The 132,576-nt window shown below is 34.5% G+C and overlaps 6 protein-coding genes across 11 annotated transcripts; 4 read left to right on the plus strand and 2 right to left on the minus strand.

The window, feature by feature from the left end:
- Window positions 1–1,810: 1,810 nt before the first annotated feature.
- On the plus strand, window positions 1,811–54,068 carry LOC111418594 (Myosin heavy chain 95F jaguar). Of its 3 annotated transcripts, none has more exons than XM_071195091.1 (12): window positions 1,811–1,901; window positions 13,301–13,558; window positions 13,609–14,166; window positions 18,896–19,305; window positions 19,356–19,513; window positions 19,651–19,815; window positions 19,869–20,717; window positions 20,769–21,462; window positions 21,567–21,608; window positions 21,699–21,819; window positions 21,873–22,206; window positions 53,875–54,068. In XM_071195091.1, the coding sequence occupies exons 2-12, from the start codon at window positions 13,304–13,306 to the stop codon at window positions 54,027–54,029; spliced, it is 3,741 nt and encodes a 1,246-aa protein (XP_071051192.1). In that variant the 5' UTR covers window positions 1,811–1,901; window positions 13,301–13,303; the 3' UTR covers window positions 54,030–54,068. The 3 variants fall into 3 exon arrangements, with proteins under 3 accessions (XP_071051192.1, XP_022906926.1, XP_071051193.1); XM_023051158.2 differs by lacking the exon at window positions 53,875–54,068 and adding an exon at window positions 35,421–35,737; XM_071195092.1 differs by lacking the exons at window positions 21,567–21,608; window positions 53,875–54,068 and adding an exon at window positions 35,421–35,737.
- LOC111420869 (mitochondrial ribosomal protein L33) lies at window positions 35,727–36,155 on the minus strand. Its single transcript, XM_023053915.2, has 3 exons — window positions 36,064–36,155; window positions 35,903–36,006; window positions 35,727–35,852 (listed from the first exon to the last, which is right to left on the minus strand). Exons 1-3 carry the CDS (start codon window positions 36,102–36,104, stop codon window positions 35,800–35,802), a joined length of 198 nt encoding a protein of 65 aa, XP_022909683.1. The 5' UTR covers window positions 36,105–36,155; the 3' UTR covers window positions 35,727–35,799.
- Window positions 36,305–37,279, plus strand: LOC111420870 (transport and golgi organization 14). Of its 2 annotated transcripts, XM_023053917.2 has the most exons (3): window positions 36,305–36,721; window positions 36,771–36,860; window positions 36,918–37,279. In XM_023053917.2, the coding sequence occupies exons 1-3, from the start codon at window positions 36,427–36,429 to the stop codon at window positions 37,193–37,195; spliced, it is 663 nt and encodes a 220-aa protein (XP_022909685.1). In that variant the 5' UTR covers window positions 36,305–36,426; the 3' UTR covers window positions 37,196–37,279. The 2 variants fall into 2 exon arrangements, with proteins under 2 accessions (XP_022909685.1, XP_022909684.2); XM_023053916.2 differs by having other exon boundaries at window positions 36,306–36,721; window positions 36,771–37,279.
- A 1,070-nt stretch (window positions 54,069–55,138) lies between the features above and the next one.
- Window positions 55,139–79,814, minus strand: LOC111419689 (arginine/serine-rich protein PNISR-like). 2 transcript variants are annotated; one of them, XM_023052544.2, is made up of 8 exons: window positions 78,893–79,814; window positions 78,735–78,836; window positions 67,404–67,512; window positions 67,164–67,217; window positions 66,835–66,914; window positions 66,619–66,775; window positions 55,526–56,050; window positions 55,139–55,352 (listed from the first exon to the last, which is right to left on the minus strand). In XM_023052544.2, the coding sequence occupies exons 1-8, from the start codon at window positions 79,700–79,702 to the stop codon at window positions 55,261–55,263; spliced, it is 1,929 nt and encodes a 642-aa protein (XP_022908312.1). In that variant the 5' UTR covers window positions 79,703–79,814; the 3' UTR covers window positions 55,139–55,260. The 2 variants fall into 2 exon arrangements, with proteins under 2 accessions (XP_022908312.1, XP_022908313.1); XM_023052545.2 differs by having other exon boundaries at window positions 55,206–55,352; window positions 55,465–56,050.
- Window positions 79,815–115,097: 35,283 nt separating this feature from the next.
- Window positions 115,098–118,909, plus strand: LOC111418995 (uncharacterized). Of its 2 annotated transcripts, none has more exons than XM_071195045.1 (2): window positions 115,098–116,877; window positions 117,737–118,909. In XM_071195045.1, the coding sequence occupies exon 1, from the start codon at window positions 115,176–115,178 to the stop codon at window positions 116,358–116,360; it is 1,185 nt and encodes a 394-aa protein (XP_071051146.1). In that variant the 5' UTR covers window positions 115,098–115,175; the 3' UTR covers window positions 116,361–116,877; window positions 117,737–118,909. The 2 variants fall into 2 exon arrangements, with proteins under 2 accessions (XP_071051146.1, XP_071051147.1); XM_071195046.1 differs by lacking the exon at window positions 117,737–118,909 and adding an exon at window positions 116,963–116,995.
- Window positions 118,910–120,382: 1,473 nt separating this feature from the next.
- Window positions 120,383–122,455, plus strand: LOC111417462 (xaa-Pro aminopeptidase 3). The gene is made up of 5 exons (XM_023049747.2): window positions 120,383–120,623; window positions 120,677–120,915; window positions 120,971–121,667; window positions 121,715–121,956; window positions 122,013–122,455. Exons 1-5 carry the CDS (start codon window positions 120,584–120,586, stop codon window positions 122,298–122,300), a joined length of 1,506 nt encoding a protein of 501 aa, XP_022905515.1. The 5' UTR covers window positions 120,383–120,583; the 3' UTR covers window positions 122,301–122,455.
- Window positions 122,456–132,576: the final 10,121 nt, after the last annotated feature.

Consider the following 132,576-nt stretch of genomic DNA (forward strand, 5'->3'; position numbering starts at 1 on the left):
TCATAATCAAGTATAGTTTGTATTTAAAAAAATACAACTTTGTGTTGTATCTCAAAAATCATCAAATATTTTTTAAATTTTTCAACGACAGTATATTCTCCTTAAAAAAGTGTCTTAAGAATGTATCAACCCCATTTCTTTAATTTCAAAAATAAACGAAATATGAGCATTTTTTGAAATCACGAAAATTTTGGCTATAACTTAAAAACAAAAGAAGATAGAGGTTTGGTGTTTGCGGGATTGGGTTGGTCTCGAAAAAAGAGACCGGGACATGGCACCTACTTTTTTCGTATCTCTTATAGTTTCTGAGATAGCCTATAATAACACCCAAATTTGCCCACCCTGTACATTAATGGATTCAGAAAACAAAATCTCTATTCAATAACTTGAAGAAAAACATACCGAGCAATTTGAAAATCAAAAGTTGATAATCGATTTAAATTGAAGATGGTGTTGGAAAAAGTTTATTTGTAGCATGAATTATAGTATTCATCAAACCATTTCATTTGATACCTCCCTCATAAAAATCGGAAGGTAAATGACAGAGTTACAGCTTGGGGCGTTTTTTATCTGACATCCTGTATATACAATTTCAGGATAAACAATTTAAAGTTGTTGGTTGCGTTGGATATTTGGGCAATCAAAATAGTACCTAATACCGCCGTAGGACATTATATAGCAATTTCATATCGAAATAGCATTAAATTGATTGTTTACGATGATTTGAAAGATGTCGCTAAGAAGGTTAAGCCTACATTTGAAACTATACTAGCATTAATTATATCCAGGGTGAGTCAGAAAGAATGGGAAATCCGAATACCGGAGACACTAGACATCAAAATATGACGATTTAACCTAACATCTCTTATACAAATGTCGGTGGTTTTCAAGGCACAGAAAGTTAAATTCTTATTTCGAAATTTCTTGATAATTTTAAAGCTTTTTGTACTATTAACATAAAATTTGGTAGTTATATGTTTTCGAGCATAAGAAATACGAATTTGAAATTTGTTTTGTGATTACTCGTACAGGACGCTTATTACAATAAATTAAGCGACAATTAATGCAATAGTTTTTTTTATTCAAATCGCAAGATGTAGTGCCAACTTGACAGACGTTGTTAGTGCTGGAGGGTTAAGGAAGAAGATGTCCCAGCTATAAATGCTTCCGGGCAGGCTTCTCCAAACTTTTTTGCAAGTCTCCTAACATATACAGTGTGTTAATTAATTACCGTACCCAACGTCATCATTGCAAGTATGCAACCAATATCACAGTACAATACGCATCATACGCAAATCGCGTATTGCAATAAAAATACTGTGATATTGGTTGCATACTTGCAATGATGATGTCGAGTACGATAATTAATTAACACACTGTAGATAAATCCAATATCTTCATAGCTATTCAATTCCAAGTATCTAAAACATAAAAACAATCAAATACAATTTCCATTTTTAACCGCAACCAATTTAACAGTACATCAAATTTAGTTATCTACTCATACTCTCCAAAACAAATTTAAAAGTACACTAAGAAAGAAGAAAAGTATTGGTTAAATGTAAAATAATATTATTACAAATCCTTCCTATTTGGGTTTAAAAAAAATATTTAAAACCGTTACACTTTACGAACAGGAAAAAGTTAAATATTTACCATAAAAAGGCTTAGATTAGATTGCGGTGAACAGGTGACAGATACTCTTTTACTCAGGTATAAACTGTTTGCACATGCGCGCGTTCGTGGCACGCAACCAAACGAGACAGTCTTGGGCTGATAGAAGTGATTCGCGGTTGATTTCGTTGACGGTCGAGACAGGTGGTTGAAGAGGAAGGTTTGTTGTTTGGTTCAACCGGGACGCTGCTCTTTCAATTGGCCGACCGACTTCGAGAACACCTACGGTAAGAAAAACATTTAAAAAATAAAGATTTTAAGTAATTTTAAGACTATAAAAAGTTTTAAACTTGAAAACTAAAAAAAAAGATAGGAAGATGGATCTTTTTTGTTGATTTGGTGTTTAAAAAAAAACAATTTTTCTTTATTGATTCTTGGAAAGGATGTTACACAATAGATTATTACCTGGTATCGATTGATGTCGAGGTAATCCTTTTACGGTATTTTGTGATTTCGTAAAAGAAAAAATTATTAAGTAAAAAATTGTTATTATAGCTATTAGGTTTTTTACTAATCTTTTTTGATTAATTTTTGATCGATTGATAGAGGCTATATTAAATTTAAAAAATGTAGTTTCATTAAATTTAGTAAAAACAATTTCTTTCACAGTGATATGCTTTATCAATAAAATTTATCTAGTAATTACAAAGCGGGGCGATAAAATTAAAGATTACGGTTTTTGATCGGTTATTTTTTTTACCTACTCTTATTATAAAGTTATGTTTTAAAACTAACGTTCCATTTTATAACCTTGAATAAGAAATTTGTAAGTAGGAGTCTCGAGCGCAACTCGTTCGTCATTTAAACAATTTTATTTTTTCTCGTTCTATTTACATGTGACTAACAAATTGTTTCAATTGGTCGATTTGGTCCCCTTTCCTTTTTTAATTTCAATACGTAAAAATGACTCATTTCCACGTATTCCATACTAAAAAAATATCAACAATATTTTTTTTTTAATTTTGGGTAACTTATTAATTAAACTTTTATCAATTTAACAAAAAAGAATATAATAACCAATCGAAAATAATTTTACACGGCATCTTAACAGGACATTATCTTTAATAACCCATCAATTCTTATCGTTTACAATCAATTTATCATCGTCGAAAATGAAAAAATACCTTTTCGGTATAGATATGAGAATCCATTTATTTCCGTTTTCACGTTTTTGTATTAATTAAACTAATACAATTAAAACGCGATAATAAAGTCAATAGCCAATTGGATTAATTTGTACTAATTATGAAACGTTCATTAGATAAATCCATAAATTTATAAGATTTACTTGATAAAAAAGGAAAATTATTTCCGTGTATTTGTCGTTTTAACAACAAAAAATTGTGTGTAGTTCCGGTTGTCTTTTCGACGGGAAGTTCTCTTTCCGAACAATGGGTTGAAAACCGGAAACTGAAACAAACCTTTTTTTGAATTAAATTGTTTGGAAAAATTGGTTCAGGTATACTACCTACTTTAATAAAAAAATAGACTCAAATTCATTTTTTTTTTTCGTTTCAAATTTAATTTTTCTTATCAACTTATTGGTTTCAAGTGGGTAATAATAGCTATGTCGCCATAATCGATTTTAATATAATTTAAAAAAATATCGAATTACTCACCAATCGTATCTTAAAACACTTTCTTAATTAAAATTCTCAAATCATAAAAAAATACAAAAATTATATCAAATTTATTTGAATTAACTTAAGATGCAATACAGGATGATTCTCTCAACCTATACGCATTAAGTTGACGATTTATTCCTCATGACAAATTAATGATGAGTAATAAGTGAAAAATATTGCAGCAAAAGTTTTTTAGTTTCCTAGATATCCATGAAATTTACTTTCAAATCAAGAATACATATAAGATTTTAAAATGACATCAAAGTAAGTGTTCCAAGTTGTTTCCAATATTTTTTATACACAATTGGGCTCGCTGAATCCACGATGTCCGACTAGCGCGGCCTAAACCAGGGTGTTGGAGGATTGTCTCGGCAGCCATTTGTACCTGATTTCGCAATCCTTGCTTAGTATTAATTTGCGCAGTATTCACTTCCTCAGCTGCAATGTTAAATGCTTGTGTTAATCACTGTATGCCATCCTCAGTATCAGCCAAGAGGACGGCATCATCTGCATAGCACTCAATCTTGTTTTTGTAATCATTCATAGTCTAACCATAGTTTACATTACATACTTTGTAATGTTTGCCCTGTTCTAATTCTTTTATCCTTACTTCGTCGAACGTTTTGGTTAGATCAACGTAACAGAGGAAGACTGTCTGACGTTTTGTCGAGGTAGTTCTATCTGATTCTTTGATACAAATGTCCTCAACATTGTGTGATCCGTACTTGTCATTCTTCATCTTGTTACTAAATTTCGCCATACATCATTTGTGTAAGCAACTCTAGCAAGTATGGTGGTACCAGTTCTAAACAGATGAGATCGTTTGGTGTTGTTGTGTAAGATGATTTCTGGAAGCAAAGACTGTATGCTTTGAATATATAATAGCGCGGCCTAAACCAGGGTGTTTGTAAATTGTCAGTAGCAGTTTGTATTTGATTTCGCAATCCTTGCTCAGTATTATCTTCGAGAAACTGAGATGGAGGTCGGGCGATCGAAATGGCCAGTCCTATAAACTACCTCGACCTGTCCATCTTCCGAGAAGTACCTTATCTAGATGTCGCCGGATATCTATGAAACTAAAAATTTTTTACTACAATTTTTGCATACCTACTATCCGTGCAAAAAGTCAAGGCCCCTCACTTTAGAGATCGATATCTTCGCAACCGCTCGATAAAAAAAATTGCGACAAAGTTTGTTGTTTTGTTGTAATCCCTGAACATTTCTACGTAACATATGTTAATTTGAAAATTTTCGGATCCACTGTTTTCTTTTTATCGCGAGCTAAATGAAAAAAGTACCCGATTTTTTACGGTACCAGCAACTTTGTCAACTCTGCGATTTTTTTTTCTCGAAAACTATCGTACAAAAAAATTTAAATTTTGAACAGGTGGTAGCCTGATATGTTCTTAATGAGTGGCATATTTTATTTTTTCGATATTCCATACAGTTTCGCAAAAAAACGCAGATTAGTAAGACGCCGTTCTGTCGAAAACAAAGAGGAGGGTTCCGTCCAATCGGAACAGATGATGCGTCCCAGACAGTAAGTCGCGCCTTTATCTTACCTACATAAAGAAATAAGGCGCGACGTCCTGTCTGGAACGCACCATCTGCTCCGATTGGACGGAACCCCTGTCACCCCGCAAAGCTTATTTGTGTTTCTCTTTAATTTGTAATTCCATTAAATAGCTCTTAAAAAATTAGGGAGTTCTAATTTTGGAAAACTGTTAACGGAATCCGACAATCGACATTATTTGACATATTTTGGTAAAAACCGCGTTGAAATTCGCCAGGTCGTTTCGAAATAACCACATCCTACTAAACCGCGATTTTCCGCGAAACTATATGGAATATCGAAAAAATAAAATATGCCCCACATTAAGAACACATCGGTCCGGTGCGTACCTACTTACTTTGTTCCACATAAAATGCAACATGTCAATATAATTTGACATTATAGTAAAACCTCGATATAACGGGGAACGCGTGTCAGTTATAGCTCAATAAAAATATACAACAATCTAGCATTGAATAACAACTAAAACTAGACTAACACTAGCACTAGAACTAACACAAAACCTAGAAACGGTCCGTTTCAGAAAAATTAAAAGAAATATGTAGGAAAGGGGAGGGTATGCTTCAGCATACAGTACCTAGGCCCCAACGGGCCTCTTGTACATCCTCCTGCACTCTCTTCGGCTACATCAACCAGCCTAAGGAATTTCCGAAGGCTAGGATACAGCTCAGAGGTGTGTTCCTGATGCCATCCGTGGTCGGCCATTCCTCTCCGAAGTCTCTCATTCTGAGATCTTGCAGAGTGGGGTATTCACACAAGATGTATCTAACCATCCCCTCGTTCTCTTCACAGAGGCGACAGAGAGGACTAACAGCAAGCTTAAGGTTATAAAGATGCTTGTTTACCTTACAGTGACCCGTGACGAGTCCCGTTACAGTTCGTAGAGCGTTTCTACCAAGCCTTACTAAAGACAAGGCTGTCTCTGCTGAGGGAAAATGTAATACTTCCTTACACAAATGGCAGCCCTTAACCCTATCCCACCAGTTCATAAACTTTTTGTGGGTAAAATCTTTAATTACCTCAATCTGAGTTGATAAGGACGGAACGATTATTGGTCCAAGCGAACATGGCGCTCGCTTGGCAGCCCTTGTGGCAAGTCTATCAGCGTGCTTGTTACCTGAACAAGTCGAGGGTCCTTTTGTCCATTGAAGTATAACGTAGTTATGCATTGCGGCCTTCTCCAATATCAGATGACAACCCATAACAAGTCCTGAGGTAATTGTTATTCCACTCGGGGCTAAAATAGCTTGTCTACTGTCAGTGTAAATTGTAAAAGTCTTACCTACCAAATTGGGTCTGACAATAACGTAAGCGACAAGTTGTATGACGATTAACTCCGCCTGTATGATGGTGGTACTTTTACCTAGAGTTTCAGATACGTGGAGTCGGAGATCGTACGAAAAGACTCCGGCTCCAGCTCCTTCCCGTCTCCTTGAACCATCAGTGTAGATTTTAAGGCTGTTTTTTATCTCTACTTCTATGGAACTTGAGTGGGTGAGATATTTCTTCGTAAAAATGTGTTGTAGGGGTGTGAATTCCGTTATACATTCCAGAATTGGTGACTAGTTCACCATTTCATTCCAAAGAATGGCATTTATACTATATCTCTCACCCATTAGAATTCCTGCTGTTCGCAGTCGAATCATAGTCACCAGTGCCACCTCTTGGATGAACAAATGAAGTGGCGTTAGGTTGAACATGTTTTTCATGGCTGCAGTGGGGGTAGTCCGCAGCGCACCTGTAACATACAAACATGCAAGTCTCTGTACTTTATTAAATGCAGCAGTGGATGTAGACTGTAAGGTCTTTGACCACCATACTACTGCACCATATGTAAGCATAGGTCGGATTACAGCCGTGTAAATCCAGAGGGCATTTTTGGGTGACAAACCCCATGCCTTACCTATAGCCCTCCGGCATTGACCGAATGCAACGTACGCTTTTTTTACTCTATTATCTAGGTGGGCTCTCCATGTCATTTTATTGTCAAGTGTGATGCCCAGATATTTGACTTCTTTTGACAACACCATTCACGCATTCTGGGCTTGCCAAACTTCCTCATCCGTGTGAAAAGAATCAACTCTGTCTTCTTAGGATTCACAGAGAGTCTTTGTTCGTCATACCAAGTCTCTATCAATTTGATAGCTACTTGCATCCTATCAAAAAGCACGTTTATGTACTTGCTTTGATGGTTAAATCATCTGTGTAACCAACTATGGTAAAGTTGGGTTCAGCGAGGCGCTTCCAGAGTCTATCCAGGGTGAGGTTCCACAAAACTGGAGATAGTACACCCCCTTGTGGATAGCCTCGAGTAACTCCTCCTTGGAGACTAACATAACCAGCCCTAAGCTTAACCATCCTATGTTTAAGAGTGTTCTCAATCCAACCAGAAAGAGTCGGTGGAACATTATGCTATAACAAGGCATCGTTAATACCAGAGAAAGTTGTTTTATCAAAAGGTCCCTCTATATCTATGAAAACGCCCAGGGCAGACTCCTTTAGGTCCAGCGCTCCACCAACAAAGCTGGTCACTGAGTGAAGAGCCGTTATTGTGGACTTGCCCTGAGTGTAAGCGTGTTGATTAGGATTTACTGGTTTAGTTGGAAGACAGAAATCTCTAATGTAGCAGTCACACAGTCTTTCCAGAGATTTCAAAAGAAAGGAGGAGAGACTGATTGGTCTAAACGATTTCGGTGTGAAATAATCAAGCTTACCCGGTTTTGGTATGAAGTTCACTGTGACCTCACGCCACCGACGGGGTATATAGCGTAGCGCCAGGCATGCCTGGAAGATTTCCACTAGGTGAGGTACTAAATCCTCCAAGCCCCATTGTAAAAGGGCAGGTATAATACCGTCAGATCCTGGTGTTGAACGGTGAGAAATAATGGCGAAGAACACACGACAAAAAAATCAAAAGTAGTGAGTGCCAAAATTGTTGAAAATAAGGATTACTTTTGCTCAAAAAAATGTTTAGATTACGTAGAATATAATGAAAGAAAATCTAATTTTGATAATTTCTGGAAACTAAAAGCTTTTGAAACCCAGAATCTATGTCTGTATACTACAGTTCATCAACGATTAATACACACAAAGGCGGCCCAGAACCTATGAGAAAATGCAGCTACAAGTATTTTTATTTTTATTTTTTTTTTTTAGTCGTAAGTGTCGGTTTGCAGGAACTTTTTTTTAGACACCAATAAAATTTCTAGGGCGGTTAACTCGTGCTCTGAATGCTGAAACATCTGGAACTGATCGTCGTAGGAAGATGCCTCGATATCCGTGAAAAACAGATGAAATTAAGATAAAAGCTGTACGAGAACATATTTTAAGTTTCCCAGCATATGAGAGCCACTACACCAGAGCTCGCCACACTCCTGGTTGAAAATATTTGAGTCCTGATTTAGATATTCGTAAAATGTATAGCTTGTATCTAGAGAAATGTGGGAAAAATAACCAATCCTTTGTTAAGGAATAGATGTACAGGAAAAGATTTAGTACTGCATTTAACTTAAATTTCCATGCACCGCGAGAAGACACATGCCAAAAATTCGATTTACTGAAGGCAGAAATCGAAGCATGCAATAATGAGGAAGAGAAATTACATCTTATTGTTAGCGAAAGTCATGATGTATATTTACAAAATTCCTAACGAGCTAGGAACTGTCTTGCAGAGGACCAGAAAAAAACAAAAGAAAATTCCAGGGAATATTATGGATTCTCATTTGATTTGAAAAAAGCACTTCCGTATCCTAAATTGTCTCGTTAATCTATTATAAGCGAAATATGTACGTATACAACTTGAGTTTCCATAATTTCCATGATGACAATGTCAAGATGTATGTATGGGCTGAAACTACAGCTTCAAGAGGTGGATAGGAAGTAGCATCATGCATTTTAGCGCATATGAAGGCTATAACTACTCAAAAACACGTAATAACTACAGTGATGCTTGTTCAGGCCAAAATCGTAACATTAAAGTAGCATTGACATGGATGAAAATTGCTCAGTCATCAAATAATAATATTGAAACGGTTGACCACAAATTTTTGGTATCGGGTCATTCCTATCTACTGAATGACCATGATTTTGGCTTGATAGAAATTAAAATAAAATAAAGCATATTACTTATTATACAACCCTGAGCATTATTATGAATTGATAGGAAAGTGTAGAAGAAGAAATACATTTTCGATAAAACAAATGTTGCAACCGGATTTTATTTCAACGAAATCACTAGAAGAGTCAATAAAAAGAAGAGAAAAAAATACCGCGCGCGAATCTGTCTCTTGGCTGCAAATTCAATGGATGAGATTCTTGAAAAATGAACCTTACAAAATGTTCTATAAAACTTCTTTAGATGATTCTAAATTCCACGTTTTGGGTCTTTCACCTAAAAGAGGAAGACCAAAAATATACGGAAATATTAAATTACTTATACACCACCACTAGAAAGGTAACGGAAATACGGAATACATCACTCAAGATTTTCAGGAACATTTTAAGAATCTTAGTTACAATCTAAGTTATTGTTTCAAATAAAACTCATAGTTTTTTTATTGCTTTAAGTCATTTATAGGACATTCAGTTAATTTTGATAATGGTCTAAAGGTGGGTTTAGACATGTATGGATTAGTGGCGCTGGTAGTTGCGCCAGTTCAATTTGCACGCCAGTAAAGGTTTACACTACATGTGCGAAAACAAAAATAAGTGACACGCCAGGGTGCAGACTTTTCCGATCCATGCATGCATGATTTCAACTTGCATACCAGTTGATGTTTACACATTCAATTTTATTTTACTGGTGCGCCAGTTTTTATTAGCGCCACTAAATCCATGCATGTCTAAACTCACTATAAAGGTGGGTTTATTTAGTGGCGCCAGTAGTTGCGCCAGTTCAATTTGCACGCCAGTAAATGTTTACACTACATGTGCGAAAACAAAAATAAGTGACACGCCAGTTCTGCAGACCACTTTTTTAACTATAATAAACTATATAAACTACAATTATACACACTAATTAGGACCTCAACCAAAATGAAAATAGATATATTCTAGGTTTAATGTGGATTTGATTAATTTGACATTAAAAAATTATGTGTTTTTGTGGATACTCATCTATGTTATCATGATTACATGTTTTTAGACTCATCACTGGCGCCAGTGATTTCAGAAAGGTACAGACTTTTTCGATCCATGCATGCATGATTTCAACTTACATGACAGTTGATACACATGCAATTTAATTTCACTGGCGCGCCAGTTTTTATTGGCGCCACTAAATCCACGGTGACGGTGACAGTGACGGCTCTGATAAGCGGACAAAAGTCCATTACTTTTGTCCGCTTATGAGCATTATCATTCTCGAAAACGAATGATTTTAATTTGGAAATTACATTCAATGCTTCATTATAAAATTCATTCCTGCTCCTCCTTCGCCCCCTCATCATTATCATTATTGGCACCACAATCCCTAGTGGGTCTTGGTCTGTTCTAGGATCAGCTACCACACTCTTCTATCACGTGCCTTGGCCTTCCAGTTTCTAACTCCCAGCATTTTTAGACTTTGTTCCACTTAGTCCTTATATCTGCTTCTAGACCCGCCTCTCTTGCGGGTTCCAAAAACTATTTGGCGGAACATTTGCTTTGGTGGTTCGCTGTTATCCTTCCTTTCTAGATGGTCGAGCCACCTGACCCTATTGATTTTGATGGATTGTACAATATTCGGTTCTTCATAGAGCCGGTACAACTCAAAGTTGTAACGCCTTCTTCATAATCCGTTTTCTTGAACATCCCGGTATATGTGGCGGAATATCTTTCTTTTAAAGCAGCTCAACAAGACTTCGTCATTTTTTGTTATCGTCCATGTTTCTGACACATACGTGAGGACTGGTCTTATAAACGTTTTGTAAATTTATAGTTTTGTTGGTTACTACGCCTGACGTTAATAGTTATCTCATTCTAAAGTAAGCTCTATAGCCATATGCAGTCTAATTTCTGCAGTCATTATGTTATTTTCATTTACGTGGGTTCGAAGGTATACATTTCTTTATATCTTTGCACGTGTATGGTTCACTAATCAGATCTTCAGGTGGGGTTAGCTGAGCGTTATTAGCAACCTTCATATATTTTGTTTTCGACGTATTCACCTGTAACCCTTGTCTCCTTGCTGCAATGTTTTGAAGGTCTCTGAGGTTTCTTGTTGTTCTTACTATTATATCTATGTCGTTAGTGTATGCTAGTATCTGTACGGTTCTTACTTATCCCCATTTCTTTACTATATTTATACAAATCAGCTAGTCTCAAATGCGAGTGGCAAATTATCTGCAACATCGTAGTCACTTCAACATCAGCTTTGTTAAAACAATTTCTAATTATTACTGTGACCTTCTGCCACGCAGATTTAATAAAGTACAAGCTGTGTAATATATCAATAGATTTTTTGTCCAAATGACTTAACCACTCCGTCATCATCCGTTATACTGTCTCGTGCCCTACATGCTTTTTGTTTGATTTCTAGATTTAATTAATTTTTTTTTATTCTAAAACGTCACTTTTGTAAGCACCCATCAAATGATTTAAAGGTACTCACTCCCAATTTTTCTGCAATTTCCTTTACATTTTTCTTTACAAATGGTCCTGATAGGGCATTTCGAAACAGAATTTGTCCATTTTTGAAACCTCACTACTCAAAAAGTTTTTCTCCGTTTTTACACTGACTCCAGACTGATATTTCATTGAAATATTTTCTTTATCTTTCACTGTATTAAACATTTAATAATTAAAATAATGATTTATTGGATGAATTAGGATTGATTTAATTTAACACTGAAAGAATATAACCTCAAAAACTTACCAATTAATTTGAAGTTTCTCGGAGACGTTTCCATGGCAACGGAAGGTTTGGCAACATTCAAATAATTAACAGAATCTAATTAATAATGAGATAAAATTATTTCAAAATGATTCATTAGAAATCTTACCTGAATTATAATACCAATTATAATACCAATTTAATCTGTTTTATCATTTTCATCAAACTGAAGAAATACTTGTTATACAAGTTATTTAAGATTTAAAATATCACCACCAGTATCCATGGCAACGGAAGGTTTGGCTACATTCAAATAATTAACGGAATCTAATTATTAATTAATAATAATGAGGTTAAATTCGAAAAGTTGAAAATCTTACCTTAATTATAACATTTTAATCTGTTTTATCGTCTTAGAGATATTAAGCTTCATCAAAATTAAGAAGTACTTATACAAGTTAACACAATCACTAAAGATTTGAAATAATTAGCGTCGCTTTTCTCATTATTGGAATTAAAAGGTTTAAATTAAATTTAACGCTTAAACTTTGCATTTTAAGATAAATCGTTGCAGTGAATATAACCTCAAAAATCTCAAACAACAATTTGTATTGTTCACGACAAAATTACCATGGCAACGGAAAGTTGGACAACCTTGAAATAATTAAATTATTTCGTAGCATCGAATTTATTAATAATTAATAAATCATTAATAATAAATCAATAAAATTTACTTTGATAATAACATAATTATCAAATTGTTTTAAGTAAATTTAGAAATTAATCTGAATGACATTTAAATGCAGTGTGAAGTTGAATAAATTAAAATAAAAAGTTTAATGAAGTTAATGTGATATTAACATTTAAAAGTCAAACAAATTTGTTAATTTAAACGTTAAATTAATAATATCCTAAATGATATTGTTTTGTAGATTTAAAAAAAAATCTACTTTATAAAGTGTCAATTTAAACGTCACTTAAACGTCAATTTCTTAGTATTTAAAAGAAAGGATTATTTTTTTATAAACATGAATGAAAACTGAAAGTATTCGTCACGTTCCGTTGAGATTTCAGTTTCCGCACTAATAACCGTCAAGATCTCGATCGTATTGTAGTTTTTTTCTCGCGTGTTAACACATTTTATGATAGTAATGCTTTCTACACCAAAACGATGGGATTAAAACGAAAAGAAATGTTTTTGTTATTTATATTCATGTAATTTGAATGAATTTAAAATCTTTTAACATGCCATAATTATTTTTACAACACATCCTTATTTGTTCGTTTTATAAGATTCTAAAAAGATAGAGACGAAAACAGGTCTTCAAGTTTACCTGCTGCATCCGACCTCAACGACGACTTCTTCTCCTTCGCCAAGTTCATTGAATCCAAAAGAGAATCGACACTGACCTAACAGTATCACGACATATGGTTGTAATTCTCTCTTTCTAACCATTACTTAAATAGGTTCTTGTAATTTCCACTCCAAACAATTACATACCTTAACCATTTTCATTTCCCATCTTGTAGTCTCAAAATAAAATAAACATTTAACAATGAAACCGTTATGTTTTAAATGAATCAAGTTTTGTTACATCTTGTTTGGTTTTATTACAGGCCATGTTGATGGATACGGTGTGGGTTCGAGACCCTGATGAAGGATTCGTTCTTGGTAATATCGTTGAAATACTTGAAGATGGAGCGGAAGTGATTCCATTAAGTTCTAAAAGCACAAGAAAAGTTTGTGGGTTTGGAGATATTTTTCAAACTGGACAACATGAAAAGGAATACGATGATAATTGTGAAATGATGTATTTAAATGAAGCTACGTTGCTTAATAATGTTAAAAAACGATATTACAGCAACAGGATTTATGTAAGAATCGAATTTATAAAAAGAATTATTTATTAATTAATTTTTTTTAGTCTTATGTAGCAAACATTTTAATTGCTGTTAATCCTTATATTGAAATCCCCGAATTATACTCTCCAAAAACAATAAAACAATACCAAGGAAAATCTTTAGGGGAACAACCACCTCACGTTTTTGCAATAGCCGATAAAGCTTTTCGTGACATGAAAGTGTTTAAAATGTCTCAATCGATAATAGTATCCGGGGAATCCGGAGCTGGAAAAACAGAATCTACAAAGCATTTATTAAAATATCTTTGCGAATCTTATGGTGCAACCGCAGGACAAGTTGAACAAAAAATCTTGGATGCGAATCCGATTTTAGAAGCCTTCGGCAACGCGAAAACAACAAGAAACAACAACAGCTCTCGTTTCGGCAAATTCATCGAAGTCCATTTTGATAAAAAGTTTCAAGTCGTCGGAGGTCACATCAGCCATTATTTATTAGAAAAATCACGGATATGTTCCGCTTCCGGCGAAGAAAGAAGCTATCACGTTTTTTATCTTTTAATGGCGGGAGCACCACAAAATTTAAGGGAAAAACTTAATTTAACACAACCAGAAGATTTCAATGTAAATATAATTCATTAATTTCTTTTAATTAATTAAACAATTTTTTTTTCGAAAACTGCTATTAAAAGTTGACTTTTGCGTAGTACTTAGCGACCATCAAAACGATAGTTTTTTGTCAACAGGACGTAATGAAATGCACGAATTTAAGTTGAAAAACGAGTGCTTTAAGTCTTATAAAACGTATTTTTTATGCTATTTTTTTAACAAAAATAAAATAATATTTGACAATGTAGGGAAATAGGTATGTAGCAGTTGGTAATACCGTAATACTTGAAAATAGAAATTGTCAAAACACAAAATGTATTCACCTGAAAAAATGTTTCATATACAGGTGTCCCAATTTCGATGTCCGCATAGGCTATCTCCGAAACTAAAAGAGATAGAAAAAAGTAGCTTACATGTCATGATCTCGTTTTTCGAGAAAATGCTAAGTCGAAAACTCCGAACAGCTATCGTCTTTTGTTTTCGCCCTATCGGCAAAAACTGAAAATTTTGCGAAAACGACAATCGCGAATATCTAACAAACATTCACTAACAACTCTGGCATTATGTGCTGGTGCTCCTTTATATTGAATATATATCATTTCAGACATATTTAATGGCAAAATGTCGACCAAAGGCTCAATGTGCTGCCTTAATATAATACAGCGTGTCCCGTATCTTCCGCATCAGAGCATTATACGGTTGTAGAATACATTATTCTGAAGCGATCTTTCTAATAAAATTTTTTGAAATGTTTATAATAACCGCACGGAAACTGTTTAAAATTCTCAGCTTTTGTCCAATAACAGACGATTTTGATTCACCAAAAATGTTTATTTCTGTTTGCGTGTCGAATCTATTGGTAAGTACACGTGAGAAACGTATTTTGGCCGAGGGTTGGGCCGATTATCTGAATCTGATTTACTATTTGCCATTGGACGTCGAAAAACAGTTCCCGTGCGGTTATTATAAACATTTCGAAAAAATTTATTAGAAAAATCGCTTCAGAATAATGTATCCTACAACCGTATAATGTTCTGATGCGGAAGATACGGGACACGCTGTATACCTCAATATATTAAGGCAGCACATTACCTGAGTTTAAGTTTTTATGGTAGATACTATATGCCAACATTCTATTATCTAAAAGGGCACACCATACATTCAACCCGAATCTTCTTTGACCACTCAGAGACTTCATCGGTCCAGATGACGTTTTGAACAAACAGCAGATTATTTAATTTTTCTAAATATCGTCTACAAAATTCTAATCTTATGTTAGATTAACATCTCCGGCACGTAAATAATGAGTTAACCCCGCTTTGTATGGGTTATATTTATTTTTCTTCCATATTCGGGAGCAGCGGCTTTTGGTTCAGACGTCTTGTTCAATTTCTCTGCAAGATGTTGATGGATTTATCGCAACTGAAGCCAACGCATTGACTTCATCCTCTTGCAGGTCATTTTGGTATGTTTTTGCACGTGGTTTGGGGAAAGACCAAAAATCCATTACATTTTCTGCTAACCGGCTGAAAGTTCGGTCTTCTTTCCGGATACCTTGTAAAATATAATTCCGCGGCTAACGTCGCATTCTTATCTGATAACATATAGTATTCCATCATGTTACATTTTTCATAATTTTCGAAATTAATTGTAAAGTTTTATTCAGTTTTGTTATACTTTGACACTTAACATGCTGGTGCTCCATATGCTTACCAGCATATAATGCCAGAGTTGTTAGCGAATTTTTAAATACAAACTTTGGCAATTATCTGATACATTATTTTCCATCATAGTATGTATGGTTATCATCATAGCAACATTAACATTAATATGTATGTATATTTGAAATACATACATTAGTTTTAGATAGAACAAAAAGTGTTTTTAGTACATTAGAAGTACATTAATTTACGGTAATAATTCGAGATACTTGACGATCTCGGATATCTAGATTAATGTTATTGATTAATATTTATTAATAAACAATTTTTACATTTTTTTCAAAAATTTTCTGGTGTAAGGGTACAAAAATTTTACGCCATCGTAAAGAGAAAAGTAATCTCTATCAAATGAGCCTAACATACATTGCCATTTAAAAAATGTAAGTATTATTCGTTACTCATTTGTTTTCTGAATTAAAAACAATTGAATGCAGTCTTATTATGGAAAATCAAATATTAAACAACTTTTGTATAAAATGTTTCTTTATAAAGTTGATACCTACCAAGATATATACTATATTCCATATACATATAATGGGCACCCTGTATACAGGGTGAGTCAGAAAGAATGGGAAATCTGAATAGAGATATGATGATAGACACCAAAATATGATGATTTAACCTAACATCTCTTATATAAATGTCAGTGGTTTTCGAGGCACAGGGTGTTGAAAGTTAAATTCTTATTTCGAAATTTCATGATAATTTTGAAGCTTTTTGTGCTATTAACATAAAATTTGGTAGTTTTATGTTTTCGAGCATGAGAAATACGAATTTGAAACTGGTTTTGTTATTGCTCGTAGAGGGCGCTAGATACACACTGCTCGTTTGATAAATCAAATCATAAGTTTTTTGGCTGTCGAGCTACGACCAATAAGAGCTATAAATCACAAAGAGTATTCAATTTTACAAAAAAAAAGGTACTCTTATTTAAATCGTCTTAGTCTATCGGTTTTCGAATTATTTACTTTTAAATGTTTAAATGTATTTTTTCTTCTAAAATTTTTATTTTTTAACATAAGCAAAGTTGGCTTATTTTTCCGCTTATGTTTCGACAATTGCTTGTTAATAAAATTGTCAACATTGATCTAATTTCCGTGTGCAATAATCATTTTTACCAACAATAAAGTTATTACCAATTTGAAAATGCCACGATATAATGAGTTTTCTAATTGTGAGAAATCCAGATTTAAATCCACTGGATTTTTGAATATGGTCACAATATTTTATTGTTATTAATTAATTGTTATTGTTATCGATTATTATCGTTACTAATTGCTATTGTTACTGTGTGTTATTGATTTTAAATGTTAACCTTAAAATTACTTTGAAACAATTAAAAGCAGATAAATTGGAAGCCAGTAGACTTACGATTAGACAATGTAAGCAAGACTACCTTTTTTGTGTAGAATTGAAAGCTCCTTCAGATTTCTGGTTTTAATTCACCATACCTCAACTGACAAAATACTCATGACTTGATATCTCAAACGCACAGTGTTTTATGTTAAAGTACAAAAAGCTTCAAAATTATTAAGAAATTTCGAAATAAGAATTTAACGTTCAACACTCTGTGTCTTGAAAACCACCGACATTTGTATAAGAGATGTTAGGTTAAATCGTCATATTTTGGTGTCTAGTGTCTCAGGTATTCGGATTTCCCATACTTTCTGACTCACCCTATATATTTGTTATCAGAAGAAAATAACAAATTATTTAAAAAAAATAAAATTACTTCTAAAATCTCGAAAATAAAAGATGGAAAAGAAATTCTACCTACGCTACTGAATTCTTTGTAAAAAGTTGGCCATATAATGTTTTATTTATAATACTCCATCTTTGATAATAAGTGAGATATTCGCGATTGTCGTTTTCACAAAATTTAAATTTTTTGCCGATAGGGCGAAAACAAAAGACGATAGCTGTTCGCAGTTTTCGGCATTAGCATTTTCTCGAAAAACGAGATCATGACAAGTAAGCTACTTTTTTTTATCTCTTTTAGTTTCGGAGATAGTCTATGCGGACAACGAAATTGGTACACCCTGTACAACTCCCAAAATAAGAGAAATTGCTCAGGGTTCAATGTGCTCATCATTGTGGACCTTGTATTCGATGGTAATAACGTGTTTAAACATCCATAGACAAACATTGTCACATTGACAACTAGAAAAATTAATGACCCAATGTCACCAACTTGAACTGGTTCCATAAAATGTTACTAAAATCTCATTACAGCATCGGATGCTGTAAGGAGTCTCATTACAGCACCCGTTTGAGTACTGTTATAGCTTTCATTACCGTCGCGAATTACAAAAAAGTCTTTTATGTCCAGCTCCAACAATCATAGAATTTGATACTATTAATTATAACGCGGTCCAAGCGTTATACATCACTTGACTAAGCGACATTTTATCATTTTTAGAGATTTTTAATAAGATTTTTAAATCAAAACTCTAGATTATTTTCTTCAAGAATTTTTACACGAATCGTCATCATTTTGGCTCTAGTTTTAGTGATTCAATTTACGACTTACAGAAACAGCCTGTATAATCGTAAAACGTAACGATAGCTGTCATCAGTGTTCTGTGATAAAAATGGACACCAAACAATTTTCAATAGTTTGAGCCTGTCTATTCCGAGAAGTCTTATATTTTTAGAGAGATGAAAACGAAAATCCCGTTTTTTTTCAACATTATTCATTTGTCGCTTTGTCAAGTGATGCATAATGTGGTCCAATTGTTAATTTATTGTTATGAAGAAATTATAAACACAAAATAATCAACATTTAATTGTTTTATTATTTCATTTAATGTTTAAATGCAATATTATAATGGTACATTTGTTCAATATGTGAGCTTAAGTCGATGTGACGTTAAGTTTTTGACATAACATTAAATTAATTCTAAATGTTATTACACTGAATTTGGTCGTTTTGTTAATTTATAAACTTTAGAACACGCAGTTTTCGAAAAAATGTTGTTTGATACACTACAGCGAAATTTTTTATAAAAAAATAACTATTTTAGTATCTTAAACATGGTTGCACTCGCTATTTTACATCTTCAAAAAGCGAAAAGAATTTATCTTCCCCCCAAAAAAGTTCGGCGCATTCAAGTCAAGGTCCCCTTAAAGATAACTTATTAGACGACGTCGAAGACTTTAACAATCTAGATTTAGCGCTGGGTCGCATTGGTCTAAACGAAGAGGAACGTACACAAGTTTATGTCATGGTCGCTGCTGTTCTTCATTTAGGAAATGTTGAGTTTGAAGATGACCCAGATGATACTCGAGGGGGTTGCAGAGTTAAACAATCGAAAGAAAAATCGTTGATAATCGCCTCGAAATTATTAGGGATCGATCATGTTGAATTAAAACAAGCTTTAACATCAAGAGTTATGCAAAGTGCGAGAGGGGGACTTAAAGGAACTGTTATTATGTAATAAAAACTGAATTAATTAATTAATTATCTAATAATTTTGGTTTTAGGGTACCTTTAAAAGTTTATGAAGCAACAAATGCAAGGGATGCTTTAGCGAAAGCCGTTTATAGTAAATTATTTGATTACATTGTGATGAGAATCAATAAAAGTATTCCTTTCCAAGCTTCTAGTTATTATATTGGCGTTTTAGATATTGCAGGATTTGGTAAATAATTAATTTTTTTGAGTATTTTTTGACAGTTTATTTGACGTAAGATAACTACTTTACCGGCATTAATTAAAATGACGTTTAACGTTTTGAAAAAAAAATTAATAAATTAATTAATAATCGTTTTGTTTTAGAATTCTTTACTGTAAATAGTTTCGAACAATTCTGCATTAATTATTGTAACGAGAAACTGCAACAATTTTTTAACGAAATCATCTTGAAATACGAACAAGAAGTTTATAAACGAGAAGGTTTGAATGTTCCTGAAATTAAATACGCTGATAATCAAGATTGTATCGGTAAATTAAAAGTATTAAGTGATTTAGGAGATTCTTATTTAGCCTTGTTTTAGATTTAATCGAAAATAAATCAAACGGGATCTTTACAATACTTGATGAAGAATCAAAACTACCAAAGCCGCTTTACACGCATTTTACGACCGAATTGCACGCCAAATGGCCAAATCATTTTAGATTAGCTCTACCGAGATCGTCGCGGTTAAAAGCACATCGAAGTTTGCGTGATGATGAAGGTTTTTTAATTCGGCACTTCGCAGGGGCTGTTTGTTATCAAACGAAGCAGTTTATCGAAAAAAATAACGATGCTTTACACGCCTCTTTGGAAGGGATCATTCAGGATAGTTCAAATAAATTAATCCAATCTTTATTTGCAATGTCAAATACGCAAAAGGGAAAATTGAGTTTTATTAGCGTTGGGAATAAATTTAAAACGCAATTAGCCGAGTTAATGGAAAAATTGAGGCAAAATGGAACTAATTTTATTAGGTGTGTTAAGCCGAATACTAAAATGATCGATAGGCAATTTGATGGCCCCCTAAGTTTGATGCAATTAAAAAGCTCTGGGATGACGGTTGTTTTGGAACTGATGGAGCATGGTTATCCGAGTAGGGCTCCTTTCAATGAGCTCCATACGATGTATCAAGAATATTTACCGAAAGAACTTAAAGGGTTAAATCCGAGAGCTTTTTGCGAAGCGATTATTCACAGCCTTCGTTTATACGAGAAAGATTATAAATTTGGAATCACCAAGGTGTTCTTTAGACCGGGAAAGTATGCAGAGTTTGATAAAATTATTAAATCAGACCCTGAAAACTTACAATGGATGATTGGAAACTTGAAACAATTCTTGGTGAAATCGCGCTGGTGGAAAGCGCAATTCACAGTTTTAACAACAATTAAATGTAAAATTTAATTTAATTATTTTTATTTAAAATTAATGAATTTGTTTTTAGTGAAGTATAAAATCCTTTATCGAAGACAAGCCTTAATAACAATGCAAAAACACGTTCGAGGTTATTTAGTGAAAAAGCGTTACGCGGCGAGATTAAAAGTATTCAGAAAAATCAACGCGCTCAACCAAAAAATGATCGAATTGGAATCGATCGCGTCCCAACTAAAAAAAGAAAAAGACGCAAGCATAAAAGAAATCAACAATTTAAAACAAGACCTCCAAAACGCCTCGCAAACCATCAAAAACAACGATAAAATCACCGTGAAAGACGTTGAAAACCTTTATGTACAAGCAGTGAATAAAGTTAACGCCCAAATGGCGACTTTACACAAACGCGTTCAAGACCAAAAGAACGCCGAGGAGCAAGAACGCATCCGCAAATTACAAGAGGAGATGGAACGTGAGCGAAAACGAAAAGAAGAGGAGGAACGATTACGCAAAGAAGAGGAGGAAAATCGGCGAAAAAAAGCCGAGATGGAAACGCGCAGAAAAAAAGAAGAAGAAGAACGTCGCGTTCAAGAAGAAGCCGAAAGAAAAGCCGCGGAGGCTTTGAGAATTCAACGAGAGAGAGAGGCCGATGAAGAAATGAAATTGCAACAACAACTAGAACAAGAACGGCAAGATCATGAATTAGCTTTGAGATTGGCACAAGAAAGTAATGGGCAACTCGAAGAGAGTCCCGTACCGATTAGAAAGTACGTAAACCATAAAATAACTTTTGGGGTGTTCCGTTTTACACTTAGCTTTTTATTTGTTTGGTGATCGTTAAATATGTGTGCTTCTTTATTTCATGCCTCAGCGGAACCGTGGACACAACACGACAATCCTACAAACTCATCAGGTACATCCACACAAAAAAGACACAATCAAAAAATAAATAAATGTTGCAACGTCAAAATAAATCAAATCTTAATTAACATTTTATATCTAGATCGGAAGCCGTTCAAAACAAACAAGCGGAATTAAGCAAGGGTAAATACGATTTATCCAAGTGGAAATATTCCCAATTAAGAGATACGATCAATACATCTTGTGATATTGAATTATTAGAGGTAAAATAAAATTGAAATATAAATAAATTTAGTAATAAAAAATTAAATTTTAGGCTTGTCGGCATGAATTTCATCGTCGCCTAAAAGTCTATCACGCATGGAAAGCAAAGAATCGTAAACGAACGACGATGGATGAAAACGAGAGGGCCCCACGTTCCGTGATGGACGCAGCGGCTAAAACGCCAAAGATCCAACAAAAACAAAACATCCTAAATAACGATAACAGCCAAAGGTATTTTCGTATACCGTTTGTAAGACCCGCGACGATTTCTTCGCCTCAAGATCCGACTGGTAAACGAGGATGGTGGTATGCACACTTCGATGGGCAATACGTTGCGAGGCAAATGGAATTGCACGCGGAAAAGCAACCGGTTTTACTCGTTGCGGGTAATTATTTAAATTTAAAACATTACATATATGCATATAATTCAACAATCATTATGTCGCTTAAAAATCGATAATTTTAATCGACGGGAAATCACTCAAGTAAGCTGTTACAAATAAAGAAAAAGCGCGGAAAAGTGTAGAACTTACCGACAAATCACTTTAAAGTTTCAACATGACGTCATTTTTTGTGACGTAATTTACACCCTGTATATTTTCGCTGCACATTTGGTTAAAACGCATATTTTTGGGTGTAATACGATTTTTTCTTAGGTTTTCGACGCACAATGACTAAAATGTTATTTACCATCTATGAACTAAAGATAACCTAAAATTTATACCTGATGCCTTACCCCCCTTGTAAAGTATGGCTAATATGACTAACGTATGACTACGTTAGCAATAAGTCTAGTATAAGTATAGTGATCATTTATTTTTATCTGGTGGGTGCAGGTTAACAACAAAATCTTGGTTTTACGTTTCCATAAACTTTATTATATTAATTACACTTAAACTTAATACATATAAATTGCGATTAGTTATGTAGAGAACTGTCTCTACATAACTAATCGCAATTGTATAACTCTGTATAACTCTATACAGGGTCATCCACGACGACCGTCCATTAAAACTTTACAGGGTTCTGGCCAAAACAAAAATTTGAAAATTCAGATTTAAGTATTATTAATTGCGTTCTCTTCGACTAAAATATTTTTAGATTTCTAGCACTTCCGGTTATACCGGAAGTCGCCACCTACTCTATTTTTTTAAATGGAACACCCTATATATTTTTACATATTTGGATTTGTCTGTTTTCGAGGTTTATGACTAACTTTACTTTTTGCAATTTGATTCGGCCGTTCTCGAGTTATTCGAATTATTCTAGAAAAATCTGCTCCAGCAGACATTTGTTCAAAAAATCAGAGAACACTCGATTTTTGGGATATCAATTTAGGATTCAGAACATGCGTAAGCAACGTGATGGAGTATGTTTTGGTGCCGAGTATGGCTGTCTAGAACGTTTGATCACTATACTACGGCACGTTAACTTTTCGAAATTTGGAAATACCATAACTTCATTTTTTTAAATGGCGCCCCCCATATTTTATTACTTAGTCGTCTTCGGTGTCTCATTTTACATCTTTTATATCCCATATGTCCTATACCTAACATTTATAGTTTGGGAGATAATTAGGGTTTTTTAAAAAATTCACACATATATCGATATTTAACGTAGTGTGCCATGAATACCTAGTGTGACCTAGTGTACAACCATATAATAATAATGCCTTTTATTAATTGAAATCATACAGGGCGTAGTTAAGGACCTAAGTCCTTCTCTTCCACTCAACCCTGTTTTATACACAAACATAAACCAAAAAAAAACAGAAAATTAATAAACAAATGAAAAAAAAAACAAGTATTCTTAAAAATAAAACCAAAAGACAAAGAGTTATAAACTAAAAATAACTAAAGAAAACTAATCTATAATACGGAAAAACAAAACAAAAATATTCCCTTTTCTATATCTTGCCTACATCTTACGTTAAAATTTTAATTATAGTGCTCACTCATCATAACAAAGTCTGTTCACTGAATAAAACAGATCTCAAGTTGCGTGCAAATACTGCTGGTGGTGCCGATTTCAAAGTTCCCGGTAGGGGATTGTAAAGCTTCGGGAGGGTGAAAGAAAATGATCTTTGAAATAGTGCTGTTGCATGCTGCGGAGGAGAAATTAGACCCTTATTTCTAACATTTAGATTGTGGATATCCGTTCTGAACCTTATCTTATCACTTAAATAACGTGGTTCTCGCAACATTAAAAGTTTATGATAAAAAGTAAACAATCTAAACTTTCTTCTATTAGCCATGTTTAACCAGCCAGCAACCTGTAACATATGAGAAACATGTTCTCGTCATCTAAGTTTATAAATCATTCGTACACAGGAATTTTGTACACGCTGTATTCGACATGCCGTATCAGTATCAAGACAAGGACCATATAAAGTACTACCATAATCAAAATAACTAAGTATTAACCCATTAACGGCCAAAGGTGCGTAGACGCACCTTTTCGTATTTTTTTTTTTTTTCAATCTAAATTAAAACAAATTTTTGCTATTTATTTCATTAAACCATTAGTATTAAGTCTAAAGAATCTTGTAAAATTGTTAGTGTTAACAAAATGCACTGTATTATATTTAAAAAAAAATATAAAGTATTGCTAATTTCGGGTGCAACAGCATTGACTTAGAAAAAATAACAAAATTTGTTTATACATTAATTATAACAAAACTGTTTCTATGGCAAACACTTCCCAAAATGTTGTTTTAAACATGGTAGAAATATATTTATTTTATCATAAACGAAACCAGTGCGAGATAATCGGCTGGCAAACTGTTCAATCGAAACAAAGAAAGTTATGAAGAAAAAATAACGAGGTTCGTATATTTGTGTATTTGATCCCAATTTGGAAGTATTAGTGGTACAGTGGAACGACAATTCGGTCGTCACAGTAATTACCAATGTTTGTAAAGTACTCCCTTTTGCCCAGGCTACACGGTATAACAGAAAAGAACATAAAGAAGAAACAATTCCACAACCCCACGTAATAGCAGACTATAATAAATACATGGGAGGAGTTGATCTTCACGACAATGGCATTGCTAATAACAGAATCAAAATAAGAGGGAAAAAATGGTGGTGGCCATTGTTTATCAACATGATAGAAAGCGTAGTAGTCGACAGCTGGAAAATTTTTAAAATGGCAAACAGATCTAAAATGTCGCAATTACATTTTCGCTCCTCATTGGCTATAAGTTTGATGAAATTCGAAGGCCAATCTGAATTAACAAATGTTAACCCTTCTTCTTCTCACGGTAGAACATCGAGGCAAAGTTTACCGCAAGAGATAAGACTCGACAACATAGGGCATATAATAAAAAAATCAGAAGCCAATTTGAGAAAAAAGTGCAAAGTCTGCAAAAGCCATACAATATACTGAATATACTTTAGCAAAAAATGTAAAGTACATCTGCACGCTGATTGTTTTGAATATTTTCATATTAATGTATAATTTCAGTTATTAAATTACTCTTATTTTCCAAAGTTAGAATAAATTATTTTTTTTCTAAATGACACGATTATTTGCCAAAGGTGCGTATACGCACCCCCATTTATTTAAAGCATAATTGATTTTTTTTAGATCATACTTCAAAATTATCTTATTTAAGATAGTTTAAGAAATACTCAATCAATTTTTAAAAATAAAAACGCATTTTTGTAGTCGTGGCCATAAATGGGTTAAACTGTCGCATAATCTTATCTTATTTGATGTCGTCAACAAATATCTACTAGCATATATCATTTTCAGAGTAGCAAACAATTTCCCAACTTTACTAGTAATATGTTCACGGAATCTTAAATCGCTATCAAGCATTAAACCCAAGTTGCGAGACGTGTCACTGACCTTTATTGGTTTCTTGTTAATATTTACGAAGAAACAGGTAGCATACTTCATACGTGTTTTTTGTCTCCCAAATAGCATCACCACAGACTTGTCTGGGTTTATATACATTATTACTTTTTCAATTACCTTTGATATTTCCGGCAAAATACTAATTGGTCTCAATTCATTATATGTCTTGGGGAATGTCTTCTTTGGTAATGGTGTCACTAGTGCCGTTTCCCAACTCCCAACACGATGAAAATACTGAGTTCGTCAAGCAAAAATTGACTATATGTGTAACGAATGGTAAAAAAAAATATGAAGTGGCCTTTTGAAAATTTGCAGACTTCTGATGTTTGATGCCAGCTTTTTACTAAAATATTTTCAGGTTCCGGGTACTTGCAGTTACACCGAAAGAGGTGACAATTTTCATTTTTCAAATGGAATACCCTGTATTTCATTACATTTTTTTAATTTTTGTTCAATTTTAGGCCACTTGTATGTTGCAACCGATACGTACGCGCAATTACTTGGTTGCACTCTCCATAAATTATTATCAACTTCAAATAATCCTCATTACTAAATTCCAAACGTGGCATTTCTTGAGAACAGATCACTACAAAAAGTAACCTAGTCATCACACCAACAGAAATAAACCATAGCTTTTGCTTACTGATCCTCTGATAATACATAACCACAACAACATTCCCAACACAAATTTTTTTCCGGCGGTCAAAGTAGATGATTTATAAATTATAAAAAGTAACGTTGTAGTTGACATTGAAAAATGTTATAAAACTCAGGGTCTTCCATTTGAAATATGAAAATTGTCACCTCTTCCGGTGTAACCACAAGAACCTGGAACCTGAAAATACTTTAGTTAAAAAGCTGGCATCAAACATCACAAGTCTGGAAATTTTCAAACCTCCACTTCATTCGGTTATTCACTAGGTCGCACTAGGTATTCATGACACATTAGGTTAAATATAGATATCGATATGATGTGTGTGCATTTTTCAAAAAAACCCTAATCATCTCCCAAACCATAAATGTTAGGTATAGGACATATGGGATATAAAAGATGTAAAATGAGACACCGAAGACGACTAAGTAATAAAATATGGGGGGTGCCATTTAAAGAAATAGAGTTATGGTACTTTCAAGTTTCGAAAAGGTAACGTGCCATAGTAAAGTGACCAAACGTTCTAGACAGCCCTACTCGGCACCAAAACATACACCATCATGTTGCTTAAGCATGTTCTGAATCCTAAATTAATATCCCAAAAATCGAGTGTTCTCTCATTTTTTGAACAAATGTCTGCTGGAGCAGATTTTTCTAGAAAAATTCGAATAACTCGAGAATGGCCGAATCAAATTGCAAAAAGTAAAGTCATTCATAAACCTTGAAAACAGACAAATTCAAATATGTAAAAATATACAGGATGTTCTATTTAAAAAAATAAAGTAGGTGGCGACTTCCGGTATAACCGGAAGTGTTAGATATCTGAAAATATTTTAGTCGAAGAAAACGCAATTGATAATACTTAAATCTGAATTTTCAAATTTTTATTTTGGCCAGAACCCTGTAAAGTTCTAATGGACGGTCGTTGTGAATGACTGTATAGGGAGCCTTGCTCCGCGTGAATTGAAGGAGTGCTATTTCGTTGCGTGTTAAATCGAGACTCAATGAATGACTGATACGAATTGAGCTCGCAGGTTCCTTCTTTATTTAAGGTCATAACTAAAAAACCCTTACCTAAACACTTAAATATACAGGGTGGGCAATTTTGGGTGTTACCTATTATAGGCTATCTCAGAAACTATAAGAGATACGAAAATTTTTCCTGATTTCAAAAAATGCTCATATTTCGTTTATTTTTCAAATTAGAGAAATGGGGTTGATACGTTCTTAAGACACTTTTTTAAGTAGAATATACTGCCGTTGAAAAATTTTAAACCTACTTCATGATTTTTGAGATACAACACAAAGTTGTGTTTTTTTAAATACGAACTATACTTGATTATGATGTTACTGAAAAAAGCATACTTTTAGCTTTCCAATGATGTATCGCATGTATGGTGTCTTTGCAGAAAATTAGAAGCGTTAATTATCAATTCCAAAATAGTAAGTGCCATGGTTCAAAATTTTGATTATATTAGGCGTGTCCGGACAATAAATACTACCTAGTGGCTATAATATATGGTTTTGTACGAATATGACAGAATAAAGTTGGTTTTGTACCAACGTATAAAAACTTTGAATAGTTAATTTAAATTTCCCATCATCTTATCCCTGACTTTGTTCACCAATAAAAAATGGTTAGCAAGTAAAATTTGTTTATTAAAAATACAAGAAATATATTAATTAATGAATAATTAAATATGGACAACTTCAGGAACTAAACAGTCACAAACTGTCATCTTCTTTTACTAAACTTACTGGTTGTACGGTTAGAACAGTTCGGAATCAATGAATGAAATCTTCGCTAGTATTTTCCCAGTTTTCCCCAAACATAAGATTTAGAAGTTTTTTTATATCAGCAATCTTTTCTTTTGAAATTGGGTGAGATAGAGGAAAATTAAAGATCATAAACTGAGAGCGGACTTTCCATTGATATATATGAAGACTTATGTATCATCTTGAAAGCGGACTCCAATATATTCTATATTTAATTTTATCGTTTTATTTAAAGATTATGCGGAACTTCTTAAACGGGAAACTTGTTTCGTAAAATTCATGAATGAAATGACAAGTAAACTCACGTTGCTATAGTAACTAATTGTAAGTAGCGTTATTTAGCGTTTTGCTCGCCTACTATAATTAAAAATTTGAATTTTAATCTTTAATATTTAAAAATTGAAAAATAACGCTTATTTTCTGCAGATACATCATGCGTGCGATACATCATTGGAAAGCTAAAAATATGCTCTTTTCAATAACATCATAATCAACTATAGTTTGTATTTAAAAAAATACAACTTTATGTTATATCTCAAAAATTATCAGCTATATTTAAAATTTTTCAACGGCAGTATATTCTACTCAAAAAAGTGCCTGTAGAATGCATTAACCTCATTTCTCTAATTTCAAAAATAAATGAAATATGAGCATTTTTTGAGCATTTTGTGCGTTACATTGCTTTTCGACTACTGACGCTACTGACTTCCTGCCTAGGAAAGTCGGCTCGTCCCAAGGTTAATTGTCCCAATATTAAAGGTTGTCTAAGTTCCTATAATGCAATGCTTTGATTTTAGTTTGTGGGCGAGGGGCAAGAGCAGGAGTGTTTCGTGACGTAAGCGATCACGAATTGCGCACGCACCCTCATGGCCATGTGGTGCTCCATGCATTTGTTTAATTTGAATTGCTTGGCGGTATTATTTTCCACATGTGACGTAATGCGCAGTATGGTTGCGTACGAACCTAGACAACCTTTTATATATAAACCTTGGGCTCGTCCCACTCTGGAAAGCCTTCAAGGACAAATCCTACATCTTGGCCATCTTGCAAAGCATTCGTCTGGAATGGACTGTCCAGACACCAGGGCTTCATGAAATCAGCGCTGCTGAACGTTTTTCGGGGACCCTCGTAGTTACCAACTTTTTCCACCTCGTAGCGATCAAGACCAGTTCCTACTCTATACGGACCTAGAAATTTTGGCAACAACTTAGATTCATTTTGAAATTGCGTGCGCTTTATGGCCACGAGATCGCCTATAAGATAGTTTCTGGCAGGTTTTCTTTTTTTATTATAATTTCGTCGATTTTCTTGTTGGATTTTGATGATCTGCTTTTTAGCCTCTCTTCTCAAATTCTCTCGATCCTTATTGAATTCCTGAACATATTCCTCCTCAATTATCTCTCTTAACCGGAGTTCTTCAGGCTGTTTCATTGGTACACCAAATATCAGCTGAAAAGGTGTGCTATTCACACTTCTTTGAAATGTGCTGTTTATAGCTTCTTGTACTTTCTTAACGTATTTGTACCAATTTTTTGGTTTTTCAATCGTTAATTTGGAGAGTACGGGGATGATTATTCGATTTATTCGCTCAACTTGTCCGTTTCCACGCGGAACACCCGTTGTAATTGTTACGTGTCTAATATGTTCTTGCATGCAATAATTGTTAAATTCTCGTGATGTAAAAGCGGTTCTCGATCCGAAATTATTACTGCTGGATTTCCAAATGTTGTTTTTTGTAATTCTAATTTGTCTAAGACTTCCTTTATTGAAGTAGTTTTTGTGGGGTAATCCATACAAATTTGGTGAAGGCGTCGATGACAGCAAACAAATATTTATAGCTTTTACAGGTTTTCGCCATCGGACCCAGATGATCGATATGATATGTGTGTAAGGGGACATCACCCTTCTCTATTGGATTTAATAATCCTTCGGCTTTTCCTGATTTTCTTTCCATTAAAATGCATCGTATGCAATTTTGTATAATCTTCTTAATTTTTTTGTCTAAGTTAGGTATGTAATAATCTCGTTTGATTAACTCACTCGTTTTTTTCAAAGCAAAGTGACCATTTTCATGAGCCTCTCGTATTATGTGCGGTTCCATCCATATCTTTATACAAAATGTTCTTCACCACCTCACAATTTTCATACCTGCCACTCTCCAAAAAATTTTTTTTCGCCACCATTTCCAAAAATCCGGATTCAATTATCATAGTTATTGGATTTCGACTTAGAGCATCGCAATGCTTCATTCTATGTCCTGATCTATGCTCAATCGTATAATCAAACTCTTCCAACAAAAGCGCCCATCGTGCGACTCTTGTGCAAAGATCTTTCTTTTGCATTGTGGCTGCAAAAGCTGCACAATCTGTTAAGATTTTAAAATGGTTGCCCAATAAATAAACGCAAATTTTTTTCAACGCCTCTACTATGGCAGGTAAATCGAGCTCATAACTATGATATTTTTTCTGCGCGTCAGTAGTTTTTCTACTCCTGTAATAGATTGGATATAATTTTCCGTCATTTGGATTCGTTTGCAATAATACGGCTCCAAAGCCATCTTTACTCGCATCTACGTGGAGTTCCGTTTCGTTGTCATAATTGGAAATTTTTAGTACTGGTTCATTAGTTAATTTTTCTTTCAGTTGTTCAAATGCTTGCTCTTCATCTTTTTCAACTACAAACCTTTTGCCTTGTTTTAATAAATTCGTTAAAGGTTTCGCTATTAGTGAGTAATCAGCGATATATTTTCTATAGTATCCAGTAAGTCCCAGAAAACTTTGAACTTTCTTTACCGTCGTTGGTTTCGAAAAATTTATAATGGCCTTGATTTTGTGTTTCGCTGACTTGACAGAATCTTTAAGGAACTGACATTTCGACGATTTAAATTCTAATCCATTTTCCATTGCCGTGATTAAAACTCTTTCCAACCTCTCAAATTCTTCGTTGACGTCTTTGACAGGAAGAGGACTAAATGAAGGACAAATGTGAGTACTGCCATCCTTCTTCTTCACGAGTACAATACGGCTTGCAAAGTCGGATGTACTTTCTCTAATTATTCCATCGTTCAACCATTCTTCGATTTGTTTATTTACCTCATGTTTTTCTGGCATTGATAATCTTCTCGGCGTCTGGTAAACTGGTATCTCGTCTTGTAGAATAATTTTAGTTTGCACGTTTGCCGATGGTGAACACTTTTCCGGTTTGTAATTTTCGATTAATTGTTCAACTTCGTCATAACTTCAACATTCATTTTATACGGATGCAAAATCTTTTTGAAAATCGACTTGATCAGAGCGTATCATCAGATATCGGTAGATGAAGAGAACATACTAAAAACAGCTATAACAACCTCTTTCGGTCTTTTCGAATTCGTTCGCATGCCTTATGGCCTTCGAAATGCAGCGCAAACATTTCAAAGGTTCATCAATGAAGTACTTTCAGGACTAACTTTCATTTTTGTTTAGACATATACTTCATTTAAAACAATTGCTTCACAGATTAAGTTCCTACAATATCAATATCCAACCCAAAAAATGCATTTTCGGTGTTAAATCATTCGACTTTGTTAGTCATCATATTTCACCCGATGGCATTCGACCATCCCAATAAAGAATCACAGCGATAACACATTTTCTAAAACCAACGACTCCAAAAGAGTTACAAAGAGTTTTGGGAATGTTAAACATCCACCACAGATTCTTACCTAACATTTCAAATATTCTTGATCCCTTATACACACTTTCAAAATCACTTCACTATCAAAAACAAAAAAACCATCTCGTCAACTTCTTGGACACTGCATCACGACAACGCTTTTTCTTCAGCCATAGATCTTCTGTCAAAATTTATCTGTCTAGGCCATCCTTCTTCACATGGTATCCTATCATTGTCAACAAATGCATCTAACACAGGAATGGGAGCTGTTTTAACACAAACTATCAATGAAAAATCTCAATCAATATCATTCTTTTCCAAAAAATTTACTTCATGCCAAACCAAATATTCAACTTTTGATAGAGAACTATTAGCAATCTACTCTGCCATCAAATTTTTCAAACATTCTTTACATGGAAATCAATTTACGGTATACATGGTGTCTCTTTCAAGGTAAAGCTACCACAAGTGGTATAAAGCCAGCAGATTTTGAAGCTACAAATGAGCAGTTCTTAAATATTCTGACGGAAATAAATAACTATTTTATAAATATTTGTCAAAATATTGATAACAATGTTGGTCACCACCTAAATATTCACTATCAATCGTCAGTGGGCCACACTTTTTCATTATATTTAACGGACAAAATTGAACTCCTACTAATAATAAATAATTTAAATAACACAACGGCAACGGGTGAAGATGAAATACCTACGAGCGTGCTAAAGCATTCTGCAAGGTACTTAATGAAACCGCTAATGCATTTAATTTATTTATTTATTAATATAGCTAACAGGCAACAAAGACCCAAATACAAGCTACAAACAGTAGACTTAAATATAAACAAAACAATCTGTGCTGTGTTTAAGAAGAAAAAAAATAACATAAAACTAACATACAGTCGAAGAACTCACGCTCATGTGTATAAAGCCGAACAACAAAAATAAAAGAATATAAACATAATAAAAATAAAATTCACCGTGGCCCCGGGTGACCTCGCATCTCAAATGTACCGTTTAGAAGATTTCTCCGTAATTCACGAATAGTTATTCCAAATATGTCCATACCGACAACACTGTCAGCAAGTCTCATGACTCCACGCATCGGCGAATAAAAGTGATAATTCGACGCAGACATCCCCAAAGCAAATGTTAACACACTTCTGTGGCTATAACTCGGAACGTTTATATTTATAATTGATAATAAATATAGTGCATCTATTCTGGAGTGAATTATGTTATGCAAAAAAATAATTGAGTGTACTAACTGTGTAGAAAACTTTAAAATCGTCCGCAAATACCAAACATTTGTTATGACGAATACATTCCGGTAAATCATTGATAAAAATTAGGAACAGCAATGGTCCCAAATTAGAGCCCTGAGGTACCCCTGAAGTGGCAGTATATATGCGTGACTTACAATTATTAAACACCACATGCTGTTCTCGCATACACAAATATGAGGACATAACCCTAAGCAAGTGATTCGACAATCCCAACCTTCCCAACTTCCTGATCAATGTATCATGATGAACCGTGTCAAACGCCTTCGCAAAATTCGTATAAACGACATCCAATTGCTGTCCTGAGTTCATTGCCTCAGCCGCATCATGCGTCAAAGAAACCAAATTGGTTACCGTAAAGCGGTGCGGGACGAATCCATGCTGTGATATGCTTAAAAACGGTTTAAAATGATGCCAGAGATGTTTATATATAATAGTTTCAAAAATTTTACTTGGTATATTAATGAGAGCTATTGGTCGGTAATTTTCAACTTTCTCCTTATTACCATTTTTAAAAATTGGGCAAATTTTTGTAGAAATTAATGATAACTATCGTCCAATAGCACTCATATTGAATCTTGCAAAAAATTATGAGAAGCCTGTACACAACAATTATAATTACAAATTATAATAATAATTATAAATTATTTAAAGAAATATATCAAAATGATTTTCGGAAGGGAAGATCCACCGAACTTGCGCTGTTTCAACTGTTGGAAAATATCATCTTGGGATTAAATGGAAAACAGGGCACAACAGCATTGTTCATGGATCTTACAAAAGCCTTTCATAGAGTACATCATTCAATCCTTTTGACCAAGTTGGAGAGACTTGGCTTTAGAGGTGTTAGCTTGTCATGGATGAAATTCTATCTATCACGGAGGTTACAATGTTTAGTTGCCCACAATGAACAGAGAACAGAAATAAGATCAGCTTGGAGGGAAGTCAAGCTGGAGGTACCTCAGGGTTTCATATTGCGTCCGCTATTGTTCCTCCTGTATGTGAATGACTTACCACGTGTAATGAACAACATTTCGATAATGTTTGCGGATGACACAACGACCGTGGCGAGGTATAGCACTGATTATGAAATCCTGAAATCTCATACTGTGGATCTGAATACACTTGCGGATTGGTTTGAAGTGCACAACATAAAGTTAAGTACAAAAAAGAATAATTATCACTTATGCTCTGACCAAATCAAGGCGATTTCGTTTCTGGGTTGGAAAATGAATCCTGGACTGTCTTGGACCGATCATATTGATTTCGTTGCTGGCAAGATCAGTAATTTCTGCCATTCGGATTATTTCCAGATCAGCTGGCATTGAGGCAGCATTAAATGTCTATTATGCATATGTTCATTCCTTGCTAAGATATAGAGTTGTCTTTTGGGGCCGTCGTGTCGGTATAGATACTATCAGATTCATACTACAGAAGAGGTGTGTAAGAGCAATCTTTGGTCTAAAAAATACTTATAGCTGTAGAAGTTACTTTAAAATACCTACCTTGTATGGAATTTATATTCTTGAATGTGCCATATTGGTTAGGAAGAATTACTATGAACTTTTCAAAAAATATGAATTATTACATCTTCGAGACACACGCGGGAAGGTGAATCTGGTGCCACCAAAAATGCACCTTAATAAGATTCAGAAGACGGCTCTGTACCAGAGTATCAAGATCTACAATCACATTTCGGAGGGTACAAAAATCCTGCTAGTTCCAGCATTCTGGCGAAGACTGAGAGCTATTGTCACGGAAAATCCGATGTATACATTAACATGTTTTTCCAATTTAATGTTTGAATTCAATTTGTATTATATTACAATGTAATTATTGTTAAATTGATGCACTCTACGCTTTTTTGGTAAAATGGGGGGAAATAAAGTATTACTATTATTAATGTTATACCTTGCTATACCTACTAGTGACACTAGTAGGTAGCAAGGTCTATAGAATATAAGGTTACCCAATTCCGATTTTCCTCCTCTGAGAAGCAAGGTGAGTCACTGACATAGTTTAAATATTTTATATAGACTGTACCACAGTATAGGCTATCTTTTACTCTAACTGTATCGAACCAGTGACGTCAATCTGCGGGGTAATAACCGATACTACAGAGGCATAGGGAATCAATCCTTATATTCTATAGATCTTGGTAGGTAGCGCTAGTTAGCATAAGATAAACTTGCCGCTAAATCTGAATGTCACAAAACGTGACGTCACATCAAAACGTTAATGTGATTTTTCAGTACGTTCTACACTTTCTTTTTATTTGTAACATGTTTTTTGGGTCATTTCACATTGATTATCGTCGATTTTTAAGCTACATAATGATTCTTGAAGTTTTCTAACTAAAATATCAATTTTTACAGGAAAAGATGATATGCAAATGTGCGAGTTATCCTTAGATGAAACTGGGTTAACTCGCAAACGAGGAGCTGAAATTCTTGAGAACGAATTTAATAGGGAATGGGAGAAAAACGGTGGAGCACCCTATTCCCGACCTGCGGATAGAAAAACAAATTAAAAGAATTATTTAAAATAAATATTAGCCTAGGAGATAAATTTATTTTTTTTGGGGGGAATTTATTAAGTGTTATCTTTTAAGCAAATCTTATTGCTTTTGCAGTATTAAAATAGGTAGTTACTATGTTTATTTTTTTTTGAAAAATAAAATATTAAAATTAAATTGTTTTATTACTATTATTATTACATCACAAACTCTATGTTTTAATATTGCCCAAAAACATATTATTTAATACTCCTAATTTTCTTCTTTTCTCTGTATAAACTCGTTCGTTGAACTACAAATAAAGTTTCAATAAACATAATTATTATACAAATATAAACTTACTGAAAGGATCGAATTTTATAACCTCTAATTTATCTGCCAAACGATCCCGAATTTTATTAAAAGTGTGCCCACTCACCATACTTTCCATTTGCACCATAATACTCCTAAACAATTAAAAATTAATTAATGTAAGTATAATTAAGTTTATTTCATTTACTTACTTGCTTTTAACTCGTTTTAATAAAACGTTTGTTAAGAACATTTTTTTAGGTTAATTTTTATCTGTCACTAAACACTACTACCAACCTATTTCTTACCATCAAATTAATTTATTTTATTATTAATTTATTAATAATATTAAAAATGATTTATAAACATCTCAGATATTATTAAAATTAAAATCGAAATTAATATTAATTAATTAATTTAATAACGAAAATTTAAATAAAAGTATTACCAATCGTTTTTACACGTCATGTGGATTTGACGCTTGCCGCATGATTCTGGTCCCTACAAAGTGATGAAATGGGCTGTAATAAGAATATAAGTGATTTCGGTGCGTTAAGAACTAAATATCCTTAGCGATGGAGAAAAAGGAGCTCTTCTACCGCCTGGTTTTACTCCTTTTACACGCGGTGGTCGATTTATTCGACTTTATTCGTTATGCCTGGGTGTACCTGCGGTTGAAGATCTCCGATTTTCGTTTGAAATACGCTGAAATACGAAGTTTTGAAGCTCAAACTAGGAAGCTAAATAAACTACCAAAGCATTTAACCGTGCTTCTTGGTGTTGAAGAACCAAGCATCAAAGATTTAGCTAATTTTATTTTTTGGTCTGTCAGTGTTGGAATTCCTTATATTAGTTTTTATGATCATAAAGGTAATAACTATTTAGGAAAGATGTGTTGATAAAATCAAATTGTTTCTAGGTTTATTAAAGAAGAGGATTGACTGTTTTAAAAGTGAAGTGAATAAATGGGAAGGAATACATTTTTTATTTCACCATGAGGATAGTATAGGTTATAAAAATGGTTTTAGTGGGAAAAAAATTCATATTAAGCTTTTATCGTCTACAGATGGTCGAAATAAGGTGGCGGAAAAATGTAGGGAATTCGTTTCGATAAAAAATTTCGATGTGCAATACATCGATGCGGTTTTACGGGAATCTTTTGAATTCCCAGATCCTGATTTGGGGGTTTATTTTGGGAAAAGTTTTCGTTTATACGATTATCCCCCATGGCAAATTGCGGTCACTGAATTTGTAAATATTCCTACTCATTATAATTGTCATCGTAAACAATTCCTTGAATTATTATTAAGGTACGATAAATGTGAACAGAGGCTTGGAAAATAATTATAAATATTTAGGATTTAAGTATAAATAAAGTAAGTGTACAAATTTCTTATGTATATTATGTAATAAATCAAGTGATTAAAAGAGACTTTTTTTAATACATAAAATTTATTTGTTTATGTAAATTTATTTATTTTTATCGTCTATATTTAATACACGCATTTATTGTAATCAATTTTTGAATACAGTTAATTTAAATCTAAATGAGGCGAAATCTATTTCGTAATAAAAACAATGTTGAAATTATATTTTCGCTCACCGCATGTGTTTGAAATTGCAAAAAACAAGATAAGTTCATCACTACTAATAGTGCAAAAAGTCAAGGCCTCTCACTTTTGAGATCGATATCTTCGCAACCGCTCGATAAACGCAATTATATGACAGATTTTGGTTACAACCGTCTTGAAATCCACCCAGCTGCTTTCGGCATAACGACGTCCAACTAAATTGCGATTTTCCGCGATACTATAATATAGTTCATACTTGGGTATAGTATACAGGTGTCCCGTTAAGAGTACGGAGCGGCTGTATCTCGACAACGGTAAAGCCTAGAGGTTTGGGAAAAAATCCTTATGAGCAAACGCGTGCACCGCCCGACGTGTTTGGGACGGTCGCGCTGTTTTAGCTGCTAAAAAGGGGAGATGAGCTCTACGAGCACCACCCAGGAACCGGCAGCCGCCCCGGAGGGCCCGTTGGACGATGGGCAGGGCTTCATTGAAGTCCACCGTCGTAAACGGAAATATTCCGTCCCCCGCAGGGAATCAGGCGCCGCTTATAGAAGGAGGCGTAAGGAGAGGGAACTCTCTGAGAGGGAAAAAGGTCCCTCCACCTCCGTCCAGGGGACCAGCCGTGCGCCACATAGATCTGGCTCGTCGGGAGCTAGAGCTCGACACCTGCAGCAATGTAGGGGGAGCGATGCTCGCACCCAAGGGCCGGAAAAGGGGCAACCTAAGAGGCAACGGTCCGCCACCTCTTCTGAACCCTCTTTGAGGAAGACGAAGAGGGCGAAGCAGGGTACCGCCCTAGGTCAACGGGCTGGTAAATCGAGTACCGACCCCAAAAGTAACGCGGCTTACAAAGATGCACTTTTAGTGCACCTAAAAGTAGCCGTGATTAACGGCCTAAACCCGCTAGGGAAACTTAGCGAGGCGGAAGCTGAAAAAATCAGGATGGAGCTAACGAATAAGCTCGTAGGGCAAATTTGTGGCGACATTCCTGGCACTAACACGCCGACACCAACCTTCTCTTCGATGGTTTATGTGGGGCAGATCCTAAAGATCACCTGCAATGATAACTCATCGTTGGATTGGCTGAAGGCGAACGTGGCGCTGCTTCCGCCCCTAGAAGGCGTGAAATTAAGCGTCGTAAAGGAAGTTGATCTTCCATCCATGTCGAGAGTCCAAATTTGGCTCCCGACGTATGACGTAGACCTCAAATCACAGGAGGATATTCTACGTGTATTGGCGGGCCAAAATAAACACCTGGATATCGCCAACTGGTGCCTCTTCCGCCACGAGAAGATCGACAAGTCTCAGGGACGTCTGTTGGTCTTTGGAGTTGCGAAGAAGGACGCCGAGTGGCTAAAGGCGAACGGAGGTAAAATCTGCTACCTCTTCAACACTTTAAAGGCCCGTGTCAGCAGATTGAAAGACCCCATGAAAGGGGACGAAGAAGCTGAGCTAGGGGAACAGGCTCAGCAGATGGAATCTGGAGAGGATCCGATTGCTGAAGAGGGCGACGCGACCATCGTGCACCTCGAAGCCGACCCTATGTCTCCAGTTGCAATGGAGACCTTGGACGAATCCATCCTGGACTCACCATCTCCAGGGGAGAACGAGAAGGTCCCGCAGGACACCTCTACACCGCAATGACGGACACAGGTGATGTACAAGGGGTTGGTGACCAGCTAAGGGTAGTTCAGTGCAACCTGCATCACAGCAGGGCTGCAACTGCTACCCTTTGCCGCCACCTCGATATGATGAACAATGTAATCGCACTGATCCAAGAACCTTGGGTTAATAAATCCAGGGTCTGCGGACTCAGTGGTTTAAGCGGTTCTATTTTCAGCTGTTCCAGCGACGAAAAAGTCCGAACTGCTATCTATGTACCTAAACATGTTCGGAGCTATGTGATGCCCCAGTTTACGGGCACCGATGTTACGACAATTAGGATACGTTTAACTGTAAACCGCAAGGAAACAGATATCATGATGGCATCCGTTTACCTCCCCATTGAGGACCAGCCTCCTTCCGTTGGATTGGTACGTCTGGTCGAAGCCGCCAGGGCAGGTAAATGGAATCTCGTCATCGGATGCGATTCAAACGCTCACTCAACGGCTTGGGGTAGTGCGAAGGATAATACTAGAGGTAAGACCCTTTTAGATTTTATATATAGCAGTAATCTAGACATACTTAATCGAGGCACAGAACCGACCTTTGTAACTGCTAAAGGTCAATCGGTTATCGATATTACTCTAGCCTCTATGGGTATCTCACAATCAATCCAAAACTGGCGAGTTTCCGACATCGTTTCAATGTCGGACCACAGATGGATAATCTTTGATCTTGGGAACATCAAGATCGGAACCAAACTGAGTCGCAATCCCAGAAGGACGGACGTGGATAAATTCAGGTCAACGTTATCTGGGTTATTGGTTAAACTCGGGTTACGGCAACCAGCTGATAGCTGCGAAGTAGAGGAATACACGAACTCTTTACGTGATTCCTTAATTAAATCATATAAAAAGGCTTGCCCCCTCCGTAAGGAGGCTGAGTCCGGTCGTGCAACCATTTGGTGGTGCCCCGAACTCGCCAAACTTAAACGGGAGGCGCGGGCTACCTTTAATAGAGCTAAAAACTCGAAAATGGATTCTGACTGGAACTTGTACAAGAGCAAGCTGGCAGAATTTAAAAAAACCATTCGTCAGAAGAAGCGGGAAGCGTGGAGAGGTTTTTGTGAAGAAATTACCTCCTATAGCGAAGTCTCCCGCTTGAAGAAGGTGCTCGTTTCGAGCCCTGAGCGGCGCATTGGTTTATTAAAGAAGGGTGACGGTTCTTACACCGACAACCTTCAAGAAAGTCTTCAGCTTCTAATGACAGTTCATTTCTCAGGTTCGGACAACTTTGCTACTCTTCAACAGGAGTCCAACCACGTACCGACCGCGGATGAATGGCTACTGGCCAACACCATCTGCGAGGAGGAAAAAATACGATGGGCCGTGAATACGTTCTCACCGTTTAAAACTCCAGGACCGGATGGGATCGCACCGGCCCTATTACAATGGGGACTGGAGGACCTCATACCGCACCTGAAGAGAATCTTCCAGGGATGCCTGGCGCTTCGCTATGTACCGGGTAGTTGGCGTGACGTCACAGTCAACTTTATACCAAAACCGGGTAAGCAAGATTACTTCCATCCGAAGTCATTTAGACCAATTAGCCTCTCTTCCTTTCTATTAAAATCGTTGGAGAGGCTATGCGATCGCTATATCAGGGACTCTTGTCTTCACAACAGACCATTAGACCCTAACCAACATGCTTACACCCAGGGAAAGTCCACGCTGACGGCTCTTCACTCAGTGATCAGTTTTGTTAGCGGTGCACTGGACCTTAAAGAGTCCGCCCTGGGGGTTTTCATTGACGTTGAAGGCGCTTTTGATAAAACCACCTTCTCCAGAATCAACGAAGCTTTGTTAGAGCATGACGTCCCTCCGGCCCTTTGTGGCTGGATTGAGAGCACTCTAAGACAAAGAATCGTCAATTTGAGGGCTGGTCAGGCCACCCTTCAGGGGGCAGTTACTAGAGGCTGCCCGCAGGGGGGAGTATTATCTCCACTTTTGTGGAATCTCACCCTGGATAGCCTCATGAAACGCCTATATCTAGCCGGTTTTAAAACCACTGGCTATGCAGATGACCTGACAATCCTTATAAGAGGCAAGTACGTAAATGCACTCTTTGGAAGGATGCAGGAAGCACTCAATCTAATTGAGAAATGGTGTAACGAGCAATCTCTTTCTGTAAACCCCAAGAAGACGGAAATGATTCTTTTTACACGCATGCGCAACATAGGCAATCATAGACTGCCAATGCTTGCTAAAACTCCACTCACGCTATCTACAGAAGTTAAGTACTTGGGATTAACGATAGATAGTAAGTTAACGTGGAAATCCCACCTAGAAAATAGAGTAAATAAGGCTTGTGTCGCATTCGGCCAGTGCCGGAGGGCCGTTGGAAGGACTTGGGGTTTGTCCCCCACGATAGCCCTCTGGATTTACACGGCCGTAATTAGACCAATGCTGACGTATGGTGCGGTGGTTTGGTGGACTAGAACTTCAAAATCCATTGCCACCACCGCACTTAATAGAATACAGAGACTCGCGTGTTTGTATGTTACAGGTGCGCTGCGATCAACCCCCACCGCGGCCATGGAAGTCATGTTAAACTTACCACCACTAAACTTATACATTCAGGAAGTGGCGCTGGTAACCATGCTAAGACTACAATCAGTAGGAATTATGAAAGTTGGGGACGCTGGATGCAGTTCGACACTCTGGAGGGGAGCCGTTGTCGACATACCTTTACTCGAGTGTAAAACGGACTACATACCAGCCGAATATGTATTTTCAAAGAAGTACCTAACCTATAGCAGTGCCACAGCAGTAGATACACATAAAGATCTTAAGATCTACACTGATGGTTCGAGGAGACGGAATGGTGCAGGCGCTGGGGTCTTTTCTCATGACCTTCAGATACGACTCTCTGAACCTTTAGGAACAGGTACCACCGTCAAACAAGCGGAACTAACCGCTATTAAACTTGCCGCTGACTCTATTATTAATTCCAAGAAGAGGGGTAAGTGTTTTACTATTTTTACAGACAGTAGACAATCTGTTTTAGCACTAAGCAGAGTAGTTATAACCTCTGGGCTAGTTATGGATTGTCATATGGCATTGGAAGAGGCCGCGATACACAATCGCGTAGCTATCCAATGGATTAAAGGGCATTCTGGTTGCTCGGGTAACAACCACGCTGACAGGCTGGCCAAAAGAGCCGCCGGTAGAGCGCTTTGTGCACCCGAGCCGATAATCACCCCTTCCTTAGCTACTCATATTGAATTGATTAAGCGCTTCACTCACAAAAAGTTCTTGAACTGGTGGGATAGAGTTACGGGCTGTCACCTTGCTAAGGAATTGCTGAAATATCCGTCAGCAACAACAGCTCAGTTCTTTGTAGGGCTCGATAAATGTGCCCTTCGCATAGTTACAGGTCTCCTCACGGGGCACTGTAAGGTGAACAAGCACCTCTACAACATGAAGCTTGTTGATTCCCCTCTCTGTCGAGCCTGCGAGCAGGACGATGAGACGGTTAAACACATCTTGTGTGATTGCCCCTCTCTGACCGACCTCAGAATGAGGACCTTTGGAGAGGAATGGCCGACCACGGATGGCATCAGGAACACACCTCCGAGAGACATCCTAGCCTTTGGAAAATCCCTTGGCTGGTTGATGTGACCGGAGGGGGTGCGGGGAGGATGCACAAGGGGCCCAATGGGGCCTAGGTGCTGTGCGCGTTCACGCACACACTCCCACTTCCATACATACATACATACATCCTTATGAGCAAAGTGGGCAAGACAAATAGCTGGAAATTATTTTGAAGTTCGTAATTCGACCCCTAGGGGGCGTAACTACCATAGAGAAACATAAAATTCCCGCTATCTCAGAAAGTTAGACGATGAACTATAACTTTGACAACATCATTTAGTAGCTTGAATAATACCGCATCGCTTTTGTTTTGCGATATTTCTCATATCTGTCATAATAAGGGAGGGGGAGGCCAATGCGTTTTCAAATGTTTACATTTTAATATCTCCTGGACCGTTCAACCGATTTGTATATTTTTGGTCTTGTTTGAAAGAGCATTACATGCTCTTTTAAAAGATATTTTCAGTAAGACCGCTTGGTTTAAAACAAATAAGCTAGAGGGCGTTATCTGCAGCAATTACATATTTTTGTGATTTTTGAAAAAAAGTTAAATGGAACGGTACTGTTTTCTTCACAGACCCTTAATCACTATAAAATTTGCTAAATAATAGTGAAAACCGCATCTCGATATCTCCATCCATTCTCGAATTATAGAAGAAAATGTTAAAAATTCGTATATCTTAATCGGATCAAGTTACCTTAGGAAACAAATAAGAGAGCACAAAAATTTTATTATCTAGACCCTTCCTTCACACTTTATCCAAGCTTAGAACTGCTTCAAAACTACTTTTGAGGCGTGTTTAAAAGCTAACGGATCAATGAAACATCAACAATGATAATAAAACAAAATAAACCAAAACACTTAGAATAACTTAAATTTTTGGCAAAAATAGCTCACTAATGTGCGAAATGCCTTCCATAAACCTCAATGCATTTATTTAATCTAGTTTCGACGAAAAAAAACTTAAAAGCTTAAGTCTCGGCCCTGGACACGTTTCTACTGGTATTTAGAGTTTTGTCATATTTTCCCTGGTTATTGGTTTTTCTTGAAAAGTCAGGTCGTTTAGTCTACGCAATAGATAAAGGGGTGAAAGCAATGTGGGTTTTGCTCGAACCAAAAATGCATATTATGCAAGTTTACACCAGCTTGTGGACAGATGCTTCATGCATCCATAGCATTTGTGATAAAAGGTTTGGATTTGTCCAAATCATATTTAAAAGTCAATGATAATAGTTCAGTCTGTTATCATAATCGGTATCTGTTAAGGCCTGATGTAAAACAACGTGGTGGAGATATTATTCTCTTGAGGAATCTTGTGGACAATTGTTTTCGGAGTTCCCAGATTATGTGTGAACTCCATGCATTGCGCACCAATGTGATTTACGAATTCATAGAGATATTTGAATGGGCTACACGTTGCCAGTTTTCCGTAATCGCTAAGTCAATCTTAAAAACACTTCTAGAGAAAAATGTCTTTCTTTGTCGTAATTGCATTGCACATTTTTGCCATGCAGTTGCATCGTATTCGAAACATTGAAAATAAATCATCATACGCTCTATCATACGCTTCTGCGTTAGTAAATGACATGTTTACAGTTACCATGGTTATGTGATTTGTTTTCATCGATGAGGTAACTGGATCCGATTGATGGCACTCGAGTTTTTAACATTTTCTTCTATAATTCGAGAACGGGTGGCGATATCGAGATGCGGTTTTCACTAAAATTTAGCAAATTTTAAGGTGACTAAGAATCTGTGAAGTACATAGTATCGTTCCATTTAACTTTTCTTCAAAAATCACAAAAATATGTAATCGCTGCAAATAACACCCTCTAGCTTATTTGTTTTAAAGCAAACGGTCTTATTGAAAATATCTTTAAAAAGAGCATAAAATACTCTTTCAAACAACACCATAAGTATTCAAATCGGTTGAATGGTCCAGGAGATATTAAAATGTAAACATATGAAAACGCATTGGCCTTATTATGACAGATATGAGAAATATCGCAAAACAAAAGCGATGCGGTATTATCCAAGCTATTAAATGATGTTGTCAAAATTATAGCTCATCGTCTAAGTTTCTGAGATAGCGGCAATTTTATGTTTCCCAATGGCAGTTACGCCCCCTAGCGGTCGAATTACGAAACTTTGCTTATAAAGATTTTTTTCCCAAACCTCTAGGCCTTACCGTTGTCGAGATACAGTCGCTCCGTACGCTTAACGGGACAACCTGTAGTATTCATCATTACTTGGGGATGAACCCCGTCAAAAATGTAGTTCTATTTTGCGACAACTGCGTCGCCCAAAATAAAAATAATACAACGTTACATTATTTAGCTTGGCGAATAGATTCCGGCTTAAACGAATCGATATCTTTGAATTTCCTCTTAACTGAGCACACTAAGTTCAGCCCCGATCGATCTTTTTGGTTGGTGAAACTCGAATACAGTCTCTAACGTAGATTGCTACCAAGATTTCGAAGATGTTGTCGTAAGATCTAGCCATAACAAATTTAATCAAGCTGTAAATGGAAGCAAAATAGAATGGCGATCGTGGGATACTTATTTTGGAGAATTTTACAAAAGATTACCAGGTAAATTGTCGCAATTTTCTAATAATTAATTTTAATTTTTCAAATTCATTCCAATCAATTTTGTAAACGTTTGCATTTTAGGCATTACCAAGTACCACCACTTCGATTTCCGAAAAAATTAAATTGTATGTAAAGAACTTGTGGACTCTGAAGAAGAAAAGTTCAATTTACGACTAACAGATAAGCTTCCAGATAGATTACCTTCACTCATTGTACCAAGCGGTTTATCATTGGATCGAAAATGGTATTTGTATGATAATATCCGGGATTTGTGTAGTAATCCAGAGATGCAAGATTTGGTAGCCCCTAAACCAGACACACCTAAAATAAAAAAACGGTTAGGTGAACCGAAGGCAACCAGTACACCAAAAAAGAGAAAGAAGAAAAGTGATGCGACAGCCCAGAAGAAGAAAAAAATTGAAGACGAAGCACCAAAAAAGAAAAATCGAAGTACAGGATCAGAAAATACTGAAAAAGAAGGCCGAACTATTAAAAAAAAAACCTGATTAAAAAAAAAATTACGAAAAATGACATTTTTTAACTTTTTGATGTTTTTTTCAAACTTCATAAGTTAGTTTTTTTTTACATTTTTATAGTATAAATAAATTTTTGTCATGAATCTAACTCATTTCATGTTATTCTACACACTGCTAGACCAGAATACACTTTTAAGTCAAACACCTTTTTTGACACACTAGGTCCCTTTTGACGGACGCGATATTTTATATTATAGAATATCGTAAAAATAAAATATGCCTGTTATTTAGAACACATCAGATTACCACCTGTTCAAAATTGATATGTTTTCGTACGATAGTTTTCGAAAAAAAAATCGCAAAGTTACCGGTACCGTAAAAAATCGGGTACTTTTTTCAGTTAGGAGGGAAACCACATTAGAAGGTTCAAAAAATCGATTTTTTTTATTGCATAAATCGTTAGCTTAACTATCCAAGAATACGATTTCAAAATTACAAACCGAAATTCGCATTCCTTTAAATTTTATGAGCATGGAATCGAGCGGTCTGCCGTAGCCTATACTAGTAGAGATGTGCGCGTTAGTGATTTTTTATGCCCGCTCACGATCTATACCACGCAGGTCACACATACCAGCACTTACTATGGACTAGCGATTCGAAGACATACATCGATAGTGTAGAAAATATAAAAACAGCGATTATGGCGACATACTATCATATGATATCCACCGAGGAAAATCCTCGACACGAGTGTTGCCCATAGGGAGAAGACAGCTGGTGCGTGTGGCAGAAACGACTCTTGGTATGGAGCTTGTACCGCATCCCGACATACAGCAGGAAATTCTGCATATATATGAAGATTTATGAAGGGATGAATTACTGGAAAGATGTTTAGGTGGCCACACGCGAAACGCAAATGAAAGCTTTAATTTCACAATTTGGCGATTAGTTCCTAAACATTTGCACTCCGGAATAAAAGTCATCGAATTGGTATCGTGCTTAGCCGCGGGCTTATTCAATGCAGGAAATTCATCCCTTCTGATGATCATGAACGAAGCAGGAATTGTAGTAGGTACGCAAAGAGTAGGCGCGTGAGTCGACAGAATCGACATAGTTCATTGAAGTCGAAGGGAGGTCGGGAAGCTCGAGAAGCACTGCTGCAGGCGCAAAATGAAGCCTATGAGGAAGAAGAAGGACTAATGTATGGTGCTGGAATCGCGGATTAACGGTGACTACTTTATATTATTCAAAAACTCGGGAACTCTAATTCAAAAAGTAATGAACCAATCATTATGAAAATTGATAGTATGATTGTTTATGAAATTACGAAATATATGAACCAACTTTTGAGATGAAATCATGATTTTAAAATAGTTTTTTTTGCATAATTAGTAAAAAAAAAGTGAAATTTTAAGTAAATTTTTCCAATACCTGCAAAATTTTTAATTTTCGTTACATTTACCTGCATTAAGGTTCATATTCTTAGAAAATAAGTTATTAACTTAAAATGAAAAGCTTTTCGATATCAGCTGAAAATTGAAATGGCTACACGTCCCGCAATTGGAGAATTCTAGGTACGACGTCCAGCAGACATCAGTGAATAACTTTGTTATTTTTCTATAAAATTGTTCAAAAAAATTCACAAAAGTTGTTCGAAATATAAACAAAATAGTGTCGAAATTTGATTAAATTCTAATCAATTCTTCCCACCCAAAATAATCCTAAAAAATCAATGAAAATGAGCCTCCTAATGTGGTTTCTCCCCTTAACCCGCGATAAAAAGAAACCACGGATCCGAAAATTTTCAAATTAACATATGTTACGTAGAAATGTTCAGTGATGAAATGATAATATAAACAAAGCTGCAAAGAAATAAACTCCTTCAGATATCAGGGTGTTACACAAAAAACGCCCCAAGCTGTAACTCTGTTATTTACATTCCGATTTTCATGACCTAGGTATCAAACGAAATGGTATTATAAATACTATGATTCACGCTACAAATAATTTTTTTCCAACGCCATCTTCAATTTTAAGCGATTTCTTCACGTCATTGGATAGAGATTGTTTTTCTAATTCCATTGATGTACAATACATCCATTTTGAACGTAAGTTTAGCAGAGAAAAGGCACCTGTATATACATGTTGTCACACAAGAATGCCGCAAGCTGTAAATTCATTTATATTCCGATTTTCATGAGCGAGGTATCAAATGAAAAGGTTTGCTGAATATTATGATTCATGCTACAAATAAACTTTTTCCAACGCCATCTCCAATTTCAAGCGATTATCAACTTTTGATCTTCAAATTGCTCGGTAAGTTTTTCTTCACGTTATTGGATAGATTTTTTCTCTGAATCCATGAATGTACAGGATGTCCCAATTTCGATGTCCGCATAGGCTATCTCCGAAACTAAAAGAGATAGAAAAAAAGTAGCTTACATGTCATGATCTCGTTTTTCGAGAAAATGCTAATGCCGAAAACTCCGAACAGCTATCGTCTTTTGTTTTCGCCCTAAAAACGACGCGAAAACGACAATCGCGAATATCTCACTTATTATCAACGATGGAGTATTATAAATAAACCATTATATGGGCAACTTTTTCCGAAGAATTCAGTGGTGTAGGAAGAATTTTTTTCCCATCTTTTATTTTCGAGATTTTAGACGTAACTTTATTTTTTTAAATGGAAACCATAGTTGGATATGACCTAAAATAATTTGTTATTTTCTTCTGATAACAAATATATATAGTTTGTGGGGTATATTTCTTATAGTTATTGAATAATTAACAAAAATTCATTTTGTTCTATCTAAAACTAATGTATGTATTTAAAAGTTAACGTTGCTATGGTGATAACCATACATATTATGATGGCACATAATGTATCAAATAATTGCTTAAGTTTGTATTTAAAAATTCGATAACAACTCTGGCATTATGTGCTGGTATGAAGCACCGAACATTTTTTTTTCCGAACATTCTCGTAAAGTCACTTGTGGTATACTGTAGTGTGCCATGGGAAAAAATAAAAAAAAACAACTTATAAGTATCATTTACAACTGCTTCGGGCATTGAAATAACATTTAATGACTGTTATCAGTTTTGTTCTCTGTTTTCTCTGCTAAAATTACAATTAATGTACATCAATGGGTTCAGAGAAAAAATCTCTATCCAATAACACGCAGAAAAACATACCGAGCAATTTGAAAATCAAAAGTTGTTAATCGTTTGAAATTGAAGATGGCGTTGGAAAAAGTTTATTTGTAGCATGAATCATAGTATTCATCAAACCATTTCATTTGATACCTCGCTCATAAAAATCGGAAGGTAAATGACAGAGTTACAGCTTGCGGCGTTCTTGTGTGGCAACCTGTATATACAAATGTCTGTTCTCTGCTAAAATTATATTCAAAATGGCTGTATTGTACATCAGTGGATTCAGAAAAACAATCTCTATTCAATGACGTAAAGAAAAATATATAGAGCAATTTGAAAAACAAAAGTTAATCGCTTAAAATTGAACACGGCCTTGGAAAAAATTTATTTGTAGCATGAATCATAGTATTCATGAAACCATTTCATTTGATACCCAGCTCATGAAAATCACCTCTGTCAAGTTGGCACTAGATCATGCGATTTCAATAAAAAGAATTACATTAATTGTCGCTTAATTTGTTGTAATTTGTCGTAAAGTTTACAAATTTGTCGCGTCCTTTTTTATAAACAATATTTGAAATATTGCATTTTTGAGGTAGTGCTAATTTGACAGTGGCAATCTATGGTAGAGTGCAGATAAAAAAAAAATAATGACGTCATAAATCAATCGCTTAATTTGTTGTAGTTTGTCGTAAAGTTTACAAATTTATCGCGTCAATCGCGTGATGCAGTAAGTAGATCTAAGGCTGTGCAGCATAGCAAAATAAATGAAAAACTTGCTATACATCAGTTAGAAGAACAGGATAATATAAAGATGGTAACGTCCGAATTGTTCATAGACGCTGAGTATAGCTTCCTAGGGGCAAGTCCAGACGATTTAGTGGGACAAGGAGTTGTACAGACAGTTGAAAATTATCAACAGAAAAGGATGCATATTTGTGGTATTGACCGATATAAACTATCCATTACAAGTTTCATATATAAGACGTGGTCTTTTGGTCTTGTTTTGGACTTTTGGTCTTCCAGTATTACTTGGGGTGATATTTCTTGTTTTGGTTTTGGTTGTTTCTTGACCGTGATGGTTAATGCTTTCTCTATCAATGACAATATTATGTAGCAAATAGATACACTTAACAATATCATCAGCTACATCTGTAGATATTTATCGCTGTTCCTAGAATTCTCCACTTAGTAGATATACAGTATTTCAAAAGCACATTCAACAGTTCTTCGTGCTCGTGATAATCTAGCATTAAAGTAGTCTTTATCTGTATCTCACTGTTGTTGCAAAGAGCTTATGGGGCGCTTAAATTGCTTTTCTCCGGTAAAAAACTACTAAATCAGCATCTTAAGGTGCAATTGTGTGACGCACTTGTCCTTTCTATTTTCAATTATGTTATTATTACTTTCTTTATATTTCAATTATCATTCCTGCTTAGATGTTAGGAGCGCGCGCCGCATCCAGGTTGCACAAAACGCGTATTTACATTTCATATATGGTATTGGAAGGAGAAATAGCATATCTCATACTCTGGGTTGGGTTGGTTGGCTGGACATGTCTAGGCGTCAGTCGTTTATTTCATTCAATCTGTTTATACCATAAGATTATACAACATAGATGTCCGCCATATTTATTTAAAAAAATTTCCTTTAGGACGGATGTACACAACATAAATGTTAGACATAAACACGTACTAACAATACCTAAACATAAATTACAGCTTTTTAAGAAATCTTTTACGTACTGTGTGTCTAACATATGCAATAACCTTCCGAATTATGTTAGGAAGAAGGGTGAATGGAGTTTCAGACGTTCGATGAGGCGGTTTTTACTTTGTGAATGGGCTGGGATGGTTAGATAACTTTGGGGGTTGTTAGTTGGCGATGGGCTGTGGCTAGGATTGCGGACGTGAGCTGGGATGACAGACTGCACACCTTCCGTGGCAGTTTGGCAGTTTACCTTTATTAATTATTATGTTTATTAATTATTGATTTTTTATACACATTACGTTTTTGCATTGTGTAATTATGCTGCCAATAAACATTATTATTATCATTCGGGTTTAGCTATCTGTAGAAAATTGCGGCTAAACCCAAATGATAGGTCTTAAGACGCACGACTAAACCCGAAACTTTCTAGTTCTAGTTTTAATTGTTGTGCAGCGCAACACCAAGAACTAGAATCATTCCTACAACATTGTAATTCCGGGCCTATTTTTCAGGTGTTTCAGTCATGACTAGAGTCCGGAATTTATGCAAATTGCATTTTATTTACCGCTGATAGTAGGATTAAATGCTTTCGGATCTAGACGAATTACGTGAGTAGGAATTGAATGACGCCTATTAATTTTTACATATTTGGCATATTTCTAAGTTTTTCGCATATTTTTGCATATATTGCATATTTTCATATATTTTACAGTATTATAAGTTTTGAAAGTACAACGTCAATTCCTTATTTATTACTTGAGGTTTAATTCATATTATGGTCAATCGTCGCGACGCACTGTCGGGCGTCGCACGTTCGTCGAGGGCCCGTCGTTTTTGGCGACTTAGGCCCGATGCGGGTCTTTATGTAGCTGGCGTCTACAATAAAAAATGATGTCCACGAAGTTAAATTTATTTGAAAACACATTCTACGAGTCGATCTTAAGCTGTTCGGATCTCTTTTTAGTTTTTGCTTTGTATGTACAAACTTTTAAGTATTTCAAAAATGCCGAAGGTGAAAAATTATTTGGTGATGTCTTGGATAAAAGCAATTCCTGAACTTATTCTGCAAGAAAAAAATGTGTTTTTTAACCCTTTCGTTACGGAGTATTTTCAAGATCATTTAGCAAGCCCACATATACAAAAACGTATGCGTACGCTCTTAGTAACGAAAGGGTTAAAGCATGTGGTAAAACGGTAAATTTATATTTGTCATATTTTTCAATGTAAATTTAAATAAAACTAATAATTACACTTTATAGAGTCTAGATTAAAATTATAATCCATTCTACCAGTTTGAATTGTAGTTGCGGGTGTAAATAATGGAAACGTACTCCTATACCCACTGACCAATTAAAGAACTGAGAACGTTTCCATTATTTACACCTGTAATTTAAATCACGCTTTTATTTAAGTCATCCTTAAGATTGTTGTTGTAATTTTGAATACTTTTCTTAATCTATTTTATTCCATGGATTTTATATTAAATTAACTTTGTATGGCTAAAGTCGATTCCAAAATGTTTGTTTCCTACTCTTAAGCTTTTGTTGCAAGTTGCTTGTGACCGCAAATCTCAGATCACGCAACATGTTGCTACCGATTTACATAAGAAAAAAACTAAAATGGCTCAACAATCTTTGAAGCAAGCTATTCAACCAGAAACAACCAAAAATGAGCAGCAAATATTTAATGCAGGATTATGCAAAGCCTTTTTGGCAGTCAACATTCCATTTCAAAAATTGCAAAATCCTGAATTAAAAAAATTTTTAGAACAGTATTCTGGGCGTACTGTACCGGATGAAAGTACTTTGCGCAAGGGCTACGTAAATGAGGAGTATGTTAAAATAATTAGGACTATCAAAAAAGTAGTCAAAAACCACTACGTATATTTAATAGTTGACGAAACTACCGATTGTTGTGGAAGATATATTGCGAACTTGCTGATAGGTATTGCAATTTAATTGTGTGACGTGCTTAGCTCATGGTTTGAATAGAGTAGCAGAGGAAATTAGGAATCAATTTCCAGACGTAAATGCGTTAATTAGCAATGTAAAAAAAATATTTTTGAAGTCTCCCCTTAGGATCCAACTATATAAGGAAAAATTGCCTAATGTTAATCTACCGCCAGAGCCTGTCATTACACGGTGGGGTACCTGGTTAAATGCTGCAACATTTTACGTCTATAAAGGAATTAATCATGGATTTTGAAAAGGAAAATAATCAAGCAATTAAAAAATGCAAAGCACTATTAAAAAAAGCGACATTAGGTTCAGAATTAGTGTTTATTCAAAGTAATTATGAGTTTGTCAGTAGGATTATTTTAAATTTAGAAACGCAAGCAATGTCACTAAATGAGTCTATTGGATTAATAGAGGAATTTGAGACTGGTGTTAAAAAAGTAAATGGTAAAGTAGGCGAAATTATTAATAAAAAGTTTTATGAAGTATTAGAAAAAAATCACGGTTATATATTGTTATCAAAGGCGGCTAAAATAATTAGTGGATATTTAAGCGATCAGGTTAATATTGAGCCAAATTTAATTAGCAACTTTAAATATGCACCCATAACATCTGTAGATGTAGAGAGGAGTTTCTCGAGCTACAAACAGATACTGTCTGATAGACGACGTAACGTCTTAGTTGAGAACATTGAAAAATATATAATTGTAAACTATAACATTACTGCATTTTTAAAAATATATTTTATTTAGTTGTATTTTTTTAAATTTTAATAAATAGAGTTTTTAAATGTTTAGATGTTATTTTGAATTGAACCTATTAAAAAAATACCGACTTTATATATAAATTAATATACTATTTTAACAGTAGTACAAAATGTATGCATATTTTAATATAAACTTTGCATATTTTTATATGAAATTTGCATATTTTCTTATATTTACTCCATATATATGCGCATATTTTGCATAAAATTCCGGACTCTAGTTATAATAAATATAATAATAATAATAATATAATAATAAATATACGTATTAGAAAAGTACGTATATTAGATTATAATAATGTAGTAGAAATAGAATAATTTAGCTTGGGTTGGCTTATACCTGAAAGTCACAAAACGTGACGTCACATCGAAACTTTAATGTGATTTTTCGATAGATTCTCAACTTTTCCACATTTTCCTTTTACTTTTAACGTGTTTTTCGGGTCATTTCACATTGATTAAAAAAAAAACGTCGATTAAGCACATAAGCACATAATGATTCTTCAATTTTTCCAACTAAAATATTAATTTTTATAGGAAAAGATGATATGCAAATGTGCGAGTTATCCTTAGATGAAACCGGGTTAACTCGCAAACAAGGAAATGAAATTCTTGAGAACGAATTTAATAGGGAGTGGGAGAAAAACGGTGGAAGACCCTACTCCCGACCTGCGGATAAAAAGACAAATTAAAAGAATTATTTAAAATAAATATTAGCATAGGACGATCATAAAGGTAATAATTATTTAGGAACCATGTGTTGATAAAATTAAATTGTTTTTAGGTTTATTAAAGTAGAGGATTGACTGTTTTAAAAGTGAAGTGAATAAATGGGAAGGAATACATTTTTTATTTCACCATGAGGATAGTATAGGTTATAAAAATGGTTTTAGTGGGAAAAAAACTCATATTAAGGTTTTATCATAACTTGGTAAATAATTATAAATATTTACCGGCGAGACGATAGCAACAAACCGCTCAGCAACAAACTTTTTCATTCAATTTACCTCAGAATTACCAAACATCACGGCCTTGTGCAGCCGTTACCAGATGGAAATTTAATAAATGGCTTACATATTCGGAAAGAGCTGACCTTGGATTATCTTATTCCGAGTTTTCGTCCGTCAATATCTATCAGCGTCTGTAAGAAAAACGTACCTGAAAAAGCCCCTACCGATGAAAACACGCAAATATTTCTTGCACTAATAACTTTCCTATTTGACAGGGATAAAACTCTACAACTATATTCAGCTTATGGGAAATTTCCCATAAGATAGTTGTAGTAGATTTAAGATAGTCCAAGGTCAGCTCTTTCCGAATATGTAAACCATTTGTTGAATTTCCATCTGGCAACGGCTGCACAAGGCCGTGAAGTTTGATAATTTTGAGTTAATTTGAATGCATCGGGACGTTTCTTATTTTTTCTTGCTCTTATTATCAACATATCGGCGGACGAAAACTCGGTTTATGATAGAGAAAAGACCAAGCTTTCCAACCGTGTGCTTAGCTTTTTGCTATCTTTCTAGATAACGAAGATATGGGCCCTAGAAGTAGGTGGAAATATAAAGAAAAAAGTTTGTTGCTGAACGGTTTGTTGCTATCGTCTCGCCGGTTAAATATTTAGGATTTAAGTGTAAATAAAATAAGTGTATACAAATGTCTTATATATATTAGTAATAAATCAAGTGATTAAAAGAGACTTTTTTTAATACATCGGCATTTATTGTAATCAATTTTTGAATACAGTTAATTTAAATCTAAAGGGTCAAAATGGGGCGAAATCTATTTCGTAATAAACACAAAATGTTGAAATTATATTTTCGCACACCGCACGTGTTCGAAATTGCAAAAAATAAGATAAGGAAGACCTTAATTAATATTAGATTATCGTTTTCAGCTGATAACTGTTTTCATAATAACAACTTATAGAAACGTCAATATGTACATCATCTTTGAAATAATGAGCACTTTTTCCATTGGAAACTCTGGGTTCTTTTGTAAATATTCCGAGGAATCTAAACAAAAAGATTATTAAATTTAATTTAGGTTAAAGTAATAAAATCAAAATCCTTTTTTTTTTAATTAAAACTCTTAAGCGAAATGAAAAAAAGGCAAAAAATATACAACCTGTATTAAAAGACCAGTTTTTCTGAGCCGACACATCAGTATCTACGGGACGATTTCTTACCCCTACCGCTACTGCGCGACCGGGACCTCTTCCGTTTTGATGATCTCGATCTTCTCCGCGATCTCGACCTTCTCCTTCTTCCGTAAGACCTCGATCTTCTTCTCGAATTCGACCTCGACCTTGATCTCTGTTTAGATCTTGACCGCTGTTTCGACCTCGACCTCTGTTTCGATCTTGATCTCTGTCTAGATCTCGATCTTTGATTAGATCTTGATCTTTGTTTCGACCTCGATCTTTGTTTAGATCTGGACCTAGATCGTGACCTTGAAACTGAAGGTGACCTAAGACGTCGATCACGTCTTAAAGATAACTTTCGTGATCGTGAATTCGATCTAGATCTTAATCGTTTTCGGTCGTCCGATCGTCGCCTTTCCGTTGTTGATCGATACTTTTTGCGATCTTTCGACCGACTTCGACTTCGCGAAGGTGTCGAAACGGAGTCCGATGAGACGTATTTTGGATTATTGTTGTCTTTCGATAAGGAATCACTTGAGGAAGAAACGCGACGATTTCGCTTAGAATTTTCTAAAAATTTATTACATTAAAAAACGAACATTAAAAAATACAGTAAAACCTCGATATAACAGTTTAATACGGCGAAGGGAGTTTTCAAGTTTTAAATTTGCACTTAAACTGTTTGAATGATTCATTTTAATGCACACAATTTTGACGTTTCCAACCAATTTTCATCGATTTCTCGCCCCGTGATAAGTTTTAACTTGTTGTACTTATTTACCGTCCCGTCTAAATACATCCTAAACACAAATCAAGGTAGTTTCGATTATATATGTTACAGTCAAAACTCGTTCTCCGTCAAAACTAGTTTTAACCATAGAAATCGGTCAAAAATACTTTTGACTGCAAGCTTCGGTCAAAATCCGTTGTGACTGAATATATCAGTCAAAAGGAAAAGGAAGGGAAAAGGCTGTCCAAGTTATTGTTTCTAAATTCTGTACTCAATAAATAATGCTGTTGTTTCTAAATTCACTAAAGTACATACTCATAAATAAATACATACATAAGTAAATAAAAGTAAGTAGTATATTTATCAGTTATGTATTTTACTCATAATACATTTTAATAACTGGATTTTTGATTTTATTTTGATGGCCTTGTATTTCTGTTATAGTTATTAGTACAGGGTACATTTATCTAGCCTTTTATGATAACTTAGATAGTTATATTGAAAAAGCTAAAAAAAACATCGATGTTTTCCGTGCTGATGTTTTTGACATCGATATTTTTTGTTAAACATCGATACATCGAACCATCGATGTTTTTCTTCACGATGTTTGCATCCCTAAGCCAAAGTCAAGGTTCTGTTGAACGAGCCAACCAAGATGTGGAAAATATGTTGGCCTCTTGGATGCAGGACAACAAAACAACTAACTGACTCTAATGGGCTCAGATTCGTTCAATTTATGAAGAACAGAGCATTTCATTCTGGCATAAAACAATCTCCATATCGAGCAATGTTTGGATCTGAACCAAAAGTGGGACTAATTACATCGAATTTACCTTTAGAGGTGATTAGTAAACTAGAAGATTAAGAACAATTGCAGTTTGCAATCACTGAAATAAATCAGAATTTGAAACACAACAAAGAAAACGAAAATGGGGAAGAAAATGACGAATATTACAAGGAACATGAAGGAAATAAAATAGAAAAGGAAGGCGAAATTGCTGAGGTAGAGAAAGATCAAGAGAGAGCCACACCTTGTACTAGTGATGAATTATTAATACTAACAGCAAAGAAAGATGCTCATTACAATTTGGCAAAGCAGGCGGAAAGAATGAAAAAATCAAGTGATCAATCACATCCACCATTGAATGTCGGAGATAACGTTACTACTATATCAGTTCCAGATGTGGACAGAGGTAATATTATTGAAATTGTACTAGAAGTGAGTTCAGAGCAACTATATAAGATTGGTACAAGGGATGGCATATTGGACAAATTATACTGCAGGTGAATACTCATAAATACAAGGCCAGCCATACACAGGTAATATTAAGTCTGCTATAAGCAATGACTGCATGGCGAACCTCGGATATACTACGCCAGTCGCCCGTGTATGATCGGCTTAAGAAGACGTAAATGTGTATGGCCGTAGGGGCGTGAGTTGTGAAATAGTTATTCATATTACAAGTGTGATTACACGACTCGGTCTAGGACCTCGTCGTGCAATTCTCCACACTCGTACTGTAATTATGTTTCTAGCCCACGTGTGATATACAGCATTTTATCTACGACTGCTAAAAATTACTAAAAATCAATTTCTTTAGAAAAGTCTATTTGACATTTATAAAAATATTTTGAAATGATTGTTGACAATTTTGAATTGTCAATTTAAACAACATATTTACTCATCTGGAATAAGTGTTTTGAAATGTAAAAACCTAACAATTAATGTTTATAATAAATAGTATTGTTTCTCTGTAAGTAGACAGTACTTTTTCTTTTGTATTGTTGCTCGTTTCAATAAATTAAGTCTGTTCTGAATAGGCTAAAAATGCGTTACGTAATGAAACCAGTGCGGTAATGAACTTCATTACGTAACTCAAATCACCTCAAATGAGTGCGGTAATGATGACTTATCCAAGCAGTCGTAGATAAAATGCGTTTATTTTTATGATTTTCTTCTTTTTCTTTAATAGGTCAGAATTTGATGGCTGTAGCGAAAAATTCATCCGTCGCGATGAAGTGCCAAACGTTACGATTACTTTAAGAACTGCTGTCAGGAAAGCTTCTATAGGAACAGGGCAAGGTTATGCAAGATGTGTTTGTTTTAAAGGTTGTACCAATGATAAATGTTTATGTAAGAAAAAAGGACTATTATGTAATTCTAAGTGCCATAATAGTTTAAGTTGCGCAAATAAATAGTTTCGTTTAGATGCCTGTAAGATTTATTTAACCAAGATTTCACGCAAAAAAAAAACATAAAAAAAACAGATGGTTTTTCTTCCTTTCCTGTTGGTTAAGCATCCACACAAGTCTATCTCTCACCTACTAATGCTTCTGCTCTCCCCCTCTCGTCTCCTCTAACCGAAAAAGAGTTTTGCCTAGCAATTACTGGTGAATATACTTTTGACTAACGCTCTCAGTCAAAATTCTTTTTGACCGGTATTTTTCAGATAAAAATAGTATTATCAGTCAAAACGTATTTTAACCGTAGACTGCTGTGAAAACTAGTTATAACTGAATTTTGTGGTCAAAACTAGTTTTGACCGAATACGCGTTTTAACTGTAACATATAACAATTCCCGCATGAATCACAACAACGGGGATGGAAAGCCGCCCCCTAAACTGGATCATACAAGCAAGGTTCGTTGAGTATTGGTACAATTGTTTACTCGACGAACCTTGCATACAAATTCCTTAGATGACGATAAATACAAAAATTTAAAACAACTGTTCGATGATATATGTGCAAACATCCATAATTTAGATTTAGCTAACTTTACCGACATAACCTTTAAGAGAGAATTTTTGTTGCAATCACGAATAGCCATTTCGAACGGCTTTTACACCAATGATAAAAGAAATAATATTGTGTCCCACAAAAAGTAATCGAATTATGGAGCGGCGTTCTTAATAATAATGGTATTCAACTTGTAATAAAACCAAAGACTTGTATACAGTTAAAGATTGCCCACCATTTGTGGCATGTATCGAATCTGTCAGGCCAAATGAGGGATTTAAAAATAGGAAAAATGCTGTTCCACAGTACAATACAGGGGATTAAAAAGCGAGAAAAACGAGGCCCAAACAAATTTCATTAACTCAGATGTATCTACAAAAAATGGACGGAGGATGTTTATACCAAGTCATAGGATAACGTGTAAGGGAATAATAAGACAGATCGACCCAAGCTTTTCCGAAGAAGAACTGCTCATTTATTTACGAATAGAAGACGATGAATCAGTTACACACGTACGAAGATTATCAAGAAGAATCGCAACAGAAGAGGGTCCAAAATATATCAAGCCCGCATCAGTAATAGTAACTTTTAGAAGTGTCAACTTGTCAAAATTGGTTAAATTGTTCTATTCAGTGCGCTATTCCGAACCGTATATGTCACCAGTTATGCAATGTTTTAACTGCATGAGGTATGCCCAAAAAATACAAAAAATCAATGCCGTTGAAATAAAAAATGTCCAGCTTGCGCCAATGCTTATACATTAGAATAGTGTCAGAATGGAAAGAATCCAAAGTATCAATTCTGTGGTGGAGACCACCTCAGTAACAAAAGAGGAACACCATTAGCGAACAGAAAATGTCCTGAATACCTAAAACAAGTCAAAATAAAGGAAATCATGACACGATTTAATTGCTCGCCATTTCAGGCTGTGGAAATGGCTGGTCCCAGTAAGTCACCAACGACGACCCTGAGGATTATTGCACAAACTCCAGTGGATAACAAAACATTCCCCTTCTTAAAGACTAAACCAGTACACATAAGCAAAGTTACATTACATTCATCTAATGAAAAGCAAAAGAGCTCAAAAACTACATCATATAAGAAAACCATTATCTCACCGAAGAAAACTAGAATAGACGATGAAAACGAAAAATTGATGTTCCGGAGGACTCCTCTGCACAAATAATTGTGATAAGAGACAGGCACCAGCTCTTATGGCTTCAAGTCAAAACATAAATCCAGTTTTTATCACCAAATTAAGTCTGTCAGTCGTCTGGAAGGGTAGAGGATGACATGGAATATGAAGATAGTGGAAAAACCCTCGGAACAAGAAGCAATGTGAGCCCTCAAGTAGACCTTGATAAGAACTATGACGACAGACAAAAGCAACAAAATATCTTCGATCATTCGTACGCTCACCATAACTATTATAATATTTTAAGTAATGATTAATTCCACTTTAAAAATTATGACATAGATTTCTAGAAGCTCTGCGAAGAATATACCAAGGGTTATATAACCGTACAGTTTTTGACCACAACAAACAATTTCAAATGGACACCGAAATCATAAATATAGACACATCAGGATGTACTGAACTTCTAATCATGAAAGAATTTGAAAACTCACTTAACAATAGAAAGGACACGGTAGCTGAAGCTGATGGTATATCATACGCAATAATCAAAAATCTCTCTGCAAATTATAAGGTAGCAGAAGGATGAAAAATGGTATTGATTGTTCCAATTCTTAAACCCCACAAAAATGTAAACGACGGTAATAGCTATCGACCTACATCCTTGCTATCATGTGTTAGGAAAAGCTTCGAGCGCATGGTGGCGGACAGGCTTGAATGATGGTGTGAAAATAAGGGAGTATTTGATAGACTTCAGTTCGGTATTAGAAAAGGCATACGAAAATAAAGACATAAGAAAATAAATCATTGCTAGCGATTTTTATTGACATCAAATCGGCCTACGACAATATCCACATTCCCAACTCTCTAGAATAATCCACCAACTATTCGCAGAAAAACATCTGAAATTAAAAAATGATCCGAACAAAGTTGGAACCAGAGTAAGTTATAAGGGTCTCTCCCAAAGCAGTTCACTAAGTTGAGAGTTGAGAGAACTTGACGTTCACGGAATAAGCTATGCAGATGACCTGGTTATATATTGTAGTTCAAAGAGTATAGAAACAGCAGCAGATCAGATAAACATGGCATTGGAGTTCCTGAATAATGTAACAAGTCAGAAAAGATTTATATATTAAATTCGGGGAAGTACAGAAATATTTTGGGAGTGGGGACAACGGATGAGGGACTCGCGAGAAGGGAAGAGAAGAAGAAGTTACAGAGTAGTCGGGAGTTAGAGTGGAGACATGGGTAAAGTGTGGGAGCGAAAAGTGGAAAAGATTAAAAAAAAAATAAAAGAGAGAAATAAGAGAAGAAAGCGGAAGAAAGAGGTGTCAATCAACCCAAAAAAACATTATGTGAGTACTAGATAGAATTATTTACTGTTTTTTTGTTTTATATTTGATTTGTGTCTAAAAGAAAATAAATTAAAGTATTGTCATTAATTAATTCAAAGTTTTATTTATCTTTTGTTTTTTGACATCCGCCGCTTGATCCTTTCCCCCTTGTCTTTTAACACACTTAACCACGTTACGAGGCCCCTATAAAGAGTGGACCCGAGGAGAATACCCTTCTCCGAGAATATACTCGGGGGCCTCTTACCACCTCACGCTCGGGGGTGGTAACAATAAATTTCTAAGCGACCGCCAACTGGATATTTCAACTCATAAAATAAAATCGATGATGTTTACAAGAAAGAGAAATATAATTCGACCTATCATAGAATATAACAATATTCCAATAGAATACGTAGAAAACATAAAGTAGTATCTAGGTATCTAGCTGGAAAGAGCATATTAACGCCACAAACAAAGCAGGAGAAACATATGTTGAGATTAGAGCAAAGCATTTGTGTGCTAGGTTTCTGAGTAGAAGCCTAAACATCAGCAACTGTCCCGTCATAAACAGAGTAGATAAGATATCAGAAATCTTCATCTCACGTCTGTTATTAAAATCTCGCCCTCTAACCACAGAAATTTATTATCGCACACCTGTATACAAAGGAGACTAACAGCATCCATGATATGGAATATAATATCAGAAAATCCACACCGTCAAAAGCGTTTACTCCTGGATCATACAAAGGTCTTAGATCGTTCGTAGAAGTTGGTAACGTAATAGGTAGGGAAATAGAATCCTACATCACATAGAAATGGCCAGATTTTCAACACATATAATATACAGAAGGATCACTGGTCAGGCTCCCAACAGAAATGTCTCATGTGGAATATATGCCCCTATCCTGGGGATAGAGGAGTATTATCATCTACCTGATGAGCTATCTATATTTTCTGCCGGAATATATGCAATACGTACAGCATTAACCATTGTAACGGAGCACATTGGAACAAATAAAAAATTGTAATTTCAGAACCAAATTATACCCAGACATAACGCAGACTATTAGACTATTATACGAAATACACCAGGTATTAGAGGTAGCCCTGATCTGAGTTCCGGGGCATACTGTTATCAATGGAAACGAAAGAACATATCCTAATTCAAGTTAATTCCATTTAAAGTCTTTTTCTGCACAAATTTTTATTATTAATTCAGCAATTTTTATGATATTAAAAATAGCATCTTATATCTTCAAGTACAATGAAAAATACACCCAACTCTTTTTTTACACGGTCTTTTTTAACACGATTTTGAAATAACACGGTTTACCAATACATTTTTTTACACGAATTTTTTAAATTAGAACTTACATAGCAAAATCTGAAAAATCAGCTGGTGGTTTTAAAGCGGCCAAAGATCGAGTGACGTTCTTGTTATGTAGTAACGCATCTGGTGATAAAATGTTAAAGCCTTTGTTAATCAACAAATCTCTTATGCCACGAGCATTAAGACGTAAGAACATTAAACAACTTCCAGTCCATTTCATGGCGAATAAAAAGGCATGGATGACGGCTGATCTGTTTACAAATTGGTTCAACAACTGCTTTGTTCCTGAAGTCCAGAAATATATGGAAGAAAAAGGTTTGGAATTCAAAATACTTTTGCTCGTTGATAATGCGCCCAGCCACCCAGTGTTGGATCATCCAAATATTCAATTGCTATTTTTACCGCCTAATACTACCTCGCTGATTCAGCCACTCGATCAGGGCATTGTAGCAACATTTAAAATGTACTACATAAAGCAAACGTTTAAATATATTTTAGATTCAGTGGAAGAAACAAATTTGACTGTTTTGGAAGCATGGAGAAAGTTTACGATTATGGATTGCATTACACTTGCTTCTGTTGCCATTAAACAATTGCGCCAATCAACCTTAAATGCTTGTTGGAAAAAAATATTGCCAGCATGCGTCAAAAGTAGAAGTTTTGTAGTAGAAAAATCAGCTGTGTGTTCTGAAATTATAACTCTATCAAATACAATAAATTGGTGGCAACGGTTTTAACAACATTCAAACGGTTGATATTGATGAATTGATGCGAGAAAGCCCTTTGGATGAAGATGATTTGATGGAATTTATGACAATTTGTGAAAATAAAGAAATCGATAATGACAAGGTAGAAGATGAAGTTCAGCTATTAACGGCTGATTTAATTCGCGATGGCTTCAAATTTGCTACAAGTATGGAACAACATTTTCTTACTCATGATCCTGACATGAATTTCAACGTAGTCTTAACACTTTCGTGACCGATCACGTATTTTTACGTTTTTATATTGTCATCAGTGAGGAGCCGCTCACGTATTTTTACGTTTTTATATTGTCTATAGCCAGGCGCCGCTCACGTATTTTTACGTTTATATGACATTACTTGCGGCTCCTGGCGTAACAATACGTAGTGAAGATGCCGGCCATTGACGTTATCCTAATTGTATGTTGAGCGGACGCGAAAGTGTTAAGTTATGTGTAGCTGGATATGAAAAATTATATAAGCATATTGAGAAACCAAAAAAACAGCAGCTAATAACCGACTTCACAACTACAAAAAAAACAACAGAGACCGTTAATAACGAACAAAATTCTTCATTTGACATATCTACTGATGATGTTGATGATAGCGCTTTTGGTCCAGTCCGTAATAAACGTGCACGTTTGTTATCAGGTAGCGATGAACACTTGCGAAATTGATTTTTATTTCTAATTTTAGTTTACATTTTTATTGTTATGTTGGAGTTTTGACTGTACAGGGCGGTTCAAATTCGATGTCCGAATAGGCTAACTCGAAAACTATAAGAGTTAGAAGAAAAGTAGCTGACATGTCATGATCTCGTTTTTCGACAAACTGCTAATGCCGAAAACCTCATAGCGCTATCGTCTTTTGTTTTTCCACTAGAGGCCAAAATTGAAAATATCGTAAAACCTGCAAATGTAATTATCTTGGTTATTATTATAGGTGGAGTATTATAACTAAGACATTATATGGACACTTTTTTACAGAGAATTTGATGACGTAGTCAAAAAAATTTTGTCGGTTTTAGATTTTGAGATATTATCACAATTTTCGTTTTTTTAAATGGAAACAACCACTGATTATTCGCTTAATAAATTCGTTATTTTTTTCTGATTACAAAAATATAGGGTTTGACAGGTCTATTTCTTATTGTTTTAGAATAAAACTAAAAATAAGCTTTTCTTTTAGTGTCGTCGAAGAAATAAAATTTACAGTTTCCTGTAAATTACGGTTTTATAACAAAAAATTAAAAAAACATATTTCTGATATTTGAAACAAATATATTTGTTGAACTGTTTAATTTATATATGTTTTACACAAAAGTTGGAATAGATTGCATTATTTCACATTCTTTATTACGATTTAATATTATTTTTAAATGTCGTAATAAATTGTCGATATATGGCGCTCATGTTTTTTTTTTCTTTTTAATTCAAATAAACATAGCAACATTTGTTTGTATTCAAAAATTTTCTGAAGTGTCACTTTAAAAATCCTGTTTTTAAGATCAATTACGAAAATTTTGACATGTTAGAATGTTACATATTAAAAAATTATTTTTATTTAGTGTTTTTAAATACCAGATTATTTGTTATCTTCGTATTTAATTGTTAACTTTTTAGATTTTTACCTACCGCCCCGTAACTTACAGGAAACTGTAAATTTAATGTCCTCGATGACACTAGATGGAAATTTTATAAAAAAAGTTTATTTTTAGCTTTATTCTAAAATAATAAGAAATAGACCTGTCGAACCCTATATTTTTGTAATCAGAAAAAAATAACTAATTTAATAAGCAAATAATCAGTGGTTGTTTCCTTTTAAAAAAACGAAAATTCTCATGATATCTCAAAATCTAAAACCGAACAATTTTTTTTGACTATGTCATGAAATTCTCTGTAAAAAAGTGTCCATATAATGTCGTAGTTATAATACTCCACCTATAATAATAACCAAGATAATTGCACTTATTGGTTTTACGATATTTCCAATTTCGACCTCTAGGGGAAAAACAAAAGACGATAGCGCTATGAGGTTTTCGGCATTAGCAGTTTCTCGAAAAACGAGATCATGACATGTAAGCTACTTTTTTTCTAACTGTTATAGTTTCCGAGTTAGCCTATTCGGATATCGAATTTGAACCACCCTCTACATTATTTTTTTTAAAACTAATAAATAGCTTTTGTTTTATAAATATGTAATATACATTTTATCATAACTTTTTTTCTTTTGCACGGTTTTCTAAGGAACGTATCTACCGTGTAAAAAAAGAGTTGGGTGTATACAACAGTCTAAAGCTAAATAACAATTAAATCTAGAACAATGTAACAGTTTATAAGTGACAGCAGTAAACTAACCTAAAATGTTAGTTACTGGACAGCCCCAGGGATCTTTGATAAGAGAACTTGGGACTGATTGTATGTCGAAATCCCACCGTAAGATGGTATTAGCGTCTATACTAAAATAATTTAATTAAACTAACAATTTTATTATTAATAGTGGGAATGAAAATTATTACCAGTATCATTCTTTTAATTTAAAAAGTATAGATTCCAATTCGCGTTATACTTTTAAATTTGCCGCTAAGAATTTTAAAAGTTAAAGTTTGTTCAGAATGACATGAAAACGTCATTTTAAAGTTAAAGTGATTTTTCGGTAAGAGTATAATAAAGTAATAATGGTATGATTAAATAATTAGATTATAATTGATATTATAGCTTTGTTTCAGCTAACGTTATAACTGGTTGGAAGCTCGTTAGATGCAATCTCACATGTCATATGATGCTCAAATGTGGTGGCGTTATTTGACAGGTGTAATTGCATCTGAGCATCTGAGGAATTCCCTACCAGTCGGAACGTTAATTAGAGCCACATAGTGGCTCCAAACATTTTCCAAATAGTTATTCTGTGGTTGGAGCTTTCATATATAAACCCAATCCAACCTGTATTGTAGTGGTTCGGTTCTTAGCTGAATAATTCCAAAATATCCCTAACAGATGGCGCCAGATACGTTCAATTTTTAGTACAAAGTTTTTGTTTAGAAAGTTGCATTTCTACGAAGCTATTTTCTATGTTACTGGACGTTCAATATATCGAGATTTTACTGTACGTCTTTTAGAAGCTATTTACCTGGAGTTTTTGCGTCTACCTGTGTATCTTTGTTGTCGTTTATAGGACTACCTCGATTTTGATTAAAAAGTTCCCTCTTTCGTTCGGCTTCAGCAAGTTTTTCTTCAATTTGACGTTCGACTTTAACGAATTCAGCTTTTTTCCGTTTAATCTCCTCCTAAAAAATCAACAATAATAATTTAATGCGTCACAATTAATTAAATAAAAAATAATCACCCTTAATTGTGCATCGGAATCATCATCATCCGAATTTCCCTCCGAATTGTCACTGTCCGACTCCCCGTATGCTCCCAATCCTAGAGATATTCATTAAAATTGAGGCTATTTCATACGATTAACTTAAAAAATAATAAAAACAAAGCTTGCTTTTTTGTAAGCAAGTTTTAAATAGCCAAACCTGTCTTTAAAGAGGTCTCTAAACTACAAAATTAAATTCAAAAATAAAAGCTTTTTTGATTGATTTAATTTTTCTTTAAGAAAGCGGGTCGCCGGCGACAACATCGCGACCTTAGATTCTAAACAGGGTCTGAACGGGGGCAACTTACCAAGTCTGGCGCTTAGGTTGGCACCACTGGGTGCGGAAACGCGTTGATCTGAAGCTGAAGTTCACACAACACACAAATTAGATCATCCTATCACCCTGTTAACAGTCTCACAGTATCAAGTATGATAAAATAACAGAGATCAAATAATTTTTTTTTTTGGGGAAACAAAAATAAATTAACTAAATTGTGGGATTTCCAATTTGACGCGATTTTTTTTACGATCCATTTCCGATACTGTACCTTTCTGCTTCCTTTCAAATCTTTCCAACTCTTCTTTACAAATAGTCTGGATTTCGCGGTTTGTTACCTTGAGGAGAATATCCGTCATTGTTCTTCGTACCCAAACCATCTTAAAAAAACGAATTTATCGGTAACAATTTAAACAGAAATTAATTTATGTATGATTTTAATTACGAGGATTTGTTTTTATTATAAGGATAATTTCGCAAGGAAATAACACACTCCTCATGGATTAATTATGTTTACTCAAACATTTTTAATCGACATTTCAGGCTATTCAGCCCATCATCAGGATTTTAATATAAGTCTAAAAGAACAATTACAATTTTAAGCAAAAAACAACGATGAAACATTTAGAAATAATACATTTAAAATTCTTTTTATATTCTACATTTATAATCAGAATATACAGGATGATTCAAAAAACCGCTGACAGACTTCTAGGGCAGGTAATACATCAAAAAATAAGATGAAAAGTCTATTGTTTTGATCAATGTTTGGTAAGAGACCAATTGATAGATAATTGATCACTTTACACGAAAATACTGCCCGTTTGACAAAATTAGCAATGGCGTAGACAATATTTTTAAAAAAGGGCTTTTTATTGCAGAAAATGTTTAATTTTAAAGAAACTTAGCTCTATGTATTAAATTATTCATTGTGTTTAGGATTTGAGACTTAGGGTGTAGTAATGTAGGGTTCTATTGCTAGAAGAGGTCTTCTTATACCAAGTTGTGTAAATTTTGTTATTGTTATGGTCTAGTATTATTTTCAAATCTAAATATGGTATTTGTTCTTCTTTTGTCAATTCTACTGTAAATATTATTCTAGTTTTATATTCATTGAATAACTATAGTAACTGTTCATACTGTTGTTTCTTCGTGATGATCTATGTATTTAGCTAATAGAACTGGTTTTATGTTTGTTTTTCCAAGCTGGGTGGTTAGTAGATGATTTATTACTATTCCACAAATATTCATGCTTAAATTCAATAACATTGGGAGGCCAAAAAATTGTTTGTAAAATTTATTGTCGTATTTAAAATAACTGTTGCATAAGCATATCTTTAATCCTTCTACATATAATTTTTTATTCTTAATTGGGGTCTGATTTTCAATTCTATGCCAATTTTTCTCAATGATATTGACCGCATGGTTAAGTGGTGTATTTGTAAATAATGATTGGGCATCAAAACTAACTACATCATAGTCACTGACAGTTTCAATATTCAAGTTATTTAGTTTCTTTTTTAACTCAAAAGCGTTTTTTATGTCAAAATCATTACTATGATTGAAATCATTCAATGATTTCTTGAAAAATTTCTGTAACGCGCAAGTAGGGCCATTTATGTTGTTAACAATAGGTCTTAATGGTTTGTAATTCTGGGTGTAACGAAATGAGTCGGGGTCAGCCCTAGTTTCTGTATTTTGTCAATGAAACCATATTTCTTAAGTCGTTTTAGATAATCATTTATCTTATTAAATAAGGGTGGACCTGGATCAATACGTGTGGCTGTCAGTGTTGCCGCACCGAAGAAAATAAATGTACCAAAAATGCGTACTGAAAATGAACAAAATGTACTGAATTCTGAGAGAAAAATATTGGAGACCTTTTTTTTTAAGTCATAAGTTCAAACAAAACTTGTAAAATGTATTACTTTTATCACTTTTGAACGGTATTTACTACATCACCTAACAATGTAGTGATTTCTGTACAATTTATTGTACTGGATAAGGATATTGTACTGAATTGCTACTTTCACGTACTTTATCCCTGAAATCGTACTGAATCAGTACAATTGTGCCGAAACGGCAACACTAGTATATGTGTTTTTATCACTCACCAAGGAAATTTACTTTATTCTCATAATCTGTTTTATACAGGGTGATTTATTAGCTCACCATCAAACTTTGACGTATGATAGTTAATCCAATTCAATTATTTACGAAATTATAATATTTTAAAGTTTTCTGCAGCGAGTTTATTAATAGTCAGTAAAATCAAACATTCAACAAAAACAAAGTTGTCATTGTAGGTATAATATGTCAGTTTGGTGTAAGGTTTAATTATTACTTATTACCAAAGCTCGGATATTTCGGTACCGTCTCAGTAGCGTCGTCAGCGCAGAACCTATGGGGCGCGATCATAAATGCACTCTCACCACGCGATCTACCGTTCCGATCGCTCACACATCTATAAGCATGCCAAGCCTGCATTCATCCGGATGTGTTCAGAGAATTCAGTACCAATTCATTTAATATCCTTTTTATTTATCGTTAAATCCATCATTTTCTGAATTAGAATTGTACTATTGTTTCAGTTTTTATAATTTCAAACGGAGTGTATTGAATATTTTATTTAATTATCATCGAATATTTTCCTGATTTGTTTTAATTAGAAGTGCCTTCTTGTTTTAGGTTTTATAATTTAAAACTACTTCTATTAAGAATTAATATTTTGATTTTTATTAACTGAATTACCCTGTTGTTTTAGTTTTTATTATTTATTCCAATGGTACACTTAATAGCGATTTTTGGCGATACGTTCACATTAATTGACAACAATGTAGCATTTTGCAACTAAGAAATATCTTCTAAATATGGCCTGTTAGTTCTAGCAGTTACATTTGTGCTAGTTACCAGTTGTGACGTCGAGTTAGGTCGTCATTTTCTGAAGTAAATTTAGAAAAAGTCATTATTATTCAATCATTTCACCAAATAGGAACTGAGAGTCGAGAAAAATTATAATAAAGTACATAATTACTTGCTCATTTAGCGTTAATACAGACCCTTGCTAACGCGTGCCTATGGATTACCATGACAACGCTGCAGACCAGTGAACTCGGGACCTTGGTTATGCGTCGCTCGTTAATAACGCAACATTCGTGAACTGGTCGACTGGACTTAGGTACCGAAGAATCCGAGCTCTACTTATTACATACAAGAAGAAACTCAAAATGTACGCTTATAGCACTGAAGAGTATCTGATATAATTTTCGTGTATGGTTTTTGCAATGGAAATGTTCGACAATCAGTACGAGAATATCAAGAAAGATTTCCACACCGTCATTTGCCATATTATTCAGTTTTTCGTGATTATTTCAGAAGACTTCGAGAAACAGGTAATCCTGGCCCAGCAAAAGCTATTCTACCGCATGTAGTTAATGTAGAGGACGAAGAAGCTGTAATTAATGCTGTCATTGATAATCCTTCCATCAGCACTCGAATAGCACACAACATGGATGTAAGTCAAAATTTTGCATGGTGCGTATTGAACCGCGAAGTCCTTCATCCGTATCGTAAACAGAATGTTCAAGCTCTACAGCCAGGAGATAATCAGCAACGGTTCATTTCAGATGTTCTCTGGACAGATGAATCATGTTTTACACGAGATTGTATAAATAATTACCATAATGAACATATCTGGGCATTACAAAATCCGCATGCGATTAGACCAAGGAAATTTCAACAACGTTTCAGCATCAACGTTTGGGCTGGAATATTTAACAACAATTTACTAGGTTTGCATGTACTTGATGGATGTTTGAACGCTGTATATTACAGATTTTTTTTGAACAATACACTTTTTGATTTACTTGAAGATATGCCTCTTAATGTAAATCATTATGAAATCAAAAGTTGATAATCGCTTGAAATTGAAGATGGCGTTGGAAAAAGTTTATTTCTAGCATGAATCATAGTATTCATCAAACCTATTCATTTGATACCTCGCTCATAAAAATCGGAAGAGTTACAGCTAGCGGCATTCTTGTGTGACAACCTGTATATGGAAGTATACAGGTTGTCACACAAGAAAACGGTAAAACGCCAGTAATTTGCCAGTGTTTGACCGTTTTTGTAAAAAAATGTAAAAAAATAAGGATCCAAGGAATATCTAAAAAAATATAAATGTATCCATAAATAGCCACCAGTCTCCTCTCCACTCCCTAGTACACAAAAAGTCCACGACCATACCGTTCTTGAGTTTTTGTTGTTTAATTTCGCGCTAACTGCCGGCCTATTCGCATCGTGCTAAAAAGCGTAATTTTTATGTTTAGAAATTCGCCCAAACGGGGTAATATTATTCAGCCGTTTTTGCATGTATGATGTTTTTTTTTGTTTGCCAGTGTTTTCTATTGGTTATATTAAAAAAATACCGCTTCAATTAATTATTTGTTGAAATAAAGCCGGTCAATGACTGGTAGTTCTAAATTTATTTAAAAATTAGTGTTTGACCAAACGAATTATATTGACCAAATTACTAGACGAATTGGTTGTTTTATAATCTCATAAGGATTTATATTTGATTAATAAAATGGAAAAATGTGTAATACCTGTTCTTAAAACTTATATCTTCCCGTTTATGTTGTTTGGTATTTGACCAAAACTTTTATACTTTAAAAGTAAGATACAATCAGTTTAAATATGCGGTCAATTACTGGTTCCTCTTTTGGTCATTTATAGGACACAAACACTCAAAACTGAGTTTTTTAACTGATTTTAAACTTTATAAATATTTAAGCGTAATATAAATATAAGTGTAAATGTTTGATTCTTTTCTATTTTTTTAAACCTTTTTTATAACAATAAAAGTAATAGGGCCATTAAGGTCAATCGATTAGAAAGACCGTCTTTCAAAAAATCGATAATGTAAATTAAATTAGACGGATTAGTAACGTTTTCACGTTCGAAAATTGTTTAATTTTTGCAATAAATAATGTAAAACTTTAAAATTCCCCACCCGATTCATTGTGACGTTTTAAGTAAGAAGAAAGAAATCACAGACGTGATTTCTCTCCCGTTTTCTTCTGTTTTCTTCTAGCGCATAAGATTCGTAGCATTGTCTCTCTCCAGGAATTTTATTGATTTTTATACGCTCCAGTCGTACGCTCAAATCTCAGTGACGCGCTACTGAATTCGCGGCCTGTAATTTCTAACTTTATTATTTTTTTTTGGAAAAACTAAGCCTCAGAATCAAAAATTAAAAGATATGGGGTCAATCAATTTTAAAAAACTTTCGAATGAGCCAATAAAAAAAAATACTTAACGGCCCTATTGACCGCACTTAAGCAGTAATGAGTCTATAAAATTGAAAGGATAAAAGGTTGGTCAAACGCTGACTCTTATACTGGTCAATTATCAAAAAATGGAAAATCTATATGGAAAATTTAGCAAATATGAATCTGGTTAACATTTTTTCAGTACCAATATGACAACGAAGCCTAAGTTTAAAAATAGTGAAGAAGATCTTCAAAAGACTCTCGATGTAAGAAGTAAGGGTTTATCTTATGAAAAAGCAGCCAAGATGTTTAACGTTCCAAAGTAAAATCTTATTTATAAAGAAAAAAGAAAAACACTAGCATTTTAAAATTCTGATGCAGAAAAACTGCTGGTTGAATGGTTGTTTCATTCAGCAGATAGGGGTTTTCCTGTTTCAAAAACCAAGTTGGAAAACACAAAATTTGGGTGAAAAGTTAAGTCAAGAGCATTTTGCTCCTGTTTTAAAAGATGTTCTTAAAGAGTCAAAAAATATAAACATTTTTTTGTGAACAAAATAGTATGAATAGTAATGAATATTATATTAAGAATCGGTCAAACATTGACGGTTTTAAGGTCAAAGACTAGATATTATTGGTCAAGTAATGTAATCAAAGTGGTCAAACACTAAATGTGAAATACTGGTTTCCTTTTTAATTTTTAAAAAATATTACTTCATGATGTTATATTTTATATGTAGGGTAAGTAACTTTAAATGAATCAGATGTGTATTTGATCATATTTTGATCATTTTATGTAAAGGCAGAGGGATCTACAAGAAAAATAATATGGCTTGGTCAAACACTGACATTAAAAAATCCTTAACAGGTCAAACACTGGTGCGTTTACCCTACGGGTAGCAAGTTTGAAAGAATTTTGTGAAGAGGCTGGTGTTCAATACAAAAAACTGCTTGGTTATTCCAAAGTCAGATGGCTTGCTTTAACTCCAGCATTAGAGCGCGTTCTGCAGTTATATGATCCACTACGTTCATATTTTTTAAGCCTTGACAAATGTCCTACAATTTTGAAGAAATTCTTTCAAAACGGTATGTCAGAACCTATGCTTTATTTTATTCACAGTAAGACGTCGTTGTTTCATAAAATTACTCTACAAATTGACGGAGATAAAATTTTAGCAGCAGAAGTTTGTATTATATTAAATGATTTCATACTGCAATGTAAATCAAGATTAAATGATGGACCGTTTTGGAAGATTCCAATCCCGGAATAAAAAATGAATTTTTAAAAGAAGTTAAAAATTTTTATAATATTTGCTATGAATATATCGAAGAATGGATAGTGAACTTTAGAGCATTAAATTGTTTCAAATGGACCTTTCTAAATAATAAAATTGAATGGAAAGAAGTTTCTTCAGCAGTCGAATTTGTAATGAAGGAAGTAAAAGATATTGTTATTAATGACAATTTTCTCTTTGAAGATATTCGAAGAGTAAATTTATATTTAAATGAAGAAAAATTGAAGAAATGGAACGATGAGAAAATAGAACTTGACAAAAGATGGGTAGAAATCTTTCGGCATTTTAGAGTAGAACATATCCCACATAAAAATTATTTAATAGAAATTTCCTTATGTTGTCCAGGGACTAATGCTGCTGTTGAAAGGGTATTTTCACTAGGGAATGATTATTGGAGCAGTGAGAAGTCGCAACTTTCTGTAAAAACATTATCTGCCGTCTTAACAGTCAAATTTAATATGCAAAATGAAAGTTGTTCGGATGTGGCTACATTATTAGACGAATATCCTCATTTAGCAAAAAAAATACACTACGACGAAAAATATGTTTTTAAAAGAAAATAAATTTTTTATTGTTTTTTCTTCTTTTTTTTTCACCTATGAAACACTTGCAAAGTGTACTCTTTTTGAACAAAAAATAGTTGGTCACCTTAATATTTGAGAACCTCAATGAGCCAAAGTCGATTATGTGATCTTGCTTTACTTAGCATAGAACGAGAAATGACAGAAGAAATTGGCTTTGATAATATAATTAAACAATTTGAGTCAGCTAAAGCAAGAAAGATAAATTTGTAATAAAATGTTAATAGATTTAACTTGTGTGCTTTTTTTACTCAATTCAAATAAAATTGCAAATAATTACGGTATGGGGTTATATGTTGAGATCTCTCGAGATCAAAGATATACCGTATGCAGTTGTTTTGAAGTCTTTGCAGTTTGTTTCGTAGTGTTACCGAAAGATCAGGATATGCCGTGTCAGCATAATCAATATGGGGGAAAATCAGGGAAAAACAAAGATTACGACGGATCATGGGAGGAAGGAAGCAACGGAGACTTTTCAGTGAGTGGAAACAATGATAGACCTTTCTGCAGACGGATTGAATTTGAGGTTTCCAGGACATTGTAGAATCCATAACCACCCCAAGGTTTCTAACCATGTCTGACAGCTGAATAATGTCTCCGTTAAGCATTAAGTGAATGGATGAAAAATCATTCAGCTTTGCCAGTAAAGGTCGACTGCCAAACGCAATTGCTTGAGTTTTAGCAGCATTTAATTTAAGGCCATAACGTTTGGACCAACCCAAAATATTGGAAAGGTCCAAAATATTGAAAAGGGGCGAGCAATTTGATGCTCGCCGATGTGTTTGGAGCAGGCGCTGTGTTTTGGCAGGTCTTCTTGCAGTCAGATCACTTTCAGCAAGTCTTCGACGAATGGTTCTTTCACTTACATCAACCAAACGCACCATTTGAAGACGATGCCGAGTTTCTACAGCTGTCGTTCTACGATTTCTCAGAGTGTTTAGAACAATAAATCGGCATCTAAATAAATCACTGCATCTTCGTTAGTAGTAGAGATAATAGAGTGAATAAAAAAACAAACTGTTCAGAAAAGATTGGGCTACCGTTTGATTCCAGTTAACACCCTCTGCTGTAGCATCTGCACCCCACATGGTATTACAAATTTCGAGAAAAAAAATTATTCTCATTCTTGCACTCCGTATATGCTCAAATTAATGTCCGAATAAAAATTTCTATGGCAGGATTGTTACAGAAGAATCAACCTTTCAATCAAAAAAAGAATCATCAAAATCGAATGAGTGGTTCGCGAGAAACCCTGCTTTGAAATTGTGGCTAAATTTTAGTGGCCGGTTTTTTTTGCCGGTCAGTGTATTATAAAAATAACGTTAAACACGATTTATTGATATTAACTGACAGTTAAATGCAAATCATACTAAAGTTATGTGTTATTACTGCAATAACACATGCATCATCCTTTTGTTTCTTAGAATTGATTAAAAGTTTCTCTTTGTCGTACTGAATCAACTAAATACGACTACGTTTTTTCCTAACACTGTATGCTTTAAGGATCATTGATTGCCCACGCTTTTGATCAATTAATGATATTGCTTTCACGTTAAACATAAATTGCAATTAGTTGAAATCAGTGCCAACTACGATGAGGTAACTTTTGTAACTGCAAGGACGTAAACAAGGCTTGCAGCTATTTAAAAATACCTTTTTTCTGGCTTAACCACTTATGCAATCAAAATCTTATAAGAGACAAAAACGGTTTAGAACTAAATGGGCTATTCAGAAATTATAATAATGTAATTGTCGCCTGGCCAGAAAAAAAATATGGGGTAATATCCGGTGAACACATGACTTTTCCATCATTCCTGTGTTTCTAAAAGTACCGTATTTTCTCGAATCTTATCCGCACTCGAATCTAATCCGCACCCCGATTTTAAAAATGCATAATGGTAAAAAAATTTAGTTTGCGAATGTAATCCGCATCTTTCTGTGAGCAATTCGACAACAATAAAATGATGCGATGCTTGTTGTTAACCATAAATATATAATAATAATAATATATTTATGCATAGTATATATACATAAAATTATTATAAATTAAGCAAGCACAAATTAGGCGGAGTTCAGGTGCAGCCATAACAGTACCTGCTCTTCCACTCAAACCTAATAAAACTAATTCTAAATATACAAGAGAGAAAAGAAAAGAAAAACGAAAAGAAAAAGACCCGATGGTGAAATCATAATTAATTAGGTACTAAGCGTAAACTGCCCGATCCCTGTCGCCCTACAATGCATTCTGAATTTGAGACAAGCGGCCCTTCACTCGGTGACGAAACAACCTTGAAGAAGTGCAACATTTTATAGTTGATGGAAAATCATTAAGAATATGTGTTATTTGGTATGAAAAGCATTTCTTAAATAGCTGGTGATGATGTATCGGCGGGGTAAGAGTGCCCTTGAATCGAATATTCAAGGTATGAACATCGGTACGAAATTTTATTTTATTGAACAAGTATGGAGGTTTCTTCAAAGTAATTATATTAAAGAACAAAACCACCGAATGAAGTATGCGCCTGTTTTTCATGTTGAGCCAACTCAAATCCTTTAATTTGTGCGAAACATGCTGACGTCCCCGTAACCCAAATATCAAGCGCAAGCAAAAATTTTAAATTTTCTGAATTTTTTTCGTATTACTATACGAAATACACGGATCATACAATGTATCACAATAATTAAAATGCGCTAACACCAAGGCCTCGCACAAAAGCACCCTTGTTCTACAATTGAGGAACGACCGACCGCCATAAATCAGCTTAAGAGCAGCATACGCGGAAGCAGTGCACTTATTGATGTGTTTATTAAAGTTTAAATTTTCGTCCAATAAGACACCCAAGTTTTTCACACAATCCTTCAGTGGCAATACTTGATTGTTGACAACTATCGTGACCCGATCCCGAACAGAACTGTCACTTATCACCTTTCTTGGCCCAAATAAAATCAGCTCTGTTTTAGCAGCTTTAAGACAAAGGCAGTGACGCGTATCATCGACATCCGATGACAGAAAAGATATATATAACTGGGTGTCATCCGCGTAGAAATGATGATTACAACTTTTTACATATCTGTTAAAATGCGATGTGTAAAGTGAGTATAGCAGTGGACCCAAAATTGAACCCTGAAGAACACCGGACGTTGTCGAAAGAAACGATGAAACGCGACCATTCACCTTCACGCACTGCATTCTGCCCGTCAAGTAACTGTGCAAGAACCCCGATGCAAGATCATCAAACCCAATGTAGCGAAGCATGGCATAAATCATGTCATGATTGATAGTATCAAAAGCCTTTGAATAATCTAAGAGACACATCAAAGTCAATTTTCCTTGGTCTGTGCTTCGTATGACATCGTCCACAATATTCGATAGAGCTGTATTACAGCCATAATGCTTTCTAAAACCTGACTGTGTAGGCGGTAAAAGGTTATATTCTGTAACATAGTCCTTTAATTGTAATTCGGTTACTCTTTCTATAATTTTAATACTAGCAAAGGTTGGACAAACTACAATTTCCCAAAAGCTCCTAATGATTTTCAAAAAAATTTCAATTTGTCTCAAACTGTGAATGCCGACGAAATGGCAGTATATCTGGATATGCCTCCCAATTTCCTTAGAAAGGAGTGGTTGCGAAAAATTGTGCATAACATTAGTATGCTAGCAGTAACAAGTGATAGGGAAAAATTGCTGTCATTATTAATATTGGGAAAAAAACCATTCTGAAATCCGAAAGACTTCCCGAATGACGTCTTAGTTAGGGCACAATAAAAGGATGAATAATGGAAAAGCTGATGATGGAATGGTTAAGACAAGTATGGAGTCGTAGACCAGGAACACACATGGAAAACGATCCCTGAAAACAATATTATAACATCATTTAAGAAGTTTTGTATACCCACTGCTTTGGACAGATCCGAAGATGACGTAATATGAGCAGAAAATGATACATAAAAATGTAAATATCGTTCTAAAACCCTTAACAGCGTTATTGTTATAATGCGATTTTATTTTACTATTTTCCAAATCGCAACTATACGACTGCGAATCTAATCCGCACTCGATTGTAATCCGCATTTGATTTTAGAGCATATAAAATTTGTAAAAAGGGTGCGGATTAGATTCGCGAAAATATGGTATATCAAAAACCTTAAACAGACGTTAATTGAACCTAGGAACTCACTTCTGAAAAATCGTTTCAATTGATTTACGCGTTTTCGAGTTATAAAAAATAAAAGAATTTTTTTTGCTAACTTTGAAGTCATCTAGCGGCGAAACGAAGCAACTTTGGATACAGATAATTTAACTTAAATCGACCTATTTTGTGTCAAGGAATTTGTGGTCTTCCGTTGTACACGCATTTCGGAGACACCTGTATAAACCTTGCGCCACTGCACGAGTAGTGTGTTATTTCCCCGCGAAATTATCCTTATGATAAAATTAATGAAATTAAATTATTACCATTTCCTCTTGAGTTAACCTTTGTGGTTGCGAAGTTGTTTGGATTTCTGGAGTCAATGAACGCCCTTCTATATCCTCTTCTGATTCATCAGATCCAGAATCCTACGAAAAAGATTTAAAAATTAAAAAGAAATTATTAATAATTATTATAATCGTACAAATCGACTTTTAACTTGTTGTTCTTTAACAGTATCCTTTAAAATTTCTAAAGCATTCTTTTCATATAATTTTCTTTTTGCTTCATTTTCTGCTTTTTCCTGTTTCTCCCTCTCTCGGTCTAATTGTTTTAATTTATCTCGTTCCATTTTTTCTAAACCCTCTCTTATCCAAGCGGGTAATTGCTTCCTTTTTGCAGCATCTAAATTAACAACTTTCGGAGGTGGAACAGAAGTATTTGCGACAGTGGTTGGTACATTGACTTTACTATAACGTTTATTATGCGGTTTAATAACTTTAGCACCTCCCGATGATGTCCAATATCCGCTTTGATAATTAGAAGTTGTGTTATACCCATAATTAGAGTTATCACTTGAATTATCAACATTTGAATTATACTGATTAAAATTTGAAGGTGTAGGAAGCAAAGGAGGTTTAGGAGTGTTATTAGAAGAACCGGGATTATTCCAATTCGCCTCCCAATTCCATGGTGGTTGTTGTTGTGATTGCCACTTCCACGAATCCCCAGAACCCGTTCCATCATTCCATTGTGATTGAATTTCTTCGTTTTCGTTTTCTACATCCATAGGGGCCTCACCGCCTTCTATGTCTTTTTTGATGGGTTTGACCCCTTGTTGAGGTGTGATTTGTGGTGGTTCTGGAACTGGGGGTCCTGCTTCCTTCATAATAATCCATTGTTGGGCCAAAGCGGCCCAATCGACTTGCTCCTTTGCCATATTTTGGTAAGCTGATGGGTTCAAAGCCCATTGGTTATAACTCTGCGCGTCTGTGGAGTCTCCACCCGAGTACATTACGGTCGTACATTAAAACGCGTTCAAAAAACCGTCTAAATGCTATAAAATACCGATTATTCCGGTTAACCAAAAATATCAACAGCACTTCAATTAACTGTCAAAGTTAATTTCAATTATTTTCCGAAAGATAGCGCTGTTTAAAACGTCAATAAAAAAAATATATAAATATTTTTTCATTTTAAATCTATTAATTGTTGTAATTATTTATGCTCAGAGAAGTAAACAATTAAATAAAGAAAGTGTTAAGAAGATATAAAATAAAAATAAGTAAAAAAAAAACCTACAACTAAATTCTGAAAATATAAAAGATGATAAAGACAAATCTGAATTCAAAATTAAAGATGCTCCTGCGAAATCTATAATAATTCAATGCACAACATATCGACACTTATATAGATTTAATAAAGGATTCAAAAACAGCAAAGGAAATGTTGAAATCTTTAGAAGTTGTGTAAGGGGGGGGGGGGGTTCAAAACGTCCATTTTTATATAAGCCGAGAGAGGTTACGTAGATGTATATTCACGACTTAAAGCTACATATTTATAAAAAAGTAAATACGTAGGCTTGAAGTACATATATTACTCTACAGAATGCCATATTTAGTATTCTAAAATAATCATGACGCTAACAGTAATTAATTACGAAAGTTTGCCATAATAAGGGCTTAGTGCAAATGGTTCTCTAGAAGAGATTAGAGACTTAAACGAAGTGGCATTTAATACTCATGTTCTTAGGAAGAGATTCCGTATTCGCAAAAGTGTAATAGATGTGTTATTATTTCATGAATGTGTTTTTTTCTGAAGATATGCGATTTTGTCACAATTTTTAGTCATCACGAAAAGGTGTAAAACGGGTTGCCTAAAATCAACAATACGGTACAAAGTAAACCTTTGGCAATTACCTTGTAGATGGCTTTAGGTACCGATTAAAAATAAAAAAAAATTAATAAAAAAAAATTTATTGTCAATAAAATGTTATAAAACGTATTATAAATTGATCAATAATCTTTAGTTGCTAATAACATTTGTTCATGGCCAATTTCTTTTTTAACTACTGACAATGAGTAAACAAATATGTATACAGGGTGAGTCAGAAAGAATAGGAAATCCGAATACCGGAGATACTAGACACCAAAATATGATGATTTAACGTAACATCTCTTATACAAATGTTAGTGATTTTCGAGGCATAGGGTGTTGAAAGTTAAATTTTTTTTCGAAATTTCTTGATAATTTTGAAAGTTTTTATACTATTAACATAAAATGTGGTAGTTTTATGTTTTCGAGCATGAGAAATACGAATTTGAAACTTGTTTTGTTATTGCTCGTAGAGGGCGCTAGATACCCGCTGCTCGTTTGATAAATCAAATCATAAGTTTTTTGGCTCGATAACTACGACCAATAAGAGCTGCAAATCACAAGGAGCAGTCCATTTTACATAAAAAAGGTACTCTTATTGAAATTGTCTAAGTCTATCGGTTTTTGAATTATTTACTTTTAAATGTTTAAATGTATTTTTTCTTCTAAAATATTTATTTTTTAACATAAGCAAAGTTGGGTTATTTTTCCGCTTATGTTTCGACAATTGCTTGTTATTTGTCAGCATTGATCTAATTTCCGTGTGCAATAATCATTTTTACCAACAATAAAGTTATTACCAATTTGAAAATGTCACGACATAATGAGTTGTTTAATAGTGAGAAATCCAGATTTAAGTCCACTTAATTTTTGAAAATGGTCACAATATTCTATTGTTATTAATTAATTGTTATTGTTATCGATTATTATCGTTACTAATTGCTATAGTTACTGTGTGTTATTGATTTTAAATGTTAACCTTAAAATTACTTTGAAACAATTAAAAGCAGATAACTTGGAAACCAGTAGACTTAGACAATGTAAGCAAAAGTACCTTTTTTGTGCAGAATTGAAAACTCCTTCAGATTTCTGGTTTTAATTCACCATACCTCAACTGACAAAATAGTCATGACTTGATATCTCAAACGTACAGTGTGTATCTAGCGCCCTCTACGAGTAATCACAAAACAAATATCAAATTCGTATTTCTCATGCTTGAAAACATCTAACTACCAAATTTTATGTTAATAGTACAAAAATCTTCAAAATTATCAAGAAATTTCGAAATAAAAATTTAACTTTCAACACCCTGTGTATTAAGAGGCCTACCTAGCTAGCGAAAAATTCGAAACGAGATTCGCTCGTGTACACGCCTAATGCGGCAACACCGCTCCATGTGTACTCGATCGGGCTAGCGCGCCAAGCCAATGGCGACTAGGACTGTCCGATTGTCGGGTAATTCCCCGACAATCAGCGACGTTGATTTTATTCTTAGTTGAATGCATTTGAATACGAGTCGGGGCCGCTTTGTGGAACATAGCTGTTATTACTAGTATTTCATTATTATCGATTGTTAGTTAAAATTATATATTTTCTCGAAAAGGGATTTTGGTGGATGCCGATCTTATCCGATTCCTCATTATAAAATTGCACAGTATACCAAATTTTATCTGTATATGACAAATCATTGAAATTATTGAAGGTAATCTATACCTTAGCCATTTATTGATTTATACAGGGTGATTTATCAGCTCATCATCAAACTTTGACATATGAAAGCTAATCCAATTACAAAAAAAAAATGTTAATGAACATATGTCCTATTTTAATTATTTACGAAATTATAACACTTTAAAGTTTTAATTTTTATATCATAATTAACTGCTCCATTTGTTTAAAACATAAATACAGTGAAATTCCCCTAACTCGAATCACTAAGGGAGCGGAAGAAAACTTCGCGTTATGAAAAATTCGAGTTAGAGAAACACATTTAAACACATTTGAAGCCTAGTCAAATGCTTGAGCTTAGGAAAATTAGTCGACTTAGAGGATAATTCGAGATATAGAAGTTCGAGTTAGGGGAATTTCACTGTATTACAAATGTTCAAAATAGCCTCCTTCTGAAGGAAGAATACATGCTTTACAATGACGAATTTAAAGAGTTCTTCAGCCGAATTAAAATGTCTGGTTGATTTCTTGTTTCATTGTCAGTAGCAGCCATTTGTATTCTGTTTAATAACTGTTGTCGTGTGTTAATTTCCACTTGATACACAATTTGTTTCATATGACCCCATAAGTAGAAATCCAATGGATTAAGGTCGGGGGATCTAAGTGGCCAAGCAAATGAACCATTATTACCAATCCACTTGTTTGGAAAATATTGATTTAACCACTCGACAACTACTTTTCCGCGATGAGGTGGGCACCATCGTGCTGGTACCACATATTTTGAATTACATTAAGAGGTATATCTTCAAGTAAATCAAAAAGTGTATTGGTCAAAAAAATCTGTAATTTACAGCGTTCAAACGTCCATCAAGTACATGCAAACCTAGTAAAATGTTGTTAAATATGCCACCCCAAACGTTGATCCTGAAATGTTGTTGAAATTTCCTTGGTCTAATCGCATGCGGATTTTGTAATGCCTAGATATGTTCATTATGGTAATTATTTATACCATCTCGTGTAAAACATAATTCATCTGTCCAGAGCACATTTGAAATAAAGTCATTATTTTGGGCATGTTACTGCAATAACCAATCACAAAATGCTAACCGTTGCTGATAATCTCCTGACTGTAGAGCTTGAACGTTTTTTTACGATATTTTGACTTACATGTATGTTGTGTGCTATTCTTCGAGTGCTGATGGAAGGATTATCAATGACAGCATTAATTACAGTTTCTTCGTCCTCTACATTAACTACATGCGGTCGAATAGGATTACCTGTTTCTCGAAGTCTTCTGAAAGAATCGCTAAAAACTGAATAATATGGCAAATGACACTTTGGAAATCTTTCTTGATATTCTGGTACTGATTGTCGAGCATTTTAATTGCAAAAACCATACACGAAAATTATATCAGCATACTCTTAGTGCTTAACGTAGATTTTGAGTTTCTTCTTGTATGTAATAATTAAACCTTACAGCAAACTGACATATTACAATGGCAACTTTGTTTTTGTTGAAGGTTTGATTTTACTGACTATTAATAAATTCGCTGCAGAAAACTTTAAAGTGTTGTAATTTCGTAAATAATTGAAATAGGACATATTATTTCCTCACTCAGAGTGTTGCTCAGAATTAACCCACGTGGTAAGTAATGCCACTTAACTCAAATTTAACACGTGGTTTTTTTGACAATGCCCAAAGTTTTCGCTAATTTAGTGCAATTTACGAACTCACCCTGAGGAAGCGTCGAAAATAGGACATATGTTCATTAACATTTTTTTTTTGATAATTGGATTAACTATCATATGTCAAAGTTTAATGGTGAGCTAATAAATCAAATTGTATTTAAAGATTAAAAATGTTTACACTAGTTGTCATAATTTTTGCTCAAGCAGTATATGTGGTTGAAATTATGCCACCACTTACAGAAACACCATGTATTTTTATACAGGTGCCCATTATTTATGGAATATAGTATACAGGTAATTCAAATTCGACCCCCACCATTGGGATTTCAGAAACCATAAGAGATACAGAAATGGTTAAATGGGGGCAAAGTTGCGTATCTTAGAGCTCATCATTTTCAACTAAGTTTTTGGATTTAGCCGTTTTAGTTTTTAAAACATTGTTTTGCATTCTACGTAAATTAAATGCTTAAATTAATTAGTGATATTAAATTTTTTTGATCTATCCGAAAATATTAATCGCTTCAGGTTTGTTTTTCTTGGGAGACACTACGCCGACGTCTCGGTTACCGAGAATACCGAGCTCCACTATGTCTCAGACAATGTTTGGGACGGAGCAATATTTGCGATGTTGCCGTATTTATACTCCGCAAGCAATCAAAACCGACTAAACGTTTTAAACCCATTTTATTTAAATTTGCTGCATTTAATGAAAAAATTGAACTCTTTAAATATGATTTACTTTACATTTCACTACCTGGTGATGCATTCCGTTTTTAAAAATTTTTTAAAACGTTATTTTAGAAACGTTACGCGACATTTTTTGAAAAAACTAAATGCATCACTAAAAACTATATAAAAAAATAGAAATTTTGATGTAACAAACATACAAAAATTTTAAATGATGGCTGAATAAAATGGTATTCGTTGTTTTTGCTAATAGGTTATCCTCAAGGACTGTAGATTCTACTGTCCTTGGGTTATCCTCTTAAAAACCACCGACATTTGTATAAGACATGTTAGGTTAAATCGTCATATTTTGGTGTCTAGTGTCTCCGGTATTCGGATTTCCCATTCTTTTTGACTCACCCTATATATGTTACCGGCAATCTGTATAATCCTGTATTCTATACAATACCTAGGCAACTTATAGAATAGCTAAAACGTTTAGGTAATATATGAAATATTATTAATTTTGTACTTTTATAAAATACCGAATGCGAAGCCGACAATGTGTGTAAAAGGCGAGAACAGGGAAGGAGAAAGATATGGTTCTAAAGTTGTTTGCCCATTACGCTTAAAAAACACTTTAGCTGCAGTTCCAATGATAATTTAACAGAGCAAGCTCAGAAAATGCTTAACACTTCTGGAAAAAAATTTCCCCATATGCCATTGGGTATTACTGTAAAAATCCCTGTTCCGGAAGTCGACAGATGTTGTGGTGATGCTCGCAATATACTAGCTGTAGTCTTACAAAAAACGAATGACGAACTTTATAAAATACTAACAAAGCAAGGTGTTTGTAAAGAATTTGTATTTAAGACAGCAGTTTACAGTTTGTCGTCAAGAACTACTGAAAAAAGAAGATCTCCCTAATCAAGAAACGACGCTCCATACAGTTGCGAATCTGCAATCTACGGGGACATGTCAGGGATTTATTAAATGTACTTGCAAAAAACACCGTGATACTAAAAAGTGTTCATATCGCAAAAGTAAGATTTTATACACTTCAAAATGTCACAATAGTTCCTCATGTAAGAATAAATAAATATATTTTTTTATTGACTCAATTCTGCGAGGCCAGTATACGTCTTGTTTTTACTACGTCTTGTTTTTACAGAATTATTTCGTTTCCTAAGTTTTTAATACTTATTACTTCATTTTGTACAATAACTTATAGATCATAAAAAAGTTTATTATGGGTAAAAATTGATAAATACAGATCAAAATCTATTTATTTTACACATTGCCGGTCGACCAACAGGTACTGTATGTAATCCCTAAGAATTGTATACATTACCTAGGTAAAGTATCTAAGGGACAATAATCTTCATAATATTTCATACATTGCCTAGACACCCCAGGTATTTTATACATTACCTAGGCATTGTATAGAGCACCTGAATTATACAGATGATGGTAACATATATAACAGATAGAAGATTTTTAGGCAATTATGAATGAGCTGCTGACCACAGTCCTTCCACCCTAATTTTTGGTGATTATATTAACACTCGGAAAGTGAGAAATAACACAGCAAATTGTTATCAAGATATAAGAACATAAATAATTTAACATAATTATTTAGTTAATTATTGTTATATTATATAATATGACATAGATAACAATAATACTATTTTTCTTCAAACGTTGCAAATAATACAACGCTGAAGTACTTTTTTGCTATGTTGATCTTAGCAACCGTCGTTATGCAAAAATGACTTACTTCTACCACGAGTAAACACGCCAATAAAGTTGTCATTTAATGACGTTTAAAGAAAATAGCTATTTGTGTATTAATAGCGGAAAGTGATACTTTGCCGCTTGAGGCAGAGAGTTGGGCAATCTGCCGAAAGTGGTAACGCACTTTCTGATCGAATTGCACACAAGATTTTTTCTACGATCACATTATTTTTAGACAAATAATTAAAAAAAAAAACACGAAAAATATTGTATTGTTTTTCGTATTTACCTCTGGATTTAGTTGGCAGAAGATTAAGAGTAATATTTTTAGCAAAATCTGCTATATCTGGAGGTGTGCTTGAAAATTTACTGTCACTACCCATTTTTCAAATAGCTATTTATAAACAGACAACTTTTTTATAAACTAAAAATGAAATAATGATAAGGTTTAATTTCGTTCGAAATATCTTCAAATATTAATATTTCAACTAAAATATTCAGACTACCCTACATTTTGTTTTAATATACCTATTATTTACTACCTTTCTTTAGTTTATTGTAAATGAAAACAGGCGAGCGGAAAAGTACATACGCTCTAGAGCGGAAATAATGTCAAATTATGACAGATCACGGAAAACATCAACTTTGCGGTTAGATCTGAATGTACAAAAGCCTACTGGGTAGTGATCGTAGGAAAAATACTATGTTTTATTCGGAAGAGAAGCAGTTTCGTTTGTGGCTGGTCCGTCATTGCCGGACGAACGAAATGAGTCTGTTCAATTGTCGGACACGCCACAATTTTAACGGCTCATCTGTCATTAGCGACTCACTGCGTTCGTCGCTAAACAACAGACAACGCTATAAAAAACACTGCTTCTCTTCCATATAATAGTTATTTATATTACAAGTGGGCTAGAAACATAATTACTGTACGAGTGTGTAGAATTGCACGACGAGGTCGTAGACTGAGTCGTGTAATCACACGAGTACTGTAATTATACTCTAGCTCACGTGTGATATACTGAATTTTATCTACGACTGCTAAAAATTACTAAAAAATCAATTTCTTTAAAAAGGTCTATTTGACATTTATAAAAATATTTTGAAATGATTGACAATTTTGAATTGTCAGTTTCAACAACATGTTTCCTCATCTGGAATAAGTGTTTCGAAATGTAAAAACATAACAATTAATGTTTGTAATAAATAGTATTGTTTCTTTGTAAGTAGATAGCACTTTTTCTTTTGTATTGTTGCTCGTTTCAATAAATTAAGTCTGTTCTGATTAGGCTAAAAATGCGTTATTTCGTAGATAAAACAATATACTATTACAAAACTATTTCACAATAAAAAACCATCATAAGGGTATAAGTAAACTGTAGAATTAGAAATTTTGTATGGATGTACTACTGGTTAATACCTTATTTTCAACCATACCTTAAACTTCCCTAGCGCCCTCTAAGAAAATGAAATTCTCAACCCCTTTGATTTTTTTTAACAACTATTTAACGCCATGGATTATTAACATAAAAAATATGGGTTGTAAAGCTTATTCATTATGAGTACTTTTTTTGTTTCTTTAGTTTTTTCCTTAAAGATAATAGTTTTAGGGTAAATAAATAGCGCAGCTATAATTAAAAAAAAATTTCTTTATAGCTGACTATGAAAGTTCTGCACTTGCTAGGATCTAGTACTAACTAAATAACACTAGGTAATTAATTGTGATTTTCATAAGAGAAATCATAAATAAGATGAATGTCTGTCTGAACAAATTACGTAGTTTTAAACAATATTAAAAAATTGATACTCTTGCTTAATAACAGTCAAAACTTATTAATAACTATCAACAATTATGAGAATTCACCGTAAATGAAACTTACAAGTTCTCAGAGCCAACTTTTAACTAAACATGGCGGCACATAACGGTCCATGGCACGATATTTTATTTTTTTACACGGAACCTATTAACTTTAAGGAAAATACTAAAGAGACAAAAAAGTCCCTCTAAAGAATGTGCTTTATAACCCATATTTTTTTATGTTAATATTCCATAACGTTAAAACGTTCTTATAAAAGAAATCAAGGGGGTGGTGAATTGCATCCCCTTAGATGGCGATAGGGAAGTTTAAGGTATGGTTGAAACTAAGATATTAACCAGTTCTATGGTTTACTTATAAATGATGAAATGTAAATTTTTGGGTCAACTTTGACAGCTCGAAAACAAGAGTTGCGACCCTATGTTTATATAAAAAACTTGTGTTATTTTGGCAAGTAATACATCCTAGTAAAGTTTCTCGATTAAAAACTGAACCAATCTATATATGGCCAAAAATCTGATTCCTGTGGAATTGGGTCGAAAATGTTTAATATTGTTGTAATATATTGTTAATGTTGAGTTAGGATCTAACATTGGCAAAAAATATTTTTTTTAACCAAAATTTAGGTAATAGAAATATTTGAAAATACCAATAATTGAAAATAAAAATGAATTGTTTAAAAGTTAAAATGTAAAGTTGTGAAAATAACACCAACTATAACAATATTAACATTTCGCCAAATAATATCGACAATAGAAATCGCGTAAGACTAAACCGGAATATATTCTCCAACGAATAAAATCTTTCAACGGTAGGATGACTAGTTGTAAGCTGATATAAAAAGCGTCGCTATGAATAACTGAATTTCTGAATTGTGCTCAGGACGACCTCTTTTAACCAACAGCGGAACTATACAAATTTTTTTTACACTTTTTCGAACATCACGTCATTGAACAGCGACCTTAAAAGGAAATTATTGACATTAAAATTAAAAAGCAAGAAAAACTGGAACATTATTTCTTAAAATTTGATAGTAATATTCATGGGCGTAGCCAGAGAGGGGCAGAGAGGGGCCATGGCCCCCCTAAATCTCTGAAATAATTACTTTTTTACAAAAAAATATACTCTTAATTACAAATTGACTGCACCACGGTCCATGCGCGACATCGGTTTGTCGAGAGGACTGACTAGGCCTTTATACAACCCGCGACATCTGTTGCCGAGAAGACTAACTAAACCTTCATAACTTTATTCTGGTTAGTTTACATAAATCATAAACATATAAACCACTAGTAACGTTTCTGTTGAAGTTATAGCCTAACAATTATAATCAGTATCATTCTTTTAATTTAAAAAGTATAGATTCCAATTCGTGTTATATTTTTAAATTTGCCGCTAACTTCAACTTTTCAAATTTTAAAAGTTGAAGTTTGTTCAGAATGACAGATGATAACGTCATTTTAAAGTGATTTTTCGGTAAGAGTATAATAAAGTAATAATGGTATGATTAAATAATTAGATTATAGCTGTGTTTGGTACACTTGCTATAAATACTCCTAGTGTAGCAAGTGTAGTGCAGTTGACAACTCTCAGTTTTCAACACATTTTCAAAGTGCATAAGTATAACAATTTTAGGTGTTTGGTAAAACGGATTATTATGACAGTTATAGGTTATGTAATCTTTATTATTTCTGCAGGAAGTTGAATAATTTATTATTGATCAAAGAATCAAGATGAATAAATCAAAAAAGGAAATGTTGCCTGTAGTGACCCTATTAGAGTCTGACACCGAAAGTGAAGACAATGATATGATTTTTGAAGAATTGGACAGCGATGATGAAGAAAATGTATTTTTACTTTTAAGTAAAAAAGATAAAAGAACTTGCATCGATAAATACTTTGATTATGTAGTTCCCAAATATTCTGATGTACAGTTTAAAAAGCATTTTAGAATATCTAGGGAGTTGTTTGAAAGTTTATCCAGTCGTTTTGAAGTAACAGAATTCCGAAAAGTAAATGATACCTACAACAGAAACAGTTCCGCTAAACATTTAGCAGTGTTTCTTTGGTTTGCTGGTCATGAAGCATGTAGTTATCGAGACCTAGCCGACAGATTTAATTTGTCACTGTGACCACATAATTAAAAGGGTAATTTATTTTATTAGTAATATGAGTGAGGAAGTTATCAAATGGCCAAATACTGAAGAAGAAAAACAAGCGACGGCTGCCGCTTATTACAACAGAAAAAATTTTCCAAATGTTATTGGTAAATATTGTATTAATAATATTATAGTTTGATATTGGCGGTCTAATTTTTTTTTTTTTACATTAGTTTTCTACAAATCAAACTGTTATTTATTGTTTTTACTAGCTTACAATATTTTATTTTTGTTTAAACAAATCTAACTTTGACACTTTCAAAAAACTAAATAGGTCTTAAAGGTTATGTCGACTTACACTACACTTCCTACACTTGCCGGCGAGTCGGTGTGAAAAGTGTCTGCACTTTTAAAACTCAATCGCTTACCAAACGCGGCGGCACTATCTACACTTGTTTGCACCAGTCTACCAAACACTATTTTTAAGAAAAAGTGTGCACTGGTGTACGTTAGTGCAAGATACCAAACAAAGCTTATAATTGACATTACAGCTTTGTTTCAGCTAACGTTATAACTGGTTGGAAGCTCGTCAGATGCAATCTTACATCTCATATGATACAGTGATATTCAAATGTGGCGGCATTATTTGACAGGTGTAATTGCCATAAGTAATTGCATCTGAGGAATTCCCAACCAGTCGGAACGTTTATTGGAGCCACGTACTGGCTCCAAACACTATCCAAACAGTTATTGTGTGGTTGGAGCTTTTATATACAGAGCGTTCAACAATGATTGTAAGGTGTTTGAATTTGGCTCGCTTGACTTTTATAGTTGTTTTTAAACCAGGAGGTGCATTTTAAATTTCTCACCAGATTGACCTTGCACGTGATTGGTTGCCATTTGATAAATATTGTGAATTATAATGGGTGGTCTGAAGAGAGACATTGGAAGCTTACTATGGTTTAAAATTATTTTCTAATATACAAAGTTATACTCAAGAGGGTTCATGTATATGCCTATACCTATAACCTATAGCTTGTAGTGATGTTTGTCGCTTTTAGCTACCGAGAAAAGGAAGAGATCGGAAAATGAAGGTGAAAGTGATGAGGAGAAGGTAAAGGATCCCTTACCAAACTGAGCTGCGATAATGACGTCGGCAAATGGGGGGAAAAACTTCGCTTACTACAGCCCAAAAAATGGAAGTTTTGAAACACTGTTGGAAACCTCTACAAAATTACAGCTTTGCCAAAGATGCCACACGTCTGAAGAGAAAATTTCAGTGCAGTTGGCTTAAGAAATATTCAGCATGGCTAGTATATTCCAAGCACTTAAAGGGAGCTTTGTGCTTATACTGTGTGATGTTTCCTTGTGGTTCAGGGAATCCAAGGTTCTTTCGTACGCCTTTCGGTTAAATTGTACGCCGTTTTATTCGATATAAGCATATGCATGAATATGGTAAGAACCATATTGCAAGTCGATGGCATTTGGCAGCAGTCAAAACTGCAAATCCTACATGGAGGAAGCTCCTATAAATGTCTGTATTATAAATAACTAATATCAGCACACCAAAAATTAAGAGTGGAAATGATTATGAGTGAACATTGAAAATGAACTTATAAATTTGTGTGGTAATGCTGTAAAAAGTATTATACTAAAAGCCGCTAAAAAATTGTTCGCTTATTCTATATTAGCGGACGAGACAGCGGATATATCAGGAAGCGAGCAACTGTCTTTAGGACTGAGATTTTTCGATGAAGAAAAATTGACGGTGCGCGAAGAATTTCTCGCATTCGAAAAATTAGAATCTATATGGATGCAAGAACCATAGCTGAAACAATCGACAAGTTTTTACAAAGAGAAGAATTCGACCCACAAAAATGTGTACAAAAGTGTACAAGTACAAAAGATAAGGGAAAAGTATAGAAAGGCCCTGTTCTTTCATTGTGCAAGCCATAGGTTAAATCTAGTGGTGAATGATCTAAATCGCGTCGCTGTGATCCTTAACATAGTGTCTACTATAAAAGACAATAGAAGACAAGATAAAAGACAAGAAAATACGCTCCAAATATACCAGCTCTGTGCGAAACAAGATGGTCTCAAAAATACCAAAGTATTTCTATCTTCATGCAAAACTTCTTAGGAATCGTACATGGTCTAGAGAGACACGCAGAGGAAGGAAACACTGCTACAAGAAAGACACCCTTTCAGCTGCATTGTGCTGCCAATGAAACCTGTATTTATTATCTCCACCTGCATTATATCTAAATACTCTGGTTTACTGGAACATGTTGCAAATGTTTTGCAGTAAAAGGGTTTAGATCTTCTTCAATGTACGAACCACATTAAGAAGATTGTTGATGCAGTGAAAGTTCATCGCCAAACTACGGATGCCATTATGAAAGATCTCTTTGCTTCTGCCAATAAGATTGCGGAGGAAATAGAAATAGAACTTCATCCATCCAGAATAGTAAAGCACCAGCAGCATCGTTCAAACACTCCTGCAGATTCACCTGCTGAGTATTGGAAACGTACAATACTTATTCCATACCTGGACTCTTTAACGTCAGCGTTGGAGAACAGAATTTTTGTAGAAAATGTACCGGCCTTTTCTATATTATCCCTACATCCTTATCTTATGCAAAATTTGAAATTTGAAAATAAACGTTATTTTTCAATTCTAAAATATTCAAATCAAATTTTTAATTATAGTAGGCGAGGAAAACGCTAAATGCTACTTGTTACTATAGCAACGTGAGTTTACTTGTCATTTCATTCATGAATTTTGCGAAACGAGTTTCCCGTTTAAGAAGTTCCGCATTATCTTTAAATAAAATGATAAAATTAAATATAGAATACAGCGTGCCCACTGAGGTATCCGAGAAACTTTGTATATGAATTCTATAATTAATTTTAAGCACAAATGATTCTATTCACTTTTCTCGAATTCCAAACGGTTGTTGATATATCGAGGTTTGAAGTTCACAGATCGTATGGATAGATCAAGGACAGTAGAATCTAACAGGACTGCTACATCCATTGTATTTTTGTAGTCCACTACGGGTTGGTTGCCCGCACTCTACGTCACACTATTTGCCACGCCTGGTAACTGTCTGTGTTTTTAGAGGTTATACGATAGACATTAATACGTCTAAAAACATAAAACTTCAAAAATATAATGAATACGTCTAGGATATACCCTCTAATAATACACAGCAAACATAGACCATAACAACAGCTGGGCGTGGAAAATGGTATGACGTAGTTTGCGGGCAGGTTGTCACAACAATGGATGTAGCAGTCCTGTTAGATTCTACTGTCCTTGTGGATAGATACTAAACAGTAAATAACATGTTGCTAGGTAATTGAAATGGTAATTGAATAATTAGCCATTTAATTGATATTAAAATAAAATTGTTGACATTCAGGTCATTAATTGTTATCATTGTTATCAATTGTGCTAAAATCATGTCTGCAACTTATCCACATGAAGAGTATGCGGACATGGTTTTCGTGTATGGATATTGCAACGGTAGTACTACCGCCTCAGTTAGGGAATATCAACGACGATACCCAAACCGCCGTCTTCCAGACAAGCAAACCTTCGGTAGAGTCTTCACAACTCTTCGATTAAGAGGTGCTTTCCCTAAATCGACTTGTGAAAGAGAAATTATGCGAAGAAACAATGCTGCAGAAGTGCTTGAGGCTGTTGAAAATGATGATGGTACTAGTACGAGAAGAATTTATCCAAATTTCATTTACCACGTTATATGCTCTGTAACAATTATAAATCGATTCAATTGCATTTGTTTTGCGATGCATCTCAGATCGGTTACTGTGCCGTTGCATATCTTCGAGTTGAAAACCAAATTAATCAAGTCAATACACATTTCATTTGTGCTAAGACCCGTGTAGCACCTTTGAAGGTAATTTCAATTCCCCGCCTTGAACTTTGTGCAGCAGTACTCCTTATTGATCTATTAGATACCCTTAAAGAAATCTTTTCGACCCTAGTTACTTCTGAATCAATCACAGCCTGGTCTGATTTCCAAATCACCTTATCTTGGATCTCAGCACCCCCACATAAATGGAAAATATTTGTTGCCAATCGTGTCAGTAGAATTCAGGAGGTCTAACAAAAAAATTCGTGGAAATATGTTCCTTCAGAGGAAAATCCTGCAGACGACGGTTCCCGAGGACTGTTTCCGGAAGAACTAATTTCATCTGAACGGTGGTGGAAAGGTCCTAAATGGTTAAATGACGATCCTTCAAATTAGCCTTCCACACAATCTTTTAACTGTATAAACAAAGAAACGATTAAGGAACAAAAAGCAATTATAATAAATGCTATTAACACTGAACCTCATCTGTTAGATTCCCTCATGAGTAAATTTTCTTCAATTAAAAAAATTAAGCGCATCCTCGCTTATGTTAACCGGTTTATTACCCATTGTCGAACCAAGAAAAAATCACCTTATCTTGGATCTCAGCACCCCCACATAAATGGAAAATATTTGTTGCCAATCGTGTCAGTAGAATTCAGGAGGTTTTACCAAAAAAATCGTGGAAATATATTCCTTCAGAGGAAAATCCTGCAGACGACGGTTCCCGAGGACTGTTCCCGGAAGAACTAATTTCATCTGAACGGTGGTGGAAAGGTCCTAAATGGTTAAATGACGATCCTTCAAATTGGCCTTCCACACAATCTTTTAACTGTATAAACAAAGAAACGATTAAGGAACAAAAAGCAATTATAATAAATGCTATTAACACTGAACCTCATCTGTTAGATTCTCTCATGAGTAAATTTTCTTCAATTAAAAAAATTAAGCGCATCCTCGCTTATGTTAACCGGTTTATTACCCATTGTCGAACCAAGAAAAAACGATTTTCTTCCATTATTCTATCTCCGATGAAAACTCAAAATGCCCTTTCTTGTTTGATCTCTCATGTTCAACATCAACACTTCCCTCAATTATTCACTGCTATTCTTGAAAATAAAACAATTGAGAAACCCTATCGACAACTTTCGCTCTTTCTTGACCGGGAGGGCCTGCTCAGGGTGGGCGAAAGATTAAAAAACTCTAATTTACCGTTCGATCATAAACATCCTGTGCTGTTACCAAAAAACACGCGTTTAAGTGAACTAATTGTTGAACAAGTTCATCGCGAGTTTCTTCATATGGGCCATCGTGCACTGTTATCTCTGGTTATGCAACAATTTTGGATACTTGGATCAAGAAGTGTAATCCATCGAATCATATCTCGGTGCCTAATCTGTTTTAAAGTGAAGCCAAGGTCCTATGCCCCATTAATGGCGGATCTCCCAAGATTCCGAATAGAAGCAGTCAAATCTTTCTCAATTGCTGCGGTTGATTTTGCTGGACCCATCTTCACCACTCTAAATCGAAGACGAGGCTCTCGGTCGATCCTATTTATGTATTTTTGTTTGTACAGCTACCAAAGCAATCCATCTGGAGTTAGTTTCAGAGTTGTCCAGAAATGCGTTCATTGCAGCACTAAGAAGATTCATTGCTCGACGTGGTAGATGTTCAATGCTCGTGTCAGATCAAGGGATTAACTTCGTCGGAGCCTACAATCATATGCAGGAGATGGCGGAGGAGACTGGAATTCAATTGGGGCTCACATGGAATTTTAATCCACCAGGAGCACCACATTTCAGTGGCCTAGCCGAAGCAGGAGTAAAATCTGTTAAAACCCATTTAATCAAGGTTATCGGGGACCAAATACTCACCTTCGAGGAGGTCTACACCGTTTTAACCCAAATCGAGGCGGTATTGAATTCTAGACCACTCACCCCCCATATCCAATGATCCAAACGATCTCCAGCCTTTGACTCCTGCTCATTTTTTATTACTTGAATCCATACATTCTGATGTTCCAGATATAGATTTAATGCAATCCCGTATAAATCGATTGGATCGGTGGCAGCTATTGCAGCGAATGGTGCAAGATTTTTCGGCACGGTGGAAACGGGATTACTTACACACCCTCCAACAACGATCCAAATGGAATAAGAAATCGCTGAATTTGGCTGCCGGAGATCTGGTCATAATCAAGAATGAGCAACAGCCCCCTTTAAAATGGGACACCGGAAGAATAATTGAACTTCACCCAGGAAAAGACGGAATCGTACGAGTCGCCACTGTGCGTACCAGCACGGGTGTACTAAAACGGCCCGCGACCAAACTTTGTCCGCTACCAATAGAATCTGTCTCTAATTAAATTCATTCACTTCAATAATTTGCGCTTATTGTAAAAAAAAATATTATTTTTTTTGGTGGGTGTAAATGTTTGTCCCTTGCCCCAATCTCAGATTATTTTAGATCTAAATTTAAAAATTGTAAGAATCGCGCTTGCTCACGGTTACGTCACCCCCGAAACGACCGTGTCCAATTTGTAAATAAAAAATCTCTCTCTTCGACCGGGCGTGAGCGGAAGAAGATCGGTGTTGCGCGTCATAGATAAGAATTAATTAAACTAACAACTAATTTAAATATTGTGAGTACAAGGGGAAGGATTAAAAGTAAGATCAATTTTAAATATCTTTTCTTTTACTTCATTTCTTTTCTTCTTTTACTATCGAAATCCACCAGCATCTTAAAATATTTGTCCCGGCTTCTTGTCGCGCGATCAATGACAATTAATGACCTGAATGTCAACAATTTTATTTTAATATCAATTAAATGGCTAATTATTCAATTACCATTTCAATTACCTAGCAACATGTTATTTACTGTTTAGTATTTATCCATATGATCTGGTAATTTCAAATCTCGATATCTTAATAACCGTTTGGAATTCGAGAAAAGTGATTAGAATCATTTATGCTTAAAATTGATCATAGAATTCATATACGAAGCTTCTCGGATACCTCAGCGGACGCCTGTATATTGGAGTCCGCTTTGAAGATGATACATAAGTCTTCATATCTACATTGAAACAGTGTTTCAATGGAAACTCAGCTCCCAGTTTATGATCCCTAATTTTCCTCTATCTCACCCAATTTCAAAACAAAAAATTGCTGATATCAAAAAACTTCTAAATCTTATGTTTGGGCAAAACTGGGAAAATGCTACCGAAGATGAACTGTACTAACCTTACAACCAGTAAGTTTAGTAGAAGAAGGTAACAGTCTGTGACTGTTTAATTCCTGAAGTCCTGAAGTTTAGTGAACTAAAATTTATTTAACTTTAAAATTATTCATTAATTAATAACCATTTTGTATTAGTGAACAAAGTCAAGGATAAGATGCTGAAAAGTTTAAATTAACTATTCAAACTTTTTATTCGTTGGTACAAAACCAACTTTATTCTGTCATATTCGTATAGCCACTAGGTAGTATTTACTGTCCGGGCCTGCCTACTATAATCAAAATTTTGAACAGTGCCGCTTAACATTTTGGAATTTAAAATTAACTTATTTTCTGCAAATACACTCTACATGCGATACATCATTGGAAAGTTAAAGATATGCTCTTTTCAGTGTCATCATAATCAAGTATAGTTTGTATTTAAAAAAATACAACTTTCTGTTGTATCTCAAAAATCATCAAGTATGTTTAAAAATTTTCAACGGCAGTATATTCTACTTAAAAAAGTGTCTTAAGAACGTATCAACCCCATTTCTCTAATTTGAAAAATAAACGAAATATGAGCATTTTTGGAAATCACGAAAATTTGACTTTTTGGCTATAACTTAAAAACAAAAGAAGATAAAGGTTTGGTGTTTGCGGAATTGGATTAGTCTCGAAAAAATAGACCGGGACATGGCACCTACTTTTTTCGTATCTCTTATAGTTTCTGAGATATAATAACACCTAAATTTGCCCACCCTGTACAATAGCCTTAGTTGGTACGGGATGGTGGAAATTCATGGAAATCTTTACGCAAACAGCTGACACGTACGCGCAATTATTTATTTTTATTATAAATTATTATCAGATTCAAATAATTTTCATTACTAAATCCCAAACAAATTTTGATAGTTCAAAATTCCATTTATGAGCGTTTGGTTCATTGCGAGGCCGAAGAAGGTCGACAATTTGAACATTTGTTATAAAAATCGTAATAAACGTGCAAAAAACATGAAAACATATTATTTTTGTACTCATAGCATCTAGATACCTATTTCCCGCACAGAGAGGACGTGCGGGAAACGCGTTTTCCCGCACAAATGCTTTTTGTTACCGCAATTAGCAGGAATATTTAATGACCAAATGTGCATGTTTATAAGAAAAGGTTAATAAGAACGTTTTATACATTCGTGTGCAGATAACACAGTTTTAAAATATTTTAAAAAATCTATAAAAATCAATTTGCAATCAATAAAATCAATATTGACGTTTTGAATTTCGGTTGATTTTTTCCTGTCAAAAACCGCACATGCAACTCATATCATCACACATGGACGTTTTATTCGTTACAAAAAATATTGTACAATACTCGTGCGGAAAGGATTTTTCCAGCATTCGTACGCAAATGCAGAACTCACTCCCTTCGGTCGTTCGTTCTGCAAACTAACATGCTCATGTGAAAAGCGAGCCTTTCCGCATTTGTATTGTAAATAACTATTTCCCATTTGGTAGTCAACCCTTTATAATTCTTGAAAGAATGAAGATATCGGGTTTTGAGAATTGGGGAATTAGGATTAAAAAAGGATTAAAAAAGGATTAAAAAAAAAACTATCCAATAACGTGAAAAAAAAAAAACATTGACCAATTTGAAAATCAAAAGTTGACATCGCTTGAACTTGAAGATGGCTTTGGAAAAAATTTATTTGTAGCATGAATCATAGTATTCATCAATCCATTTCATTTGATACCTGGCTCGTGAAAATCGGATTGTAAATGACTGAATTACAGCTTGAGGCATTCTTGTGTGATAACCTCTATATACAGGGTGTCTTTTCTCTGCTCAAATTACATTCAAAATGGATGTATTGTACATCATTGGATTCAGAAAAAAAATCTCTATCTAATGACGTGACGAAAAATATACGGTGCAATTTGAAAAACAAAAGTTCATATTCGTTTGAAATTCAAGATGGCGTTGGAAAAAAATTATTTGTAGCATGAATTATAGTATTTATCAAACCATTTCATTTGATATCTGGCTCACTAAAATCGGAACGTAAATGACAGAGTTACAGCTTGGGGCGTTTTTTGTGTGACACCCTGTATAAAAAGAATTTAATTTTTGTAAATTTAAGATAACAATATATTACAAGTAAAAATAAAAACAAATATTTTATAATTTTGATTTTTATTACAAACCTAAATCTTCCCTAAACATAGTCTATACGTCCTATTAAAATTAACACTAATAAGTGAAAGATACACACTATTTAGTGATATTTTGTCACTTAATAGAGTAAGATTAGAACGAATCTTTAATAATTTACAGTGCTAATTTTACACTGATTAGATTAGAAATGTATCTAATTAGAGTCACGACCAAGGTTTATATATAAGAGGTTGTCTAGGTTCATACGCAACCATACTGCGCATTACGTCACATGTGGAAAATAATACCGCCAAGCAATTCAAATTAAACAAAGGCATGGAGCACCACATGGCCATGAGTAGGGTTCGGAATACCGACCGAAAATTGAATACCGGTATTTCGGTATATTTTCAATGTGATACCGGTATACCGGTATTAATACCGGTATTGGAAAAAAATATAAAGATGCTAAAAATCTAGAGGTAAAATAATGAATGAAACGAAATTTGATAATAAATTTATTATAAAAATGTAAAATAAATGAATAATTATTCATTATATACAGCGTGTCCCGTATCTTCCGCATCAGAGCATTATACGGTTGTAGAATACATTATTCTGAAGCGATCTTTCTAATAAAATTTTTTCGAAATGTTTATAATAACCGCACGGGAACTGTTTAACGACAACCAATAACGGACAACTTTGATTCATCGAAAAAGTTTATTTCTCTTTCCATGACGAATTTATTGGTGAGTACACGTGGGAAACCAGTTATCATCGGCGTAGCGGACCGGCCGAGGGTGGCACCGATTACCTGAGTCTGATTAGCGATCTGCTGATTGGACGAAAAACAGTTCCCGTGCGGTTATTATAAACATTTCGAAAACATTTTATTAGAAAGATCGCTTCAGAATAATGTATTCTACAACCGTATAATGCTCTGATGCGGAAGATACGGGACACGCTGTATATCAATAAGTCGTAGTGCAAATGCTTAATACAAAATACTTATTTGTTATACGACTTATTAAAATGTGCTCTTCAAATACATAGGTTTTCTAATGTATTATCAACTCTGTACGCGTACACGACGAGTCAAATTTATGCGGTTGGAACGAACCTATTATAATACACTGTTATACAGTAACGATTTTAAACTATTTAATAAACACCATCTTCTCACTATTTAGTGTAAAATTTTAATCTATTCACCTATACTGTATAGTGCAAAAAAATAACTCTAAATATATTGGACCATGTTTTAGAGTTGATTTTTACTCTATATTTTTTCCTGTGTAGTGATCCCCAAATTTTCAATTTTTTTTCTTCACTCGTTCAAAACTTATAGCTCCGTCCCGGGAGTTTTGAGAATCGTATATAGTTCTAATGAACGGTCGTCGTGGATGAGCCTGTATACAAACCAGAAGGGCCATTAGGTTATGAATCAATTGTGAAAGTACCTGAAACTGAATCCGACCGTTATATCGGCCGAGGGAATCTCCAAAAGCATGGAATACAAAATTTAACGAAGTTGTTTTAAAGTACAGGGTGTCCCAATTTCGATGTCTGCATAGACCATCTCCGAAACTAAAAGAGATAGAAAAAAAGTAGCTTACATGTCATGATCTCGTTTTTCGAGAAAATGCTAATGCCGAAAACTCCGAACAGCTATCGTCTTTTGTTTTCGCCCTATCGACAAAAACTGAAAATTTTGCAAAAACGACAATCGCGAATATCTCACTTATTATCAAAGATGGAGTATTATAAATAAAACATTATATGGGCAATCTTTTACGAAAAATTCAGTGGCGTAGGTAGAATTTTTTTCCCATCTTTTATTTTCAAGATTTTAGACGTAACTTTATTTTTTTAAATGGAAACCATAGTTGGCTATGACTTAAAATAATTTGTTATTTTCTTCTGATAACAAATATATATAGTTTGTGGGGTATATTTCTTATAGTTATTGAATAATTAACAAAAATTCATTTTGTTCCATCTAAATCTAATGTATGTATTTAAAAGTTAATGTTGCTATGGTGATAACTAAGGCACGGAACTTTTGTGACAAAAGAATACGATTTCCCCCCTCCACTTGTTCTCAGTGGCTTCCTAGAAAACTAGCCAATGAGAACAAGTGGAGGGGGGAAATCGTATCGTTTTGTTACAAAAGTTTCGTGCCCTAGTGATAACCATACATACTATGATGGAATATAATGTATCAATTTTTTTTGTTCTTTCTAACACTATTGTATGCATTTAAAACTTAATGTTGTTATGGTGATAACCATACCATGAGGGAAAGCATGGTTTCCAATTATTGTCAATGTTAGTAGCAAGGAGTTTGTAGTAGTATTTAAAAATTCACTAACAACTCTGGCATTATGTGCTGGTGCTCCGTCATATTGAAAATATATCATTTGAGACATATTTAGTGCCAAATTGTCGACCAAAGGCTCAAGTGCTGCCTTAATATATTGAGGTATTTTTCTGAGTTTAAGTTTTTATGGTAGATACTATATGGCAAAATTCTATTATCTAAAAGGGCACACCATACATTGAACCCCAAGCTTCTTTGAACACTCAGAAACTTCTTCGGTCCAGATAACATTTTGAACAAACAGCGGACTATTTAATTTTTCTAAATATCATCTACAAAATTCTAATCTTCGATTGACATCTCCGGCACGTAAATAAGGAGTTAGCCCCGCTTTGTATGGTTTATACTTATTTTTCTTTCATAGTCGGGAGCAACGGCTTTTGGGTCAGACGTCTTGTTGCAATTTCTCTTGCAGGTCATTTTGGTATGTTTTTGTATGTGGTTTGGGGAAGGATCAAATATCTATTAAATTTTCTGCTAACCGGCTGAAGGTTCTTACGTGCGGTTGTCTTCTTTCTGGATATCTTGTGAAATAAAATTGAGCGGCTAACGTCGCATTCTTATCTGATAACATATAGCATTCTATCATGTTACATTTTTCATAATTTTCGAAATTCATTGTAAAGTTTTATTCAGTTTTGTTATATTTTGACACTTAACATGCTGGTGCATCGTACCAGCACATAATGCCAGAGTTGTTATCGAATTTTTAAATACAAACTTTGACAATTATTTGATACATTATGTTGCATCATAGTATGTATAGTTACTATCACCATAGCAACATTAACTTTTAAATACATACATTAGTTTTAGATAGAACAAAATGAATTTTTGTTAATTATTCAATAACTATAAGAAATATACCCCACAAACTATATATATTTGTTATCAGAAGAAAATAATAAATTATTTTAAGCCATAGCCAACTATGGTTTCCATTTAAAAAAATAAAGTTACGTCTAAAATCTCGAAAATAAAAGATGGGAAAAAAATTCTACCTACGCCACTGAATTCTTCGTAAAAAATTGCCCATATAATGTTTTATTTATAATACTCCATCTTTGATAATAAGTGAGATATTCGCGATTGTCGTTTTCGCAAAGTTTTCAGTTTTTGCCGATAGGGCGAAAACAAAAGACGATAGCTGTTCGGAGTTTTCGGCATTAGCATTTTCTCAAAAAACGAGATCATGACATGTAAGCTACTTTTTTTCTATCTCTTTTAGTTTCGGAGATAGCCTATGCGGACATCGAAATTGGGACACCCTGTACAAGTTGATGTAAAAATATGAATGTAGTTACAGTTGTTATGTACAAAGTAATAAACAATTGTACAGAATAAAGCTAAAAATAAGTGTTTTTTTAGTGTCGTCAAAGAAATTAAATTTACAGTTTCCTGTAAATTATAATTAAAAATTAAAAAAACATATGTCTGATATTTGAAACAAATACAGTTGTTGAACTATTTAATTTATATTTGTTTTATACAAAAGTTGGAATATTTGCATTATTTCACATTTTTTATTAATATTTAACATTATTATTAAATGATTAATAAATTATTGATAGCTGGCGCTGATATATATTTTTTTAATTCAAATAAACATAACAACATTTGTTTGTATTTAAAAATTTTCTGAAGTGTTAAATTAAAAATCCTTTTTTTTAAGATGGATTACGAAAAGTTTAACATGTTAAAATGTTACATATTAGAAAATAACGTAAATTTTATATAAATTTTTACTAGAATAATTTTTGATTATAGTACCGTAATTTACAGGAAACTGTAAATTTAATTTCTTTGACGACACTAAAAAAAAATTTATTTTTAGGTTTATTCACTAAAACGATAAGAAATAGACCTATCTAACCCCATATTTTTGTAATCAGAAAAAAATAACGAATTAAATTCGTTAAATGCGAATAACCAGTGGTTATTTCCATTTAAAAAAAACGAAAATTGTCAAAATATCTCAAAATACACTGTTGGAAATAATTCACGAGCACACCTGTATAATCTGAACGCGTGTGTCTAGCGCAATAAAATTTGGTATGGAAGTAGTACTAAAGTAGTGTAACTTACTCTCACAAGGAGAGCGGCACAACTCTGATGGGAGGAGAAATATCAATAGTGAGAGTATCCCCCGTGAGCTTCGCGTACCATCGTTACACGACGTGGCATGGAGTCTATAAGTCGCTGTATTGTAGCAAGAGGGATGGCCAACCATGCCACCTCAACTCGCCTACATAGCTCCTCAACGTTAGCCGAGGAAGCCGGATAACGTAGAAGTCTCCGATCAGTCATGTCCCAAACATGTTGGATTGGATTCAGATCCGGAAAACGAGCTGGCCTAGGAAGCATTCGTATACGGTGCTCTTCCACAAAGGTCTGTACAATACGCCCGATGTGCGTTTGGCCGTTGTCGTGCATGTATAGCAGACCTGGGCGCCGCCGAACGTAGGGAACGTAGGGAAGCACAACGGACCATAGCACCTCCGCTACGGGGTGCTGCGCTCGTATACACGCAGCAGACGTGTACGTCCACCATGTGTAATAGCACCCCATACCATAATGCTCGGTTGTCGGTGGTTAGGGCATTCTTGCATGCACTGCTCGAGTAGACGATCACCACGTCTCCGATGAACTAAAATTCGCGCATCACCGCTGCTCAATTCGAATCTCGATTCGTCGGAAAACAAAATGTCCCTCTACTCGGCAACCTACTAATGCCTAGCGTCGACCCACTCGTGACGTATGTTGCGGTGCTCGGGTGTTACTGGAATCCGCTGTATCGCACGACGCGCCCGCAATCCACTATCTACCAAACGCCGCCATACAGTTCGCGTAGTGAGTGCGCCTTCCCCTGCCGGTGGCCAAACAGCTCCAAGTTGCCTTGAGGAGGACGCACACGACGCTAAAGCGCTGAGCACAAGAGTGCGATCCTCGTGTGCTGGGGTCACGCAGGGCCGTCCCGGCCGCGGCTGTAGGTACCTATGTCCTACCTCAGACCATTCTCGCCATGTCCGTTGCACTGCCGATAACGACCGCTCGAGACGACGCGCAATTTCACAGAACGATACACCCTCAATGTGCATACACTCAAACATTCCTCGCTCAAACTCGCTTAAGTAACACGATCGCCCATCCATTGCGCACAGAGTACGATAACAATGTGGTTCCTCACACCATACTAAAAACGACCGGTATTTTCCATCCACTTCGGTCTCCATAGCGACGGAATGTTCCACTTGGAAGAGCGGCTCAGTCAACAATACCGCGACGGAACAACTCGAAACTCGATGAATAAACTCGTCTACAGCAAACCTTTGTGCTCCGCAAATATCATGGATTTATCTTCACGCGTTTAGATTGTATAAGGTGTGCTCGTGAATTATGTCCAACAGTGTATAAAAGCGAAAAAATTTGTTTGACTACGTCATCAAATTCTCTGTAAAAAAGTGTCCATATAACGTCTTACTTATAATACTCCACCTATAATCATAACCAAGATACCTATTGCATTTGCTGGTTTTACAATATTTTCAATTTTGGCCTCTAGGGGGAAAACAAAAGACGATAGCCCTTTTAGGTTTTTGGCATTAGCAGTTACGAGATCATGACATGTAAGCTACTTTTTTTCTAACTCTTATAGTTTGCGAGATAGCCTATTCGGACATCGAATTTGAACCACCCTGTACAAAGTAATAAACAAATGTATAATAAAATAAAATAACACAAAAAGGTTCTTCCTGTTGTACATAAGCTTTAGAAGGCTCTCTGGCCATAAATAATTACAACATTAAAAAGCTAAAATATAATAATTTATATTTTTTTCTAAAAACTGTATTAATTAATTACAGTAAAACCTCGATATAACGGACCAGTTATAACGGACAAAATATTTTAAATTAATTATTTTTAATAATGTAAAATTTTTTAATTTAAAATAACAAAATAAAATTTATTTCCGCTAAGTATAAAAATTTTAAATATTTTTAAGTAATATTATTAATAGAATATGTTTAATAGATAACAGTACATATTTAAATATAAACCGATGAACGTCAATCATCGACATTCGAGGTATAACCCGAGTTTCTCTAGAGTGCGGGAAGTTAGCCCCCCATTTTTTGATTTTTAAATTTTTTATTGTTGTTCTAGATTGTTCTAGAGTTTGTCTACATTGTTCCAAAGCGGCAAATCGAAAAAATAAGAACTCCGGGAGAAAACAGAAAAAACGGGTTTTTTGGCTAGCCCCCCAAAAACTTTAATTTTTAAAGAGTAAAGTGCCCTTTAGAGAGTTGTTCTAGGGAAAATAATAGCTGTTCCAGATTGCGTTAGCTATAACAAGTATATATTTGTAATATGGAATTGATAATAGAAAAACTATGGTCACAGCAATCAACTAGACATTTCGACGGCCAAACCTATTTTTAGTTATAACTTCGTAATGTTGTAACCCATAATTCTGATTTTCTAGAATAATAACCAGAACAACCCAGAACAACAAAGAAAATTTGATTTTTCCAAAAATGGGGGGCTAGTCAAAAAACCTGTTTTTTCGGTTTTCAACAATGTAGAACAACTCTACAACAATCTAAAACAACAATAAAAAATTTAAAAATCAAAAATGGGGGGCTAACTTCCCGCACTCTGTTTTCTTCGTGCCATTTCCTTCTCTTTCAACTTGTCGCTTTATAAAGATTTTAACTCTTGTTGTTCGTGCATTTTGTTGTGTCTTTTAATTTTAATTACTCGTGTGATTACACGACTCGGTCTACGACCTCGTCTCCTCTAAGACATCAAAGAAATAGCATCTGAAAAAGTTTTCTTCATCTCTCTCATTATCCGAGGAATAAAATGCTTTCACTTTGCTCAAGAGTTTAATGTTTAAGGGTCGATAGCTAACAATTAATACATAAAGTTAATTGGTGTTACTTAGATACAATCGTTACTATTTAAAATACTCCTTAGAAAGAATCTTAAAAACGCACCAAAATGAAGTAGGACTAATAAACATTTTACTGAAGGAAATAATAACAATCTTTAAATGTGGAAATGTCTTTTAGTGTATCTTCTTTAGTGATTTGATGGCGTGAATTGGCGCACGCATCTATTAAAGAAAAAAAATTAAATAAAATAAAAGTTATGAAAAGCAAACGCTAGGGCCTCCGTGCCTAACCGTGGGATCAACTATTGAAACAAATTATGAAAGAAATAAATAAATATAAATCTATTTAAATAAATTAAAGAAAAAATACAATATTTAAGGCATATATTCGAACATAGACGCTACAATACTAATTATTATAAATTATCTTATCGCATATACTCTAATAACGACTACTTACATAAACTAATTTAGGTACTAAAATAAAAATAAAAAATTCTTATTAGCGGTAATGGTGAGGAAAACGAGAATAAATAAAGAAAACTTAGCGTAAATCTAGCTTAAACTATGGGCACAAACGAGAGAAGAATCATGTTTAAAGTATCTGCCAGTTCCAAGATTCCGGAGGAGACTGAAAGCTATTGTCACGGAAAATCCGATATATACCATTGACATGTTTTTCCAATTTAATGTTTGAATTCAATTTGTATTATATCACAATGTAATTATTGTTAAATTGACGCACTCTATGCTTTTTTGTAAAATGGAGAAATAAAATATTATTATTAAAATATTAAAAATATTATTCCTTGTGGAAAATATATTAAATACTTCCATATCTTGAGCTAGTGTACCATATGTACATATGAATAGAACATTCGTGCAAAATTATTTAATATTAAAATAGTATTATTTAAGTGTTTGCCGAACCTATCCTTTGATATCGACTCCTTCCGCTGACAGAATGAGAGTCATTCGGTTTGCGCATACTACATATCAATCCTATTATTCCACGTGGAAAATAATCATGATGCAGATATACCCACTTCATAGGCATGCTGGAGGGTTTGTAAGCCTCGCTAACGACAATGCCTCCATGAAAGTACTACCTCTCATTGAGATCAGAGCATTATGGTTATTTTCCACGTGGAATAATAGGATTGATATATAGTATGCGCAAACCGAATGACTCTCATTCTATCAGCAGAGGGAGTCCATACCAAAGGATAGGTTAGGCATACACTTAAATAATACTATTTTAATATCAAATTATTTTGCATGATTATTCTATTTACATATACATATGGAAAACTAGCAGATTCAGATATGGAAGTGTTCAATATACTTTACACATAATTATTCAGCCAGACGCAAGCTTTCGTTTGAGATATAGAACATTAAAATCGGTCAAACCGTTCTTTAGTTATAGCGAATTTAATCAAAATTATTTTTTTTCTAACTAGGGGCCAGACTTCCAGTCGATAGATACGTGGAGTCATTTAAATGGTAGGTTAGGCAAACACTTAAATAATAGTATTTTAATATCAAATTATTTTGCACGAATATTTTAGTTATACGTATATATGCAATTTTTAGTATAATTCCTCGTGGAAAATATATTGAATAATTCTATATCTTGAGTCAGTGTACCATAATATATTGAATAATTCTATATCTTGAGTCAGTGTACCATATGTACATATAAATAGAAAATTCGTGCAAAATAACTTAATATTAAAATAGTATTATTTAAGTGTTTGCCGAACCTATCCTTTGATATCGACTCCTTCCGCTGGCAGAATGAGTGTCATTCGGCTTGGGCATACAGCATATCAATCCTATTATTCTACGTGGAAAATAACCATGATGCAACTATACCCACTTCATAGGCATGCTGGAGGGTTTGTAAGCCTCGCTAACGACAATGCCTCCATGAAAGTACTAACTCTCATTGAGATCAGAGCATCATGGTTATTTTCCACGTGGAATAATAGGATTGATATGTTGTATGCGCAAGCTGAATGTGTCTCATTCTATCAGCGGGGGAGTCCATATCAAAGGATAGGTTAGGCAAACACTTAAATAATACTATTTTAATATCAAATTATTTTGCATGATTATTCTATTTACATATACATATGGAAAACTAGCAGCTTCAGATATGGCAGTGTTCAATATGCTTTACACATAATTATTCAGCCAGACGCAAGCTTTCGTTTGAGATATAGAAGATTGAAATCGGTCAAACCGTTCTTTAGTTATAGCGAATTTAATCAAAATTATTTTTTTTCTAACTAGGGGCCAGACTTCCAGTCGGTAAATACGTGGAGTCATTTAAATGGTAGATTAGGCAAACACTTAAATAATAGTATTTTAATATCAAATTATTTTGCACGAATATTTTAGTTATACGTATATATGCAATTTTTATTATAATTCCTCGTGGAAAATATATTGAATACTTCTATATCTTGAGCCAGTGTACCATATGTACTTGCATATAAATAGAAAATTCGTGCAAAATAATTGAATATTAAAATAGTATTATTTAAGTGTTTGCCGAACCTATCCTTTTATATCGACTCCTTTCGCTGACAGAATGAGAGTCATTCGGCTTGGGCATACAGCATATCAATCCTATTATTCCACGTGGAAAATAACCGTGATGCAAATATACCCACTTCATAGGCATGCTGGAGGGTTTGTAAGCCTCGCTAACGACAATGCCTCCATGAAAGTACTAACTCTCATTGAGATCAGAGCATCATGGTTATTTTCCACGTGGAATAATAGGATATGTAGTATGCGCAAGCCGAATGACTCTCATTCTATCAGCTGAGGGAGTCCATATCAAAGGATAGGTTAGGCAAACACTTAAATAATACTATTTTAATATCAAATTATTTTGCATGATTATTCTATGTATATAGTTACAGCATGCAGGTGCACCAGAAAACTGATGACACCCGAAAAGATAAGAATTAGAATAAAAAATGTGAGAAGAAAAACAATAACAACAGTTCGTTGATGAACTTCTCAACGTTCGTATCAAAAACATTAGAATTAGAATTATTTTAATCTTATAATCAATTTTTGCATTGTTTCATTTAGTATTTTGTAAATTTTAAGAATAAAACTTTTTTTAAAAACAAAATACGAGAGTGAAAACGTGTAAATGGCGCAGTCATTCGAATTTTAGTGACGAACTTTAACGCGAGTACTCAAAATCGTGCTGTGTTGAAGTTTCGGAGGACTTTCATCCCTTACACGAGAACCTGCATGACAGAAGGCATCAGCCGAGGTCCTTATCTACTCAAATCGTGGTAAACCCTGATCCTTCAACAAAGAGAAAAACCGCACAGGGCCGTATCAGCTGAGAAGACAGAGCTAAAATTGCCTGGATTCCTGGTACGGCTTAACAAAGAAAAACAAAGAAAAGCCCAAACGCAAATGAAAAGCTTGCACCTTTTAACGCTGTAAGTACCATTTTGATTAAGATTCAGCATTCCTTTCTGTTCATTTATCCATCATTGATAACGTACGCGATTTATTGGCAATAATTAACGAAATTGATAACGAGATGGCGAGAGAAATTAAGCCCGTTGACCAAAATTTGATACCCGTTTTTAATGGAGATAAAACGACTTTAAGAAGTTATGTAACGGCTTGCGAATATTTAATTGAAGACTTTTTAAATCCAAATCTAAATGATGGAAATCGAACGGCTAGACGCTTATTGATGATATTTATGGGAAAGGCCAGAGAAGCGCTTGACGCAAACAGAATCCCTGCTAGTTGGGAAGAATTAAAAAACATTCTGGTCCATTCTTTCGGAGACAAACGGTCTGAAGATGTTTTAGCATATGACCTGAATAATATCATGCCCTTGAAATTGGAAAGTGCTCAAAAATACGCGGCAAGGATCAAAACGACCCTTTATACTCTCCTCTCGAAAGTAAATTTGGAAGAGAACGATCTAAATTTACGTCATATCAAAATTACACAATACAACCACACCGCTTTAAGAACATTTCTCTTTGGACTTGATTTGATAGATGAAAAATTAGCTATGGAAGTTAAATTACGTTCTCCAGGGGATATCGAAACCGCAGAGGCATATGCAACTGAAATAGAAAATTTCAATTTGCAAAAACGACGATATCTCGAACATCGAAAATTACCAATGCCAACGAAACAAAATATGTCATTTCCAATACAATCATCCACAAATCAACAACAATACAGATCTGAGAGACCAGTATATGTACCACAATTCGTTCCTCAACAAAGGCAACCAACACAAGGATACGTACCACCTGCAAGACCAAATCAATTTAATAATCAACCGAGATTTGCTCTATTACCGGGACAGGTTATGCAGAGACAAACTTTCAAACCAATGCCAACTCCAATGGATACATCTGACTCAAGAAATAAAAGATTTGGTTCAACCATACAAAGACCAACAAAAAGACCATGGAACGCCAATACTATGCAGGAAATTTTTGAAGAACAACTACCAATAAACGAAGAAACGTTTGATGCCCCACAAAGTGTTGAAGAAGGTACATGGGATTATAATGATGACCGTAACGTCAAAAATATCACACATTTTCAAAATGAACCTTATTACGAACCCAACATTAATTACGAAGTGGAAGGAAACCAAGCTTCTGTAAATTTTATGATACCGGGTCCCTCAAATCAAAAATTGCAAATGGAGAAGATACAATTTTGTCCCCACCTGCTCTCGTAAAAGTTTCAAATGGAAAAACTTATGTCCAATTAAATAACATTCTTTGTCAAGAACTCAAAGATAACGGAATTGAACCAAATGTCACTGTACAACCCGTGGTAGAATTCGAAGATAAAATAAATTTATGCTATAATTATGAAACATCTTTAAATATCGAAGAACTGGCAGCATTAAGAGTAATTCTATACAAACTTAAAAATCTGATACAGATAGAAGGACAAAAGTTAACATTCACGCATGCCGTAAAACATTCACTGAACATGAAAAACGAAGATCCAATTTATGTAAAAATGTACCGCCAATCCTTAGCAATCCTTAGAAACACGCAAAGAAATTAAAAGGCAAGTCGAACAATTGTTTCAACAAGACATAATACAGGAAAGCATATCACCGTGGTCAGCCCCCGTCCACATAGTAACTCAAGAAAAAGACGGAAGGTTAAAGAAAAGAATGGTGATTGACTACAGAAAACTTAACGCTAATATGGTAGAAGATAGATGAGAAAGATGTCATTATTTCACTTCCCTAGACCTAGCTAGTGGTTATCATCAGGTTGAGATGAATGAGAAAGACTCTCCCAAAACTGCTTTCTCCACTGAACAAGGCCATTATGAGTTTAGACGCATGCCTTTTGGGCTAAAGAATGCCCCAGCGACGTTCCAACGTCTTATGGACAGTGTATTGCGCGGATTACAGGAAAATGATTGTCTCGTCTATCTAGATGACATAATTATTTACTCATCGTCTCTCGAGGAACATATAATTAAGCTCACAAAAGTATTTCAACGATTGGAAGAGGCAAATTTTAAGATAAATATCGAAAAATGTAATTTCTTGAAAAAGGAACTGAAGTATCTTGGACACCTAATCACGGAAGAAGGAGTGAAACCAAATCCTGAAAAAATCAATGCCATACAACGGTATCCGTTACCTAGGACTCGAAAGGAAATAAAATCTTTCCTAGGATTACTCGGTTACTATAGACGATTTATCAAAGACTTTGCAAAACTCACTAAACCATTCACTAAATGCTTAAAGGCAAATGCAAAGATAGAAATTACTGAGGAATATAAGAAAACTTTTGAGTCATGTAAACAGCTTTTAACTCATGACCCAATACTACAATATCCAGATTTCGAAAAGGAATTCGTGATAACAACGGATGCTTCTGATGTAGCACTCGGAGCGGTTTTGTCCCAAGGTAAAATTGGTCATAATAAACCAGTTTGCTACGCATCGCGAACTTTGTCGGAAACAGAAAAGCGTTACTCAACCACGGAAAAAGAGCTTTTAGCAGTAGTTTACGCTATAAAACAATTTAGGCCTTACGTTTATGGACGAAAATTTATAGTTTACACAGATCACAAACCATTAGCATGGTTATGGTCTCTAAAGGAACCAAATTCACGATTGATGAGATGGCGTATTAAGCTCGAAGAATATGATTTTGACGTGATATATAAAAAGGGATCACTAAACAAAAACGCTGACGCTTTGTCACGTATAAAACTGACACAACTTAGAGAATTGAACGTTATGAAAAAAAAGAATACTTCATTAATACCAGAAGTCGATTATCACGAAATATTATCTCTTTTTGATGAATATCAAAATAGCACCGTTGAACCACAAAGAGACATAAATCGATCACCAGAACCCCAACCTGGACCCAGTGGAAACCAACAACCTGAACAGAGAATAGAAAGAGATTCAGATACAATTCATTCTACCGATACTAGAGAACCAATAAGAACCATCGAAATACAAGATACTCCTTTGGAAAGTAAAAAACATCAAATGATTATTAACACCGGTCTAAACAACAAAATTGAGTCAATTATAAAGAAAAACGACGATCGAATAATTGTTTCTATAAAGTTACCCAAGGAGAATTTATATGAGAACATCAAAACCATTTTGAAAGAATATTTTTCAGAAAAAATAATATATTATCTATATGTCCAAGAAGAAGATTTGTCCGAACAACTCTGCACGGCATATTCCAATTTGTTTAACAATCGCGGACCGAAAATAATAAGATGTTTAAGACGAGTCAAAGTACTGCAAACCGAAGAAGAAAAGATTGAACAAGTGCTAAAGACCCATTCTGGAATAATAAACCACAGAGGAATCGAAGGAACTTTAAATGAACTTCAACGCGAATATTGGTGGCCTAAAATAAAAAATTATGTGGAAAAATGTGTTAAAAATTGTGAAATTTGTCAGAAGTCAAAGTATAACAGGAGACCCGAAGTTCCAGCCTTACCAATAACGAAAACGCCCGATGCACCGTTTGATAAAATAATGATAGACGTTTTTACAGTAACTTCAAAAAAATACCTTACTATTGTAGACGTCTTCTCTAGACTGACTCATGCATTTGAGCTTCAAGCTGCTAATGCACCTGAAGTAGTAGATGCTCTACTACAGTACTTTTCATATTATGGCGTCCCGAATGAAATTGCATGTGATAAAGGAAAAGAATTCAATAATGACCTCGTAAAGGAATTATTAAAGATTCATAAAATTCGACCACACTTTGGAACCGCACGAAATCCAGAATCACAAGCGAATGTAGAACGCTTTCATTCGACATTAATCGAACACCTTAGATGTCTCGAGGACGAACCGAACATGTCCCTCAAAAGAAAAGTACAATTAGCAATAATTGCGTATAACAATGACATTTCTCAAGCAACAGGTTTAACACCTTTAGAAGTAGTCTTTGGACATACAAGAACTCAAAATCCAATGGATCTCTATTATGACACACAGAACTTCCAAGATATGGTGGCAAAACATAAAGAACGAATGAAAATCCTCTATTCTCGTATAAAAAATAAAGACCTAGAAAGAAAAGAGAAAACACGAGAACGTCAAAAGTCAAAAGTAAAGGAAACAGAGTTCAAAATTGGTGAAAAGGTTTATGTAGAAAACATAACAAAATCTTTCAAACTATCAAGACCATTTCTAGGACCATTCACCATACAAAAGATTAATGAAAATGGAACAGTAGAGGTTGCTACCAAACACGGCCCTCAAACTTATCATGTACGACGACTAAAACATGGTTTTGTTCCAGAGCCGTCCTTATAAGGACAATCCTAGCAGAAGTTAAGATTTCGAAGCTAGAAGGACCAATATTTCCACTATATCTGGGAAGAGTAGAAAATCAAATTGGATCATGGGCAATAGTTGCTCATTATGATGTGGAACCGTTACAGAAGGAAGTTAAAAATTTAAACACTCACTATAATTCAATATTGAACATAATCGCTAATAGTAAAGAAAATTTTAGCCATACACAAGAATTAAGTGGACAGCTATTAGCACTAAAAGCCCATCAAGAAATGATGAATATAGGATTGCGACAATTAATTCCGAAACCAAGAAACGTTAGAGCTATTAATCTAATAGGGAACGTTATAAAAGCCATATCAGGAAACCTTGACAATGAGGATGCAATCAGGTACGATAATGCAATAGAGACTCTAAATGTAAATCAACAAAAACTATCGAAAGCCATAGAAATGCAAATGTCAATATCAGAACGAGCATTTAAAGAGTTTGAAAGAAACATTGAAACTTTAAATAAAAATCAGTTAGTTATAAAATCCCGAATAATACAACTAGGAGTTGCGATACATAATGTATCTGTATTCGCAATGAAACAAGACAGAAAAACCGATTTATATGCAATGATCCAAATGATAACACAAGCTATGAACGCAGTAATCTTGTTAACTGATAAATTATTAATGGCAAAAACGTTTGCCAAAATGCAAGTGTATCATCCAACGATTTTAACCAATGATGACCTCTTCAGCGAACTACAACTAATAAAACAACAACTGACAAACGTAAAGTTGCCATTACCATTGAAAGAAGAAAACTTATATGCGATAGAAAAAGCATTAAAAATAAAAGCGTATAGAAAAGGCACTATCTTTCGATTTCTAATTGATCTACCCCTATGCGAGCCTGATACTTACCAATATTATCGTTTGTATCCATTACCTACCTTCCAAAACGAAACCTTTTGGTACCTGAACGTACAAAATCCATACCTAGCTGAAAATCAAAATAGGTACATACCCATGGAACGTGAATGTCTGGAAATCAAAGAAGAAACATTCTTATGCAACAAACACAGTACCGAGATAACATCAAAATCTCCATGTGAATATCAGCTATTGAAGCATCTATATACAGGGACTGGATGCTCAAGTTCAGCCAAAACAAAGAATCCAGCAGTCATCACGCGAGTAACTGACAATGAATGGTTGTTTTACACACCAACGCAAGAACGAGTGACTATAAGATGTCATAAAAAATCAGAAGATAGAATTTTGAATGGAAATTTGCTAATCCAGATAACCGATGGATGCGACCTGAAATGGAAACACGAAATTATAAAATCATACATCAGTAAATTGCCCGACCGTAAATTCCAAATGACCAATGTTGAAGTAAGAAACATTCCCGAAGAAATTCCGCACTGGAAACGCGAAGACTTGGAACTGCAAAGAGTCCAATGGAATAACTTCAACAAGACAACTCAAGACTTAGAAGCTACCCGACAGGAACTTCAAGAAATACAAGGGACATACGTCAAGAAATTCTTGGGATCAACAATAGCCACCCCATGTATCGTTACTGTTGTGATTCTTGGAATAATTGCCTACATGAAATACCGAGGCAAAACAACGCCAAAAATGGAAACTATTGACGTCACCTTGCCTCAGGCCGAAGATCGCCACCCTTGGACACAATCTTCGATCTTAGGAGGGAGGAGTTACAGCATGCAGGTGCACCAGAAAACTGATGACACCCGAAAAGATAAGAATTAGAATAAAAAATGTGAGAAGAAAAACAATAACAACAGTTCGTTGATGAACTTCTCAACGTTCGTATCAAAAACATTAGAATTAGAATTATTTTAATCTTGTAATCAATTTTTGCATTGTTTCATTTAGTATTTTGTAAATTTTAAGAATAAAACTTTTTTTAAAAACAAAATACGAGAGTGAAAACGTGTAAATATATGTATGTATATATGGAAAACTAGCAGCTTCAGATATGGAAATAGCCAACGTTCCACATTGGAGCACCAGACTCATCCGCGAGTCCATCGAAATAGAGAAGAACGGTACCTTCAACAAGAGAGATGACGCCCTGCACTTGTCAGCCACTTGGAAAACGGTCCTACACCGTCCCCGATCCGGAGAAGTCTTCCTGAGGTAGGGGATTTTGGGCAGACCATAGAGTTTGGGGCACCTGCTTGATTTTTCCCGAGGGATTAAGGTTTTCTTGATCTCGGGGCCTATTGGAGATGCCTCTATTATCGATTTGGTGGTTTTTTTCCAGGTAAGTTGTATGGTGTTTTGCTGCTAAAAAAAATTAAAAGTCGTATAAATGATGAAAATATTTTATTTCGGTGCTATCTTCGAAGATTTCGAACGATTATCGTTCTTCTTCAGGCAGGAGTAAGGAACATTCAGATATAACAAAAACACAGATAAAAAATATATATAATTACCGTCGGTGTAGGAGCATCGAGAGTGAAGAAAGTATTGTTTCAGAGTATTTCTTCAAAAAGATTCCGTTTATGAAAAATTCAAATGTAAAAAAAATTGAAGAGTAAATTGAAAAATCCAAAAAATGAAAATGGCGTTTTTCTATTCATCGTAAATCTCGTTTTTCAAAGTGTTTAAAAATAAATATTAAAAATTAACGACAAAACAAATTACCAAACCTGTAGAGAAAGAACCATAATAACTAAATATTAGAAATCAAAAAAGAAAGAAAATTTTTAAACTTACAATTAACACGTTAAAATTTCCTTTAAAATTAAATAACTTGAGTCAACATGATGAGGGATGAAATTGGACGAATTGGACTGAAGGTCATAAGGAACGTTCGCCAGATGATAAAGGTGAAAGAGTGAGGGAAAACGAGTGGGAATAAGAACGTCAACATAAAATCTTTCCATACTAAATTAATTCTTCGCATCATTAAAAATCTGAAACATAAAATTAAAATAGAAAATCGTATTGTTACCATGGGAGACAAAAATGCAGGCCTCGTTGAGTTGGATAAAGAGTCATACATAAAAAAGACATTAACTTTTTTCAAAGAAAATAACATTTTAAAAATTAAGAATAATTTTATTTTGTAAATTTTTTACTTTGTTTGTTTATTTATTTATTTATCTTTATTTCTCTAGCTCGACCTCTAGCTCTTCCAGGGATGCGTTCTTCTTCCGAAAGGTTTTCTTCTTAGAAGAAACACCATATGCTTGTATAAAGCTAGATCTACACGATACGCGAACTGGTTCGCCACTTCATTGAAGTATCTCTACCCAAGTACCCCTACCTCAAGTGCCCCTATCTCTATCTCAAGTACCTCTATCACTACCTCAAGTATCTCTATCTGAAGTACCTCTACCTCAAGTACTATAATAAATGTTTCAATATTTTATTTAGGATGGACTTTAATTGAAATCCTCTACTCTCCGCTCAAGCTCGACCTTTTAATATATTTGTTGTAATTCGCGACGGTAACAAAAGCTCTAACAGTACTCAAACGAGTGCTGTAATGAGACTCCTTACAGCATCCGATGCTGTAATGAGATTTTAGTAACATTTTATGGAAGCAGTTCAAGTTGGTGACATTGGGTCATTAATTTTTCTAATTGTCAATGTGACAATTTTTGTCTATGGATGTTTAAACACGTTCTTAGCATCGAATACAAGGTCCACAATGATGAGGACATTGAACACTCAGAAATTTCTCTTATTTTGGGAGGTGTACATGAAACATTTTTTTCAGGTGAATACATTTTGTGTTTTGACAGTTTCTAATTGTCAATTCAAATTTCTATTTTCAAGTGTTACGGTGTTACCAACTGCTGCATACCTATTTCCCTACATTGTCAAAATTTATTTTATTTTTGTTAAAAAAAAAGGATAAAAACGTGAATTACAAAAAATAGCATAAAAAACACGTTTCATAAGACTTAAAGCACTCATTCATTAAAAAACTCGTGGCTTCGCCACTCGTTTTTCAACTTGAATTCGTGCATTTCAAGCGTGTCTTACGAAACTTGTTTTTTAATATACTATTGTTTCCGTGCCTTTTAACCCCTTGTCGAATTACTATATTATTTCAAAATATTAATAAAAGATAAAGCTTGTTTACAATTAAAGACCAATAATTTTAGGTTTAATAACTAGTTTTAAATAATAATTATAGATATTTAAAGCAAATAAACTAAAATAAACTCCGCCTGCGACGTTAAGCCCGCCTTTACCAACTTTTTCCGTAGAAACTGGTGGAAACAACCTGTCAGTTATCTCGGGATTTCCCCAAGTACTTAACCTAAAACCAGATAGAACAACTCTTAAAATTGTTCAAAGTATTGACAAAATTTCTCTAAAAATTAATATTATTTTTTAATGAAAATAAACTGGTAGAAACAACCGGTTTTTACGGAAAACGTATAATGTTTTCATACAATAAAATTATATTTATTAATTAAAAAAGAAATACTAAACAATTTTTATTATTAGTACAAGAAAATATAAGAGGGGGAATATAAATCAAAAATAGTGCTGCCATCTCTTAATCATATCCATTATTATTATAAAATCAACCAGCGCCCCAAATCGCGGACAAATCCAAAAATAACACTTTACGCTTTACCAATTTTTACGTAGCGGTTAGCAGTCTGGTATAAAATAGTCAATGGTAATATTCTAACATGTCACACTTTTCAAAATTTTGCTAATTGATCTTAAAAACAGGATTTTTAAAGTGACACTTCAGAAAATTTTTGAATATAAACAAATGTTGCTATGTTTATTTGAATTTAAAAATAATATTAAATCGTAATAAAAAAATGTGAAATAATCTATTCCAATTTTTGTGTAAAACATATATAAATTAAACAGTTCAACAAATATATTTGTTTCAAATATTAGAAATATGTTTTTTTAATTTTTAGTTATAGAACCGTAATTTACAGGAAACTGTAAATTTAATTTCTTGGACGACACTAAAAGGAAAATTTATTTTTAGTTTTATTCTAAAACAATAAGAAATAGACCTGTCAAACCCTATATTTTTGTAATCAGAAAAAAATAACGAATTTATTAAGCGAATAATCAGTGGTTGTTTTCATTTAAAAAAACGAAAATTGTGATAATATCTCAAAATCTAAAACCGAAAAAATTTTTTTGACTACGTTATCAAATTCTCTGTAAAAAAGTGTCCATATAATGTCTTAGTTATAATACTCCACCTACAATAATAACCAAGATAATTACATTTGCGGGTTTTACGATATTTTCAATTTTGGCCTCTTGCGGAAAAACAAAAGACGATAGCGCTATGAGGTTTTCGGCATTAGCAGTTTCTCGAAAAACAAGATCATGACATGTCAGCTACTTTTCTTCTAGCTCTTATAGTTTTCGAGTTAGCCTATTCGGACATCTAATTTGAACCATCCTGTACATTATTAAATGGACCCCCTTTTTTTAAATTTTTATTTAGGCAAGGGCGGCCAAATTCATTTTCGCCTGTAGCGGCCAAACCTCTGGTGCCGCCCCTGATTTATATTTATAATAGTTATTTATTGGAAACTGTTTTGTCGACGAACAATCGACCGTGTGTGTAACATTGGTTGCATAATTTTTTTATAATTTCCCATTTTTTATTTAAATTTGCATTTTTAAACAAATTATTATATCATAAATATGCAATTATTTTTACCTAAAATGATAAATTAAATAATTTATAATTAAATAAATAACTTGACATTTTTTTGTATGTCAAAGTTTAACCTCAAAAATGTTTATTATCATTTCATTGCAAAATCGTTCATGAATCGACCAACAAATCTTCCATAAACCATAAAACCTTAAAAATTCCACTTAATTAAATCGAATAACCCAAAATTAAACTATAAATTTATCAAATTGCGCTCAATCCTTGCTTAAATCCAAAACGACATAACCTCAAAAATCTTATTTTTACCTTGCGAACATTTTATTTACCTAAAGAAGCTTTAAAAATGTTTGCAAATGTATCTGCAAGATCAGTACAACGAATATGTAAGTATCATTAACTTGATGATTAACATTAAATTAACATAACCTCTTTAAAGACTGTTTTCGAAAAGATTATTGTACGTTTAAAAGAAGTCAAATGAGTAAACGAGAAGGTTCTAGTACGATTAAAAAGTCTTTTGGCCAACCAACTGTAGATACTCATCCGTTTTTAATAGGACAAGGTGAAGTAACTCCGGGTATTCAAATGACTGAGTTTCAAGATAGGCGAAGAAAACTTATGGAAACCATTTTACAATACACCGAAGATTCAAGAAAAACATCAGATCGACATATTGTTAGTTTAAATCTCTAAAATAATCATTAATTAATTTTTTTAATTTATTTTTTAGGTTATAATTCCCTCTGCTGTAAAGCAATACATGTCAGATAAAATCCCTTACGTTTTTCGACAAAACACCGATTTTCTTTACTTAACTGGTTGTTTAGAACCAGATAGTTGTTTAGTTTTGACGTCGGCACAAAATTCGAAATTTACCTCGACTTTATTTGTTCGTACCAAAGATAATCATTCGGAAGTTTGGGATGGACCAAGAACAGGTCCGGAGGAAGCTGTAAATTTATTTGGGGTTGATCAAGCTTTACCAACAACGGAATTAGAAAACTTTGTGGGTTGCTCTATGAAATCAAATAAGTCCGTAATGGTTTGGTATGATGTGGTTAACGTAGTTCAACCCTCCGTACATAAGATCTTAACAAGTAATTATCGAGGGAATGTAAATAAGATTTGGGAAGCCCCAAAAGAATTTCTACATAAACTCCGATTAATCAAATCACCCGCTGAGATACAATTGATGAGGAAATCATGCGAAATTGCTTCAAGAGGGATTAGTGAGACCATATCCGCCTCCAAACCTGGTTCAACAGAACATGATTTGTACGCTTCCGTTGATTATCATTGCCGAATAAATGGTGCCGAGTATTTAGCTTATCCCCCAGTTGTTGCCGGGGGTTCTAGAGCAACTATTATTCACTATATTAATAATAATCAAGTGTTAAATCATCAAGATTTAGTTCTAATGGATGCCGGTAAATGAAAATTGAGGTTATGATTCTTTTTAAGTTTTTTATTGTAGGTTGTGAATATCATGGTTATGCCAGTGATATAACAAGAACATGGCCTGTAGGTGGGGCTTTTACAAACGCTCAAAAAATTCTTTATGAAATCGTATTAGATGTTCAAACTGAATTAATTGAATTATGCTATCGTTTCCCAACTTTAGATAAACTATTTGATATAATGTGTTCCTTATTGGGTAGAAAACTCAGTTTAGCGGGACTAATACCACAAAACAGCTCAAATTATGAATTATCAAGAGTAAAAGTTACTCTTTTAAACGTAACCTAAAAATAAATTAAATTAATCTTTTTTAGATTGCATTTCAATTTTGTCCTCACCACGTTTCACATTATCTTGGTATGGACGTACATGATACTCCTTCAATTCCGAGGAGTATTAAAATAGAGCCGGGTATGGTGGTGACGGTTGAGCCCGGAATTTATATTCCCGAACAAGCTAAAGTGCCCGATGAGTTTAAAGGAATTGGAATTAGAATCGAAGATGATGTTTTAATAACGGAGAATGGTCCTGAAATTTTATCCAAGAATTGTCCGAAAAGTTTGACTGATATAACTTTGTTAGCTGCTCAAAATCAACGGTAACAAAAAGTTTCTCGAATTTAGATTGAGGATGAGGTTGTGATATTTTTGGAGTGCAAATGAGATTTGTTGCTTTAAGATTGTCTATTTTGATAAGCAGTATATTTATAAGGTTTTTTTTGTAAAAAAAAGAAATAAATTTTTTTGAAACTCAATAATTATTTTGAACATCAGCGATGATATCTACTTACAAATGAAGTATCAGAAATAAGGTTTACGTATTTTTTTATACATGCTAATAAAGCCCATGGGGCGAGTTATAAGGGTTGGAAATCTGGGCGAAATATATACAGGGTATATTGTACGCCCTGTTTATAGATTTGAAGGCGGCTTTTGATAAGGTGGATAGGGGAAAGTTGTGGGAGGAGATGGGGAGGAGGGGGATCACGGAACACCTAATTGCGAGAGTGAAGGAAATATACATGGACACTATGGCCAGGATAAAACATATACACTATGGCGGAGATGAAAGTTGTGATAAAGACATTGGAAAGATATTTTAGGGGGAAGGGGCTGGAAGCGAATGTGGGGAAGACAAGGATGATGAAGTTTTGTAAGGGAGGGAGAAAAAGAACAGAAAACTGGAGATGGGAGGGAAAAGAGATCGAGGAGGTTAGGGAGTATACTTACTTGGGGTATGTGTTCAAGGAGGACAACAGGGAGGGGTCGCATGTGATAGCTATGGCAAAAAAGGCAAATAAGGTGATGGGACAAGTATGGGGTTGGGGGAAGAGAGTCTTTGGAAGGAATGTGGCAGCGAGGAAGATTATGTTTGAAGGTCTGGTTAGCAGTGTGATGATGTATGGAGCAGAGGTATGGGGATGGAGAGAGCAGGCAATGCTGGAGGACGTGCAAGCTAGATACTGGAGATGGGTGCTTGGGGTGGCGAGAGAAACACCGGGGTATATAGTGAGGGAAGAGGTAAAGGTGGATAAAGTCAGAGTGGAGGGGGGCAGGAGAGCAGTGAAATATGAAGAAAGAATAGAAGGGAGGCCAAACTGCGGGATCTTGGGGGAGTGTTGGAGGGAAATTAGAGAGGGAAAGATCAGATATGGGAAAGGAGACAAAGACAACTATTATAGACGAGCGGGCTACTCGGTAACTGAGATAAATAGTAGACGAAGGGTGGGTAGGGAGATGTGGAGGGAGTTGAGAGATAGGGACCGAGATGTGCAGAGACAGGAAAGAAGGACACAAATAAAAGAGGGGAGGTATAACGAAAGGTACAGGGACATAATTACGGAGGGGTTGCCTAGATACTTGTTATTGGAAGGAGATGAGGAAGGGAAGAAGTTGGTGGCTAGATTCCGTTGTGGAAACGAGGAGAGAGCTAACAGATACTGGATAGCCGATGAGGAGAGGTGGTGTGGGCTATGCAGGGAGGAATGGGAAACGTTGAAACATATGTTGAATGGGTGCAGTGAGTTGAGGGAGGAGGAGTTGGACCGAGGGCAGATCTTAGGAGAGGGGGGAGAGGGGAAACGATGGATGAGAATGATTGTGGGGGTAAGGAGACAAAGGGAAGAATGAGGGAATGATTGGGCCGAGGAGCCGAGGGTATGGAAATGGAGGAAGAGGGTAGAGGGTGAAAATAATATACTAATAATATACAGGGTGTATCTGAATGACATGCCCAAACTTCAGGGGGTGATTCTTTAGGCAATTTTAAGGGTACTTTGATATATAAACCATGGCCGACTTGGACTCCCCTAAGGAGCTACACCCCTCCAAAAATGGCGGAAAATTTTGGTTTAATTTTTTTTTCTCAAAAACCATAAACGCTAAGACAACGAAATTTGGGGAATTTATCTTTATGTTTAGTAATTTAGAAGGGTAGGTTGAAAGTACAAATAGGGTCAAAACATGCCCTATTATGAGTTAAACATATTCCCCAAATTTCATTTTCCCAGCGTTTATGGTTTTTGAGAAAAAAAAATTAAACCAAAATTTCAGTTTCAAGTTATGGCGGAACAAGTGTAAACGTTGTGCTGACCGCTGCATTTAAAAGAGTTGTTTTAGCGGTTTTATGTGCGTTTAAATTATTTTTCCGTCGACCGTGTATTTATATGATTTATAAATGTATACAAAATCATTCATTAATGACACCTATTAATAAACGATTTTCTATTAATAAACGATTTTAAGAAAGTCCGACCGAACTAAATAGTAGTCAATTTAATAAATATTGTCCAATGAAATTTGTAATACCGACCCAACCGACCACTATATCTATTCGGTAAGACTACAAAAATAAATTATGACACATTAAAAGTGAGGTTATTTTGCCAGTGACAGAATTGGGAGATTTTTCAACGATGGATTTTCTCTATTTTGTTGAAAAGACGGTCAACGGAAAAATATTGTAACTAACTCGTATATTAAAATGCGATTAATTATCTCAATAATTAACGCGTTCGCTTCGCTTCGCTCGCTCACGCGTTAAAATATCTCGATAATTAATCGCCTTCATTAATAGACTTGTTGGTTAAATAACTATTAACACGAGGGTTGTCTTGTGTTGCGGCTTCTGATTACCTTCAAGTTATTGGTTGTCGGTTTTGAAGTAGTGGTTGATTGTGATATCTATTTTCCTTTTTCGAGGGTAATTGATTTCTATCTGTGAGTTGACGGGTCGGTCCCGTGCGGGTACCGGTTTTTCGTCACGGTGAATTGACAGGTTAATATTCACGGCTGATTTTATTCCTCTTAAATTTAAACTTAATTTTTAATTAAACTTAATTTTTAATTATATTAATTTAACAAAATGGATTCGAACATCTCTGTTGCCTCTCTTTCGGAGTTTTTTCGGTCCTCTATGAATGACTTTGAGGCCAAATTGGCCGCAGTTCGCCCCCATGTGCCTGGGGAGTTTGACCTGGAGCGGCTAACGAGTGAATTTCTTTCATTCAAAAAATTAATCTTATCGAATGTTACCAAACTCATGGAAATCGTGGAGGGTTTGGAGAACAGAGTAGATGACTTGGAAACCTACTCGCGTCGTAATTGTCTTCTGATCCACGGTCTTGAGGAGTGTGAGGGGGAGAATATTGATGAAGTGGTTAACTCGTTTTTTGCAACAAACTTCCAAAAACCTAACTCCAATTTTGAGTTTAATTCCTCAATGATTGACAGAACTCATCGCATTGGACGTCTAATAAGAGCTAACAAAAAAAAGAAGATTACAACTGAAGTTCCCAAGCCACGTCCAGTCATTGTCAAATTTGTATCCTATGCTTATAGGAAGGTGATTTGGTCCAATAAACGGGTGTTAAAGGGTACCAAAGTGCTTATTACCGAATCTCTTACTAAAAGGCGAATGGAACTGTTTAGACTGGCCAAGGAAGTGTTTGGTGTAGGGGCTTGTTGGACACATGATGGTCGAATTCTGGTAGCAGCGGATAAGGATAAGAAAGCCGTAATAAAAAGTGTTTTTGATCTGGAGAAATTAAGTAGTAAACTCAAATTGTCGGGTAGAGTTAAAACTAGGTCTCAAAATAAATAATAAATAATAGTTTAATTGTGATGATGTTCCACGCTTAATAATCGACTTACCTGTTTTAGTTTTTGTTTGTTTTCGGTTGGTTATTGATCGTGTTATATCTATTCGGATGAATGTTTTTACGTTTTTTTATATACTTATGTAAGTTCTTGGAAATTATTATTATTGTATAATATTTGAGTTTTCTCTAGCATATATCAATGTATTTTGCAGTGGTCAATTTTGTACAATTTTGTTTAACTTTGATAGCTTTTGATAAGGCATTGTTTGTGCATCGCATTTATTTTTGTTCTTGAATAACTAAGGTTATTTGTTGTTGTTGTCTCATCTTTTTCCTTTTCTCTTCTATTAACTTTTTTTTCCTTTCTTTCTTCTTTTTACAAGTGGTAAGCAGTTGATGAAGTTTGGTCATTTGAATGTTAGGTCACTTCCTGCTCATTTTCCTGCTGTGAGAGACCTGATTCTTCAGGGTGATTTTGATGTTTTTGCAATATCAGAGTCTTGGATATATCCGGATACTGATATCACTCCTTATTCTATAGTGGGTTATCACAGTTGTTTTGTTGGACGTTCTAGAGTGACGCCCTGTGGAAATCTTGGTGGAGGCGGTGGAGTTGGGTTCTTTATTAGACATAATTTGACTTACGTTACTCGATTAGAAACGGTTTCTCAGTATATTGAATGCCTATGGGTCGAGTTAACCAGTGGCGTTTCTCCGACAGTGGTAGGAGTATTGTACCGTCCCAATGTTTCTATTTTGCAGTTTCTTACGAACTTGGAAGACCTACTTTCCACTCTGATCCCAACATCTGAAAGATTTTTGTGCCTTGGTGATTTCAACATTAATGGATTCGATTTTAGTGGTATTTATGGGAACAAATTTCTTCCTCTAATTGAACAGTTTAGTCTAAAGCAAATAATTACGTCACCTACCCGTGTAACCTCCTTTTCGGCAACATTAATTGACTTTATTCTTATAGATGATGATGCCCTTATTGAGGATCATGGTGTCATTCCTGTTCATAACGTTGCTGACCACAGCATGGTTTATGTTACCTTAGGTAATGATATTCCTCGGGGAGTTCCACAGACATTAACTTTTATGGACTTCAGGCATTTTAACCACCAATGCTTATTGGATGACCTAAACTATCTAAACTGGCACAACTTTCTTATTTCTGATTCCATTGATGATAAGGTAGATTTTTTTAATAATTCCTTATTATCTTTATTTAGAGCTCATGCACCACTCCGAACAGTTACATTGCGAAAGAATTATCGCCCGTGGATAACTGATACTATTAAAATTCTCATTAATTTACGAAATAATGCCTATTCGAGATACAGGTCTACCAGGGATCCCTCTCATTTTAAGTCGTACAAAGACTTGAGAAACTATACTAACTCAGCAATCCGTCGGGAAAAAAAGGCTTATCTTTCTTTAATATTTCATAACAATAATTCTCGTAAACTTTGGAACAATCTCAAGTCGTTTGGAGTATGTGGTGCTAAAACGAAGTCAATTCCGTCTACTGTGGGAAATGCTGATGATATTAATAATTTTTTTCTTTCCTCTCAAAATCAACATGATTGTGATCCCAACTTATTGCACTTCTACAATACTAATAGATTATCTTCTGTTTCTACAGAATTTTCCTTTTCTTTAGTTTCTGAGGAAGAGGTTTTGGAAGCGCTTAATCGAATTAAAACAAATGCTGTTGGTAGTGATGGAGTTACGAAGCAGATGCTTTTATTAAGTTCTCCGGTGACACTGCCGTACATGTGCCACATTATCAACTTTTGCATCGAGGGGTCGGTCTATCCAAGGCAGTGGAGGGGTGCTCTTGTTAAGCCTGTACCTGAAACTGGAACGGTTGCTTGTTTGCAGGATCTTAGGCCTATAAGTATTTTGCCGGTCTTCTCTAAAGTATTTGAAAGATTATTGTCCACTAGGTTGTGGTCACATTTAAATGCGCATTGTATACTACCTAGCTTGCAGTCGGGTTTCCGTTCTGGGTATAGCTGCACTACGACTCTTTTGGATATCACGGATGATGTTCTACGTGGTATCGATGACGGGTTGGCCACGGCTCTGGTCTTGCTTGACTTTTCCAAAGCTTTTGATACTTTGCATCATTCGCTGCTGGTTGAAGTGCTTGGGTATATTGGACTGTCGGGGTCTGCTCTCAATCTTATTCGGAATTATCTTTGTTACCGTTTACAGCGAGTAGCTTGTAATGGTGAGTTATCTGCACAAGTTGAGGTCGTGTCGGGTGTGCCGCAGGGTTCTATTCTTGGCCCAATTCTGTTTTCAATTTATACTTCCCAACTGTGTTTGGCTGTAAAGCACTGTACTGCGCACATGTATGCTGATGATATTCAATTATACTACACTTTTTCAACATCAAATCTAGCTGTGGCTGAAAGTAATATTAATGCTGACTTGAAGGCCTTGGTCAATACTGCTAATGAGCACAGCTTAAGGATAAATCCATGTAAGTCATCGGTGATGGTCTTTGGGAGCCGGGGTGTTTTGGACGAAGTCAGGGATGGGTTGAGCTTGAAAATTGACTCTGATGTTTTGCAGGTTGCTGAAAGTGCAAGGAATTTGGGTATCATTATTGACAGTAAACTTAGATTTGACTCGTACATTGGTAGTCTACTGCGTCGTGCATATGCAGCGTTAAAATTGCTCTATAATAGTAGGCATTTATTGGAACAGCAACTGCGGATACGCTTGTGTGACGCCCTGGTTCTCTCGATCTTTAATTACGGTGATGTATTATATGGCCCTTGTATTGATAATATTCACAAGGTAAGAATTCAAAGAGTTCAGAATGCGTGCTTACGTTTTATTTATGGCATTAGGAAATATGCGAGTATCTCATACACCTTAAAATGGGTGGGTTGGTTGAATATGGCACGTCGTAGGGCCCTTCACTCTGCTTGCCTCTACCATAAGGTTTTGACTACCAAATGTCCACCATATTTATACAACAAAATTCAATTCCGAACAGACGTTCATAATATTAATATTAGGCACAGACATACGTTAACAATACCCCAGCATCGACTGGAAATTTTTAAAAGATCTTTCACGTATTGTGTGCCTAATTTGTTGAATAACTTTCCACTTTCGGTCTTGCAGGAAACTGAGCGGGTTTTCAGGGTGATATATAGGTCTGAGTTATTGAATGAGCAGAATTGTGATGACATATGAACCAATTTTCTCTTTCGTTCTTTTTCATTTCGTTTTCTTTTTTTTTTTTTTGTTGTTTTTTCTCTTTTTTCTTTCTTTTATTGTTTTTTCGTGTTTCTTCTCCTTTCCTTGTCTTAGCTCTTCTTATTTACTAGAAAGCTAGTCTTACTATTATGTATAATTGGTATTAATTTTAAGTTTTTGGTAACAACTAGTCCTTCTATTTCCGTTTGCCGTCATGAAGTTTAAGTTTATTTATACAAAATGTAGAAAAAGGACCAATGAAAAACAGCTGACCCACTGGGAATGCTGACGTGGTCCTTTTTAACTCATGGCATTTCATTTTGGTTTTATTTTAGTTTTTAAGTATTTTGTTATTGGGGTTTATAATGGTGCTATGGGTTAATAAACATTATTATTATTATTATTATTTTCCGCTATTTTTGGAGGGGTGTAGCTCCTTGGGGGGGCCGAAGTCGCCCATGGTTCATATATGAAAGTACCCTTAAAATTCACTAAAGAATCACCCCTTGAAGTTTGTTGCAGTCATTCAGATACACCTGTATAAAACATTAAATTTTACCCAATACGTGTAAACTGTACTTGTCCTTCAGGTACTTCGTAGGCATCGCACTATTTTGCTCGGGATTACTCGTCGGTACCACGTGATCAACATGTGATGTGATACAGCTAAAATTTAACGGTCATCTACTGAACGAGTCGGAACTCGACAGCGTCTCGAGACCTGATTTACGCGATACAAAGAGAAAGAACGATTATTTTTATTTTAATTATGTTTGCCAAACATTCGTGTTGTGAAATTAATGGAACTTCCGGAAGATTTTACCTACGAGTTCCTTGCGAAGATTGGTAAGTATGTACAACTATACATACAGAAGACTCATTAGATGTAGTTTTAATGGGAGTGCGGGAAGTTAGCCCCCCATTTTTTAATTTTTAAATTTTTTATTGTTGTTCTAGAGTTGTTCTACATTGTTCCAAAGCGGCAAATCGAAAAAATAAAAACTCCGCGAGAAAACCGAAAAAACAGGTTTTTTGACTAGCCCCCCATTTTTGGAAAAATCAAATTTTCTTTGTTCTGAGTTGTTCTACTTGTTCTAGTTATTGTTCTAGAAAATCAAAATTATGGGATACAGCATTACGAAGTTATAACTAAAAATAGGTTTGGCCGCCGAAATGTCTAGTTGATTGCTGTGACCATAGTTTTTCTATTATCAATTCCATATTACAAATATATACTTATTATAGCTAACGCAATCTGGAACAGCTATTATTTTCACTAGAACAACTTTCTAAAGGGCACTTTACTCTTTGAAAATTAAAGTTTTTGGAAGTTTGAGTCAGTAATTCTTGTGTCACCGGCTTTATATTACACAATAAGAATTAAAAAACATAGAACAATCTAAAATAACTCAATCTTTGCCGATTCAAATTGTTCTAGATGTGTTTTACGTTTAACATGGACATTAATTTTGCAAAATCACATATTTTTTGTTGCTTTAAATTGTTCTTGTTGTTCTAGGTACTTAAAATGTTTATTTAATCACTGCGGCTTTAGTTCTTTTAAAGTTTCGTATTAAAAATTACTACTTACAACAATTAAAACAATTCAGAACAGCTGTTATTTTCACTAGAAAAACCTTAAATTTGAGTTGTTGTGATATCGGACAGGTTTTGTTGAATCAGTGAACCCAACCTTTAATATAATAATAGTTTTAAAAAATTAACAAATATGGAATAATCTAACCATCTAATATCCTAAAAATCACCTTTCTCTTTAAAGTTATAATAATAAAACATAAGTTGCGATGTAAAGTGTATTTTATTTTGCAAAACTAAGTAATAAATTAATAAATAAACTAAACTAACAAAAGTAGGTTGGGCTGCCAAAATGTCTAGTTGATTGCTGTGACCATAGTTTTTCTATTTTCAGTTCCATATCACAAATATATACTTATTATACGTAAGCAATCTGGAACAGCTAATATTTTCACTAGAACAACTCTATAAAGAACACTTTACTCTTTGAAAATTAAAATTTTTGGAAGTTTCAGGTAGTAATTCTTTCATAAGTTCATAAGTAAGTTTCATTAATATCTATTTCAATAAAAAATAAAAAATATATTGTTCAAAATACTTGCGGATTCGACAGCATATTTCATAGTTTAGCATTTGCCCGTACACACAATTCATTTAGAAATCATGTTGAGAATGTTTGCACAGATTGCTTTAGTTTCCTAAAATTATTTTTAAAAACCGGTTCTAGTAAAGCAACATATAAAAAAAGAACTGAACTATTAACAGGAATAAATTATTTTGGAAGCCAGAGAATTGCCGGCGTGTTAATAATGAATGCTATTTCAAATATTGCGTTTCTTTGCACACAACTGTTTAAAGAACAATTTAGTTATTGTAGGACTAAAAACTGCAATAATAGTTTAAACGTTACTTTCCATAAAAACATAATTTTACCAATCGATATTGACATCGTAACAATATTTGGCTATGCACAGCTAAAGCAAGTAATAGAAAACTACATGCAAACTCTAAGTAACAATTGCAAAAAAATGTGGTCTGTTTATAGAAACAACGAATGGAGAGAACAATAAAACAAAATTGAGTGACAAATTGCGTGCGTAAATTTGTTACTCCACAACAAATTCTATATCCCCGCAGGTATCATCAGTTACGAAGGTACTCAATCTTTGAATGATGTAGGACAGTACCCAACATTTGTGCCCAACAATGCCAATTGGATATTATTTAATGACTTACAAAAAAAATCCATACAAGTTGAAGAAGCTACTGAAATAAATGCACAAATGTGCATATATGTTTATAAATGAGGAAAGTGATGTAACCGTATTATTCCATGATATTAGTTTATTTACATAATTTAGTTTATTTATTTATAGTTTACCTTAGAATAAGTTATTGTACTGATATAGTAATACTGATCGAATAGTTTTGTCTTATTTGTTAGTTTATTTATTAATTTATTACTTAGTTTATACAAAATAAAATATACTTTAAATCGCAACTTATGTTTTACTATTATAAGTTTTAGAGAAAGGTGAAACTTGTGATTTTTAGAACATTAGGATGGTCAGATTATTCCATATTTTTTAGTTTTTTAAAACTATTATTATATTAAAGGTTGGGTTCACTGATTCAACAAAACCTGTCCGATATCACAACAACTCAAATTTAAGGTTTTTCTAGTGAAAATAACAGCTGTTCTGAATTGTTTTAATTGTTGTAAGTACTAATTTTTAATACGAAACTTTAAAAGAACTAAAGCCGCAGTGATTAAATAAACATTTTAAGTACCTAGAACAACAAGAACAAATTAGAGCAACAAAAAATATGTGATTTTGCAAAATTAATGTCCATGTTAAACGTAAAACACATTTAGAACAATTTGAATCGGCAAAGATTGAGTTATTTTAAATTGTTCTATGTTTTTTAATTCTTATTGTGTAATATAAAACCGCTGACACAAGAATTACTGACTGAAACTTCCAAAAACTTTAATTTTCAAAGAGTAAAGTGCCCTTTAC

This window comes from Onthophagus taurus, chromosome 3 (assembly GCF_036711975.1).
Source record: "Onthophagus taurus isolate NC chromosome 3, IU_Otau_3.0, whole genome shotgun sequence".
Lineage (NCBI taxonomy): Eukaryota > Metazoa > Arthropoda > Insecta > Coleoptera > Scarabaeidae > Onthophagus > Onthophagus taurus.

Coding starts and splice junctions, on each gene's coding strand:
- LOC111419689 (XM_023052544.2), bottom strand. CDS start 79,702: ATGTACTCGGGTGGAGACTCCACAGACGCGCAGAGTTATAACCAATGG. Junction 66,915..67,163: donor CAACCTAAGCGCCAGACTTG/GTAAGTTGCCCC, acceptor GAATATCTCTAG/GATTGGGAGCATACGGGGAG. Junction 55,353..55,525: donor GTCGCGCAGTAGCGGTAGGG/GTAAGAAATCGT, acceptor CTTTTTGTTTAG/ATTCCTCGGAATATTTACAA.
- LOC111417462 (XM_023049747.2), top strand. CDS start 120,584: ATGTTTGCAAATGTATCTGCAAGATCAGTACAACGAATAT. Junction 120,624..120,676: donor AAGATCAGTACAACGAATAT/GTAAGTATCATT, acceptor ACCTCTTTAAAG/ACTGTTTTCGAAAAGATTAT. Junction 120,916..120,970: donor AAACATCAGATCGACATATT/GTTAGTTTAAAT, acceptor TTTATTTTTTAG/GTTATAATTCCCTCTGCTGT.
- LOC111418594 (XM_071195091.1), top strand. CDS start 13,304: ATGTTGATGGATACGGTGTGGGTTCGAGACCCTGATGAAGGATTCGTT. Junction 14,167..18,895: donor CACAACCAGAAGATTTCAAT/GTAAATATAATT, acceptor TAACTATTTTAG/TATCTTAAACATGGTTGCAC. Junction 22,207..53,874: donor ACCGGTTTTACTCGTTGCGG/GTAATTATTTAA, acceptor TAATTTTTATAG/GAAAAGATGATATGCAAATG.
- LOC111420870 (XM_023053916.2), top strand. CDS start 36,427: ATGGAGAAAAAGGAGCTCTTCTACCGCCTGGTTTTACTCCTTTTACAC. Junction 36,722..36,770: donor TAGTTTTTATGATCATAAAG/GTAATAACTATT, acceptor AATTGTTTCTAG/GTTTATTAAAGAAGAGGATT.
- LOC111420869 (XM_023053915.2), bottom strand. CDS start 36,104: ATGTTCTTAACAAACGTTTTATTAAAACGAGTTAAAAGCAA. Junction 36,007..36,063: donor TTAAAACGAGTTAAAAGCAA/GTAAGTAAATGA, acceptor TTAATTGTTTAG/GAGTATTATGGTGCAAATGG. Junction 35,853..35,902: donor TATAAAATTCGATCCTTTCA/GTAAGTTTATAT, acceptor CTTTATTTGTAG/TTCAACGAACGAGTTTATAC.
- LOC111418995 (XM_071195045.1), top strand. CDS start 115,176: ATGAAACAAGACAGAAAAACCGATTTATATGCAATGATCCAAATGATA.